Below are 117,777 nucleotides of genomic sequence, written 5' to 3'. Positions count from 1 at the left end.
CTTTATTTATTCACGAGTTTTCTTCTTTTTTTATATATCTAAGAAGGATTGTAATTTTGCGATAAAAAAAATTATAAATATTAATATTTGAATATTACATATTGGATGTCATATTTTAAATTTAAAAGTATGAGCCAATTAAATTAAATGTTGCATTCATTTATGAGTTTTTGTCATCCATTTAAATGTGCTATGTATAGATAGAGAGAAGTGATTAATAAATCAAACATTAGCTCACCATTTGAAATTTAATTTTCTTTGAATGAAAATGAAATGAACAAACATGACAAAATTACCACCATAGATTTTTAATGGTTTTTTTTTTTTTTAAGAGTAAAGACTTTTAAATATGATATTGAAATTAAAAAGATCAAAATTAATAGCAATAATAATTTTAGTGGTTAAAATTAATATTTTGTTATTTCCACTGTAAATTGCATCTTGAATCTAACACCAAATCTTGTTAATTTTAACCTATTTTTGTTATAAAACAAAAAGCTTGTATTTCCTTCTTTCCTATTCTCTCCTTCCCAAGTTTTAATAAAGAGAGGTGAGAGAAGTATTAATATACCAATTTAGCGACAAATATTTTATTAAAATTTTAAAACTATCAGAATAAAAAATTTTTTAAAAATGTTTAATTTACGAATTCTTAAATTTTGAAAAAAAAAAGATTTTTACTCGATTCATTTTATTTATCAGATCTCAAATAAAGTTAATTTATATGTTTGTTTCAAGGTAAATTGATTAAAGAATGTAAAAGTATCTATTGATATCTTGTACAATAATTCTCTTAATTATTAATTAGTGTCATATCACAAACAATTATAGTTAAATTATTTATTTAACATATTAAATATTTATTTATTTTTGTAATAAAAAATTTATTTATTTATTTAACATGTAAAAATAACTTTATTTTGTTATATAACTTTTTTTTTGTAAAATTAATAAATAACAAAAATAACATTTCCTTTATAATTTTAAAAGATTAAAAAATATAATATAGTCTGAAAATTGCAATATAAACAATAAAAATTTTGACTTTTCAATTTAGAAGTCTGGTTTTTCAATCCAAACTAAAATGTTATTCGATAAGTGCTTTTTAGGGTGAAAAAGTACATTTGGGATAAAAAATTATTTTATTATCCCTATATTTATAATATTTTATCGTGTCATACATATATTTTTAAATATTTCAATTACAACACTTTTTCACAATAATACCCAACACTTAAAATTTTTAATTACGCTTTTCTTATTATACTTTTTAAACACATGTTTTTTAACTCAAACTTTTTTCAATCACAACAGTAATATTAAACTAACCCTTACACTATGTTTGGACAAATATTAGTAAAAAAATAAAATAAAAAATAAAATAAAAATTTTTGAAGGAAAAATAATAATACATATACCTCTTATTTGAATAGCTAAAATTAATAAAGATTGTAAAAGAATAAATCCTAACAACTATTATTTGATTAAAGAGTGACAATAAAATTATTCTTTATAAAATTTTCTAATTTTACCTTGAATTGTTCTGTTTACTATGTGAATAATTTAGAAATTTTTTGTTTCAAGTAAAAAAATTCAATAAAAGATATTAATTTTATTAATCTATAAAATAATATAGGTTTAAAATTATTTTTATATAATTAATTATAAACGTATAGTAATAATTTTTTATAAATTTAATAAGCTCCATTAATATAAATATAATTTTTTTAATTGTCCGTATTTTTTTCACGTACATATTTCTTTTCTTTTTATTTTTTCTCAAATATATAAAATAATAATAAAATATAAAAATTTTATAAGACCCAACATTAAATAAAAATAATTGATATGATAAATTATTTTTTATGAATAATGGCAAGTTACCTAAACCAATAATAACTTAAAAATTTATTTTCATATAAAATTAAGAAAATATGCCAAAAAGGAATAAAAGTATAAAAATATACATACAAAAATCTATAAAAAGAAAATTGAAGACAATAATATAAGAAATTAAAGAAAATAAGAAAGCGAAATAAATAAGGATAAGGGTTTGAGTTTAATAAAAATAAATAAATATTACTACTTGTTAAGCTTGCAATGTATTTTTGAAAATAACAAAATAGAGTGTAAATATTATTTTATATTTAAAAAATTTAGTCCTTTTTTTGTTTGGCTTTTCCTGTTTGTTTTTATTAAAAAAAAAAATATTAACATATCTTATCAAACTTGCAATATATTTTTAAAAATTAAAAAATAATAAAAGGTATAATATTATTTTATATTTAAAAATTTGTACTTTTTTCTTTTCTTTAATTATTTTTTGGGATAATTAAAAAATAAAGCTTTTAAAGGGAAAGTAAGCTATGCTCAACCTATTTCCTTTTTTTATTTTTCTTTATTTTAATTTTAAAAAACTATTTTTTTGCCCTTTAGTTTCCTTTCTTTTCCTTCGCCTCTCCTTAATTTAGAGATAATCCAATTAGGGTTGGCTTACATGGAAATGGCGAAAAACAAGTGAGGGTACCAAGACACGGAAGAAGGCTGCGCCAAGAGAAAAAGAGCGAAGAAAAATGGAGAATCAGAAGCAAAATAGAGCCGAAGCTCCTGTGAAAGTGTCAACTCTCAATTGTATCGATCTCTCTAATCCTGATATTCACCAATCCGTCTCTTTACTCAAGCAGGTTTTTGTTCCCTTTTTTTTTTTTTTTGGTTCTTTTGTCCTTCTATGTTTTCGTTGTAAGTGTCATATGAATTTACTGTCTTTTTATTCTTTTGATGTTTTGAAGTTGATATTTTGATGTCTTATTGATTATCAGACAACCCCAGAATTAAGATTGGATTTTTTGTGGGTTTAGGCTTGTTTGGATTGTGGGTTTTTCTATGTGGTCAACCATGGAATAAGCCAGGAATTGATGGATGAAGTATTTGCCCAAAGCAAGAACTTTTTTCATTTGCCATTAAATGAGAAAATGAAAGTTTTGAGGAATGAAAAACATAGAGGCTATACTCCCGTGCATGATGAGCTTCTTGACCCTGATAATCAAGTGCATGGTCAGCAACTCTTTCCTTTTAGTGGTTTTATCTTTTTGGACTGCATTATCTCCTTTACTTTCATATTGATCATTGGTGAAAGAGTTTACGTGGAACTGAAGTAGGAATCTTTATTTTTCTGGTGGGGTTGTAGGAGACTACAAAGAAGGGTATTACATAGGTGTGGAAGTACCTGAAGATGATCCTGAAGCTGAGAAGCCGTTTTGCGGGCCAAATGTTTGGCCCGCAGATGGTAAAATATATTGGATTTCATTGATTGGTTATATTGCAAGACCCGTTTGAAAGGATATTTCAACATTTTTTTTTTTTAAACTTATGGCTCTGCTTAGGTGTTTTGCCTGGATGGAGGCAGACTATGGAGAAATTCCATCATGAGGCATTGTAAGTTATAAGCTAGTATATGATAATTTATCTATGCGTGTTTTATGATAATGTGTGCACAGAAAATATACTGATAATATTTTATTTTTCTTCTTCATTAGAGAGGTGGGAAAAGTAGTTGCAAGGGTCATAGCGCTTGCACTTGACCTAGAGGTTGATTTCTTTGATAAGGCTGAGATTCTTGGGAAGCCTCTTGCCATCCTGCGCTTACTATACTATGGAGGTGGATGATCATGGAATGCCATTATCTAATCTTGGTGTCAATTCACAGTTTATATAAGTCATTTTATGAATTTCCTTCAGGTCAAATTTCTGATCCCTCAAAAGGAATATATGGGGCTGGAGCACATTCTGACTTTGGATTTATTACACTCTTGGCAACAGATGATGTTATGGGTCTGCAAGTATGAACATTGCTGCATCATGTAATTATATTACCATTATTCTGCACATTAGACTTGTTAACCAATGTTTATATGATTTTTTGCAGATATGCAAGGATAAAGATGCAAAACCTCAGATATGGGAGTATGTGGCACCAATAAAAGGGTAAGTCACTGATGGCTAGCTGAGGTTCGAGCTTTTAGGTTACATTTTAGACATGCTCGCACATAGTAAATAAGCAGTTTACTGCCTTGGTACTGGAGGCTGCTTTTGGACCCAATATCAGCTTTTAATTGATTGATTTCCAGTTATTTGCTGCACCTAGGTTGCTATCATCATATTTTTTTTTTTTCTTCTTAAATTTCTATTGTTGCATTGTTCTGTTCATCATTTACTTTGTTCTTGCTTTCCATGTACTAGGTTTAATCTAATCACTAATAATTGTAGCACATGACATGCTTAAAATGTGGTTTATCTTCTTACAGAGCTTTTATAGTCAATCTTGGGGATATGCTGGAGCGCTGGAGCAACTGTATATTCAAGTAATGTGCAATTTTCTTTGGTATCTATGGTCCAAACTGCATTTTATTCAGATGATAGTCAAAGATAAATGTTGGATTTTAAGGGGCTCCCAATATTGTTGTCATTTACTGAAGACCTTTCGACTAATTCTGATTCTACATTTTGCCTTTTACTTTAAAGTTTAGCTGATTTATTATGTTGATAAATTTAAAAGAAAGAACTGTTCTCTAAGGCTGTCATCTCCGTTACTCTAGTGCAAATATAACTCCACTATTTCTCGGTTCTTTTGTATTGTTATATGTACACAAGGTCACTGGTTTTATTGTTTTGCAACATTCTTAAACTTATTCATCCTTTTTTTCAAAAAAAAAAAAAGATTACACTTTGAAATGAGACTGCTATATATCTGTTCATTAGTTTGTAATGCTATGACTTTCTTTCTTCTTTATGTAACCAAATATTTGCTTTTTGTTTGTACTCAGGTCCACTTTACACAGAGTTTTAGGGAATGGTCAAGAGAGATATTCTGTAAGGCCCCTTACCTTTTTAAACTGGTCTTTGTCCTCCAGGCTTTAAGGCCTTTCACACCCTTTTAGATGATTCATGATTGAGCAGATGTTCTACGATGTCTTCATGTTATGATATCGGATTGCTCCAATATATTCATCCGGAAATTCTCTTTTTAACGTGTCATGCCTGACTTTAATGCTGGTTATATAGTTATTTCTTGATGTACTTGTTCTTTTTGTCCATGAGGGCAACCGTCTTTGGTAAATAGTTGCAAACAGGGTAAATTGGGCCTTCTAGAAGTTTGAAATAAACTATTTCTACCAACTCTTGTTACTTTATTGAGTTAACTCCATCTGATCTTTTCAGACCCTACTAAAATGGACTTAACAATTCTGTGATTGATGTATGTCATCAACATGGCTAAAATTCTTGGGAAACTTTGTGGATCCGAGCCATAATTTGATGGATGGAAGGATGCATTAGTTCTTCAAAAATTTAAAAAGCACTTTGGTTGACATGAAAAAAAGGGTTTTAACTGACATCTTCATCTTGGTATTTCTTATTGTTTGCCTTTATGGTTGAAATTTTTGGCTTAGTTCCTTTACTTTTTCATCAATATTGGATTTTCTTAGCAGATGTTGTGTTACTAACTTTTATCATAATCTTTTGAAGAAAATTAAGGTTTATGTCCCTGGTTTCTGATGGCAGATTGCATACTTTGTGGAACCTAGTCATGATTGTCTTGTCGAATGCCTGCCGACTTGCAAATCAGAAAAAAATCCTCCCAAGTATGTCTTAGTATCACATTGTTTTAATTACAGATAAAAAGGACCGAATTCCATTGCGAAACGCTTGCCTTTTGAGACCCTAGTTGCAATGGCATCCATGAGGATTACCTTTAAATTATCAAATTTGTGTATCTGTTTTATCTGACATAATAACTCTAATTGAGCTGCTGCATGTATTGTGCTCTAACCAGGTTTCCTCCTATCGGATTCCGGACATACCTGAAGCAACGTTACGAGGACACTCATGCTAAGTTGAGTGTACACAATAAACATCTAACTTGAAGTCCTTACAGAATATTTGTGTAGGAAAGGTTGAGCTTGTAATTTTCATAAGACACTGACATATCAATTTGAATGTGCCATATATCCAACATTAGAAAGTCCATTTTACTATCATGTATGTGTATTGCAATAATAGTGTTATCGTTCGTTCCTAATAAAGTTATTGCATGTTCCAAGATTCAACTGGAGCCTATTTTGCAATTTTCTCTTCAGTTGGGTTTTCATGTCAATAGGTATGGGACGTATTGTATTCTTTATTTATTTTTGAATTTTTATATTATATCTATATTTATATTTTAACAGGTATTTTAAATTTATTTCATTCTTGTGAGTATTTAACAATACAAGTAATTTTGTATCGATAGCTTTTTTTTAAAATAAAAATAAAAATAAAAATATATTATTTAATATTTTTATTTTTATCTTACATATTTATGTAATTTTTATAAATATATTAATATATACTTTTAAAATAAATATATATTAATTCTAATTAATCAAAATAATAATTTATATTATTTAATAAAAATTTTATTTATTAAATATATATGTAAGATACAAATATAAGATAAGTATTAAATTACCTATTTTCATTGTCATACCTGATAAATTTATAATTATATCGACTTTTACTCTTATAATATAATACTTATTTTTATTCTTTTTCGAATGAAAAATCAAAACTTTTACGTAAGATGCGTAAGAATGAGATCCTATTTTCATGACATGAAAAGATTATAATCATTAATCACAAAACAAAATTTCCTGTCAGTTGTCCCTAAATCCTCACAGCTTTTTGCAACCTTTATAGGATTTTTTTTTTCATTTTTAATAATATTATAAACAAAAAGAAATGGAATACTATTAAAAATAAGTTTATATTTATTATTATAAATATGTACATAAATAATATATAATAGAAAGATAAAATCTATTGAAATATTCTTATATGAAATAAAAATCACTTTATTAATATTCATACAAGCAATTTTTTTACTACACTTCCATTTCTACTTTTTACCTTTAAAGATCAATAAAAAAGTAGTTGCTAACAACCACTTAGAGGAATCGAAATTCACTTTGCGATAACTTTCCAAAGATATTTTTTAAAAATAGATTTCAATTTTTTTTTCTTTTCTTTTTTTTCTTTTAATTGTGAATAACTTTTTCTTTCTACCCACTAGTACATTATTTAAAAACCTATGACCAGCCACATACTTAAAAAGAGATTGTTTGATGTACAAATAAGATAATAATTAACGACATTAATATTACTTAGTTTTACATACATGTTTCTTTTCAAGAACATTCATTTTTATGATGTCGAGAACAAGTCAGAAGTACCAGTTCGAAAGTTTCCAACCACCTGTATAGAAAAGAATATTTTCATCCACATGAGAATGACTTTGGATCCATGACTTGGTGCTTCTCATTCCCCGTTTCAAAAATGAATTTTGAATTCATGTCAAAATGGTATATCGAGACTCCACAGTTAGCAGCCGCTTGATGCATCCGAAATTTCATAACTGCATCGAAATCTAGTTTTGCTAGTCGTTCCAATCGCAGATTAACATTTTCCTAGAATATTTGTATATCCTGAATGGCAATGACTGGTTTCCTTTGTACGCATCTTCTACAGTTTCATAAGTTTCGGTGTGTTCTTCGATCATTCCATTTATACCTGCAGAAGAAAACTGAATATACAACCTTGCAGATATTAAATCACACATTTGGAATATTCTCTGTCGCAGCTAGCTTCTGACCTTGGGCATTTTGCCCAATTATGGTAAGTTAGGGTTGGCAAGACCCATAGATTGTGCAAGTTCCCTAGCAGCTAAATTGTCCGCTTGTTCCTACACACCACATTTAACACAATGATTAGTGATGTATGATACGGCATCCTTGGTCTAAAGATGAATATCAACAAATAGTAATTTTTCTCATTTTGTTGGTGGATCCCTACAATCAACCATTCATACCTGAAGGCGATGCAACAAGTACATCAAGAAGAAATGTACAAACACCTGCATATTTTTTCCACACGGTTATCATAGAATGTAATCCTTCTATAACACATTCCCACAAAGACAAGATCAAACTGTTCTTACAAGATAGCATAGCAAGATTATTCGAGCTGTTGGATATCGCCAAAGAAATCTTGTGGCCCTGACAGCCCCTGAATCCAGTAATTTTGCGGCCTTCTGTAACTGCATGAGGCAGTTTATGCATGAGGGAGGTTGAAACACAAGTCAGAATAAACAAATGGGATGGTAAGTTGGCTTTGGGATATAAGAGTGGGAATACTTGTATGCTTGCGGCAGCCATGTGACGTTGATGCAAGGGAAGAGGCCTGCAATTATTAACTTGATAAGGAAATTTTGAAAATATCAAAACTAACCACATAGTAAATTAAGAGGAAGCGAAATATTCATGCAAGAGAGCCAATGAGAATATAGGTTGGACAGGTTGTAACATCTCTTTCCATTGTTGTTTCACGTTAATTTATTTACTTCTAGGGAGAAAGGATAGGTTGAGGGAAAGCCAAAAAGAATAACTCAATCACAAGAGTCAAAGCCTGAGTACTGCATCAAGAGTGTTATTCTGATTTAATGGCATTACAACCCAAGAAGCAATGCAAGAACAATGGCACAGGTATCAACAAAAAATGAGCCCATAGAGTTAATAAATGGATGATTCAGCCCCACAAACTACAGACTCACAAAGAATTTTACATTTTTTTTCCTTTTCTTTTCTCTTTTACTTTTTCTACCTTAATACAAAAGAATAAGAATTTAGATGTTCTAACCGATACAACAGCTACATAATTGCACTTTTCTCTCATTGTGTTAAAGGTTGCACCCATGATGCTTTCCTTACAAGAAATGTTAGATGCTACAGGAATGTAAATGTTTCAGGCTACAAACACAGTGCTTCATTCCAAACATGCTGCTGACATCTGCTAAAGTATTTCGTTCTTTTATCCGAAGGAGAGATGTATGTAAATAATTGTACCAGCAAATCTAATTAAGCCACAACAACTTAACACTCGCAACGGTAGATGGTTCTGCAGAACATATAAGTTATGATAGATCCAAATTCAATCAAATACAACCAAATTTCACAAATCACATATTTCCTAAAAGGAAAATCAGAACTTAAAGAGAAGGTAATATATATTCTTACAAGCTAATAAAGGCCACATATCTCAATATTCTCAATAAGATGGTAAAACTTGCAGAGAAAGGATGTGAGGACTCCAATTTAATAAAATGAAAAAGCTTAACGTACTCTAGTGCTTTGATTTCAGTGTCTTCCTCCCAGGAAGATGATGCCCGTTGAGGAACTCTACTTCTTTCTGCTTCAACCTGTTGATTATAATAGTACATCACAGGCAAAACAAGGATATTGAATACCATTAGTTATAACCAAAAATAGATAATCAGCCTTGCAGCATAGAAATCAATAAACCTGTGCTTCTCGAAGACGCTTTATTTCCTTCTCCAACTGAAACTCAGCTGCAGCTTTTTCACTAGCCACAGTTTCTAACTGTGTTTGCTTGTAGTACTGCATAATGTTGTAGGAACAAGAAGTCAGCAATAATATATGTTACAAGAACAAGTGAAAAGCAAATCCCAGTTTGTATTACCAATAGGTCAGTTAGTTCACGGTAGCGTTTCTCTAGCTCCATGTGCTCCTAATAGAAGGCATCAACATCAATGAGGCAATGCTTGGTTGGATCCATAACATAGAACTAAATTTACCATGAAGAAGTATATTTTATAAATTTGCATACAGAAAACAACTGAACTGAATTCCATTATATTTTCAGACTAGAAAGAAAATTTAAGAAATGAGATATCAACAACAGTAACTCAGTGCCACAGATTAGTTCAGGAATTTTCTCCTTGTCTGCATATTTTGATAGAGAACATATATACAACTTCAGCCTAGCATACAGATAAAATTTTCGGGAAACTAGGCCACGAGGACTCAAGTACATTTCACGTGCACGAGTACATGACAACTTTAAGGGAAGAGCAAACAAATTCAAGTTATGAATACAGAAACGAAAGATTGTTCTGTAATGATTTGGCACACACAATAAGATCTGACAACTTTGAGGTGGTTGAACCCAAACATACAAGAGAACAAGGCCTGTAAATTGACAGCTGATATGCAGCTAGATAAAAAAGACAGGCAATAAAAGTTAAGGCTCTACTAAGTTCAACAGTCACTTTAATGAACACTTGCAGTTTATACAGCAGCAATACTATTGATAAATCTATACTTCCTTCTAATTAATACATATTGATCAAGGTGTATGTATGTATGTGTTTGATTAAAGAATAAAAAAAGGATGAATAAATTGAACAGTTACCTGGCGTGAATAATGCTCAGCATCCCTTTTCATGGCAGCCATCTCAACCCTCATTTTCTGCACCTCAGCCTGCAGCCAGACAAATTGGTCACAGAAAACAAATCCATAAATCAGCCAGCAAAAGAAATCAGAATAATCTTACTATAATTGTACAATGATAACCGTATTATGAAAGAAAAAACATTTGATACTTGCCTCCAATGAAGAGAGCTTGCTCTCAGCATCTCTTTGACCTTGGCGTGCACGCTCCACTTCCTCCTGCCATGCCTGCATCTAATATCACCATCTTTAAGTCATGCCTTTCACAATTATAATAGTTGGTGCAACAGCTAAAGGCCACAGATTATGCCCGTAACTAGATATTAAAAGTATTTTGAACTGTTGAACTTCAAATATCTTAATGACATCCCACATCCAATTAGATTAAATGATGCATTGAGATCAAATAAGTAGGATGCTTTTTATTGCTAGACTCTGGCTGCATGTAAATGGTCCAAAATGCCATTTGCAAGATAAAATTCAGGCAGTTACATCCTCATCATATTTACCTGAACCATTTGATTGGCTTCTTCTGGGGACTTCTTTTGTCCACGACGAGCACGAGCTTCCATATCTTGCAATTCTTGATTTAGAGATGCACATTCAACCTGATATCATATCAGGTTAATTTCATGAGGCGTTTCACTTCATATTTAGCTCAGTCAGAAAGACAAACTTTCATACAAAAGCATTGTTATAAGTTTGTTTATATACCTCAAGAAGTGCCACCTTCTGCTCAAGCTCTGCAACTTTTGTTGTCCTCTCATCTGCAAGCCTCTGGACAAAGAAACAAGTTGCAATTTACAATGCTTGTTGAAATATACAGAGGCCAAATGATCAATGTACAACTTACTGCTGAACAACGAAGAGGCGCTAGCTTTGCCAAAAAAAAAAAAAAGTGATATTTTGAAATCCAAACTATATATGACATACTAACAGCAGGAGAGACTGTTGATTTTTTAATTTAAAAGAAAAATTGATGGAAATTAAATTAAAATAAGATATGGCACCATAATGGTGAAACTAATGGCAGTAGACTCATAAATAGGGCAATTCTAAACAAGTTTAGCAACTATGAAGGATATCAAATAAGTTTTTATAGCTTTAAGACAACAGTTTGCATAAAACTACTAGATTAGTAAATATGAAATTGAATATAAGAAGTCAAAGTTCCTTTGAGATTACTGTATCCTGATTCTAAGATTCATATGGAATACTTTTTTTGCCACTTCAGCATTTGACACTGATGCAGATCCATTAAATGTTGATTTATGTGTTTCCTCGGAGAAAGAGTCATGGCAAATAAGATTGCGTGGGTATACCAGGTTACGCATCATAATGAAACCAGAATCCCCAGAATTCAGAATACAAATATCCAATAAACCATTGCAATCACATATTTATCTTAGTGACCTTGCTTTGCCAACAAAGAAGTGCCAAACAAAAAACGTTTATTAATAAAAACGTGAGTATGTTTGGAAATGATGTTTTCCAGGATAAACATATTTTTGAAATTCAAAATGTTGAAATAACTTCACCAAACATATGTTAATGCAAAATTTCCACCACATCAAAGCATTAACCTGAACCAACTGATATCAACTTTCAAAAGAATGAGGTAAGGCTAAATTTAAAAGGCTAATATTACATTTAACTTAAATATTAATAGAATATGCAATACTAAGTTACTCAAGTATCAAGCAAAACAAGAATATTATGCATGCAAATTAGATGCTGGTTTTGCCATGGAATCAGAAGTAAAAGAATCGTTACATTACCTGGATCCTAGCAAGAGCTGTGGATGCCTCAACAGATCGATGTTCCAATTCCACTTCCCTTTCCATAGCAGCCTGTTCCAAACAATAGAGATTATTAGAGTACAAGATAACAACAAAAATTAAATATATCAATGTTCCAAAGATGGACCATTTTGGTAGCATTATGTGCTGCACGTTCTTCTTCTGCTCTCCTTTCTGCAGAAGCCAGCTCCTCACGTAGGGCCTACAAAAGAAGCATGCTGATATATTAAAAAGCTCATAATGAAACAATAGTGTATGTGTGTGTGTGTGTGTGTGTGTGAATACACTAAGTGTACAAGCAAGAAAGAACCAATTAGTTTACCTGCATCATCCTTGTCTCTGTCAATTCCCTGTTTCTCATAATAGACTCCATGTTTGCCTGATGGTGAGCAATCAAAAGTATTAAAAAACCTCAGATGATCAAAAGACACAAGCAAGGAGCACATATTGATTGCCAATAGAAGAGATAGAAAAATGTCTAAATGTAGAGGCAAAATAAAGGAACAAATATTAAGTAGGATAAGGATACAAAAGCAGACATGCATATTACAATTTGCTTAGCAGGTTAACAGGAAATCATTAATGGGCTGATTTTTTGTTATAAGGGACATGAAATAAGCTCTTTAAGTTTCTCCATCATGACAAAAGCATGACTAACAGAAGTAAGAGGCAAGATCTACACTTTTTTATTTAGCTTATAAAGCTATTAATAGTGAGCTATACAGAATCGGTGGCGACAGGATCTACTGCTTTTAAGATAAACCACATGAAACCACCCACTAAATCAAATAATTGAAAGCCGCTATGTATATTGCATGCAACCCTGACAATTGCTGCTTTGATTATTTCAGTAAGTAATAAGATCTTCTAGAACATAAATTTCGAATTAGAAAGTAAGTTTATTAATTTAGATGAGGAACTAAGTAGAGACCACATTTTATAAAAATATCGCTTGGAAAACAGGGGGTTTTATAACCAACAATAACTGAATATAGTTTAGAGTCAAACCTGAAGTGATGCCAGATTTCCTTCCGATAAAGCAGTTTGTTTCTTAAGTGCATCCATAGAATTGACAAGTGCCTCAATCTCAGAGTTTTTTGCTGCCAAGGCCTCAACCATATTTGACTCTATCCTTGTTACTTCACTCTTAGATACAGATAAATCTTGCTGTAGTTGTATTACACGAGCCTCGTAAGATTTACTCAGCTCTCTCTGTCAAGGGAGCAATTCAGTATTAAAATAGTACTCCTTAAACAGCATCCATAAAAAGCATGACTATAACTTGAGAATATATCCAAAAGGAGAAAAAGGATAGAATGACTTACCTCAGCAATTAGAAGCTCCTCAAGCTGTGCATTCTCAGATTTGTATTCTTGAAGACGGGACGAAAGTCCAGCACAAACCTGGGAATCAGTGTAGAACAATTTGTTATAAATGCGAAATTACAAAATTAGAAAACAAAAAGAAAGAGAAGGCAAAAAAAAGTACAAGCAGCAAAATGTCTAATCTTTGAGCAATTACTTAAAAAGAGGCACAAAAACACTCCCACTTATTTTCAAGTTTGGCTGATTCAATTTAAAGCTTACTCTTTTCATGAGAATAATTTTTTTTAAACAAGATTATCCTTCCAAGCATTTAACAGAACAATTCTCAAGTTTCTGCCTAATTGCTGGATGGACACAAATATGATTCAGATCAAGTCATATTAGTGCACTAAATGAAAAAGGAAATAATAGCAATAACAAATTAGATGCCTACATAACCCATTAACAGATTTCAAGAAAAGAAACAGGTATGATGGTTTCATCCCAAGGATGTAGCTTATTCCGATTCATAACAAAATTATATCGTGTACACTTCATCATTTACCATCCCACTCACGTATCCCTTATGATCAGATCCTGAACTCTTCTTTTCTAAAAGTAGTACATAAGAACGATGCTCACTTCTTTGTATACAACTTAGTCTCAACACTCGTCTGAAAAAGGAAAACAAATAAATTCAGAGAGCTTACCCGAGCTAGTCTTGCTTCTTTTGATTGACCAGTGGAATTGGTGGTTTTAAGCAGTCCTTGAGCCTGGACAAAAACTAAAGGACTAGTGAATAATGCTTTTAAAGGTAAGGCACATGAGAACATCAACTACAATTTCAACTTGAGTGTATCTGTCACCTCATCAAGCTGGTCCTGGACTATTGTTGAAGGAGCATTTTGCTCTTGTGGCTTCTTTTGATTCACAGGAGTTTCAACTTTAACATCATCTTCTTTTAATTGAGTGTCAGTGTTAACAGGAGAATCAGCAACAACAGGTTGTGACCCCTCTTGGTCGGTCTTTGAAGGGACATCTGCACTTTGGGATTCAATATTTTGGTCACCATCAGGTAAATGATCTTCACTAACAACCTCAAGACCTTTGGCAGCTAATAGTGAAGGAGGGTGCTCCACATGAACATCAAAAGCATTCTCATTGAGAAGCTTGCCATTTGAAGTTGACAATGAAGCTTCCCCATTGCTAACAATTGCAGAGACTTCTTCCTGATCAGCATCATGTTTCACCACATCAGTATCCAATGGCTCAGATGAAGGAATTCCAGGGTTATCTTGCTCACTGTTGCTATACAGCTCACTACTTGTCTGCACCATAGACTTAGCACTAGAGTTTCCCTCATTGTCAGAAGAAAAAGTACCCTTATCTTTGGCAGGTGTTACTTCTGATTGTAATACTTCTGAACTTGTTTGTTTGTGTAAAGTATCAGTAAGTTCAGGAGATCTAGTTGTAGAAAGTCTTTTTTGAGCCTGCAAACAAGAAAAATCATCCAATTAAATTTGTCTTTATGAACATATTTACTTGAAATGAATACAGTTAAAGCTAATTGGAGGTTGTATGTTTGTAATACCTTTGTCCTTGACTTTGTCTTTTTTGCTGAAGAACCTTGCACATTAGAAGCTTTACAATTAAAAGGAGGGGAGATATTCATGTGTGTGTGTGTGTGTGTGTGTGTGTGATTCTATCAGAGAGAGAGAGAGAGAGAGAGAGCAGATATTGTAATTCAGATACAATAGACCTCTAAAACAAGAATATTATATCAAATTAGGATTTTATTTTTCACCTCAAAATTCAAGCTGATATTATAGTTTTTGGGCTTTTAACATTTCTATTCAACAAAATTATCAGAATGCAATTACCATGAAGCTTGATATATCTAACTTTCCTGTCAGGAAAGAAACTTCAAGTTTGATTTCGCATACATCAAGTTTCCAAAGACAAAAAGTTTCACTCTAATTTCCAGAAAAAAATGGAAAAAGTAAGCATTTAAGATCCTGGATATTATTATTAAGAACAGACAAACTGTAATAATCACGACAATTGTTATAATGGTGCAAATGTCGATATTAATGGCAAGTAAAGATTGCTAAACTGAGGTTCATGTCGGGATGATATTAAAAGGAATATCTATCTATTGATTTTATCTGACTTAGCAAATAATCCCCATATGAGATGGCCATTCAAGGCATAATCTCATAATAGACAGACTTTTATAACTTTAGTATCTGTATTGGACTAACACTTAGTAGATAATAACCATGAATAGGAAATTGCAAGTACAAAAGACATGGACCACATTTTTCACATTGATTTATGCAAGCAAATAACCCCTAGATTTTGAAATCCTTACCTTGTGACTGAGAATCAGATTGCTCCTCTGACAGTTCACTAACAACCAGCTTTGCTCTTCGATCTACAACTTCAAATAAATCTGGTCCAAAATAATAATTTACCTTCAATTATTATCAAAGAATTAAAAAGGAAATGTGAATGCTATTTTCACTGATGGATGGTTGGCATTTCTTAGAGCAACAATTAAGATAATGAACAATTAGGTGCAAAATCAAGTGATAAGTCTTTAGAGACTTTCCAAAAGTGCTAGAGGTTCAGACCATGTCAATGTCAGCCCTTGCATACTTTTATATAGACTGCTTACGCAGAATGTTTAAATAAAAGAAAGGGACAAAAACATTATAGCAATTTATGAAACATCAGCAGGCAGCGGACAAAATAGATGAAGAAGATTTATGAACCCACTGCCAATCAACAAATGCAGGGACTTTCTCATACCTACTCTCAAGAGGAGGCCTCAAGATTCAAACAAACCAATAGTTTTAGTTTGAAACTTTTATTTTTCTATGGAAAGAAGAATATTGAGACTTCCAAGTAACAATGAAATTCTTTAACATGGATGGAAAATAACTTCCCCTACATCAATTCTAAAAACTATACCAAGAGCATCAAACCTACCCTTTGTATAGAGTCCTAACATTCACAATATTGAAAGCTATCTATTTGATACAGCTCTACTTAATACTAGACAACTGATCGAATTTTCTTATCTAATTCTCTCGACTCTATGTAATGGCCATAATAAGATGGCAAACCACATATGTTTTGGACTCAGAAATTCATAACAAGTAACAACCAAAAAAGAACCGATAACAATTTCAATACTCATATCACAATGTCAATTTCATTAAGCAATCCTTTTGTCAACAAATGTTTGTTTATACCAACCAACTAACATCAAATAAACTCCTGCTTACTGTAAATAGATTCCCGGCATTGGCATTGCCGAGAATAGGGAATAATTAAGCAAAACTAGGATCCAAATTGCACACTCCAAAATCTAACAAAAGCAAGTTCCATTCCAGATAGGCAACTCGTTATTCTAAATTTCCTCGAATGAATAAACATGCCATAGTCCCTCGTGACGTTTATAGAATAAGCTTAACTGCGGTTCACCATTTACTTCAAACTGTATCAATTGCCAAATACAAAATGGATTTCATAATTTTAGGGGGAAAAAACAAAATCTCCTTGCTCTTTAGTTTATACTCAGATAAGAACCAGCAAATTACAAGTAATTTAAAACTTAAACATAAAAAAATCAAACTAAGCGACCTAACCCATTCAAAGCTCACGTTTAATCCTACTCCATTATGATCTAATGATTCAAAGCTTTAGATCAGACCTTCAAATTTCAAATTAAAAAATTTTAAAGTTTAAAGAAAATGTAGGTTGAAATAAATTGAAAGAGAAGAGCCACACCTTCGGCGGCTTTGAGCCACGAAGCCATTAGTTATGGATCTGTAAGAAAATCGTGCCCTAGAGGATCCACGGAGCTTCCATGCAGGGGCGAGCGATATTATCAGACGGCGTCGGTGAAATTCAGCGTAGAGATAATGAAATTGTGACAAGCTAGATCTCTATTCTCTGCTAAGATCAAAAATGAAAATATTATTAGAAATTTTGGAATAGCGTTTGAGCTTTTTTTTTTTTCCTAATAACCTTCTTTCTTTCTTTGTTATTTTAATTTTCAGAAGTCCTTAAGACAACGTTTCTGCAGTTATTTTGTTACAGGAATTTTATTTTTATTCCAAAATAAAATAAAAATGTCCTTGAAGGGACTGTGGTTGGTTAAGGCGTACATTGCAAGTAAAATTGATTAATCAATAATCCCATTTTGCATTTATTAGTATAAATTTTAAAAGAAAAATAATTAATAAAAGATGGTAACGATTTTCTAAATCATATTAACGTGAAATTAATAATTCGTATATTTATATTATATAAAATATTAATAATTTATATATTTATATTATATTTTATATAAAAATTATATGTCATAATTTATATTAATATAAAAATATAAAATATAATTTTTAAATATTTTAAATTTATTTATAATTTTTATTAAAATTTTAAATTATATTATTTTTATATTTTTTTATTTATATTATTTGACTATACCATATTTAAAATTATCAATTTCTACCTTTATACTTTGTTTTATTAATTTATGTTTGAATTTTTATTTTTATATTTATCTATATCGTACATAAGTTTTTCGAATTCATATTCTTCAAACTTCAATTCCAATATCATGTAATTGATCTTCATTCCCCTTTCTATAGATTTGGGCAACCGTTTTAAAAATGAAGGCAACAGCCCATCTAAAAAAAATGAAAGGCTACAGCCCATAGTTTTGTCTTCTCATGCTTGTAAACAGTGCCGCACTGACAAAGCAAGCATTCAATATGAATATTGGACCTCCGGTCTTGTGCCTGTTGGGTTCTAGCTTTAGACATTGCCCAATCCACTATTATTGGCTGTTGCAAAGAGTCCCAATTAACATTAATTCTGATTTTAATCCTTCTTTTTCTTCTGAATTATTTTGATATATATTTTTTCAATTTGTAATATTGAAGATGGAGGTGGAGTATTAATTAAATAATATTTTCGTAATAATCTAAGCCATAATAAATCATTATATATAGTAAAAAAACTTAGCTTGATGAACATTCGATAAAAGGACTTATAAAACAAAGACGATCGAAGGTGCCGAAGTTGGTGTTCCAGCGCACACTCTTGCAACTCTTATCTTTGTATACAAAACATATAAACTAGATTTATTACTAAAATATCGAAAGCATTAACAAGTCTCCTGTTTTCATAGGGTGAACTCCAAAGGGTATACAGCTCAGCTTTTGCATTGGCTCCACTCCCCAACAGCTTTTAAGAAAAAAGAGAAGCCATCTCAGTCCATGCTCCAATACGGCAAAAACAATCAAGAAAACACAGCCCCACTTCCAGACCCCATCCTGGCTCCTAATCTTTTCCTTTTTCTAAGTTCTTATCTGTTTGTGCTAACCTCCGCGCTGAAAGTGGAAATCTTGATATCCCGTCAGAGAACGAAAGTGATTAAAAGTAAAGATAAGAAGTAATTTTTATATTTGTACTCTTATACTCAAATTAAAAGTCAGAACAAAAAAAATCAAAAGAAAAATAAAAAATAAAAAATACAAGGAAAATTATATATATAAATAGTATTTAAATAATTCTTATTTATAGATGAAAGATAAAAAATTCATTAAGTAAAATAGTGATTGAGCTGACATGTTATTATACATCTCAAGTTAATCTGATACATTAAGTCAATTAAAAAATAAAAAATATTATTAATTATCTGTTAACAATCTTTAATAAAAAAAATCGATTTACCTTTTAAATTCAAAATAACCCTCAACATTTTTCAAGTATACTTTCTTTAAAAAGTCCGCTGATCAGTTTCTCATGGGGGACAATACGAGATTGGTGCTAAAGCAAAAGGGCTTGATTTTAGTTAAAGGCTTCCCAATTAAAAAAAGATTATCGAGTTAATTAAATCGTGATTATCTGAATATGAATAGGTTTCCATCATGCATCAACAAAAACCCTAATAATGAATTTATCTAACTTTTCTACGCTGCTCCAACCAAATTTGAATGATTTCGAGGTGAAAGTGACATGAGTCAAAATCAAACAACGGGTTAGGGGGACACGTGTTTGCAATTTAGAAGTGATCTATTTCCAACTTGGAAACGGAGAAAAAGAAAAGTGACGACCACGAAAACAACAGTGGCGGCACGGTTACATACTTACATTCAAAATAATAAACATGAGCATCATAAATCGTGGTTTATTGCTTTCAGAAGGAGAAAATGAAACCCTCTTAAATTAACTGCTGGAGAGAGACTCAACTACATATGTCTTTGTATTTATCTCAAATGTAACTTTTGGACCGTTAGTAATTTCTTGTATTAATTTTCAAACCCACCGCCACCTGAAAAATGAAATTAATTATTGATGTTTTAATCAAAAAATGTTTCAGGGTAACTTTTTTTTTTTTTTGGTTTCTTAATGTGACTGTTAAGTAACTTGAATTCAAGCTTGTGTTAGTCAAGTAAAGCCGAAAAATGTCAATAGGTATTGTCAATTTATTAAAATAAATTTTTGATTATTTTAAAATCTTATTAATAAATTAAGGTTTGGAAAAGTATAATAAAAAATCGCATTGGTTTATTAAATAAAATTTATTAGTTGAAACACCCGTACGTAAATTAGGAAAATTTGATGCAAACTTAGGCAAGAGAAGGGTATTTATTAATTAATACAATAATTTCAGGGAAGTTAAAATATTTTATTATGAAACGTTCTTAAAGAATAAGTCTATACTCTTACTTGAATTAATAAATATTTAATTTGATGTATTACAATCACCTTATTGTTGTAATCGAGTCAATTTATTGTTAGGTTTAAATTTGATTTGACTCAGAAATTTAGATTCAAAATTCAACTAAAATTTGACTAAATTTAATGTTTTATATTTGAATTCAACTTGTAATTTATTCAAGAAATAGACTCAAAAAATATATATAAATATATAAAAAAATATAACTTTTTATTATTTATTTAGATAAAGTCAAATATATTTAAAAAATACAAATCCAATTAGATCACAAACCTCTGAAATCAAATATTAACATATTCAAATCTAACTTAATTTATTATTTGTATAACTCAATTAAAAATTTAAATGAATAATTTATTTAATTAACTTAACTCATTAATATCCTACTCTAACGTCCTATGTAAATTAATCACAACCACAAATATCACAGTCAAAATTAAAACAGCAACACAACAGATAAAAAAAAGCTTTTAATAAAAAGCCCTAAGAGCTAATAAATCCAAAGCTCTCCAACTCCTCAACCCTCAAAAGTAATTCATTAAAATTCTCTACTTACATGAATGCTCCAACATATTTATATTATGTCTGCTTTACTTTTATTATACCTTGTAACTTACTACAGTTGGAATATTGAATTTTTAATGGAACAGAAACTACAATTACATATACATACATAAATATAATTTTTTTTCTTCTTTTATTTCTGTATGATAAAGATTATTGACATTGGTAAATGAAAAAGAAAAAGATAAACACTAAAACCCAGAAAAACTTACGAATATTAATATCTAAAAATATTTCTTAGTCATCAACTTACAAAAAGTAAATTATGCTGCAAAACCCAAGTAACCAAACTTTGTCAGAATCTCAGATAAAAAAAATTCTCACACGAAATGAAAATTGAAATTTTATGGTTATAATATTGCAAATAATGTGACTTGGTTTCGCTTGGTTTTTCCTGTGAAGTTGTGATAATCTTCCAAGAGATAGCATGGAAATTGTACAAACAAGAGTTGTCGAAAACGAAGTCATGATCTACGCCATGTGTTACGCGCAGGAGACTCAAAGGCAGACACTCTTTTCTGTAACTTAAGGTCCTTGTAAAACTTATCTATGAACTCCTCAGCCGCTTTATCGACCTGGCTATCTCCCTCGTCCTTCAACGGGAAAGGCGAGTCCGTCACTCTCAGTTGCCTCACCATAGGACTCTTTCCAAACCCTGGCAAAACCATGGGAGACGCCTCCACCGCCGCCTCATTGTTCAACATCTCCAGAACCTTTTGCAGCGCCGCGACCGTCGTCACATCATCATACCGACAATTAGATGACTTGCTAAAATGGTGGCGGCTGTTGTAGAAATGGTGATTATGGTGCTTACGCTTGTGAGCAGCGTAAAAGGGGTAGAAAGCTGGGCTGTTGCTGCAGCTAAACTCGTACTCTCTTGGGGAAATGAAGGAGAGATGAGCATCGTTGGATCGGCAACTCAAGGAAGACAAATGGTCATGGATTTTGTGGTTGAAAACAAGGTTGTTTATTGCTTTGCCTGCATTATATTTACCCTTCTTGATCATAAAATGGAGATCAACCATTATTTTGCTCTTCGATATCCCTGTTTTTAACATGAAGAAAACTATCCGTACAATGTTCCATAACTTTTTTGCTACAACTGATGGGCTTGCCTCCATTTCCATTTTTTGTACTTTCTTGGGTGAGAGTGAGATCTTTCTGTTCTTCTTTTTTTTTTTTAATTTCTTAATATTTTTGGGTAATTTTTGAGAGAATAGGGAGAGAAAGAGAGGGTGAGAGAGAAAGAATTAAAAACAGAGGAAGGGATCTTTGGTTTGGACGCAATGGGGGAAGAGATGCATCGAGCTATATAAAGGGCTGGAAAATAATTATTTATTAATCAAGATTAATAGTATAAACAAGCAAACAGTCCCCACTCTACATTATCGCGCGTTTATATAAACCAGAAAAAAGCTTTGAAAATTGCTCAATTGCAAAGCTCTTACGCGCTTCAAGAGAGAAGGATTATGATTTCCATGCAAGAGAAATAGAGGTCGAAAATTTTCATTTATTTTTTTATAGTTAGGGTTTTTGTCGCACTTGAAATTACTAGAAGAACCCTAGGATGGAACCAAATTACTTAAGTATAACCTTGGGTTCAATGATTAAAGGTATTTAAGTGTGTTCAAGACGTCGAAAAAGGGCATTGCCGTGGACACTAAGGTGATCGTTTAATTTCATGTTGTCTAGATCACAGCTCAAATGGGTTAAATCCTCACCGTCTATGGTTGTATCTTTGACCGTCAATTTTGCATATTAAAAGAACATATTAAATAGCACCTGGACCCCAATGTGTGACAGCATTGACAATTTACAGCTAGCCAAACTTAATTTGCTGTGAAAATTCAAAGTCTAGCGGCTACGCTTATAATCATAGTGTATGGTTAAGGGTTCAGCCATGGATCGGCAATGGCTTTTTTTTTTTTTTTTTGTCTATATTAATGTTGGTGTCAAACTCAATTTAAAAAAACAAAAGATAAAGACTTGAAATCACAAGAGATTGGAGATTAGTTTAAAATAAAAATTAAATATATTTTTTATTTGTATATTTTGATACTCAAATTAATAATAAAAAATTTTAAAATGTGCTAAGAATGAGTCCTTTTATCTTAAATAAAAGGGGTATTTATATATGAAAAGGGAAGTGATTCAAACTCTGAAAAATAAAATTAGGATCAATGGGATCTGTTTTACCTAACATAGCAGGAGAAGAACCAACCAAAAAAATACTAAGTCAACGTATTCACATATCACCCAATGATTTGTAGAGTTATCGTAGATTTGGAGAACTCATTCAACCTGCCACAGTAGCCCAAACCCAATTATTAAAATGAGTCGAGTTTGATAATAAATTATTTTTTATTAAAAAATATTATTTTATTTTTTTAATCATAAAATGCCTTTACACCTAATTAAATGGAAAATTAAATTTTCTCATTAGTGTTGATTTAGACTACTATCTCACAAAATGGTGGAATCTATTCTCATCACGTCATAGTTGCGTTTTATATTCATCATGGCACAGTGAGAATGACTGTTATCACGTGCCAAAGGCACTCTTAAGAATAAGACAATGATGTATTTTTTGTGGTCACTTTATTCTTGGTTACAGAGTTAACTACTCTATTTTTTAACGCAGCTAGTATTTATTTTGGACATTTAATTATGATGAATTAAATATGTGGAAGTGAATAGTGAAGTGATCAATATCGTATTTGAAAGTAACTCTTGATAATTTATTGCTCGGACAAATTGTGTAGCAAGTAAATATGAAGGTGCTTTTGAGTGAATTGAGCTAACAATTAACAAGGGTTTTCTAAACCAGTACTTTAAATATTAAATAATTAATTTTTTTAATGCTTTAAAATTTCTTAGCATTAACTTTCAACTATGAAATTTATTAAACAAACATATATTATTGTAAATAATATTAATTTTTAATCAACTTTTAAAAAATTCTTAAGATATTTGTTAGCAAAATCGAATCCTAAATATTAAATTATATATGATGAGTGAATAGAAATCGGGGAGGAATCGAACCAGCCGGCTGGCTAGCCCGCGTTCGTTCTAATCGGTCTCTCTCCATTTTCTTTTCCCTAGCAGTGAAGCTCTCTTTTATTCTGGTTGAAAGCGAAGGTGGAAAGTAAAATGAATCGGTCCGTATCTTGTAATATAGTTTATGACTTTAAGCAAATTAATGAAGTTGTTGTGCAAGAAACAAAAGTTGAAAAGATTATGACTGGAATCGTGTCCGAAGTTTGGCTCGATTGAGATTGTATTATACCAAGGTTATTTGGTTGTTTCTTGCCAGCTTTTTTCATGACGATGGAGTCGCAAGCGGACAGAAATGACTACCAGCAACTATTGGGACACGTGGCAGACTAGTTGAGGTCCTGATGAATCTATGGCCGTACGTACCAATATCAACCTTCGAATACCATCATCTGGGCCATTCAATTTGGTAGGAACAGGGAAGGGGCCGAGTGGGATCCCTCTTTGCGTTTGTCAACAACGGCCGGCGGCCAGGAAAAGAAAGCTTGGAGATACGGCTAGGACAATAATTGTGCGAAAAATATATAAAAGCTTACATATAAAAAATCCTAATTCAACCAAAAACTTGAGATAATCAAAATGATATTTTTTAGACAATAAAAATGATCCTTTTTAATTTCTTTAATCTCTTTTCTTTTTTTAGATTGAATTATTTTTTTATAATGTATTCTCTTAAATTTTGTTTAGTACGTTTTTTCAAACTGATTTATTATTATTTTTTATCATGCTTTGATTCATGAAAAGAAATGCGCTTGCCATTTTTTTTTTTTTTAATGATGCAATTTTTAGAGTTCATTATTATTTTTTTTTCAGATTGAATCCATTATATCATTATGTACATGTGGGTGGCAGGACTGAAAAACACAAAGTGGGGCAAACATTGCCTCTCTTTCAGCAATAATGGCGAAAATGACCAACCTGTACGTGCCAACTGATTGATTTTGATTTAAAAAAAAAACTGAAAAATTTTTAACAAACAAAAAGGAATTGTTTGAGCATTTCAAAGTATTTGTTTTTTTTTTAGTCGGATTGGATTTCAATTGGATTTGTATTTAATTTTAATAATTTATATATTTATTTAAATTTAATTTGATTTAATATTTTAAGTTTCAATTTTTTTTCAAGTTTAATTTTAATTTAAAAACACTCAAACTTATTTATTAAACTTAATTTTTATAATAAAAAATTTAAAAATAAAATATTAAAATAAAAATTTACATATATATATTTATTTATATAATTATATATATTTTATTAGAGTCGAGTTGGATTATGCTTAGATTTTAATTATTTATTTAAAATTCGATCCAAAATTTAAATAAATTTAAATTTTATATCTAAACTCAATTAACAATTTTAATTTTTATCTAAATACTCTCAAAATTTAGACGAACCTTTAAAGTTGAGCTGATAACCATTGATCAGATCTATTCTAAAGTGGCTAGTATTTAAAATATTTTACTTTTTCTTTTTGGTAAGTAAAATATTTTACTTTGTTCTTAGCTTCTTGGCTTGTTTAATTTGCACTTTTCTTCTACATATGCTCTTTGAACAATGAAAGCAGCTTTCAAGCTGGGTCCTAAGACATTAGAAAACTTGCACATGACAAAGAGGAATCCAAAGCTGAGGAGATCCCTAAGATGCCAATATTAGTCAAATTGAGAATTGGAGGTTAACTATAACAAATAACATTTTTAATTTGAATTGCCATTTAAAATGATAATTTTTTTTTCTGAAAATTCTTTTTCGATGCATGCATGAACTTCACGTTCTTGACAATTTCTCATATCCCTCTTTTTCATTATTAATAAAAAATACATAATTTGAACTTCACATATTCTTTTTTATTTATTTATTTAAAGATATATGAAGGCGGCACATTACGTTTTTTTGGAACATGTGATTACTTCGAACTTGTCATATACCGTACTCTGATTTAAGATTCAATAGAAGCAGAATTTTAATAATTAATTTAGATTGCTCATTAATAATTAATAATCCTTTTTTTTTTGTCTAATAAAAGTTTTCGTCAGAAAGAAAAAAAAAAAAAAAAACAAATCCATCAGCATCCACAGAGAGCACTTAGATGTTTACTTCTTTTAATAAATCACGAAAAGAGGGCTCAGTTGGATTTGCTTTAGAAAAAAAAAGTTTATGTTTTGTTCAAAATAATGCCCTTTATGCTGAAACCGACAGAAATTGCTTTTGCCGGTCCTTATTTGTCGATGACTTTTTTATATTAAATATATAGTACATTCAAGATTAATGTTAATTAGAAAACATTCATAAAACTCTACAATAAAGCCATTTATCTCAAGACGAACTAGTTTATCGTAAATGAAAATCATCAGATAAAGATAAAAAAAAAAAGTCAACAATCTTGAGTTTAATTGATAAAATATTAAAATTTTTACTTGAATAATGAAAATTTCATCATTAATTATCTTAAATATAAAAAATAAAAAAATATAATCAAGATTTTTAGAAGCAAATGACATAATAATTAAAGTTATATTTAATATATAAGATGATAATCATTTTATATCATATTTGATTTGTATCTAAACAAAGATATTAGATTATAAAAAGAATTAATAATTTTTTTAGTATAAAATAATTCAATTCTCTCCGATTGAAAAAAATTATTTTTAATTCATGAGATTAAACTTATATAATTATATCTTTAAAAAATATATATTAATAATTTAAATTATATAAATTTGAAATAAGAATAATAATTTTGATAAATAAATAAATTATATAAATTATCGTAATCTTATATATCAAATATGTCTTAAAAAACTTATAATTAATTAGTATTTTCATTTGTGAAAATAGAGATAAAGGCATGCAAAACTTGGAAAAATGTTATAAATACAAAGCAGTAAACTCGGCACGAACTCGTCGACCATTTCCGGAGGAATTAAAAAGGACAAAAAGGCGTATTGTAGCGTTGGAATTAATTAAAATGAGAGCAAAAGCGTGTCAAACCGATGAGCCCTACAAGGATAACCACTAATCTCAAATCTCTGTCCTCCAATCAAACATTGTTTGATTTTTCATATCGAACACCATTGAAAGCTGTTTACATATAATTCACATTAATTTCAAGATATTTGATGTCCTAAATTATTGGTGGTCCGACCCATTTTTAAAGCTATATTTTTCATTGTCATTTTCTTCGTTATTGATTTCGAAGTTGTTTTCTTAGTAAACTTCAACAAGTCCATGAGCTTCTTATGACCATAATTAAACACCCTTCCCTTCCCCAAGGGAGCTTTCTTTTCTCTTTTTTTCATCCCAATCCTCAAAGTTATAGCTAAAGCTTAATGATATCCAATTTTATGGTGGATTTGTCACTTTATTAGCTTTTATTAAGTGCCATGTGGAAGAAGCACCAAGCATGAGAGGTTGTTCGATTGCTGGATCTATTTATTATGTGCTTATGGGACCCCAACTCTCTTCATTCTTATCTCTAGCAATAGCTGCATGATTAAAGACTTATAATTCAGATTCTATCTAGATTCCAAAAGTAACACTAAACTGATTTTTAGTGGTTCGCTTTGAATTAGGAAAGAAATTTTGTATTGTGGATTACTTTATTGGTGGATTTGGATCCCCTTTTATACTGCCAATCAGCTAGTATTTCCTTTTCCAATATCATATTATATATCCATTCTAAATTTGAGTTAAAGAAAGGAAATATACGTTTCTGTGTCTTTTTATTATAGCTTTTAGGAAACAAGTTTCGTGTATAAATGATCAAACATTTGCTTGATTGAAGAAAAAGAAGCCCTAACAAAGGAGGTTATTGTTATCCAGAACATAATCTAGAATCCTCGACCTGGAATGGTGGTTATCTAGAACATATTGCAGATATTGTAACTCATGAAATGTCATCTTTAAATTAATGATATTTTTTTTTCTTTCAAAAAAAAAAAAAGATTATTGTCTAAAAATAAAAAAATGATACAAGCATTAAAATTTGAATTTCAAATTTATTAACTATTATTTTTTAAAAATTATTACCTGAATTAACCAAATTGAAACTCGAGTTTATGATTTAAAAGCAGCCATATGTGCCCTGTTCTATAATTATTTTTTACCTCTAAAGTTTAAAGAATTAATTTGTACGGGGTTTAAATTAAAATCTAATTAGTGACATATAACTACATGGCTTAGTCTAACAAAATAAAAGAAAAGGGTCTTTGGAAAAGCGTGTTATGGAGTTTGGTAACTTTATATTATGATCTTTTGACTCATAAATCTTTATATCATGGTTTTTCTAGATGTAATTTTGAATAGCTTATCCAAAAGTCTTCTTAGGTATTGTCAAGGTTCCATTTGTAAAGCGAAGCAAATCAGCTTTCTATCCGAATCTATAGCAAAAATGTTACCATTTCATCTTTACTTTTCTTTTTTTTTTCCCTTCAATTTCTCAAATTCATGAGTTTATAAATCAGATCTCAAAACATTTCAATTCTTGGTGATTTCCCTTTTCAAAGTTAAATTAGCTAGATCCTCGCTCGAGATATTGAAGCAAATGGAATGCATATATACAAAAAAAAAAAAAAGTATTTGCATAATTCTCTTATCATTATTGTTAAATTGGTTAACCAGTTGCCCCATAAGTTTAAATTAATCGAGGGTTGGAAAAAATGGTAAGGGGTGAATACACTCAAGTTCGAATCTTTCCGATAAATGATTTGATAAGTTTGAAAAATTCCTAAGTAAAAGTTCAATAAATTCGTAAATCTTAATTAGATTGATAATTTATTTTAATCTTAAAAATTGAGTAACTTCTCTTACTTTTAAATTTTTATAGTATAAAATAAATTTTAATAAAAAAATACTCAATTATTATTTTAAATTTTAATTAAGACGCCTCTATGTGCACCAATCAGATAAATGGTGATCCAAATGTAGGAAAAAAAAAACAATATTAGGAAAACATTACACAATCTTAATGGACAGCTAAACATTAAGTGAAGAATTATCATGGGAAAAGCATTTTTTAGGATTTGAATTAGAGAGTTTGGATATCCATGTTAAGTTAGGTGATAGATTGTTTTAAAAACTTAAATCCAACTATTACATATATTCAAATATTAATAATTTCAATGTGGTTTTAAAGTTTCCTTAAGTAATTATAGTTCTTCTTCTATTTTCTTTCGCTGTTTCGTATGCCTATATAAAAAGCAACGCTTTCTGGGCCAAGCAGAGGGAGTTGCCATCTACATCACGTAAACATTAATTTCACAACGAAAAAGTGATGGAGACTTGCCAAAATCGATCCAACAAATCATTAACAACTTGCAGCATAAATGAAAAATGGGGTTGGAAAGTGCAAGCTTTTTCATTCAGCTATGTTTGGTTACTTTCATCTTCGGCAGCTATTTATTTAGAATAACTATGTTGAATATATAATAATAATAATAATAATAATAATAATAATAATAATAATAATAATAATATCGATGCAGGGTAAACATGGCTTTCAATTTTTTAAAATGAAAATTTTTGGTGTTTTTAGTTCAAACATGTGGCGGTTTGAATCTTAATCTTAATTGCACTAACTATGCATAAATTTATTTTTTTTTCATATTGCTGGAAACCAAATTTTTTTTAGCAGAAAAAATATGTATTTATCATTGAGTCAAGTAATCAAGCACGCTGATATTGTATGAATTGTGGTGTTAAAATTTGAAGAGAAAATAGAATAAAAAATATTTAAGATTTCACTTACCTCCAGAATAAAATTAACACAAATTATATTCAATAATTAATGGAATATTTACATATTACTTTGTGAAATTATTCTGAGAAATTCAAGAGCTTAGTTCATCAATATTAATAAGAAAGGTAATTCATTTCTTTTCTTTTTTTTTTTTTTTTACAAAAATTAGTTATTTAGTTTTTTGAGTGTATTTGTGATTATCTTGAATGCGTAGTTTGTTTATTCTTATAATTGAAGTAAATTGTAGTCTACGAAAATAGGAATTCTTTGCCTTGTTTGCCTGCTGAGAAAATGTTGAACGTTGACCTTTCATTCGTTCCGACATCAGTATAAATGGGACTTACAAAGCCAATACCCCTCCCCCCCCCCCCCCTTCTTTATTGAATCATTGATTTGATTCAGCTTTTTTTTTAGTTGAGTTTAATTTCCTTGAATTTTAAATGAACAATCCATAAAATTAGTGGCAATGCTCCTTTATATTATTGTATGGATTAACAATGCTTCCTTTGTATTTACTCTTCTTTTTTTTTTTTTAATTTCAGATCATGATTTTTTCTATTAATTTTATGCAAATTCTTTTGTTTGTGTCATGCTACATGAGGTTGCAGTCGGATATCATTTAGTTCGAATAACTTTTAAGTTTTCAACAAAATTCAACTAATTTATTTTATTTAATTATGTTCAAATGATCAATATTTCAAGTGATACTTATATCATATGAGGTGACTCCCAAAGTACATATTGTTGCAATTAGAAGATCGAATCCTCCTTTTAGCAACTAGGAGATTAAATTCAGCATTTAGCCTTAGCAGTTTTTCCAGTATGTGAATCACCCAGAAAACTGAGGTCACTTTCACAAGATCTGCCTATCAGGTCTTGACTGCAGAAATAAAATGGCTTTGAAGATTGTTACCATTTTATTCAGCACCAATGGAAAGCACAAGCAGGGCCGATCATTCTGGACACACATGTTGTAAGCCAGAAATTTTACAGGAGATTCTCTTCCTCGTTGCTTCTTGAAACTCAGTGGATTTTTACAGGTTATCTTCTAATTCGTCCGGTACATGCAACTTCTCAATGGCAGCCTGTTTAAAAATTCAAAAGAGCAATAACAAAAATCACATTTCTATGTACAAAGTCATGCTTGATAGAGAGAAAACAAGCCAGGTAGTACCGAAAAAAATTTGACAAATACACAGGTCAATACCTTAATTATAGCAACATCGGTTGCAGATGGTTTTAAATCCAAAGCAATACCAAAATGAAGCATGGCCTTTTCATGCATGTTTTGCCGCTTATAGATTTTACCCATCAAAGCATACACACTGCTTTCACGAGGGGCATGCTCTTTAAGTTCCTCTAGAACTTCTAGCGCATCATCAAACTTCTCCAAGCTCATGAGTATATTAGCCTTTTGATACATGGGAAGAGGGTTTTTTCTGTCTGCCAAAATTGCCCTGTTCATTATCTTGATAGCATCCTCACTTTTCTGTAACATGATCGCGACAAATGTTCAAAGAACTCCCCAAGTGGATATTGTTCAAATCAAGGTATAATAAACAGTACAGAAGTAGCCGGACCTTTAAGGCATGAAGTGCAGTTCCAAGGTAAGACATTATAACAGAAGAGCGAGGATTTATTTGGAAAGCCATTCCAAAATGATGCTCAGAAAACTCAAACTTCTCTTGACGAAGAAAGATCATTCCTATACCATACCAGGCATTATAATGCCTTGAATCAATTCTAAGTGCATTCTGGTAGCTCTTGATTCCATTCTCAAAATCCGCTAAAGAGACATACCTGCAGATGAAAATGTAATGGCAGAACTTTAATAAACAATTGAAGTTTATAAAGAATGAAGTTGTTATTAACATGTTCAACAATGGAGCAAAATGGTCAATGGAAACATACTCATGACCACAAAGAGTATGGGCATATGCAAATCTTGAATTCAGTTGCACAGCTCGTTTGAAAATTTTCAGAGCGGTTTCATGGTCTTTCTGCAAGCTGTAACAGTTTCCCACAGCACACCTGCAAGTTAATTCAAATATAAAACAATAGAACAAGGACAATAATGATTATAACTTATAAGAACTCTCAAAATGGCTGCCCTCTAAACCTCAACATTGCTAAAAGCAGACAACTAGCTGCTATTAAACAAGGCAGGCATGTAGAAATTAATCTCAGGGGAATAACAGTTTTGAGAAACTTAGGATACAGAAATTGGTAAGATTCATAAATTATTCAAGAAAGAAAAGGAGGTTGCCATTGCTCTACTTAACAAAAAGTTTGATAAATCTACCATGATTGAGGAGCTAAGCGGTCAGTTGATGTCAATTCCTGGGCTAAGTAACTCAATTTCATGTCTTCCTTTAAATGCTGCAAGAAAATAAGGACAACTTTCAGCAAAGAAATTTACCATAAAATTAGAGGTGAAATCAATACAAGTTTGAATGAGACAACTTCACTTGCTCTAAAACTTTCACAAGTAAAAACGAGATAGAGGTCATCCTGATTACTATAGATTAGTAAAGCAACAATATTTCAAGCAAAGTAAAAATTACATTTTAAGGATCAAGGGAACTCACATATAGAACATTAGAGTAAATATCCATTCCTTCTAAACTGTAAGGAGTCACCCGACGGGCAAGACTAAATGCCCTATCAGCTTCTAAGTAATCTACCAATTCAAAATGTGCTTTACCAACCTGCATTAGAAATTTTAAAAAAGTACTTTATAGTCCATGGAATGAATTAGTATTAATTCTCTCTCACACACAAATGCATGCGACTTGCAAGCAGACCCAAGTCCTTCAGTTAATCAACCAAATTTAGTAAAAAATATTTAGATCAACCTACATAAAATGTGCAAAACTATAACTATAACTGCTAAAATATGTAATGCGTGCCTCTTTCTATGACGTATCATTAAAAAAATTATTTAAAATTACAAGTCAAGACTACTTGATCAACCTGGTATGAGACAATCTGACATCAAGAGAGGGAGAAAACAGAGAATGTAACATCAGAAGCATTACCTGGGACAGCACCCAGCTTGTATTGTAATGCCTATGTGGCAGTCTCAGATAGGTATCTAATGCATCCTGTTGACAGAAGAATTATCAAGAGCATTGAACATTGCACCCAGAGATGTGAAGTCAATATCTGTTTCTTTCAAGATAACCAAATAATTACCTGACACCTGTACAGGCAAGAAAGTCTGTAGCCTTCCCCAAGGGATCTTAAAAGGCCTAATACTTCTGAAGCACCACTTATGACTTTTGAGCCGCTAAAAAAAATTCCACCAACTGGAACAGTTGCGCCGTCTTGGTCAAGGGATCTAACATCACCAGAAGGAAATGAACTAGAAGTCATTGATGCCATATTTGCACGAGAATCATCAAATGCCTCATTCCTTATCCCTAAATAATATCAAAATTCAAAGTTTCTAAGCATCAGATTAATAGTCATCGTGCAGTTACAAGCAGGTAGAAACAAGTAGTTAATTGGAAGAAGGAGTTGTGTTTCCATTCATCAGAAGAAAAATTAGCATTTCAACTTAGTTCAATCAAATGACTGTCACAATTAGTTTCCCAAAATGAACTCATAAAAACAAACCAACTCTATTACCATCGTGCCCATCAATCATAAATCAACAAATAACAAATTCAAACAGATTTGTAACCTTCTTCAATATTTTCGTTCACCCAAGATAGTCCCTTACGAACTGTCACAGTACGAAGAGCCACAGAACTTAACTTAGAACTTCCAAGGTATTTAGAAGAGCCATTAGTCCCATTTCCAGCTACTGTCGAGATATTTGCGTTTATATTGGCCCCAGCATCTCTACCGAGTCTTGTACTTCGTCGGGGACCAGAATCAGAGAATAGCCTCCCAGAAATCTGACCAAGAAGGATCAACAAACTACTTCAGGTGGGTGAAAAGGAAGCTTCATACCATACATCACGCAGCACAAGGATGATATTAAAGTACTGGTTCCACTAACTGGACATTGATGTATCAAACAATCACAAGTAATTGAAGAGAACAACTGGCACCTGTTTGAATAATTCCATGTATCAATTTAACAAAAAAATAATGCCATCCTACTCAAAAACTTCTCTGAAGAGAACCATGTTACACAGCCAACTAGCATGATACTGTTAATTTAAATAAACAACTGGCTACATGTGTAGTGAATGTGCTTTATGACAGAAAACTAAATGGTTACTATTTCTGGTTAAAAACATTTAAAGCAGGTAGATCTATATGATTTTCTTTTTTTTTTGGTGATCAAGAACTACAAAAGCAATGGCATACAAAATTACGATTTCATCAAAGCTCTAAACTCTAAGAAGGCATTAATAAGAAAAAGAAATATTGAATTTAAAACCACTTTTACCTTTCGAAATTTTCCTTCATCAACAAACTTTCTTCGCGGTGCTTGAATGGTAGAGTTCACAACTGACCTTGGAGAACCATCAGTATTAACTGTGTTGAGGTTGGAACCATTTGGCTGCATATTTCTACACAAAGGTGGCGGAGCCACTCCTGACAACTACAAGATACAGAGGAATTCAGGCTGTTTCCCATATTCAGACAGGAAAAAATGAAACAAACTAAATAACCTAAATGCATCCACCCTAAATTAAGTAAAATCAAAACATAGAACTCTACATACAAATGTGATTCAGTGTTTTCCATTTCACGTCATCTTACCTGCAAAGCCATTGGGGAAGGAGTATTATAAAATGACATATTTGGAACAACACCATTTTGGGGCTGTGAAGCAGCTCCACTCACCACAGCTGCTCCACGATAACTACCAGGGATATCTCTAAGGTTATTGCCTTGTGTGTGTTTCAATTGCCTTGGACTGACTTCTTCTGAACCAAAGTTCTGGGAAGAAACTAAATTATAATCCTCATTGGACGTATGCACGTTTGGGGATGCTATCCCATGATGTAAGTACTGCTTTTGAATGCAAAGAGCAGCTGCTTCACCAAAAACTACAGCTGCATCTTCAGCAGCACCTAATATAATCAGACACAAAAGAGCATAACTTAAATATGAATGAAATGTAGGAGAACAAGCACTATATGATACTAAGAACAGAATCACATGAACAGATAAGAGAAAATACTGAGTGAACACAAGTAAGATCAAGCCAACCAAAAACAATTTGCTGAGCCATCTAAGTGATATACTATTTATAAGTCCAATTGCAGTAGCAGACAAAAATTAAACTAAACCTATGAAGTATATCAGTTCACCCATATTAACTCAAAAATTAGTGAGATCAAGGATCTGATCAACCTAGCATCATAACATAGCACTAGAAAGAATATAGAACCATGAGAGTATTCTTTAGACAGACCTAATACACACAACTCCTCATAAGCAGCCCAAAGTAAAGGATCTATAGACAAAGCCAGCCTAAAATGATGAATGGCGTTTTTTGTTCTATCTGTGTACCTGTAAAAGAGATGATACACAATCAAGAAACTTGAAGATCAAAACTGTTTGAAAATTGAAAAATAGTTCCAGCATCCCAGATTCCCAGTGGCTAAACAAGGAAAAGTCAAAGCATAGAGGATTAGGTTCCTTCATTACAGAGGATCCCATTAAGATTGTCTATCTCTATCCAGGCAGTAATCAGATTAAACAGCATTACATAAAAGCAAAAACGAAAGAATATCATCCAATACAATACCACAAGCATCCCTTGCATTTTATCAAGCCATCTTAGGAGAAAATTTCGGAAAACAATTGTAAGTTGTTTCTCCTTAAATTATGTATTATCTAACAGAGTTAAAGATGAAATATCTCACACCAACCTGTAAATAAGGCCAAGAAGATAATGACCAGCTGCACCATTTGGAATCTGCACAAAATAAAAAGGCATTAGCAAGATATTTCCAACATGAGAATTGTGTGAAAGCCACAAAAAACTAATATGTCCTAGAAAATATCATTCAATACCTCTCCGCCAGGCTCATGTGCAGGACATAAAGCTGTTTCAGCCTCGTTAAGTAGATCCATCTGAAAGCATGATATTGCAAACAAGTAGCGGGATTGAGCCGTTTGTTTTCCTTCATATAAAGAAAGGACTTTATGGATGAGCAACAAGATAACAATTAGTCATAATAATGGGGAAAAAGAGAAAAATAAAGCTATGATTAAATATAACAAAACAACTTCAAACACTAAAAACAAGGGGATACCCTTCAGAATACAATATGCGGAGTAAGCTTGATTGTTCTGCAAGTAGCAAGCAGCTAACAACTGCAAATTCACCTACATTTAAGACAAAAGGTTATATTTTAGTTCACTATATGCAGTAAAAGAACCCCACTTGTAAATTACAAGAAATTTATTGAATTTAGAGCCTTAATGTTATTAGTTTATCAAGCTCCACTTCCAAGATCTATGTTCTCTACAAAAACTAAAGACATTGAAGCCCAATTTAGAAGTAAAGCATTTTTTTAATGGCTTCCAGATTCACATTGAAATTTGAAAAAAAAAAAAACAACCAAATCAGAAATTAAAAGCTAATGTTGTAATCTAAACACTAAAACCAATAAAATTCTGGGATAAAGAAGGAAAATTTAAAAACCAATTAATCGCTAACGAGTGAATGAAGCAACGCGCACAGTCGATCTTGAAAATACAAATAACAGTTCTTCCTTTTTGTAAACGAATTTTATAAACCCGGAAGAGTTAAAAATCTTCTAAGAGACTAGAAAGGTTAACATTTTCTTCTTCTTTCCTTTTTTCACCAACCCTAAAAAGTTTTTGAATAATAAAGTTCAAAAAAAAGTTTCCTTTTTTTGGGCAAGTGAGTTAGTGAGTGAGTTACCTCGGTAGGGGACTCAGCGCAGAGGCGTTCGCAAAGGAAAATGGCGTTCCCGAACATGAAATGGCGAAGACTGTTTTGAACACAGTCTGTGAGTATCGCTTCCATGGCGTTCCTATTTTGGTTAGATTCAGAGAACAAAAATAGAAACAAAAGGAAATAGAAATAGAAATAGAAATAGAAAGAGGAAGTTTTCTTTCTGGTTGCTACGGTGGTTTCTTTAGGTTTCAAAAAGAGGGCAGCACGTGTTCTTCTCTTTCAAATTCAGCTCTCACGTGACATTATTTGGGGTAATTATCAGCTGCTACACACACCAATTTATTCTAGTGGAAACCGGGGCCCTGTTTTGTTTTAAATCAAATCGAATGCATTTTTGTTAGTAATAATTTATTCTTCGAACTCAAAGTTTCCACTAGGTTTACTGTAATTTAGTTTTATCAAGCAAAATTGAATAGTTGACATGATAAATAATATATGTATGTGTATTTATTATATAAAATATAAAATTATCATGTTAATTTCTTGTTAAAATGATATTTTTTTATTTTTATCACATTTATATATAATTTTTATTAAAATTTTAAATTATTTTATTTTTATTTTTTTATATCATTTTCGTATTATATTTAAACTTATCAGATCTAAATAAAATAATTATAAATTTAAATTATACTTAAGCTAAAATTTAATTTAAAAAGTTCATCTAAGATTCACGATAATGTAATTGGAAATTTTGTAAGCAATTTAAAGAATTCATGGTTGACATGATTAGTGCACTCCAACCAACCAAACTCAATCTGAACTTGTTGCCAAGCTATAACCAGGAGTCTTGGCAAGTTTCCTTTGCTTCATGATCCCTCTAACCCTCTCGACCTCTTGCCACAAACCATTGGAAGCGTAAATATTAGACAATACGACATAAACCCCATCATTCCAAGGCTCCAACTCTTGCAAATGCTTAGCCACCCACTCCCCCATCTCCACATTCCCAAATTTCTCACAGGCACCCATCAAACAACCCCAGATAACCACATTTGCCTTCATAGGCATCTCCTCCACCATCTTCCTTGCCTCCTCAAGCAACCCGGCTCGACCAAGCAAATCTGCCATGCACCCATAGTGCTGCAAAGTTGGCCTTATCCCATAACCATTCTTCGTCATATCAAAGTAAAATTTGCCTTCCTCCACTTTCCCACCATGTACACAAGCACTCAACACCCCAACAAATGTAACATTGTTAGGTCTCACCCCAACCTCTCTCATACAATGGAAACTATCAAGAGCTTTCTCAACATGACCATGCATTGCATAGCCAACAATCATGGACGTCCAAGAAGAAACATTCTTTTCCTCCATCCTGGAAAAAACCAAATACGCTAAATCCATCCGACCGCACTTCCCATACATATCAACAACCGAATTCAACATCAAAATGTTGGATTTTTCCAAACTTTTGGCTTGAAATACACACTTATGTAGCTGAAGAGCCAACTCCAGATCTCCTAAACTACCACAAGACGATGTCACACTAACCATAGTCACATCATCAGGCAAAAACCCACATTTTTTTAGCTCCAAAAACATATTTATCGCTTCTTTAGCACGCCCACTTTGAGAAAGCCCTCCTATGATGGCATTCCAAGAACCCAATTTTCTCTCCGGGTTTTCATCAAAAACTTTCCTCGCATTTTCAAACTCCCCTGCTTTTGCATAAAGGTTGATAAAACCGCTCTCGCAAAACTGATGTAACTCAAGGCCGATCTTTATAGCCATGGAGTGAAGCTGACGGCCAAAGTTAATAGCGAAACATTGACACGTGGCCTTTAAGATAATGGGAAGAGTGTAACAATCGGGGAAGAGTCCAGCTCTTGACATGGCAACGTAGATGTAAAGTGATTTAATGGGAGCATTGAATCTGGTGTAGGATCGGATAATGTTGTTCCAGTGAAACGGCGCCGTGTAAACTGCGAGAACGCGCGTTCGGACGATGTGGGCATAAACTTGATCCAGGCGGAGAATGTTGGTGCAGTTTGATAATAGATTGGGCAAGTTTTTGGCTGGGTCTTCTGCATTACGATATGGAAATGATGGGTTCGTTTCAGAAACGGAAGATACGGTAGTTGAGGCGAGATTGCGATTGAGACAGGAAAGAGTGGTTTGGTGTTTGGGATTTGTCGTTCTAGGAACCAGAAGGTGGAAGCGTCTTGAGTTCATACTTGGGAAAGGAGATTTTGATTCAGTTCCAGTTGCACCTTTGGCAGGACACATGGGAGAACAAATTTGTTTCAAGTTTTTCTGTTCTCTGAAAACGGGGGCTTCCAGTGTCAATGGCATCATTGGACACAGAGAAATGAGAATGCTATTTATGCCAAAAAAAAAAAAATAGAAATGATAATGCTGCTCTTGGAGTCTGAAAAATATGCTAAACGACACCGTTTAAAGCAAACAGAAACTGTAAAAGGAGACAAACGAAACGACGTGTCGTTTCCCTTCCATAATATTCCATTGAAACCATCAGCAGGTGGAGGATACAAAAACCAGAACCAAATATTTCGCTGCTTGACAGAAGCTCCTCGAATTTCCAGCCGCTCAAAAGAAAATGCAAAGCCAAACCGAACCGCAACCAGGAATCAACCCCGACCAAGATGATCAAACAGTGGAGATTGATTTATCATCCACCAGCACTCTCGATCTCACCAGCTTCCAGCTCCACGATCTCGACTTGGTGGAATTGCCGCTAAACCTTACCGAGTTGGACCTTACTGCGAACCGCTTATCGACATTGGACCCTCGGATTGCGAATCTCATTAACCTCAAAAAGCTCTCTTTTCGACAGAACCTCATTGACGACGCTGCTATCGAGCCGATCTCTAGCTGGGGCTCGTTAACTGCTCTTGAGGTAATCCTATCTTTTCCTTGACGCACTCGAAGCTTCGTTTTTTTTTATTATCTCACTCCTTTATCTGATGTTAAGAATTGCTAGAGCAACAAAGGAAGCTAGGGGTTATGTATTTGTTTGTTTTTGTGTAGGAATTGGTACTTAGGGATAATAAACTGATGAAAATACCAGATGTCAGCATATTCAAGAAGGTCTTGGTTTTTGATGTTTCTTTCAATGAAATCACTTCATTGCACGGAATGTCCAAGGCCTCCAGCACAATCAAGGAACTCTATGTCTCCAAAAATGAAGTTACTAAGATGGAGGAGATTGACCACTTGCATGAGTTGCAAATTCTTGAACTTGGTTCCAACAGATTAAGGGTTAGTTCTTAAATTGCTTGAATAATCTTTTTTTTTTATATAAGTACTTTAACAAGCATCTATATTATGTAACAGGAAGATGAAAATTTTCTGTTTTCTGGCATAAGCTTTTTTTTTTTAATTATTGTTTCAATATTGGAGTCCAGTGAAGTACAAGATTGGTGAGTTGTCTTATTAGTAATTTTTTTAGCATGATCTAAGTTTTGAAGTGCTTTCTTGGATCTTGGTCTCCCAGGCAATGGAAAATTTGCAAAATTTCTCAAATTTAGAAGAGCTGTGGTTGGGAAGGAACCGAATCAGAGTGATAAATCTTTGTGGGCTCAGATGCATCAAGAAAATTAGTTTGCAAAGTAATCGTTTAACTTCTATGATAGGATTGGAGGTATGGCTCTTTCAAAAAATGCTGTTCTCACAAATTTTTTATTTCCATAACATTTCGATGAGGTTTTTCCATGGAATTTTTGTTTTCAAGGAATGCGTTGCCCTGGAAGAACTATACTTGAGCCACAATGGTATAGGAAAAATGGAAGGTCTATCAACATTAGTCAACCTCCGAGTATTAGATGTTTCATCAAATAAGCTAACATCAGTAAATGACATTCAAAACTTGACAAGGTATTGTAATTTCCCCTTCCCCTCCCTAGGGATCTTGTCTTATCCTTAGTTGTTGACTAATTTTGCCTGCAGGTTGGAAGACTTATGGCTCAATGACAACCAAATAGAATCACTTGAAAACACAGCTGAGGCTGTTTCTGGTTCAAGAGAAAAGCTCACCACTATCTACCTTGAAAACAATCCATGTGTATGTTTTGCAATTTGAAGACCTGAAATGTCTAGAACTTTTGTTGTTTCCTTATGCATGCAGCATGCCTATGATCACAAATGCTTTGCTTTGGATAATTGGTTGAGTATCTTGATATTTTTGGTTCTCTATCAGATTCTAAGTCATAGTTGTTCCAGAATTCACTCTTAATCTTTATGCTATGGACCTCCATTCTTTTTGTCACCTTTTCCTGATTTATATATATGTTATCTTCTCTCAATTATTATCTTCCTAAATTAATATTATTTAATATTGATGCATGCTGTTTTATCACATCCATCTAAATTTCTCGTCTACCATCCCAGGCTGCATTCAATGAAGTATTTTTTCCATATCAGCCTACCCTAGGTGTATGGCATTCAATTTAGCCATAGTGTTATCTGTATTAAGCCTTTTACTTAATGGTTGACATTTCCAATCTTCTCTATTGGCTTAATATTCATTCTTCTCTCTTAACCTTTTTTATATATGATCAAGCTTATTGTTTTATTGCAGGCAAAGTCTCCAAACTACTCTAGTACCCTGAGACAAATTTTCCCCAATATCGAGCAAATCGATTCTCACGTATTTGCTTAGAAGATTTTATAGGTTCTTCTGTCTGGACTGTTGTAGTTGAAAGCTCAGAAATTGCAGTCATGTGAGTAATCTGTTAAATGTAAAGTCCCTTCAGTTTCTTGTTGGTTGGAACTTGCTGAGGCTACACATTTTGCTACATGGAAACAGGGTTCTGAAAGTGATCACTAATTCCTCAAGGGGTGTGGGGTGAGGCTTTCTAAATCAATGGGATGTTGATTAAAGTGTAGTGTCAATAATTGTTTGGGCATTTTTTATTTCTTGAATTGTAACCTCTTTCCAACTGTTTATGGTTTTGAAGTAATATTTCAAGCTCTATCTTGCAAACAAGAATTTATGACTTTATAGGTTGTTGGTCAGTCCTGAAATTCCCATAAGATGCATGATCACTTGAAGCATCTTCATCGGTTAAAGAAGAAATGCTTAACCCAAGTTTTATTTAGAAATGTTGTACAAGCATGTTCTACACGTCATATCAGCAATCTTTTCTACTTGGTGAAGGAATGAGAACAATGCATTATGAAATTAAAATATGTTAAGTAATAAGAACATGAAAAAAGAAGTCTGATCTCAGACGGTTTATGCTGGAATTTGGTAAGTTTAGAATTTAAATCACAGTATTTCAATTCCTTCCCCTTATCTTCACATTACAATTTCCATTATATATATATATATATATATATATATATATAGAGAGAGAGAGAGAGAGAGAGAGAGAGAGAGAGAGAGAGAGAGAGAGAGAGATTGTGGCTTCTTTATTAAAAAAAAAAAAAAAATCTGGTCTAACAAAATGATCCCGACTTTTGGAGCTAGCCATGCTTTAAGCATACAGGATGGATGTATGACTCCTAAGCCGTCTTAACAACAAAACACTCCCAGGAAGAGCATCTCTAATCTTAATTTTACCTCAATTAAGAGAATGTGCGCTACAAATGAAGATCTCTCAGCAAAGAGTTCACCCAGGTTGTGACTCCAACGGTCTTGAGCTTGCAATTTCAAGCCATTGCAAAACAAACCTATCCGAGCAGTCACATGGTAATACGTTAATAAAGCTTTATACTAGCTTATTGAGAGCTACTGCAGCACAATAAAAATCAATCTTGGTGGTTCATGGCTATCTTAAATCTTAAAAATTACTTACCCAAACATTGCCCGCAGAACTAGGAAATATATTCAGTATCACACACTGCCCTTAGCAGTAGAAAGAAGATGCAGCGTGGGTTCTTTCCACCCAAAAATTTTACAGAAGGCCCTCAGAAATTCGTAAACACCTCAATGAATCCCAGCAACTTAATGTAATTTAGAAAATACAGATGCAACTTGTTTTAACCATAACTGAAATGAGAAGCAATATACCCCGTAGTCACCAAGTATATTATTTCATGAAATGCAAACAGAAAATCAAGGGAGGAAAAATTGACCACAAACAGCTGAGGTATAAATCAAGCTCGGAGTCCATGCACATCACCACATACATGCCCTATTTACCAACAAAAAAACACTAACTCCAACTCAAATCAGCACTCGACAAGTAGTGATAGATAACAAGTTCTTTAATATAGCATGGCAGAAGAGAAATATGGTTATTTAAAGTCTTCACAAGGTAAAATAAGCAACATTCCACATACTGAAGAGAAAAAGAAAAATCTCATCCCGAAAGCTACTTCAGGGATTAAGATTCACTCGGCATCAAAGATGAACAAAATTAAGAGCTACAGAGACATATATCACTATTCAAAAAATACATGGGATATTTAGTGTCCTCTTGTGAAACCAATGCGAGATCTATTAGAACCTCCTTCATAGCCATCTCGCATGGAAGAGCCTGCACTTGCCTTCATTGTCCCTCCAGTACCCACTTTTTCCATGGCTTTCTTACCCTTCTTGACCTCTGTCAAGAACTGATCAAGACCAAATGGATCAGCTTCTTCAGCTTCCTTTTCAAACTCAACTGGCCTATCCCTTGGACCACTCTTCTCAGAAGTACCAGCAAATCCTTTGTCAGGTTTAAACCTCTCAGTTTTCATTATTTTCTCTAACTGCTCGTCTGCACCACCATACATGTCAGAGTCCATGTCTTTCTTGGGCCTATAGAGTGTGGAGAGAGTAGGCTGTGCTGTGAATAGACCCTTGTCATAAATGTTGTATTGATCATCGGTTGCAAATCCAGAATCCATTCCCTTCTCCTGGTTAAATAACCTTTGATCATACATTACTTCCCCACCTCTTCCAGCACCAGTAGAAGCCATTCCAAGAGCTACTTTTTCACTAATGTCTCTATCCCTATCTCTTGTAATCTTACTCTTCTTACCCATGGCAGCATCTTTGGCCTCCAACCTTCTCTCTCTCTCCCTTTCTTTACGACGCTCTTCACGTATTTTCTCCCTCTGCAACCGGTCCTCCCTTTCTTCCTTCGATTCCTTTGGCATATCCCTTTCTCTTTCCCTCACTGGGTCATAATCCACTCTCATATCAGCATCTGTCGCATTTCTGTCAGATGAAATTGGAACAGCAGCTGAAGGTGCCACTGTCCCAGTTCTCTCAGAGCGAGCTTTAGCCGCTAAAGCTCGCAACTCCTGCTCTTTCCTTTCCTTCTCCTTCATCATCATCTCTTTCTGTACCTTTGATCTCATAGCCACAGCTTCTCTAGCCTTCTGCTCTGCGACATACAAAGCCTCAGACAACTTAGCAAAGTTATCATTGATCTGAACCTCCTGTAAACCTCTTCCATCAGCAGCAAGACGCTTGTCCAGTGGGATCGTATACCCTTTCGGATTCTTCCAGTTCGAAATACAAGGTGGAATTTTCCAATCCTGCTGATCCTTCACAGTCACTGGCCGTGGAGGGGAATGCATCACTGGCACCGGTGGAGACCCTGAAGCCTTAGGAACCCTTTTATGCTTAAACTTGGGAGGCTCTAGAGGATCAACAGGCATCTCCACCATTCTAATTATCCTCTCTTTAGCACCCGAATTAAACGCTGCAGATTGCTGTGAAGGCTTATACTTAATATACTTTGAATCCGAAGACTGTTTAGGAACATTCTTCGGCTGTGCAGCACTCAATCTCACATTCACAATCTTCTCTAAAGCCATCTTAGTTTCTTGCGTTGTTTCCTCAATCTCTTTTTCCATCTCTTCCTCCTCCTCATCACCACCCTCTTCCTCATTCCTCAAAATCTTAGGTATCAAATCCTTATGCTGCGAATAAACAATCTTCTTTGCATTCTCATTCTGCTTAACTATAGCATCGTAAGCCAAATTTCCATGAGCATCAACGGTCACCGGAAGAATTTTCGACCCAGGTTTCGCCCCTTTTACTCTTCCCATATCAAGAGGGTATTGAGCAATGTGTATTTCAGGAAAAGCGCCTCCATCTCCAAAGTCTTCAACTTTTCTAGGAACAAATCCGGCGCGCTTCATGTATGGCGGTACCGGTTTTGCCTTTATCGCCGTGGACTTCTCTTCCTCCGACGAACTAAACCGTTGTTTAAACCATGGGTCGTTTGCGTGGTCATAATACGTTGACGTTGAGTTTTTGGCAACTGGTAAAAGATCCTTCAAAGCCGCCATGGTGGATCCAAAGCTACAATATTTCTGCCTACCAAATATGCGAATTGAAATTCTAGATTTAGCTTTTCCTGAATAAAGATTTAGAGAGCGAAGAAAAAAACGTTTCGAACGCAAAACTTGGAAAACATAATTAAAAACAAGAAGAGGAGAAATACCTTGAAAAGCTCTTGGATCGATCAAGTTAACAGTTTTAAAGCAGAATCGAACTGCGCGGCTTCCGCTTTTGTAATCGCAATTTGGTATGTCGGCTGTTGAAAACGAATCCGGCGAGGATAAGGATTAAAGGGTAAGGAAGGGATAAAAAAATCACGGAAGGTTACAGCTGTGCGGCGCTGGGTTTTAGAGGCAGGCCGATATAGGACCAAGCCTGAAGCCTTTTTTAGGATGAGGAGATTGGGCTGCTTTGAGCGACCATTATTACCCATTGCCCAGTTGGAATTAAAAGGCTCTAAATTTTAAATGTATTTTCCTAATTTTTTATTTTATTCTAAAAGTAAAACAAAAATTGTTATCAAATGCATATTGTGATATATTCACAAACAATTATTTCTTAATAATTTAAATTTTTGAAAATAAGATTAGGACCCGAAATATGATAAGTTAAAAGTTGAAAAATAATTTTTGAAGGATATCTTATTAATAATTATCATTAACATTTAACAGCAATATATAATATCCAAAAGGTTGAAAAAGAAATGTACCAAAGAAAAAGACAAAAATGTAATTTTGTTTTTCCTCTGTTTAATAAAAGCTTAAAGATGGGCTATTTGCATTGATAGCAAGTCAAATAACGTTAAGCCACGTGGCAAACACGCAGCAATTAACCAATAGGAGGTCGTCCCAACGAACAAAAACCTCCAAGGTCAATATCGTCATTCTAGCCTCCAAAGGAAACCGATAACCGACATTTCACAAGGAGGGACTGTTCCGTAGTTCCCGCATGCTTTCTTTGCCTCTTATAAAGTCTCTACTTTCTTCATTCTTGTCAACAGTCAAAACACAACAAACCTACAACGGTACAACGGCAACGCCAAAGCCAAAATCCCCCTCCGCACTCTCTCCCTCTCTTCGCATCGGACCGTTGATTGGCGGTCAATGGCAGCCACAGAGACATCAACCGCCACCGTCCCAACGCTATATACCAACACCTTACGAAACGCTTTCGGCGGCGTTCTCTCTTTCTTCATCCTCCTTCTTATCGGAGTTCTCGCTTTCTCGATCCGTCTATTCTCGGTAAGGTCTTTCATTTTCCGTACTTCGAGAATATTCTAGATCCGTAAAATTCTTCTCAAAAATTCATTTTTCGCCTTTTTTTTTCCGGCTAAGTATAACAAAATGCATAAATTGAGCTGAAGATTGATTCGCATATTTGAATTTTTCTATTTTTCTATTTAATGATTGTCCAATTTGTATCTTCTTCCGTTTGGATGAGGATAAAGTTGGAGGAATGCGAACGAAAATTATTTTTGTTTCCAATTTTGCAAATGAGCTGCTTAATTATTTGAAATTCTTGTGCACTTTTACATTTTCAGGTGATAAAATACGAGAGTGTTATTCACGAGTTCGATCCTTACTTTAATTATAGAGTCACACAGGTCTGTTGACTCAGTCTTCCCTCTCATTTTCTCATTTACAATTTATTGCTATTTTTAGTTCCTTTATACTTGTTTCGTTAATTTTTGTCAATTTTTTTTTGTTTTTGGTATCTTACGCTACATACGAAGATGATATTGTTGTCTTGTTTGTTTCAGTTTCTAACAAAGAATGGAATATACGAATTTTGGAATTGGTTTGATGATCGAACTTGGTAATTGCTAATTGGTAGTTAATTTATGATGTTTATGGTTTTACCTATGTTATTACTTAAGATTTTTTAATAGAATGTTATTGTTTTTGGTGTATTCAAGGTACCCTCTTGGACGTGTGATTGGCGGAACTGTTTACCCCGGGTTGACTTTGACAGCTGGTACCATATGGTGGTATGTTTTCCGGAAAGTTAATAGGGGAAAAACTACTCCTATTTCTATGAAATTTTGCTAATTTCTTTTTTTTTTATAATAAATTTTCCATTACTTGCTTTTAACTTGTTTTCTTTCCTTGTTTGCTTCAGGCTTTTAAATTCTTTGAATATTCCACTGTCTGTGGAGACTGTTTGTGTTTTCACTGCACCCATATTCTCTGCCTTTGCTTCATGGGCAGCATACCTTTTGACTAAGGTCTGTATTCCGCCCTATATTTACATGTTTATTTAATTGTTATATGGTTGTTAATCTCAAGCTTATTGTTGATATTCTATTGCCTTTTTCATAGGAAGTTAAGGGTGCTGGTGCTGGACTGACAGCTGCTGCCCTTTTGGCCATGGTAAATCATGCAAGAGATATCTGTAGCATTATGAGATGTCATTCATTATAATTATTTTAAACTTCAAGTTTGAACTGCAGTGGTTGAACATAATTCACACTGCAGCTTTGATTCATAAAACTTACCATTGTTTTTACTAGTCTGTATATGTGTCTCTGTTGACAATATTTGGCAATGCCACTTATGGTGTTAATGTGTCTTAGGACTGGCATCCTTGTTTAATTCGATTATGTTCTTTGCAGGTTCCATCATATATCTCTCGTTCTGTGGCAGGTAGCTATGACAATGAAGCTGTGGCAATATTTGCTTTGATCTTCACTTTTTATCTTTATATAAAGGTTAGATTTTGATTGAAGTAAATTCATTTAATTTCTTCTCATTTTGAGTTCTAATGCGTGAGGTACAATCAGATCTAATTTACTGGTGAATAGTTTCTCATCTTTTATCGAGAACCTGCTATTTATTTTATGGAGTTTCCTTCCATTAGTTATTTAATGTCTGACTGTTCTCTTCGTTATTGGTTATTTGCAGACGCTAAATACTGGATCCCTGTTTTATGCCACCTTAAATTCAATTGCATACTTTTATATGGTAGGCTTCTTGTGCTAATTTTTTATCGATGTTCCTATTTTCACTCCTTTTTATGTTTCTCGGTTAACTATTTTGTGTTCTAGGTCTGCTCTTGGGGAGGGTACACGTTCATTATTAACCTAATTCCAATGCACGTGCTTCTATGCATTGTAACTGGTCGCTATTCTTCTCGATTGTACATTGCATATGCTCCTCTTGTAAGTTCCTGCATCTCTCAGGAAGCTTCAATACTAATCATCAAACAACAGGAATATGTTTGAGTGTGCTGCTGAAGAATCCATCTAACAGTTGTCAACGATGATTAGCATTTTGCATAAACCGATGTTATGTGAAAAACTGGAAGGCACAGGCTTTTGTTGAGGTTAAACAGACCAAGGAAAATTAAAAACATTTTCTAGGAGGGATTAGATTGATTGGAAATGTGCTTAAAATTGCAATATTTTCTCGAAGTCCTAAATTTGTGAACTTTTTTATCTATTATATAGATGCTCAAACTTGTTTGGGTATGCATTCTCGTGTTACATTTAATTTTGACCTTCAATTTGACTTTGATGATAGAAGCTCATTCTACTAATAAAAGTCTGTTATATTCTTCCCTCTTCACTTAATGATGGTGGCTTGTTTAAAGAATGTACCTTTTTTTCTTGAATAGAGGACACAAATCTTTTGGGGATTTGTACTTGGACTTTCTTGATTTCAGTTGAAATTGTTAGTGTTTGACTGCAGGTTGTTTTGGGAACGTTGCTAGCTGCTTTGGTGCCAGTAGTTGGGTTTAATGCTGTCATGACATCAGAACATTTTGCATCATTTTTGGTGGGCTTTTTTCCTTGAATTGTTGGCTGCCTTTTATATTCTCTTGTTTTTCTTGTTGCAATTCATTTGCATCATCAGTCTCAAGTAGTTATAACCTGCCTTTTTTAGGTAACTGTAAAAAAAAAAAACTGTCTCCTAGTTTGTTATTCTGTGCTAGCATTTCATGTTATAAACTGTTCCCCTTGAGTTGTAGTGGTATGACCAACTATTTTGTTTTAAATGCCCAATGACATTACTAGTGTGTTTTTTTAGTGTACAGAACAAGAGACAAATTAAAAAAGGGAAGTGTTTGAAATCTTGTTAGCATATAATAATAACTTCAAGATGTCCTCGAATCCTCACAGCATTATTGAGATTTCCAAAAAACTTCATCTTTTTCTTCCCCTTCTCTTCCAGTAATTCTTGGTTTATATGATGCTACTCCTTGTTCATTGACCTAATTTTGTTTTCACCATCTGCAGGTTTTCATTATCATCCACGTGGTGGCTCTTGTCTACTATATCAAGGGGATTCTTTCCCCCAAAATGTTTAAAGTTGCTGTGACACTTGTTGTATCTGCTGGCCTGTAAGCTTTCCTTCTGTTCTATTCCTGTAATATTTTCTGGGAAACATGAATTTGTGTACTAATGGTAACTAAGAACCAAAAATACTTAATAGATTTTGTGATTTAAAGTTTCTTATGAATCAATTCAGCATACATTGAATAATAAAGTATATTCCTTGTGTTCTTTCTCATTAAATTTACAGATAAGCATATGAACAAGATGGTGGATTGAATGACCTCTTATCATTTATATTCTCAGGGCAGTGTGTTTGGCTATGATAGCTGTTCTTATAGCATTAGTAGCTTCCAGTCCAACAAAGGGATGGAGTGGCCGAAGCTTAAGTCTGCTTGACCCGTAAGTACCTAACTCATTCCATTATCTTACCTGTGAATGTTCTGTGTGAAACTATGAATGAAGAGCAGTGGCTGGAATTGTAGTTAAGGATGTGCAGTCTGATGCACCTTGAAACTGAAATTATCCTGATATCTTGGTTTGGCATGGATCTATTTTTGAGGTGCTTTTTGTGCTGTGCAAATTCTTAAAACCTAGGACCTAAATGAAATGCCAGAAACTATTTGATCTGTTCAGCACTGAGTGAACGGCCCATGCAAACAGTATTTTCTGTTTTAATACCTTGTGTCATTTGTTCAGTATAGTTGTTCAGAATTAGCAGTGTGATTTCTTTTCCTTTTTTTACTGCATTTCGACAGAACTTATGCAAGCAAATATATTCCGATCATTGCTAGTGTTAGTGAACATCAACCACCTACTTGGCCATCTTACTTCATGGACATTAATGTCTTGGCATTCTTGGTTCCAGCTGGTATCATTGTAAGTCTCAAGCTTTTGGAACAATTTTAGCCTTTGCCTGTAACTTATATGTTTATGCGCTATAATCAATCATTTTCTTTCTATTGTTGGGAGGCATGCTTTTTGCCTTTATCAGATGCAAGCTCATTTGTGGTCCTCTATATTGCAACATCTGTTTATTTCTCTGGAGTAATGGTAAGAGGAATATGACGCAGTCAATTTCAAGTCATTACTCTCAATTCCTTTGTCTTAATAAAGTTGAACCTCTTGCGGTAATTATACAGGTACGCTTAATGCTTGTGCTTGCTCCAGCTGCATGCATCACATCTGGAATTGCTCTCTCCCAAGCTTTTGATGTTTTCACTAGATCAATCAAGTTTCAGCTACCCGGAGTATCAAGCAATGCTGAAGTTGACGTAAGCAGGCTGTATTTATCCATACTAGATGTTTATACTGTGCCAATCATTTGATGAGGTCCTTCAGCTACAGGACTAAAATTCTTTTCTGCTGCTTGTGATCATTAAGGCAGGGGAAACTAGTTCTGCTACTGCTGAAGCACAGAATAATGCAGTAAAGACAGAAAAAACTGAGACATCAAAGGACCGACCCTCAAGGAAGAGCAAGAAAAAGGAAAGGGAGCATGTGGAAAAACCTTCCACCAAAGCCAAAGCTGAGAAGAAGAGGCTTCTTGCTTTACCTTTGGAGGCATCTTTTATTTCTCTTCTCCTACTTGTCTTGCTGGGTGCCTTCTATGTGGTACTTTGATTTTCCCTTTTATATCCTCTAATTGCTTTTTTGCCTGTCTTTTCCCTATAGAAGTTAATATGTCACTTAGTAAACTGTCATGGCTATGGTATGATGTTGATCTGTAACTTCTGAGAGGTAAATGTTATCTTAAGGATTTATTTAGTTAGCTTTTATCTTACCTTCTAGATGGATACATGTTATCATAAACTGGTGTAGAACCTACACTAGGTATATAAGCTCAGCCTTGGAAGGATGGGGAAAAAAAGCAAGAGCAAAGGGATTACTAGGTGTGAAAATGCTAAATTGCAATTAATAGAACATACACTTTCTGCTTTTCAGTGATCTCTATATTCACTAAGTTTGGATTTAGCACTGGCATTAATAGGTTGCAAATGACTGTTGCAAGAGTCCTAAGAATGTGTGCTGATGGATAATATAAAAGGTATGAATTGTAAAACTTTTTGAAGACAACCTCCAATCCAGTTTTTGTTAACATTTGTAGAAATTGATGTTATATTTGTAAAGAGAAAGTTCAACTGGGATGCCTAGAAAGGAATGATGACTATATGCAAACAAAAAAAGATTGGATTTTTTGCACAATTGGAAATAAATCAGCATCATCTCTATAAGCTTTTAAGTTTAGAGTTGATATAAGAAAAATGTAAATCTATTTTGAATTCTTCTCATATTCTGCAATGCTGTGTTTCATTCGGAATAGTTTTTGCCCTATTCTAATATTTAGTATTTCCAGACGTGCCATATATATTATATAAGTTCATAAACGATATGTGGTCTTTTCTAGATGTGTCATATATAAGTTCTTATATGATAGATAGTGATGATTATGGCAATTAAGATCTGGTGGTCTCTCTTTTTTTTCAACAATGAATTTGGCTACCTTAATGTAGTCGTACCAAGAATGTAAATAACTAGAATGCAAAAATTAAATGTTGCTCTGTTTCAAATATATGAGTGGGAATTAAAACTGTTACTAGTTCTTTCTTTTTTTTTCAATGAAATATCCATTTATACCCATTTCTTGGTTGTTTCTTTCTTCCTGTTCTAATTTAAAAAGCCTCTTACCAGTGTTGCACTTATCTTGGCAGGTTCATTGTGTTTGGGCTGCAGCAGAAGCTTATTCAGCCCCCTCAATAGTTTTAACATCTCATTCACATGATGGTCTGCATGTTTTTGATGATTTTAGAGAGGCTTATGCATGGTTGCGCCATAACACTGATGTCGATGATAAAGTAAGTTTTCTATGTGGTATTTCCCCACCCTTAGCTTTTCTGGATTTCAAATATATTATATTCTCCAGCTTTGAATGTCATTTTAGGCAACAGTATGTTGGGCAGGAAGTTTTTCTTTGTCACAGGTCCACACTAACTTGTGAGATATTGTTCACTCTGATCCTTCTGACCTCACGGTTTTGTCCCACAAAATGCGTCTCACAAGTTGAAAGAGTGTGAACCCTTATATCCCAAGTTCAATTCTAGTACACAGCTGATGTGAGATTCATGGCTCCTCTCTAAGACCATTACATCCTCTCTCACTCCAACGGAGGCCCACCTTCCTCGGTGGCACATCGCTAGTACCTTTAGAGCCATTTCTAATACCAAACGTTAGCTCTAATTTGGCAGACTTGGACAACTAGCTCATTTTGAGTTTCTTCTATATTTTTCAATCGAGTGTTTGAATGCAGGCTGTTCATTTGAAGCAAAAGCATTTTTAAGGCTCCTTAAGTATCAAATGGTGGGGTAAAAGGTTCTCTTTGAGGTTCAGGAACATCTGAAGGTTCATGCTCTTCCCCATCTTTTTATGCAGCCCCAATCAGTCTTTTTAACTCTAATGCATTTTGAACATATCCCATATTGTGCAAAGTAGGAGCACCAAGAACACTAAATGGATCATTAAACATCATCACTTTATTTCCTCTAGTATTGACATCCAATTTTCTCAAGAGATTACTAATGTCAAACCCATATACCAAGGTGTAGTTCCTATTTTGTACTACCCTCATCATATCATTGAAAATGAAATGCACCAAATTGAGTTTTTGTTGATGCTTGATCTGATACATCCACCAATAATTTTGCTTCCTAATGGTGGAGTATTGAGTACCAAAATGTGCCAACACATGAGCGACAATAAGATGTAACCTATCATGCATTGACAATCTAGAAGCTTGGGTAGGAGCAGCTTGTAAATTGTTATTCCTAAAAATGTCTTGAGCAAGTTCTACTGTGTCACACCTAGTATTAGTTTCCCCCCTCATTTTCTAACATGAATGCTTCAACTAGCACTTGCTTGGTAACTATAATTTTTTTCCCATCACATATGTTCTAAATCTATTAAAGTAGTACCTATTTGATCCTTCCATTTGAATACTGTGGAAACTGAATGTATATTGAAAAACTGTTTCTTATGAATTATACAAGAATCTTAGGTTTATATACAACTAACTAGGGGTTAAACTAGGAAACTAAATCTTCCTTAATTCTAAGGATGCAAATACTTAATTCTAGAGATACAAATATAAATATACAGATTACAAGATTACAACCAGCTGTAAATAAGTGTTTTCTCACACTTTCCCTCAAGCTGGTGAATAGGTGTTTTCCATTCCCAGCTTGGAAATAATTCCTTGAAATGTTGCACTGTTGAGACCTTTAGTCAACACATCTGCAAGTTGACGCTTGGTTGATACATAAGGTGTACAAATCAACCCACTGTCTAGTTTCTCCTTTATGAAATGCCGGTCTACTTCAATGTGTTTTGTTCTGTCATGTTGTACAGGATTGTGTGCAATGCTTATTGCAGACTTGTTATCACAGTAGAGTCTCATTGGTCCATCCCACTTGATCTTCAAGTCTTCTAAGATAATCTTTAACAATAGTAGTTCGCAAATTCCTTGAGCCATTGCTCTGAACTCTGCTTCAGCACTTGATCTTGCCACCACATTCTGTTTTTTGCTCCTCCAAGTCACAAGATTACTACCTAAGAAAGTACAGTAGCCTGAGGTGGATCTTCTATCAGTTACTGAACCTGCATAATCAGCATCTGTATATGCTTCTAGAACTAACCCCGAATTTCTTTTGAATAAGATATCTCTCCCAGGATTGGCCTTCAAATAGTGCAATATACGGTAGACAGCTTGTAGGTGCACTTCTTTAGGACTATGCATAAATTGATTTACCACACTCACAGCATATGCTATATCAGGTCTAGTATGTGAGAGATAAATGAGTCTTTCAACTAATTTTTGGTACATCTCTCTATTTACAACAGCATCTTCATTAGCTTCTCCAATTTTATGATTAGGATCTATAGGGGTATTTGCAGGTTTACATGCAAGCTTCCCAGTTTCCTTTAGAAGATCCATCACATATTTTTGTTGTGAGATAAAAATACCATGCCGTGAGTGAGCTACTTCAATTCTTAGGAAGTACTTCAATCTCCCTAGCTCTTTTATCTCAAATTCTCTAGCCAAACACTGTTTTAGAGATTCTCTCTCTTTTTCATCATCTCCAGTTACAATTATATCAACATACACTAATAGAACTGTGACTCTCCCTGAATCAGAGTGCTTGATAAACAATGTGTGATCTCCTTGACTCTATTTATATCCCATTGCTAGCATCACTTTGGCAAATCTCCCGAACCAAGCTCTAGGAGACTGTTTAAGTCCATATAAAACCTTTTTTAGCCTGCATACTTTGTTTGCTTCTAGATGACCTCCAAATCCCGATGAAACCTTCATATATATTTCTTCTTCCAAATCACCATGTAGAAAAGCATTCTTTACATCAAATTGTTGAAGCTGCCAATTGTAATTTGCAGCCAATGATAACAAAATCCTAACTGTATTCATCTTGGCAACTGGAGCAAAGGTTTCTTGGTAATCCACTCCATAGGTTTGAGTGTAGCCTTTAGCCACTAACTTGGTTTTATACCTTTCAACAGTACCATCTGCCTTGTATTTTACAGTGAAAATCCATTTACACCCCACTGAATTTTTTTCTTTAGGCAATTCTACCAGTTTTCATGTTTGATTTTTCTCTAAGGCCTCTATTTTTATTTTCATGGCTTGCCTCCATTTCTCATTGGATAATGCCTCGGATAATGTAGTTGGAACAGAAATAGTGTTTAGGCTCACAAGAAAATTTTTGTGGGATGGTGAGAATTTTTCAAATGACACAAAATTAGATATTGGGTATAGTGGATGCTTGGTACATTCTCTGGTTCCTTTCCTAATGGCAATAGGCAAATCATAATCACTAGTTATAGTTTTAGGAGATTCATGCTCATTTTGAGAAACAAAGTCAAAAACTGTAGTTACCTCATTTTCAGAGTTAGGATCAGGTTCTTGGACTGGCACTGGTTCAGGATCTGGAACTTTCATCCTTGAGTACACCTGTAATTCCTTCATAGAATCAAGAACAATATTATTCTTTGTCACATCTTCCGTATTTGAAATGGGTTCAGATTCAAATTCAGTGTTGGACTTGGGCTCAGCAGAAACAGGTTTCGACTCAGAAGAATTAATGGGTGTAAATGTTGAAGAAGGGGGCAAATCAAGCAAAAAGAAGTCTTTATCCTTATCTTCCATGAATGAAGTCTCCCCCTGAAGATAAGGTTGAGTAAAAAATGGTTTATTTTCTTCAAAAGTGACATTTGCAGACACATAAAATTTTTTGGTAGAAGGATGATAGCACTTATATCCTTTTTGAGTTGAAGAATACCCCACAAAAATACACTTAATCGCTCTTGGATCCAACTTTCCCCTGTTATGACTATGAACATGAACAAATGATGTACAACCAAATATCCTAGGTGTGAGATTGTTTGTGGTATTGAGGTTGGGATAAAATTGTGAGAGTAGTTCCATAGGAGTTTTAAATCCCAAAACTCTTGAAGGTAACCTATTTATAATGTGTGTGGCAGTGAGAACAACTTCCCCCCAATAAGATTTAGGTACATTTGCTTGAAAAAGAAAGGCTCGGGTTGTGGCTAGTAAATGACTGTTTTTCCTCTCTGTCACTCCATTCTGCTGTGGAGTATTAACACAAGATGACTCATGGATAATCCCCTCTTTTTGGAAATAAGTGGATAGACTCTGATTGAAGTAGTACCTTGCATTATCAAACCTAAATCTCTTGATTCTCACTCCAAATTGATTTTGGATTATGTTTTGGAAGCTTAAAAACACACTATTCACATTTGATTTGGATTTAAGTAAAAAAACCCAAGAGACCTTAGTACAATCATCTATGAATGAAACAAACCATCTCATACCAGAAATATTAGGAATTGTAGAGGGACCCCAAATGTCACTATGAATCAAGTAAAAGGAAGTATAACTTCTTTTGTTACTGATTGAAAAAGACACACGTCTATGTTTTGCAAATTCACAAATATCACTATGAAAATCTTCAACATTTAATCCTTTGAATAAAGAAGGAAACATGTTTCTCAAGGTTCCAAAAGAAGGATGTCCAAGACGAAAATGATAAAGCCAAATTTTGTCTTTATTGGAAGATTTTTCAAAAAGAAATGACAAAGGTAAACTATTTTTGATACTACTTGTGTTATTTGATGTCTCAAGATAGTATAGTCCATCCTTCTCCTTAGCAAGTTCAATCATCTTTCCCGAACTCTGATCCTGAAATTCACAATAAAAGGGATAAAAAGTTACTTTGCAATTCATATCTCTGGTAAGTTTTTGTATAGATATCAGATTAACAGATAATCCAGGAATATGAAGAACATTTTTTAAAACAAACGAGGGATTAACTTGAACATCTCCTAATCCTGCCACTGTGGTAAGTGAACCATCAGCAACAACAATTTTCTTATTACTAGGACACAAGTTATATGTACTAAACTTTTGTGAGGAATGTGTCATGTGGTCTGTGGCTCCTGAGTCAATGACCCAAGAACTCGTAATAGGCTTAGCCGAGACATTTAATCCATGAGAATCGGAAGCTTTACCTGAACTAGAAACTTTACCCAAAGAACATACAATAGTAGGCTTTTCAAGGATTTTCAATAAGTTTTTCAGCTTTTCAATCTCTTCCCAGTTGAACTCTCCTTATTTCTGAGACATCTGTAGTACTTTAGTGATTTTTTCAGTTAACATTTTCTCAAATTGGGTGGTAGTGATATCTTTCTTTGAAAGGGTTCGGCAATGAAGGCCTAAACAGGATTTGGCAATGAAGGCCTAAAAAAGTCAGCAATGAAGGCTGAAAATTTTGCTTCCCAAGAAGAGCCTAAAGCTCTGATACCATGTGGAAACTGAATGTATATTGAAAAACTGCTTCTTATGAATTATATAAGAATCTTAGGTTTATATACAACTAACTAGAGGTTAAACTAGGAAACTAAATCTTCCTTAATTCTAGGGATACAAATACTTAATTCTAGAGATACAAATATAAATATACAAATTACAAGATTACAACCAGCTGTAAATAAGTGTTTTCCCACAAATACAACTAGCATTACTATAAAATACTTTCACTAAATTCTCAAATAAAAAATCATCCATGCATAAGTAATTTAGTCATCCAAATCTTTCAAAAGCATGTAAGGGAATTCTATAGATTGGAGGAATTTAAGTGAAATTACTTTTTCATACTTCACTTCTCTATGTGCAAAATGGGTCTCATATCTTTTCTTTGCATCTGGATTGGTAAAATTTTGATGGAAGGAAGGTCTCATTGATGAGCTAGAAGCCTCCTTTGGGGGATTCTTCCTTCTAGCACTTACTTTGGTCTTTGGAGCTATGAAAATGATGGGATAATGGGGATAGGTAGGTTAATGTAAATTTGATGAGAGAATTGATAATTGTAGGTGATAAGGAGTAAGATATGTGTGGTAGAGGCAAAAAGAATGAGCGAATTAATAAGTTTTAAGGAAGAATTTTGCAAGAAGCCAAATTGGAATAAAAGAATTTGAAAATCTTGGATTTAATGTGTTTTGTAGTGAAAATGGTATTAGCCACAATTTTTCTGCTTCTAGAACTCCTCAACAAAATAGAGTAGTAAAATTGAGAAATAGGACATTAGAAGAAATGGCTAGAACTATACTTTGTGAAAATAATTTACCTAGATATTTTTGGGCAGAAGCCATAAATACTTCTTATTATATTATAAATATAGTTATGATTAGGCTAATTTTGGAGAAAACTTCTTACGAACTTTTTAAAGGAAAAAGGCTTAACATAAGCTATTTTCATCGTTTTGGTTACAAATATTTTGTTTTGAACAATGGAAAAGATGATCTTGGAAATTTTGATGCAACAAGTGATGAAGGGATTTTCTTAGGATATTCTTTGAATTCAAAAGCCTATAGAGTCTTTAATAAAAGAACATTAGTTGTTGAAGAGTCTATACATGTTAGCTTTGATGAATCTAATCCACCTCCGAGAAATGTGCCTTTTGATGATGATGATGTAGGTATACTTCAAGAAAATGTCAATGATGCACCACTTGACATTGAGGAGAACAATCAAAAGAAAGATTATGAGTTTCTAGATGAGCCACAACATATAGAGAAACAACCAAATCACCATAGAAAAAGGAGGTATGTCAAAAATAGTGAAATTATTAGTGATCCAACTCAAGGGGTAAGAACTAGATCTTCTTATAATGTGTGTAATTATGTTGCTTTCCTACCTCATATTGAACCCAAGAATATAGATGAAGCCTTAGGAGATGATCGTTGGATATTTTCCATGCAAGAGGAATTGAACCAATTTGAAAGAAGTCAAGCATAATGGACACGTTGTGCACTGTTTTTGGCGTGATAAAATCGGGTCCCCTTCTCTTTTGACCGATCTTTTTAGCCTCTTTATATGTTCTTCTTCTTCCCCAAACTCATTCTCTTCAAACCCTAAGATCTTTCACTCATTTTTCACTCAAAATTGCTCATTCTCACCAAAATCTTTTGCAAATTCCTTCATTCCAACTTGGTTTCTTGCAAAATTCTTCCTTAAAACTCATCAATGCACTCATTCTTTTTGCCTCTCCCACACATATCGTACTCCTTATCACCTACAATTACCAATTATCTCATCAATTTCACATCAACCTATCTATTTTCATTATCTCACCATTTTCATGGCTCCAAAGACCAAAGTAAATGTTGGAAAGAGGAATCCTTCAAGGGAGGCTTCTAGCTCATAAATGAGGACTTCTTTCAATCAAAATTTTGCAATTTCACATCAACCTATCTATTTCTATTATCCCATCATTTTCATGGCTCTAAAGACCAAAGTAAGTGCTGGAAAGAGGAATCCTCCAAGGGAGGCTTTTAGCTCATCAATGAGACCTTCTTTCAATCAAAATTTTGTCAATACAGATGCAAAGGAAAGATATGAGACCCATTTTGCACATAGAGAAGTGAAGCATGGAAGGATAATTTCACTTGAATTATTTCAATCTATAGAATTCCCTTACTTACATGCTTTTGAGAGATTTGGATGGCTAAATTACTTGTGTATGGATGGCTTTTATTTGAGAATCTAGTAAAAGTATTTTATAGCAATGCTAGTTGTATTCAAGTGGAAGGATCAAATAGATACTATCTTGATAGATTTAGAATATATGTGCTGGGAAAAGAAATTATAGTTACCAAGCAAGTGCTAGCTGAAGCGTTCATGTTAGAAGATGAGAGGGAAACCAATACTCGGTGTGACATGGTGGCGCCTGCTCAAGACATTTTTAGGAATAACAATTTACAAGCTGCTCCTACTCAAGCTTTTAGATTGTCAATGAATGATAGGTTGCTACATCTTATTATCACTCATGTGTTGGCACCTTTTGGTACTCAATACTCCACCATTAGTAAGCAAGATTATTGGTGGATGTATAAGATCAAGCATCAATAAAAATCCAATTTGGTGCATTTTCTTTTCAATGATATGATGAGAGTAGTACAAAATTGGGACTATACCTTGGTATATGGGTTTGATATTAGTAATCTCTTGAGAAAATTGGATGTCAATACTAGAGGAGATAAGGAGATGATGTTTAATTATCCATTTAGTATTCTTGGTGCTCCTACTTTTCACAGTATGGTATATGTTCAAAATGCATCAGGCTTATGTCTTAAAAAGACTGATATTGGGGCTGCACAAGAAGAGAAGAAGAGCAACCTTCAGATATTATTGAACCTCAAGGAGAACCTTCTACCCCATCATTTGATACTCAATGAGACTTAGAAATGCTTTTGCTTCAAATGAACAGCCTGCATTCAGTGGTTGGGAGCATGAACACTCGATTGAAAAATATGAAAGAAACTCAAAATGAGCTAGTTGTTCAAGTCCGCCAAATTAGAGCTAACATTCTTAATACCTATATTTTTATAGAATAAATAATGGAAAAAAGAATATTTCAAGTTGTCTGGTCAATGTTGATCTTTTGAGCGTAAAAATGGCTCGGTTTGATTCCTTATTGGTGATATTTTTGCTCATTCATTGTTTCCTCTTGTTTCTCAGGATGGACTTATTTTGCACATAGCAGCTTAGTGTTTTGTTGAATATAATATATTCTAACCTATTAAGTGGGCAAAAAAAAGTTTAGCTTGACAGTGCTAGGTGAAACTCCTGGCAGGTTGCATCATGGTGGGACTATGGTTACCAAACCACTGCTATGGCTAACCGCACGGTCATCGTTGACAATAATACCTGGAACAATACTCATATTGCAACTGTTGGTACTGCAATGTCTTCTCCTGAAAAGGCAGCTTGGGAAATTTTCCACTCTTTGGATGTAAAATATGTTCTCGTCGTCTTTGGAGGTTTGATTTCTTTTTTCTTCTCTTGAAGTGTACTGTCCTAATATATTATTTTTCTGACGATTTACGTCACCCGTTAGGTCTCGTTGGCTACCCCAGTGATGATATTAATAAATTCCTTTGGATGGTTAGAATTGGAGGTGGTGTGTTTCCTCATATCAAGGAACCTGATTATCTGGTAAGTTATCTGCACTGGCACTGCTTAAATAATGCACACTCATTCCATCGTTCTGGTCTTTCTTCCATTTTTGAAGTCTCAATCACGCTTATCTATTTTTGAAAGTTGAGCAATAAAGATCCTAATTTTTCGAGAAAAATACCCTTAACCTCTCAAGTATTATGAAGTTGGTGCTAGTGAAACAATAAGGGCAAAGGTAGAACAAATTTAAAATTGTGGATGAAAGATAATTGCATATTTAATATTATTATATTGAAGTTTGTGTGCATGTTAAAAGGAAACTATTAAGGAGGAAGTAAGAATTAATGAATGATATTTTTTTTGGGTTTCTCGGTGATAGAAGGTATTGCGTTGAGTTATGACTGGATATTCTATTTTGACTAAGAAATTAAATGATATTTAATTTTCCTTCCTGACAAAAAATTTCACTTGTTATAATTATTGACTCTTCTCTTTCTTGCCTTCTGTCTACAGAGAGATGGTCAGTATCGGATTGATTCCCAGGCCACTCCAACCATGCTAAACTGTCTAATGTATAAACTCTCGTATTACAGGTCTGTTTTTACTGTTAAATTTGAGTTTATATATGGTTTTGGTCAGTTTTGTTCTTGCACAATTTCTTCATCCCGTAAATACATTATCTACAGGTTTGTGGAAACTGATGGGAAGGGCTTTGATAGAGTTAGGAGGACAGAAATTGGAAAGAAATATTTTAAACTCAGCCATTTTGAGGAGGTTAGATGATCCTAAATTTTCATTTTATTCAAATAGCACACGCAGATTATGAAATTTGCCAATAATATTTGTTCAAATAATTTCACCATGATGCATGTGATTTTTCTGCCTAAATTGACAAATAGCACTTGTGACATACTTTTGGAATGCGAGAAATTCTCATCTTTTGCTCTTCGCATTCTGATCAGAATTCTGCAATATTTATTTATTTATTTCAATTTAGGTATTCACAACTCATCATTGGATGGTTCGGATATATAAACTGAAGCCTCCAAAGAACAGGATTCGTGGAAAGACAAAGAAATCAAAATCGGTACACAATCATTAAATTATCTCAATCATCACATACACAAACACACAGTCTGACTAAGATTCTTTCATTGTTTTCTGGTTTTGTGTATCATAAGATCTAGTCTGATGTTAACCTATGCAACCGCTTTTAATTTTATGTTTTCGCAGAAAACTAGCTCAACAAGCAGTCCAAGAAAAAGTGGAACGAAAAAGAAGAATCCATGGCACTAAGAAACGCAATATATTTTATAACAATGGTGAAAATTTGGGAGCATTTTAGGTTGGGATTGATTATTCAGGGAATGGTAGGTGATTTTCCTTACAGAAATCAAAGTCAAAAAGATTTTACAGGCGTCGCTTCAACATTGTAATCTGTACTACATCATAAGTTTAGCACATCAGTTTTGACAAGATCCCTGAACACGGACACCTCTTTTGACACCTCCTTCAATTAAAAAAAAAAACAAACATTTGCTCCGACCCTAGCTATACTTATGAGTTTATCATTTTTTATTTACGTTGGCGTAAACCTAGTGATTTATGAATTTTGTTTCTCAAAAAATATTAATAATTTATATATTTATATCATATTTTATATAAAAATTATATATTATAATTTATATCAAATACAAAAATATATAATATATAATATTTTTTATTTTATTAAAATTTTAAATTATATTATCTATATTTTTATATATTATATTATTTTCGTGATATCATTATATTACGTTATAAATTATCATTGTCAAGTTTAAGTCACTTGGGTTCAACAACAATAAAACTCACTAACAAACCTACTATTTGCCAAATTGTTTAACTGTTAAAAAAGTTGGCTTCACTGAAATTTTGGGTGACAATGGCATAGCACCTTTTGAATAATGACTTTAGTTGCACATCAGATCTCTTTCACGGCTTGCGCTAGTTTAACCATTGATAACAGCATCTTGAACCGTCAGTATCTGGAAACAAGAGCTAGACGATCCAGATTTACTTTTTGAAACTGTTTTTGGAGGAAGTAAAAGTGTGATCTCTTTACTATTATCTCTTGGATTATAACTATAAGCAACCAAAATAGAGTTTCCTCACTTAACGAAGGGAAGATTCAATCTACACGGATAACAAATTGCCAAAAAAAAAAAAAGTGCTCTTAGAAAAAGAAGTTGGAGTCCTGCAAATTCAACAACCCTTAAAAAATAATATACAATAAATTAGAAATTTAAATTTTAATGGCTACACCTCTTTCACACTCAGATTGTGACTTTGTTTGCAAAAAAAATTCAAATAAAAAACAGTTCGTTAAACAAGCAACACAAATTTCCGTACACAGGCTGTTACAGAAAACGGCAACACAAATGCCAAATCATTGAAGCAAAACAAAAACCTATGAAATTTTCTCAATAAGTTATTAAACCTTTATACTTGTATCCTGCGATATTGGCCTTCACTTGTGGGAGAATATAATATTACGAATGGTCAGAAAATGAAAAATATATCAATATATTTATAAAAAGAATGGCCAAGAACCTCACACTGCTTTTTCATCAAATGCCTTCTCATGTTTCATCCCAACTCCACGTGAAGCAGATAGTGATGATGTCGAAAAACCAGCATCCTCATCCTTCCCAGAAGTCAGAATTATAATGCTTGGAAGTGCTTTAACAGTCGACCAAGGAGCATATCCATTTTTCTTATGAGGTTTCCCACTCCAGGTTAAGGTCTCAAACAAATAGAATCCAGCCAACAAAAATTACCATAACAGGAGCCATTTTTTCTTACGAGGTACAACTTCTCTAACAAACGCCTGCACTATAGATGCTTTACGGGTTTAATGCCTATGACTTTGACAAACGTGGGAAACTACATGAATCACCAGAAAATTTGTTAGAGTTTCTTTGGCAAGTTGTAAGTCTTCTTAAGGAACTTAGTAGCCATCTCGTCATTCCGATAACATAAGACTCGCAAGAGTGTGTTTGGTTCAGTAGGACTCCACTGACCAGAAGTTGGTGGCAATGGGAGCTTGGATTTTGCAGAAGAACCATAACTCTCTAGAGTCATATATTTGAATTGCTCAATCAGGCTGTCAGTATCAGTATGGAATAAGGGGAGGATGGCTTTAACCGTGGTTGAAAACTTTTCTATCAAGTCAGCTGGAAGTCCATCACCATTGGACCAAAATAAATCAGTCAAAAACTTAAAATCCTCTGCTATTGTTTCATAATCTTGCAGACCGAAAGTACGAGCAGGGCCTCCAGCAAGTAAAACCAGCATGAGACCATCAAAAGATGCTTTCATTACTTCAGTAATAACTCGTGTTCTGACTCTGTCGTGCACTGTTAATGAAATAACCTCCAAATAGTGCTCAAGTTCCTGAAGAAAAGGCTCAATCCTAGAGGATGAAACTTCCCCTACATACAAGCCATCCCAAAGGACATGACTTAGATCATGGAAAATAACCTTATATGCTGTTGCCTCACACAGTTGTTGAATCCCTTCCACACAAGCAGCAGCTGAAAGTTCAAATGCTTTCCCCATCCTGTTGGCAATATTGTCCGCATGAGTGGATTCAAAATTTTTGAGATGTCCGATCGCCCTTTTTGCCAAAGCTTCCAACTCCAATTGAATATGCTGCAGAGTATTAATACGACAGCACAGCTGGGGTATCCCAAAGGAGCCATTGCCAGTGGTAGTCTCAACCTGAGATTTCCTACTCAGTGCTATTTGAAACTTTTCTTTTTTCTTAAATACACCAGGAAATTTTGACCGAGTTGAACATCTAGTCAAAGCAGGCATGGAGGGAACAAAAGTACTTCGGGTCCCTGTAGATCAGAAGATAGTGAATTTTCCTTTTGGTTTAGCCAAAATTGATCACATCAAAAAGAAAAGGAAAAAAATTCATACATTGGTCTTCTCTAGGCAATGTAATACATACCACAGCCAGACTTTGCCTTTGATATATAATGTTGAAGACATCTGTCAATACCAGTGGTTAAATCAGGAAGCAACGCAGCATGCATAGATATCGGTAACAAAAAGAATGCTTCTAAAGCTTCATCTACAATTCGCAAAACTTCAACAGCAGAGGGAGCAAAGCGCTCTTTATTCACTCGTGGATCCCAAACCTACAAAGAGATGAGAAATAGACATGCATAGCAGTAAATGGTCTGTATTAGCAACCACAATGAGATTCAAGCCATGGCAGAAGAATATAAAGTGCTTGCATCTTCAGTTCTTCTAATTATGGAAATAGGAATAATATCCTGTTAGACTTGAAAGATGACAGAAGAATATTTCATCTTAACCACCAAACCACCATCAAGGTATTAAAGAAAAGGAACAAAAGCCATATACCTCTTGTTGCAGATTCCTGTCAACCCATTCCTTCAGTCTGTCTAATCTTGTCTTTATCCATGATTTAACCAGATTAGAAATTACAGATTCAGCCTCATAAGGAGGCATCTCCCTTATGATTGACTTTCCACCATCCTCACTGTCTACTGAATTTTCAACTGCAATTTGCACCAGATCTTTCTCCAATTTGTCGGCAGCTCTCAGCACTTGTAATACATCTGGTGTCAATTCACCAATGCCAGAAACAAATTGCTTCAACTCATTCCCATAGCAGGAATGAAGAGTGGCTACAGCTACACCAGCTGCAAGAGGATGCCACCTCTTTAATATTGGACTAAATATTGCCTTCTCACTAAAAGCCAGTGAACTGACATCATTTGCAAGGATGGAAAGGAAAGGAAGCTGATTTTGCTGGTTCTTAGCTGAACGCTTGCTAGACCTCACCTTCTCCATTATCTGTCTAAATACATATCAACAGGCAGAACCTTGAGTCATCTTTCAGACAGAAATTTAACAGACAAACTTTGTCTAAATACATATTTCAAAAGAGAAAAAGAGATTGGTCTAAATACATAACTTAAGAGCTAAGAAACGACCAAGACCATGGTTTAGCAGGAAGAAAAGCTACCATCAAGAAAAGATGACCCTTGGAAAAGACAACACAATAGGAAATTTTTCATATTTAAGATGCTTGCAAAAAGTTGCAAATACTAAAAACCTATCTATCATGCAGAAAATGTTAAAATTAATTTATCTAATGATATTAAACCATGGGAGCCTTCTTATCTTGCACTCCCCATTCATATGTAGGGAAATAATGTGAAATTATTGGAAACTTGCCTGACCAAAAGCAGTGCGCAATGATGATCTTGTGTACGTATCAACTCTCTCATGAGCCACATCATTTTCCTTTCGCTTCTTACGGTACTCATGTGAGATATCTTCTACCATTATCTTTGCTGATAGAACCCCAATAGAAACAACACATTCCATTGACTCAGTGTTATCACTATGAAAATAATTGTGGTAGGCCAAAAGCCTTTTCTCCGCCCAACCTAAAATTGCACCCAAAGTGGAGCTCAATATCTTGGAATAATCTGGATCTTTCATTTCCTTTGCATCCTTTTCAACTTCCATCAACAGATTATTGGCAGCAAACAACAGATCGCCTTCCATTTGACCAGTTGTCACGTAACGGTTAAACAATATCCACAAGAAACAAAGATTGTGCAGCATCTGGTTCATTCCAAGGACTACCCATGTCTTTTTTATGAGTTCTAGAACCTCATCAACCTCTTCAATAACAGATGTTTCATCATTAACATCAAAACAAGTTTCTAACAGCATTTGGTAAATTCTGAGATTCAAAGGGAATCCATCTGCCCAGTGGCTGGTCTCAGAAACAGAGCCATCAAAGTTTCTACAAGCAAGAGATAAAACAATGCTCCGAAGGGCTTGCATAGATTCATTGTTTTTTCCAGTCTCCAAGGGTTTCTCCAATGCCCCACGAATGATCTGCCTTAGTCGCTGTGGAGAATTATTGGTCTTATCTAGGGGCAACAGAGAATGCAAAAGGAGTCCAGCTTCAAGAAGCTTCAAATTTCTCCTCTGCCAAGCTTCATATTCTCCTTGATTTGGAAAATCGGAAGGCTTGAGTTGCTGCAACATCTCAAGTGGCAACACTATACACTCTATCCGTCTTCCAAGCTGATACAAATACAAAAACCAAATATCAAGTAACAACGAAACTCAAATTCCATTAACATTTCCAATAATCAACAACCGAAAATTCCATAAATTATCAATATGAAATAAAGGGTCATTTTTTTTAACCCAATTCTCATCTCCTTTTAACTATAAAAAAAAATAAAATACAAACAGAAATGCCAAAAAAAAAAAAAAAAACTTGCTTTTCTTAACGCACCTGAGAAGCAGCAACTCTCAAGAGAGCTCTTCTAACCCTGGAATCCGTTTGCTCCGAAACTCCCATCTGAACCCTCAACATCTCCCCAACGGTAACAGCCTTTTTGACTCGTTCAGAGTCCGACTCACCACTCGCTTTCCTACTCCGAGACGATTTCAATCCTAAAGCCTTCTTCACTTTACTCGCCGCCGTCGAGGTCAACGACCTCTGCAACGATGCCGTCGACGTCAACGTCGGCGTCGCCCCCCTCTCCGAGTTCCTCTCCGACTGCGATATGTAAGTCAATGGTTTCCCACCGGAACTCCGACAAGCTCCGACCAAAATCTCATAAGCCGTCTCTCGAAGCTCGGAATCTGATAAATTCGTCGCCAACTCCCCGAAAGGACACGTCAGCGTTTCAGTAAAGTACTTAGGCATCGTCGCCGCCGTCGTTGTGTCGTTTGACTTGGCTGGCTGGAAGTTCTGGCACTTAATCTATTCGACTGGTTAAAATTTTCTGGGTATAAAATAAATTAAAATAGAAAAAATAAAAAGAAATTAAACGGGTTTAAAGATGAAGGTTTAAAATTCTTGCTTGATTTTAAAGGAAACGAAAAGAGAGTTCTGGGAATGTCATCAAATATATAAAAAACAACAAAAAAAAAGCTAGAAATTAGAAAAAAAAATAAACAGAATTCTGCACAGTAAAAGTATTTGGTTTCCTATTCTATTCTCACAGAAGAAAGAAGAAAAAGGTGTACAAATTGGACGAGGAGAAAAAGAAAATGATTGTACTCTTTCTCTTGCCGCAGCCGAACCGAGTCAAGAGCGCGTGCGATCGACGGTTACAGTTTTGAATTTTTTTTAAGAAAATGGAGATAATTGCTGACTTTTTCTTTAGTATTTTACATTTCTTGAGTGATAATATTTTTTTTATTGAAATTTGAATGCTCTATATAATAAAAACATTTTCTTCAGTGTGAAAAGATTATAATAATTTTAATTTAGATTAAAATTTTGAATCAATTTGACATTTTATTTACAGTTCACATTATAAACAAAATTTTTTTAAATTCAAAATCAGAGAAAGAGAGATTTAAATTTTACTTTTTAAATTCTTTAAATGTATTGACTATTGAATCAAATATTTAGATGTATCAAATTTATTAGATTTGAATCAATCAAAGAAAATCATCTTTAAGTAGACAAAAACCTAGAAATTGAAATATAAAAGCTCCAAATTAGTGAAGTTAGCACTATTGATTTTCTTCTTTCTTTTTGATTTTTTTCCTGTTTGATGACAAAGTAATTAATGAGAGAGTCGAAAGTAGTAGGAGAACTAATTAGGTTTTAGTATTGACTCCAACACATCTAACCCAATGATTAGCTCAAAGTAAATATTAGCTCTTCCGTGACAAGTAATTTACCTATTTGTCGGTAAATTTAATAATTTAAGTATTTATATTTTATAAAATATTAAAATTTATATGTTTATTATTCAAAATTATATATCAAAATTTATGTCAACATAAAAATATAAATTTTTATTTATTAAATTTATATATAATTATTATTAAAATTTTAAATCGTATAATTTTTATATTTTTTATTATACTTATATTATATTATTATATCATATTTTAAATTATTAAATTTATCTATTAAAATATATTACATATAGAATAAAAAAAAGTTGCTATCAATTCTCATATGTTTTGTTTTAAGTACTGAATCACAATCCTAAATTGTATTCGTAATACATAAATTAAAAAATTAAAAAAATTATTGTAATATTTTTTAAATTTTTAAATAATTTTTTGTTAATAAATTTATAAATAATAAATAAATATCTTTAAAAAAACTTTAAATCCATTATTACTTGCATTAGAATTATAACAAATGAAAAAACCCAAAAAGATTCTAACAAATTAATTTCTTCAGTGGCTGGTGGTTTTTTCATGGAAATTGAAATCTAGGGACGAAAAAAAATAAATTTGATTAGGTTTAGGGTGGGTTCCACTCTCAAAGTGTTAATTATTAATATAAGAGTGAGTGCGTAAAGCGAATCTGTCAAAGCATCTCTGACTATAATGATAAGATCTATCCAACTAAACACTTTTTTACGTTTAAGGACGACATATATCCCTCCATTTCCGCCTCCCTAACCAACCTTTTATTCCCTTCCGTCTCACACCATTTCCTCCTTTTTTTTAAAAGCTTTAAAGTACAATTTAATTTATAAATTTATTATTGAAATATTACTTTTATTTTATTTTTAAATATTTTATGATATTTTCTTTTTTTGTCGGCTTCAATTTTTTTCTTATTTTCTACTCCTCTCCTATAGCTATTATTTTGTTTAATGTTTGTGGTTTTTGTGGTGAAATTGGCATGTTTATGCTCCAAATGGATGTTATTTATGCGCTTAATTATTATAAATCAGTTGATTTTTCGATTGGATTAGATCATTTTCATGCATTAAAACTTAAAATATTTTAAGCAATAACAATGATATAATTATGACATTTAATTAGAATTAAGAAAATATTCAAAATATACATAAATTAAAACTCATTTAAACGAAAATTTCAAATAAAAAAGTGTGCGGTGGGAATATTTAATTTTTTTATCGAACTGTTTCAATCATGAATCCCTCCCCCTGCCACAAATTTATTTAAAAAAAAAAAAGAATCATATCTTAAAATTAATATTCATTAAAGGGCCTAAATTATAACCTTCTTGTATGAACAACAAATGCTAATGCAGCTGGGAATTGGATTTTTGAAAGCCCATAATGTGGGAAAGACTTTGGAGGAAATATTTTAAAGTGAATTTCGTAAATTTTTTATTAAAAATAATTAAATTAAAATTGATAAATTAAAAAAATTTTATTATATAGCTCAAATGTATAAAATTAAAAAAAAATTTATATATTATTTTAGATTGTTATTTTTAATGAAATTTTTATCGTTAAATAAATATGATTAAATTTAAATTATAAATAATATTTTTAATAACATTTTTACATTAAAAAAAAAAGTCCTGATTTACCAAATTTTCTCTGCTTCTTAAATTTTCAACATCGAATGTTTTTATTGTGAACTTTGGGCTTCATATCTAAACTCAAGTGAAGTCCATAAATTCTCATTTACTGTTGTCACCAAATAAAGGTTACTTTTCAACCAATTACACAGTTTCCCGCCAACTTATTTAACCCTCGTAACCGAAAACTGTAAATAAAAAAATATATATATGGCAAAAGCTCGCCAGGCTATTGATTCACTGTACACCGGTGGCCAAGCAACCGCTGAAGAGTACACGCCGCTTGTGCTCGAATGCGTTCGAGCTAACGATATTGATCAAGCCAAGAGATTGCAATCTCACATGGATCTTCACTATTTTATACCCAATGACACGTTTCGACACAATCGTCTCCTTCACTTGTATGCAAAATTTGGGGAATTTTCAGATGCTCGAAATCTGTTTGATAAAATGCCTAAAAAAAGATATTATCTTCTAGAATAAAGGTATAATTGAGCATAATCAAGATGATACAGTAAAAAATTTGAGTTTGAACTCAACTCGCAATTCGATACTCAACTTGAATTTGATCGAGTTATTTTTTTTTTAATTTAAGTTCGATTCGTGATCGAAATCGAATTACTCAAATTTGTTCGAATAGATTTGTTTATCAATAAAAGGTAAGTTTGATTTCATACTTGATTTTAAACTCGATTATTTATACTCAAATTAAAGCTCAAATTAAGATTTTTCAATACAAATATTTTGTATCAATTAAATATGATATTTTTCAATACAAACATTTTGTATCAATTAAATCAAATAAATAATCCAATACAACAATCAATCCAACTTGAATATGCAAATGAAAAATAAAATGACAAAGTTTAAAGCAGCCAAAAACTAATAAAATTGGAAGTTCATAAATTTTTATTAGATAATTATTCAATGAGTTTTTGGATAAAACCATTTTCAATAATTAAAAAAAAAAATAATAGCATTATTGAAGGTATTTCTAATAAAAAATGCCTTCAATAATGCATTCATAAATTTTTATGAAGTTATTACTCAATGTATTTTTAATAAAAAATATTTTGAATAATCTCATTTATTTTTGTAGTAAGGAAGAAAATGCCTTGAATAATACCTTACAAAAATGAGAATGATATTATTTAAAACGTTTTTAGTTAAAAATACTTTTAATAATCTTCTAGTAAAAAAATTTAATGAGATTATTGAAGATATTTTTAATCAGAAACGCCTTAAATAATGTAATTCAAATTTTTAATGGAATATTCAAAGCGTTTTTGGCCAAAAACGCTTTAAATAATCTACTCATAAAAATTGATGTAGATTATTAAAGATATTTTTTACAAAAAAATATATTGAATAATCTTCTAATGAAAAAATTGAAGGAAATTATTAAAAGCGTTTTTTCTTTCAAAAAATTGGAGGAGAATGTTCAATGTGTTTTTTGTCAAAAATACCTTCAATAATTCTCTCATAAAAATTTTTTGTAATGATTATTCAAAACGTTTTTTAAGCTTAAAATGCTAGTAATAATCCTCTTCGATTAAAAATTGAATTATGTAAGTTTCTATCATATATATTAAGGAGATTATAGTAATTATTCAGGATTTAATATATATGAATTCCTCCCAACTAAACAAATAAATCTGAACATGGATGTTCTGAAAATGAAAAAAAATCCAAGGTATCGTATTTTTTCAGAGATCACACTTTTTCACAAAATCTACTATTTCGTAAACCAAACGCTCCCTTAAGGTTTTTAAGTATGTATATATATTTAAAGGTAAAAAAATAAATTAGTAATAAAATATTAAAAATAAAAAACTTTAAGTTTGTGAACTACTCGAATCAGATATTAAAATATTTTAATTCAGTTCGTTCAATAATTTGAGCTGCTCGAACTCGAGCTTGGCTCGACATCAATCAAATTGAATTTAAATTTTTTTCAAATCGAGTCTGAATAATTTATGAGTACATATGTCTCGTTTACAATTCTATTCTGGAACGTGATGCATTCTACAAATGCAAAATAGGGGTCTATTGAGAATTTGAGAGCACTGTTTGATCGAACGTCTTTTCGTGATTCTGTTTCTTATAATACTGTGATTGCAGGTTTGGGCGCAAGCGGCTTTTCTAATAAGGCGCTTGAGGTTTTTGTGAGGATGAATAGTGAGGGATTTGAGCCAACTGATTATACTCATGTGAGTGTGTTGAATGCATGTTCACGGTTGTTGAATTTGAGGAAAGGGAAACAGATTCACGGTAGAATTATTGTTGGTAGTTTGGGAAGGAATGTTTTTGTTTGGAATGTTTTTGACTGATGTGTATGCTAACGGTGGTGAGATTGATACAGCACGGTGGTTTTTTGATAGAATGAGTAATAAAAATGTAGTTTCATGGAATCCAATGATTTCTGGGTACTTGAAAAACGGGCAACCTGAGAAATGTAGTGATTTGTTTCAGGTGATGCAAGTAGGTGGTTTTAAAGCTGATGAGGTTACAGTCTCAAACGTTCTTGGTGCTTATATTCTGAGTGGATTGACAATGAAGCAAGTAAGGTTTTTAGCATGATTAAAAACAAGGATAAGGTTTGTTGGACAACAATGATTGTTGGTTATGCACAGAATGGAAAGGAAGAAGATGCTCTCAATTTGTTTAGCAAGATGTTATTAGAAGGTGTCAACCCTGACAATTTTACAATCTCTACTGTGGTTAGTTCCTGTGCAAAATTAGCCTCTTTGTTTCATGGTCAGGTTGTTCATAGGAAAGCCATTCTTTTGGGAGTTGATGATGATTTGCTTGTCTAGTGCCGTTGTTGATATGTATTGCAAGTGTGGAATCACTAAAGATGCCTGGGTTGTTTTCGATATGATGCGACCCAGGAATGTAGTTTCTTGGAATGCCATGATTGGGGGTTATGCAGAGAACGGGCAGGACTTAGAGATCCTGGCCCTTTATGAACAAATGCTGCAAGAAAAGTTCAAACCTGATAGTCTTACCTTTGTGGCTGTTCTATCTGCCTGTAACCATGCTGGTTTAATTGAAGAAGGACGCAGATACTTTTATTCTATCTGTAAACACCATGCATTAATACCCAATTTAGATCACTATGCATGCATGACCAATCTCCTTGGCCGCTCAGGTTGCATGAAAGAAGCAGTGGATCTAATTAAAAATATGCCCCATGAACCAAATTCCTTAATCTGGTCAATCCTTCTTTCTGTTTGCAATAAAGGGTGACATTGAACATGGAAGATGGCTTCTAAGTCTATTTGAATTGGACCCTTTTAATGCAGGACCTTACATCATGCTTTCTAACATGTATGCCACCTGTGGAACATGGCAAGATGTCGCATCTGTGAGATCTCTCATGAAAAGTAAGAATGTTAAGAAGTTTGCTGCTTATAGTTGGATTGAGATTGATAATGAAGTTCACAAGTTTGTAGCAGAAGATCAAGCTCATCCTAAAACAGAAATCATATATGCACTTAGCAGACTGATCAAGAAATTGCAGGAAGCTGGCTTTATGCCTGATATAAAGCTGGTTCTTCATGATGTGGCAGAGGAAGAAAAGTTTGTATTCATTTGTTACTTGCTCTCGCATTTGGATTGCTAAAAATGCCCCACGCAACAAAACCCATTAGGATTATGAAGAACATTCGTGTTTGTGGTGATTGCCATGTGTTCATGAAGTTTGTGTTTACAATTATTAGAAGGCCGATCATCTTGAGAGATTCGAACAGGTTCCATCATTTTATTGGCGGAAGTTGCTATTGCTGGTAAAGATCAGCAGAGGGAGATCAGAAAATCAGCTTGAGGTTTCCCAGAAAAATCTCAAAAGGAAACCTTCTGCAGCCCTGATGAAGACTACGTGGAAGGAAGAGTTCTGTACCTGATAGACTTTAACTAGTGGTAAGGGCAACCATCTAATTTTTGTGGGATTCTTGAGAAGAAGAATGATAAGTTCTAAGGACTGCTTTAATCAGACACTTATAGAATTTCTAATGATCAAGCTCCTCGTTAAGGGTGGTTAAGCATTATTTCTGGAAAATAGCAACAGCCAACATTGTGAGCTAGATCAAAAGTGGATGTGCTCATTACTCTCGATTACTCAATCTAGCCTTAATTGACGTTTGAATTTTCAGGCCACCTGGAGCCCTGGACCGGCATGGGTACGGTATAAAAGCTTCCGCCAGAAGAGAATTTAACAGATTCTGATGTGTCTTGAATGTTAAAAATTTTAGCCGTCGCCTGAGAGATTCGAACTCTCGCGGGGAAACCCCATGTACTTAGCAGGCACACGCCTTAACCACTCGGCCAAAGCGACTTTAGGAGGGATGGTATGTCTAACTGTTATTTATTCTTTTAATATAGTTTATCTTTGGGCCCTAAATATTTCGAACTTTTGTAATTTCTGATTTTATCTTACTCAACATATGATGGGCCTGTGTACAGGGCTCAAAACGAACGTGACCAAAATTTTGAAACCTTCCCCTAGCTTTTAGGACCATCAAAGCCTAAAAATGGAAACCATTCTTTCTCCATATTGCGTAGACTTCACTTGTGTGAGTTATGGCAAAAAGAAACAAAAAGTTAGTTGTGACTCCTACCATTTCTTCTTGCATTGGCATTTAAACCAAAAACTTTCGTTTCAAGGAACTCCAATTTCCAAGGTTGGGTAGAATTTGAACAATTATATTTACAAAAACTCCGCGTTCCTTGTAAATTTTTTTTTAGTACTTGATAGTACTCGAGACTATTATGATTTAAATTTTGATCATTTAAATTAAAATTTTAATACTTTATCAGTATATCATGCAACTATTAGGCGGAGTTCATTGTAGTTTCTTAACATATGCAAACATATATAAGAGCATTGCGACCCTTGTATGATATAAAAAATATATTAGGATGCTTTAGGCCCTCTCCATGTAAAAAAAGGGTTGGATTTGCCAATTTTGGTAGAGCAAGTGAGCCGACTGAAACTATAAAGCAATCATTATTTCGATTTAATTTGCTTGCATAGTGCTGTTCGTAATCAGAACTCTTCAGCACCTACCAATGAGTTGGTAACTTTAGGTACACATATTGAGTCTAGAAATATTTTCCCAGCCATCCTCAAGGCGTCTGACAAACCCACAATATTCCTAGGACAAGAAGAAAGAATTTCATACTGAGCACAGCTTTTGGATTGCTAAGTTCTCAGGTAGCTTTGGGCTTTTGGGTCACAACAAGAAGAAAATATTTCTTTAACCTGGTCGTTGGATTGTGACCCCAAAATTGCTTGGATTGCGTGAAGAATTCTTAAAAGATCTCGTGTCCGAAGACTTCTCAAAAGATCTCGTGTCCTTATCATCATCAACAGACTTCTTTTTTGTTTAATTCAAGCCTTCCAGGGAAGTAAAATTGTAGACAAAATCCGAAAATTCTGGAGCAAATTACTATCATCAGTCTGTTAACCCTTTCAAGGTTAGAAGACAAAAGATCCAAACAATTATCAGGTGAAAAATAACACAATGTAATAATTTCAGTTGTCCTTTGTATGCAGAAACAGAACTGATGTTTAATTATTGTTTTAACATAGAAAGAAACAAAAGTTTCATCTGCCATGGATGCAGTTTCTCTGAGCATGGGCGATGGTAAAGTTCACATGGGATATTGCCAGTTCCTGCGTCGGTGTCTCCTAACTCTTTCCTACTTGACCTGGAGTCGTAGACTAGCTTTCCTTACATTGCACATATCTATTCATTCATTCAAGGACACAATAAAAAACACGTTTTTTTAAAACAAAATAAAAAAAATTGTTTTCTGATAAGAAAAAAAATTATAAGGGATGCATATTAATTATAATTAATTAATTGTAATTTAAAATTAGTTGAAATTTTTTAAAATTTTATATAAAATTTATATTTACAAGTGATAGATTTTTAGATAATTTTTTATTATAATTAAATAAAAATTATAAAATTATAATAAAAAGAATTATGAGTTAAATGCACTTGGACAAAACGGATTTTTTTTTTTTTTTTAATGATAGGTAATTTAGACATTTAGAAAAGAACATATATTTGCTTTTTCTTTATTTCTAAACAACCAGACCGGCCCACCACGTTCATCTTTCCCATGACAATCATGATAATCTCTTGGACGCAAGACAAAAGGGGAGCTAATCAAGCAAAGCTCCAATAATACGCGCGGGCTTTACCAGATATCCTCGAGTGGTATGTGTGGTTGCTATTAAGAAACTGGGGTCGTCTTTTTGCAGCTTTCAAGCTTTTTCATTTAGCAAGAAGATTTTTTGTCCAAGAATTTGTCGGCCCCGTTCTTCTGTTCCTCGCCATTACACCAAGACACAACCTAGCCTTTCTCTCACTTCATCTCTCTAATGTCAAACTTTGACGAGAAACAATCATGTACAACCCCCAAGTCAAAACAAAGAAATAACTGGCGATTGTGATGTGACGACGAAAAATCTGACGGATTCAGGGCCACATTAAATTCATGATCAGATCAATGATAAGTGAAAAAAAAATTTTTTTTGAGTTATGGTCCTCTTAGGTCGGCAAAGTCTTGTCTTGTAAGTGGATTTTGGCGGGCCTACTGGCTAGGCTAGACTGCAGGAATGCGGAAGGGAGCCATGGAAGAGAAGTGGCAGTCCTTTTCGGAACTCAGATCTAAAGCTTTGTTGTACGGTTTATGTCAATTTTGTCAAATTTTTTTTAGGAAGAATTTGCCATGGTGATCCAGGGACCATCGGATGATTTTCTGATTCAAGTAAACTAGGCTGGCAATCCAAAAAATTTCAATCATAGGGTTTGAAATTTGATTTTATATTTTGGTAGCCTTAATCTTTATAATAAAGAGCATGCATTTTTTTTAATTATACTTTTTAGAAAAATTACAATATTATTTACTATTACATAAGGAATTATTAAATTATTTATTAATAAATTAAAATAAATTTAATAAAAGTTGAATCAAATTAATTTATAATGAAACTTTAATATAAAACCTTAAGATTTTACTTTCTAGACCAAAGTTTTATTGGCAAAAAAGCATGTATTATGTATTGCAAATTTGAAATATTTATATTACTTTTGTTTATTCAAAATTAATGATATTTATTTAATAAATTACACCATACTTATATAATTTTTATGTAATATTTTTTTATTTATAGTTTATAAAGTTTAATTTTTTTTAATATAAAACTTTTTAAAAATATTTTAAATTTATTTATTTAGTCAATCATTTACATCAATAGCATGTCGACATATATATATGGTTGCTCACATAAAAAAAAATTTATCATGTTTGATTTTCTAAATTGATATTCATGGTACAGTAATTTTGTATGGTATTGGTATTGTATATTTTGTCAAAAAATTAATAACACTAGGTGAATAGAACGAATGAATTGATTTGAAAGGCTTTTAAAAGTTTTATGGATTTAAAAAAATTATATGAAAATCAAGGATGATTGTTAAATTTTACTCTCTTTTTTTTCTATAGGAAAAAAAGTTGTAATACTTCAAACAGCTTGATTAATTAATTAATTCACTTGTGGTAAATTTTTTATGAAAAAAAATATTATTTTCATAGGAAATATATTATTTTATATAGGAAATATTTTCACTATGTTTTAAAAAAATAATACATTAATTATATATTTTTTAAATATCATTTTAATTGGTGTCTGATTTTTGTTATTGGTACATGATACTCATCATTGTCCAATTTAATTGAGGAAGACGATGTCTGGTTCAGCTATGATTATTTGTCCATTGTTGGATGTACCCTTAGGCCTTATCTACAAAAATATACTAAAAAATTAACAAGATGAGAAACATGTGAATAAACACGTATCCGTAGGAAGTTTCATTTTTCCCCGCCCCATAAAATAAACAAATAAAAGAAAAATAAAATGAAAGCAACTTGTACAAATTACGTTGATACGTATATATTACGACAATATTACTAATTTTTTTGAATTAAAACTTCCTAAATATGATTAATGAACAAACCCATTTTTCATTCCTATAATTATCATGCTTGGGTATATAAATATGGATTAAAAATGTATGCTTGTAAATATATAACAATGATTGATGATAAATATAAAATTTTCGGTTAGCAAAATCCGAAGTCCAAATTAGCATTTATAAATTTTTTTATATAAAGAGATTATAATTTGAGGATAAAAAAAATTATAATTATTAAAATTTAAATCTCATATTTATTGAATACAAATTTTTAAAACTGATTATATAAATTAATTAAATTAAAATATAAATATAACTAACAGTTTTTAATTTTACTAAACTAATTATTTAAATAAATCGACAGATGGGCTTTGATTATTGGATGCTTTAATCATAGATATCTACTAACTATTGCCATTCATAACGGGATTGATCAATTTCAAAGCAAATTGAATTCTTACTTACTCCGTAAAGAAACGTTTGTCCAATCTAATGATGCCTTTGTTGCCTTTGGCCTTTCTTTAAATGATACTTGGAGGTGTTGCTAAACGCTAATCTATTATTTGATTTAATTTTGGAAATTTATATTAGAATTAAATTGTTGCATCAGTACATTTTATTTTATTTTATCATAATTTTATAAATCAAATAAATCCTTTAATCTTTTTATTGCTATATCTATATATCTATATATATATATATATATATATCTTCTTAATTATTGACAAAAAAAAGAAAGGGTGGATGCCAATTTTAAGCAACGAACCAACTAAAACTCAATAAATTTATTTTACTCGAGTTTTATACATACATCATGAATCATCTTTGAAAACAATCAATTTTAGTCAAACTTATGGTTCTAACCTAAATTCCAAAGTTGACATGTTAATAATGACAACTAATCTGAAAAAGGACCCTGTAACCCCATCTGTTGTCTCTCCAAAATCCAAATTTTGATCTAAAAAGAGTTGAATGATTGAAGAAGAAATGTGATAGATCGGAAAAATTGGGCCATAAGTGTCATATCATCATAATATCTTCATAAAAGAGCCCACAATTTTGTTGACTTTTTTCTTTTAAGCCCAAATAAATAAAACCCAAAATCCTCCGGGTCCAAGTCACAACTGGTCAACAAATGTATCTGTTAAAGATAGCCGCAAATCTTGAAAAGAGCAAAGCCGAGAAAGCGGGACCATTTTGGAAAAACATTTCACCCTTTCCTTTGCCTAAAGGGGCCACCTGCGGCCCAGGCCAGGCCAGGACCAGCCAGCAGGCATGCAATGCAAGCAAGCGTGCAAGCAAGCAATTGCAAGTTGAACGGGTGAAGAAAAGAAAATAAAGGCTAGCTGATGATCGTGAGAGGGGGGGGGGGGGGTTTGTTTCAGTAGAATTGCACGTTCAGTGACCGAGGTGTGCCGACAGTCACTGTTCATTGGTCAGTTTCTTAATCCTTTCAACGCCTGCTCCGCCCTTCCACACTCTGGCTTTTGCTGGATATATATTTGGGTCATTTTGGACTGTGACAACTTATCTGTCACCACCCCAAAGAACGGTTCCGCGGCCTCTCCATGTTGCCGCTTCACCATGGAATTAAATCATGCTATTATTGGAATTAAAATTTTAATATTTTATTGATTTATTACATACCGTCGGCATAAATTTTACATTTCATTGTCAAGATTCAAGCACGTAAAAAATTATCTTTTTAAAACTTTTAATTTATTCGTAAGTTCTTTATTTTTAAATTTATTTAATTAAAAAACCTATTATATATAAAAATTCTTTTAAATTTATAATATTCAAGTGTTAATTTTAATATTATAACAATTGATCCGAAGATCAATCGATAAAAATAATAAATCTTAATTATTTGTATAAACTTAATTATTTTTATAAAAAAAAAAAATCCAAACCCCCACCTAAAGTACCAGGGAACTTGCTATTGACTTTAAAATTTTGGACCATGAAACTGATAAAGCTAAGTTGTTTGTTAAGCTAGGGTTTTCCGACCTTTTTCACTTGATTATAGCATCTGATTAATGGATTATTATATTGCTAATCGCAAACTACTAATCTTATTCAATGAAGGATGAACCGACGAAGCAAGTGCCACCGAATCCAATTGGTCAATAATCCTCGCCCAACCTTTTCGCATACCGCGTGAAGCGTGCCAAAAAAAAATTATAAGGGCAGGGTTCTACTCACACCTATGTACGATGATTAAGAATTAATTATTAAAAAAAAAGAATGATTAGCAAATTGATATTAAATCATGGAAAAAGGTCATTAACTTGTGACTAGGGTGGGCAAAATCACCCGAACCCGTCGGGTTTCGACCCGACCCGACCCCTTAGGGTCGGTTTTTTTTTTTTTAAAATCGGGTATCGGGTCGGGTAGGGTCGGGTAGAGTCAAAAAAATTTCGGGGTCGGGTCGGGGTCGGGTTTTAAGCAAACCCGACCCTACCCGACCCGATATATATAAAAAATTATTTTTTTAATTATTTTTTAAATTTTACATTTAATTATATATATTTTTATATATATTTAATTTTATATTTATATTTAAAATAATATTTTATTAATTTCGGGTCGGGTCGGGTCAGATTTGATTTTATACACTGTCGGGTCGGATCGGGTTCGGGTATTAAAAATGAAAAAAATTTGTCGGGTCGGGTTCGGGTACAGGTATTGTATATTTAAAATCGGGTCGGGTTCGGGGCGAGCAAAAACCCGCCCCGACCCGACCCGTTGCCATCCCTGCTTGTGACATTTTTTGCCAAAAACAATAATATTCAATTCGTGCCGCTTCAAAATTAGGGCTCGAGAACAAAGATTATTATAATAAAACACATGATTAGCGCCCGATTTATGACTTGTGATGTTGATCAATGGTACGATGTTAACGAACTATGAAAGAATTTAATTATATTTATAATTTTTTTAATTTATAAATTTAAAAATATTAATTGTAATAGTTTATTAAACTTAAATAATAAACAAATATAAGTGAATAAAGAAACAAAACCTACTAAAAAATTGTTCATTTACAATATTTTTGGTGTAAAAAATTGAATATAAATTTTTTTGTTATATTATAATATATTTGTTTAATTAATGAAATTTAATATATTATTCGTGATCATTATTAAATTTAATAAATAAATAAAAATCGGATGCATTTATGAATTATTCATGAAATGTTCTATTTATTTATATTTTACACCCCTAGTTCATGGTTAATTTGCTAGCTTAACACAACAAATAAGGAATAGCTGGCTAGTTCACATCTGAACAACATGCCTTGGAGTAACAAGTTTGACACTTTAAATTTAAGAAACCATACAGTACTATTCTTCAATTTAAATAAGAAACAAAAATTAAATGCTAGAACTTGTGATTCCCAAACAATTCCACTTAGAAACCAAAGGTCAACGATCTAATTAAAAGTGCACGCGTTACTGATTACGTGAAGAAATCACGAAACCAAATTTCTTTACCTCTATATATTAGTACAAATTAATCCACATTAATATTACGTATAAGTAATTTGCCTCATTCCCCCAGCTAGACTAATTATCGATAATCGATACATTAATTTGATTAGATCATTTTTTTTTTTTTATTTCTTCTGTGTCCAGCATTAAAATGACACTAGACTAATGTGATCTTATTGCTAGATTTAAGGTTTCCCAATTTCCAACTTCATAAAATATAGTATGACTTCAGATATATTCAGTATAAAAGGACATATATTTTATACAGTGAGAGGCAAAAATGGGGTACTATATCCTCAACTTCTTAACTTAGTGATAAGGAACTCTTAGAAGGACATAAAATTTTTTATTTCGAGCTAAGGCTTCCTTTCTTTATCCCATGAGTTATGTTCGTCTTATGTTAAAAAAAAAAATCTTATCATTTATATTATTGGCTTTGATCTTGCATCTTCCAGCCAAGGAATGGGTCATGGAGTTTTGACTTCTCTAATGTATATTTTTCACAAAAATAAGACAACTTCCATAGGTGGAGAAAGCCATGGTATCGTACTGCAAAGAAAATATTAGATGAGGAAATGAAAAGTGGGTTTGAGTTTTTTTTTTTTTGTCTGGTAATGAAAAAGTTTCTCTTTGTAATGGAGAAGTACTCCACCAAAGCATTGCTTTTTTTTTCACTGGAGAAGTCGCGGGCTCATTAGCAGACAGGAAATGACAAAGTTTAATGCAGATGCTGATTCTTGTGAGCTAGATATTGAACATGTAGGAAAAAATTAGAAAGGAAAATAAAAGACCAAAATTTTGTGGGTTTGCATTTGCCTGTTAAATTTATTCTTTTCTCCTTCACCCCACACCCAAAGTTGTTGCAAAAAGGGTTGTTACGTATAATTTCAGATTGATTAATGTTTATCTCTTGAGCACCTCGAGCTTGAATTACAAAGCATTGTCAAGACTGTAAATGAATTGAATATGAATAAATAAATATATGTATATGATTTGTTCATTTATTTTTTGATGTGTTAAGATTTGGTTCGTATTTAATAAAAAAAATTATTTTATTTTTTTTTTAGTTTAGTTTGTTTAAATGATAGGATGTTCATGTTTAGTTTGAATTAAGTTCGTGTTCAATTCAATTAAGTTAAATAAATTCGTTCGAAAATATTAAATGAACATATTAATGAACATATATAAATGAATATGTTTATTAATAATAAACAAATCATAATTAAATAAATTTAAATAAATAAATCTTAAATGAATATAAACAAATTTTAAAATAAGATTAAGTTAAAAAATTAAAATATAATTTTATTAATATTATTATAAACGAATAGTAAATAAATAATAAATAAATGAGTTTTAAAAAAAATTATTTATGAATATAAATGAATTAAATAAATTTTTATTCATGTTTGATTCTTTTAATAAATAAATATAAAAATAATATTTAACATAATTTATTAAGTTTAATAAACAAATAAAAATTAAATATATTTATAAATAATTTATCAAAATTTTGTTCATTTACACCTCTCTTTTTATTAATGCTGGTGAAATGATAGAAATAAGCAATCATTTTCAAACAACTGAGTTTTGCCAGAAAATTAGAGGAAAAGCTGTGGAACCGAGGTGAAGTTGAGGGTTTTTTTTTTTTTTTGGGTAGAAGTAGTATTTAATTCAAGTTCTTTGTTGTTTTGACTTTTCGTTTCTTAGTTAAGCTCAGCACCCTGTAATATATGTATTTGCCAAGGGCTATCTGAAAATTATTGGTCAAACTTTTCCAGCCGTGAACTACACGGGACTTTACTGTTTCTTTGGCACTGCACATGATCATATGCAAGATGTAAAAATACTGTGTTCCCATTTTTATTCGGTTCCTGATTTTTTGTTCATTACTAGTTACATATATATATATTATAGTATAAACTATAGTGATTATGAGCCTAATGAAATATATTATTTTTGGTTAAAAAAATCACAATTTAAAGATAAAAAAATTATAAATATTAAAATTTAAATTAAAAATTTGTTGAATATATTTTCGTAAAAATAATTATATAAATTAATTAAATTAATTCAATTTTAACTTAATGATCGATATTAACAATAAAGAGAGAAGAATCAGAGTGATATGTTCATAAATACAATTTGTAAGGACCTGAGAGAAGTATACGACCATGGTCGTTGAAATGCAGCCGTCGAAGATGTAAGCCTCTCTAACAGACAATTTATTATACTATTTTCCTTTTTTTAATTTTAATTTTTACCATAATCAAGAAGAATCATCAATTTCCCATTTCACTGATCCATAGACTATGGTTTATACTTTTAAAAAGAGAATGTATTTTCTACTTGTTGGGGGCTGAGGGGAAAGGCCAGAAATTTCATCAACCTTTCAAATTGTACATCACAATTGTCTTTCAACATTACATTTTGCGTTTCTCAATACACAAAACAAACACTTCAATTTAATGGCAGATGGGAATTATTTGACAGGACCACACTTTAGTCCAAAATAGAAGTCATAAAAATTAAAGATTTGTTTCCAGAAATCAGGGTGTGTAAATCTTATTAAACAGTAAATATTTAAACACATCATGTGCATAACACCATGTGAAATTTTTTTATTAATAATTAATTCAATGGTTTTATCAAAAACTCATTGAAATGAAAGGGTACTTGAAAATTGAAAGACTCCAAGTAGAAACATATGACTTTTAATGACTCCAAAGCACTCTTTTCACTCTCAAAATCATTACAAAAACTACCTCAAACAAACACTAAAAGAAGAAGAAGAAACCATTGTTAAAGCTCAAAATCTCTGATAAAATTCACATTAACCCCATGGACCACTGCTGAAAAAAAAAAAAAGACACACCAAAAACTCTAGTATAACCGAGTACAAACATCTTGATGACAAAGCAATGTATTTTTCGCCCTTTCATATAGAAAAAATTTGCAAAAGGGCAATTTGGTAAAAAAAAAATTCGAGAGTTCTTTTTTTTTTTTTTCATTTTTTTTTTGTTATGCGTTAATGATCCCATAGTGAAGGGCCAAACCCAGTCGTAATCACACTTTCTTGCATTTGAATTGAAATTTCCTCCTCAAAATGCCCGTAATTTTCTTCGTGATACCAGGGCATGCCAATGGGATTACATAGCCACCCGTCAATCGGGTCCAAGTACACGAACTCGCTCCCTGACTCGGCAAATTCGTAACTCGTCCCTAGGCTCGGCAGCTCCACTATCTCGCTCAGCTCCTCCGGTGTTGACACGTCATCCACATTTGATGATGATGACGTGGAACCTGATGAAGATGATGATGACGTGGCAATGATGTTGTTACGATTATTACTCAAGAACTCCATGGAGGCAGCTTTAGTAGCGGCAGCTTGGACGTCACGTGGCGAGTTGGAAGCTGGTCTGGGCAACGATCCGGCGAGTTCAGGGAAGTTGAGAATCGCCGAGTTGCCTTTGATGCATAAGGCCGCAACATCATGCGCACGTGCCGCCATTTCGGGAGTCGAGAAAGTGCCTAACCAGATCCGGTTCTTCTTCCGGGGCTCTCGGATTTCGGATACCCATTTGCCCCACGTCCGCATTCGCACCCCTCGGTAAACCGGTTGCTTGCTACTATACCTCGGACGCTTTTGCCTCTTCAAGTCGGGTGTCGGGTCAGTACCCGGTTTCCTTTTACCGTCGCAGGAGGATGGGGAAGGTGGAGACAAAGTAGAAGAGTTGTTGCTAACAGTGCTTGACTCGGTCTCCGAGTTTGGTGACTTACCCATTGCCTCTTTCTGATTCAGTGTTTTGCTTAACACACTTAAAAACTGAAAAAAAAAGAAACCAAAATAATGCGAACTCCTAACCCAGTGAACTGTCAAACTATGTAAAGCAAGCAACTTTACAGAAGCTTATGAACAAAGAATGCAGAAGGTTAAGTTTTTTGCTTGGTGGGCTTTCTTATTTTCGCTGTTTGAGTAGAAGGAAGAGAGAGGAAATGAGAGTGAAAGTAACAGAGAAAAGAGTGAGAGTTTCGATTTGAGGACAGAAAGGGAGAGATAAGTAGGGAAAGGAAAGAGGGTGAGCCGGAGAGGAAGCAAAAATTGAAGGAAAACGTGGTGTTTTTTAAGTGATCCCCAGTCCCCACACTCGTATAAGACACGAACACCACCGACCTGGCCTTTTTATTTTTTAACCTCATCATTATCACCTATTAATGACGAAGCTCTCACATTTACCCATATATTAATACATTACTAAATTATTATTATTTTATAGAGAGAGAAGAGAGAACACTCTTAAAGTTTAGGGGTGCAAGGAGTTTCGGAGGGTTGTTTTAGTGTAAAAGAAAAAGTATAAATAATATATTAGTATTAGTAAATTATTTAAATTTAAATTTAATTAAATTTATTAAATTTTAAATATTTTTATATTTGATTTAAAAAATTCATGAATTTAATTAAAATTTTATATTTTAATATATTTTAATTAATAAAATATTTTAAATTTAAATTCAAATAATTAAATTTTTATTAAATATAAAAATTAAGTTTAATTAAATAAATTCAAAAAATTTAATTTTTATTTAAAATTGAGCTTAAATTAAAAACATAAAATTTAATTATATTTAAATCAAATTTTTAATATTAAATTTAAATTCAAACTCAAATTTAAATTTACTGTTATTCAATTTAAATTCGATCAATTATATTATAAGGTGCAGGGGTGTACGGTGGATTTGGGTTTACGAATTAAGAACTGCTGGCAGAGCCGCCTGAGGAAGCTGCGAGGAGGTTGCTAGTTACCATATACTATAATGGGGCATTTAGCATTACTTATTTAGTCTAGTTTAGCCAGCCAGAACTTTGCTTTTCTTTTTATACAATGTACAACTCCGTTAAAGATGGAAAACCCTCAAAACAAAAACTCGTGTTTGTTTTATTTTATTATTTTAATTTCACCTAATATTTCCTGTCCAATGTGTACGGTGACAATAATAAAACTATTCTTGTTCCTCATCAACCCTAAACTAATTGACTTATTTACCCCGCACCTAGCTTTTGGGTTTTCTTTTGCCATTTATGTTTCATAGTTTTGGTTTTTAATTTTTATATTGTTGGTTGCTAATGTATTCTAGATTTTTTAACTTTGACAAGTTTTATTTATATGTTAATTCATTGAGGGGAAAGAAAATGGTGTTGCACGAAATTCCTTTGAGCTTTGCTTGTGCTCTTTCCTTATGGTGTAAGGTGTTTATTTATTTACTACTACCTTTTGTTTTCATGAAATTTTAACTAAAGATAATTTTTTGAACATGTGGTGAAAGAGATTTTAATTTAATTATGTGTCGTTTTATTAATTAAATTTTTTAAAATATATTTCTTCTATTTCATTTTTTCATTCATTTTTTTGGGATATCCTAAAATTATATCCTTTTTTAATATATAAAATTCTTACTTTTTTATATTTTAAAATTAATTTTTATGATTTTGTTTACTTTTTAGTATTAAAAATTATAAAACTTTAATTTTATAAAAATTCTTTTTTAATTTTAATATTAAATACGTTAAAATCAAATTTTTTTTAAACTTCATAAAAATTAATATAAAACAAACAAATTAAAACGAAAGAAATAATAGTTTTTACACTCACAACATGATAAAAATTCCTCCCTCCGCATTGGAGGGACCTAGCAAACAACTAAAATTGAAGTTCATCAAATATTCCAACATAAGATATTATATATATATATTTATATATATATATATTGCCAAAACAATATATTATAATTTAATAGTAACACAAATACAAGGACCTGAAGTTTTTCTAGAAAACGAATATTTTATTCGGATATTTTAAATTGCCTTTTTCTTTCATCTCTTTGAAAAGATTAAATAAAAGAATAATTTTGATACCCAAAGTGAGAAAATCTATGAAACTGTTTTAATTGGAAACAAATATTAAGCAATTTTAGAACAAAATTTGCCATTACTCCATTTGGATTGGGGTCCCATCTAAATGAGATTCTTCACCAGTAATAGTCCCAGTAGTTCAGATCATGGGGCTTCGCTTAGTGTTTAAAGATGTCTTGGCTATCTTAACCCTTGGATGAGATGAGACAGTGAATTATAAATTTTTTGATATTGCAATTGTGATTAAAATCACGATCCAAAAAATTTAAAGAAGTTTTGAACCGAAATTTAAATTTTAAATTTGTTAAATATTATTTTTAATGATAATTATATAAATTAATTGAATTAAATTATTGATTCAAACATTTAGTTTGTAATTGATTAGCCAAGCTTATATATTTTGCATAATTAATGCTAAACTTTTTATTACAATATTATTGTTTTTGAGCATGATGGTGAGCTCAGGCTTTGTTATATGTGACTTGATAACAATTGATAATCTCATTATTGTGGACCTAACATTTTTGCAAATAATGGTTTACTATGAGAAAAAACAAGTGTTTTGAATAATTTCTTTTCTAGTTTACTTCTTCCATTTTTTGGAAAGGAACCAAAGTTTTGAGTAAGCTGCCCCACCATAAACCCATTTCTTTTTTTTTTTTTTTTGAACTTAATAAATTACAACTAGGAATCCTTTAAATGATAATAGGTTTTGTGAGGTTTGTAATCATAGATAATAGCATTTTAAGAAATTACTTCATATTGGTATTTTGATAATTATATTTAATCCTCTGTATGTATATATGTTCATCATCAAATTAAACAAATGAGATTTAAAAGAATTTTTTTCAACATCATTTAATAATGAAATGAACTACCATAAATTCAATTTGTTTCATTCTTTATTTAATTTACTATCATAATTATTTCTTTATTATCTTCATTTGTCTTAATTGGACATTTTGAGTTATTCCAATGTGATAATGGCATGATTGGTAGAGGTTAATTCAGAATGTTAGTTTTTGTACTTTCTATTTATTTTTTTCTCTTTTATTTCACACTCACTCATATTCTTCATTCTTTACTTGTCTTTATACTATAAACTAAGTAAAAACATGATAATTTAAAAGTTTACATGCAAATTATGATGGCTTTCTTTTAATAAAAAACGTTAGTTTAAAAATAGGAAAAAGATTTTAATTACTCATTAGACAAAAAAAAAACCCCAAAATCCTTTTTTATTTTTATAGTGAATGATGTTAAAGCCTATGGAAAACCCCAATATTTTAGTCTTTGACTTTAACAATAAAAACAATGGCCCAAATTATCTTATCTAAAGTCATGTTTTTCCACAAAACAAAATTATCTCGAAACCGTATGATGTTGGTGAGCTGTCAAAAACAAGATCTAAATCGATGAATTAAATTTGTTTCAAGGCACTTTATTATTTTTAGGTAAAACTTTGAGCACTTGGTTTCCACACATTTCCAACACGTTTTTGGTCGACAAAATGGCTGGCTAACTTGATCAAACACTTTGGCCTGTTGGGTCCTTTTTTATTTGATGCAAAAATAAAAACAATATACATTTTTTTTGAGTGAATACATTGGGGTAGAAATGAATGTGAAGTTGTGGAAGCTTGAGACCCCCCAGTAGGTTTGTTCGTAGCATTTATTGAAGGGCTAAAATATTGCTTCATTTTACTTTTAAGGGATTTTTTTTTTCTTTTGTTTTGCCCTATGATTCAGCTTTACAGTTAAATCTCTCTCCATATTTTTTTTATATTTGAGATAGAGTAAGGATGTAATTGAATAAAATTGAATCGATAAAGATTTATGTTTGAATTTGATTTGAAATTTATTATATGAAATTTGATTGGAACTTAATTAAGTTTTAATTTTTAAGTTTAAACTTGAATTGAGATAAAAATTGAATTATTTGAATTCATTTGATTATGTTTGTTTATCGACTACAAAAAATTTAATTTTCGTATTCGATTTTAAATTTAATTATTTGTATTTGAATTTAAATAAAAAATTAAATTGATATATATATAAAAGTAAAATAATAATTTTTAATTAAAATAATAAAAACATATTAAAATATAAAAACTTGATTATGTTAGTAAGTTATTTGAACAGAATATTAGAATACTTGAATTTGATTTATTTAATAAGCTAGGTTACTTGAGTTAAGCTCAATAATAACCTAATTGAATTTGAATTTTATTTGAATCGAACTCAAATAATTTATAAATATTGATGTATCATTTACGTATTTAAAATTGATAGAATTTAAAATTTGATTTTCAATCATTAAAATTAAAATTTTAACACTCTATCAATAAATCAAAGAACCAGCAATCTCTCCTCATAATTTCTCGTTTTTCATAAATAAAAAAAATAAAATCATTGTTTCTAGTTTTATTAAAATTAATACTTAATCATTCTATAATAGGCTAAAAAAATAAAATCCCATTTATCATCTACTCATACAAACCATAAATCTAGGGTAAAAAAACTATAGCTAACTTTAATTTGCCTTCCAATTTTGATTCTGTGAGAGGATGAATGCACAACTAAAACCCTTTTTTCCAATTTTCTCATTTACCCTTCTAAAAAATATTTGAATTTGTAATAATTAATTATTTTTGTAAAGGACCATCGTCAATTGGATATTTGTATGCACCAACAGCAGCATCAGGCTTTATTGGGGAAGTTTTATTTTCTTGCTATGTTTATGCATCAGCAGCACCATCTCCATGATGGAAACATCATGAATACTTATATCCATCCAGTACTTTTTCCTTTATGGTAATTTGTACCCCCTTTTGTTTGATGTTTGGCATCAGAAACAATTCGATTCTGTTTTGTTTGCCTGGTAGCGCATTTACTTAAGCCCATTATTGCAATCATAACCAGTCCATCAGGGCCCATGATCCCACTCTATGAGCTTCAGGACAGGAGGCAGTACTAATACTCGATGAATGATGGACACTTACCTACTGGTTTTTACTTAATAAAAATTATTTTTTCACTTAAGGTTTGAATCTTCTCTCTCCAATTTGTACATTGTGTGTACCAAAGGAAAAAATAGTAGTACTTTGTGAATTGGAAGAGCGCAGATGGGCAATGACAAAGGTTAAAAAGGCTTTTGCTGCTGATTCAGTAACCACATAATTGTAGTAGGAAGTGGGACAGGTAGCTTTGCTGGAAATGGTGGATGAGATATATGCAGGTTTTCATCGAATTGGTAGTCCAGATATGTGAATGCCGTGGATTCTTCAAGTAAAATTGTTTTTAACTGCTGTCATTTATGTTGAGAGTAGTTCTGATACGTTATTATAACTTCTGTGTGAAGAAATTTATGGGGTAAAAAGTAAGAAATTAATCGACCCTCCTACCTACAACTTTATTCCACCTCTAAAGTAGTAAAATTATTGGCCAAGATACCAACATTAGTGATAGGCATCAACACAAGTTATGTGCTTCAAATGAAAAATATGCAAGAATTGCAACTGTGAAACTTATGTTTCTGCCATTATAGAAGTTGACCAAGAGCAAAGAGGAAAACTTAGACTTGTCGTGTGTAATGGAGTATTTACCAGTTTCTCTTACTTGGTAGTTAATACTAGCAGAGTAGCATTTTAATTACAGTAGTCAGGAACATGAAGACTAAACCGTTAGCTGGCATGCATGGTGAAGGACTCAAGATTCCTATGGTCTGACTGCAACTGAACCTGGAATCATCAGCACCACGTACGGCCATAACCTATATGGAATTAGTAGAAGTGCCAGCTGCCAGGCGTCTGGCTTTACCAACATTAATCTTCAGATTCCTTAAGGAGGCCAAAGGCCAAAGGCAAAAAACAAAGAAAGGACTAGATAGTAATCTAGGATAATTAACAGCTAGCATATCAGCAATGCTAGCATATTACTCAAACTTGAGATCTCTACCATGGAGGCAAGCTATGGACACTACATCCTATTGGGTCGGCCATATTATAGAACAGGACTAGGGCATGTTGAACTGGGATGGAATTTATGAGGCTTATGCTCCTGCAAATGGTTGTAATAAAAGCAGACAGGTAGAATTGGTAGATATGGTGGATGAGCTACTGCATGGTTTTTTATCATATTGTTACTTTGGAAATGTGAGGACTCAGCTGTGCATTCTAGTAATTTTGATCTCATCCAATATCATTCTACACCAAAGTAAATTTGTTACCGTAAATTCTTTTGCGCAGAAATATATATGCAGTAAAAGATGATAAAGTAATCCTTCCCACATACAATTTTTCCCACTTATGAGGAAACTCATTGAAAAAATACCATTAATATATACTTGAGCTCTTAAAATAAATGAAGCTTGGTTTCAGCCATTGGAATTGCCTCTGTCGTTCCCATAACATTTGGAAGTGCTGAGCAAAAGAATTAGTAAAGTTCAGTAAAAGGAAAAACTTTGTTATATATTATGGACTACTTTCAAACTTCTCGGTATCTTCTTGCTTCCTCTTTCCCAGCTCTACCAGTAGAGTCAAAAGAGCCTCACACATTTCACAAGCTTCAGGCTGATTAGGATTCTACTTCCATGAAGAGTAAACCATCCAAGCATGGTCAAGCTTCTGGTCTGGTCTGACCATAATGGAACCTGGAACTTCAGTATCACAGCATGTCACTAATGCATCACTCTTCTCCCCATATCTGAGCAGCAGGTGAAGTGCACATACAGCCATGGCAGCAGAAATTGGAATTACTATGGGTACTTGGTGTCCAAGTCTGCCAACATTGTCAAACTCCTCACATCAAAACTTAGGAAGGGGAAGCCGAGGAAGCTCTGCATGAGCTATGTGTGTCATTGTAGCAAGCACACCAGGAGCCACCCTTGCTTCCGAGTGGAAAGAGATAACAGGGAGGCCCTCAGGTAGCTTATGCTTCATGATGAATTCTTTTCTCTTTTCGTATGTGAGATCTTCCATTGCGCATATATCACCCTGCAAGATATATATTTGAATATGTCCACACCGACATTTGCTGTGCACTTTGAAAGAATATCAACCTTGAGATCAGATGAAAATCTCTACATCTGATTAACATTTATAAAAATGACAAATAGATTTGGACGTGAATAAATGCATACACATAAGCCTTTTAGTAAATAAAATAATAGCATGGTACAAAACATGATACCAAAACCTCAGATAAACTTGACTATGAAGTTTGAATTTCATTCTATCAATTTTAAAATGGATGCCTTTAGGAATCGATGCATTTGTTTCTAGAATCATATAAGACCATGCGTATCTTTCTTTAATAACTCTTCATATCTATTTAGTAAGGACTACCTTGGCGATTTATTTGTTGGCAGAGGGAAGTACAAAGTACCTTAATCATCTTGCATATCAAAAGCTCCATGATCCTTCGAGTTTCTTTGTCAGCTATCCAACCTTCATGAAGAATATCAGAAGCTGTGGGGGTGCCACCATATGGGCACTGGACTAGTGCCAGTCCTGCAACTTTATCTTCTAGTTCAGACCAATAAATGAATAATGATGCAGCAGAATCAACTCCACCTTTGCTGTGCCCAAGCAGTATTACACGTTTGCCAAATCCCCAGTACAGCTCCTCAATGTATTGCTTCAGCTTCCATGCATTGAGCTCCACTGATGCCTTTGTTTAATAAGTAATAAAAGCTTGAGTAAAAACATGATATTTGAAGGTGGAGGAGAATGTGAAGAAATACAATATGAACTGAAAAGAAAAAAGAAAATGGCATGCCAAACTTCTTAACCATACAATAACAGGAGAATCAGAGTTTCTTATGCCCCAGTAGATCTGTAAGGTCTTAGATAATTTACTAAGCAACTCTTAATTACCTCGCTGTGGATTTTTGCTATATGGCATGCTAAACCCATTTTTGAAAAGAATCTCTTAGTGGCCACAAAATATGAAGGACCATGATTGCTAAAAAGGCCTGACAAAAAATTAGAAATCTACATTATAAGGGAAAGCTATAGTGAATGCCAATTGATGAATGAGGAACAAAACTAGATAGCCATGATAATCTCATACCTGGAACTAATAGATATACAAATGAATTGGGCAAAATGTGTTCTCCATTCCTGAATGTGAAAATTCCAAATCAACCAGCACCAAATAACCTCTGATTAATTAGAAAGAGCAAAACAAAATTAAATTAATTTGGCACCTTATGGCTTCAAGCAATTCCAAGAATCTTGCTGTACCATTCTCTACAGGAGCCATTCCAGGAGTGTGTTGCAACCATCCAACATCATCAGATGAACCACGCAACGTTTTCTGTATCTGGGTTTTAATTCTGAAGATCACAAATTGGCTACTCATGTTATGAAGAAGCAAGCCTAGCAATTTGGGAGAATAAGAGCTTCAAAATACAAAGGCAAGACAGTTTCTGGCAAATTAAAGTTCCAAAACATTGCAGCTGGAGTTGGAAGAAGATTCTATTCTATAGCTAAGTGATATAGCTAAAGTCTGATGACTTTTACTGCCAGTGGTTTTACAGGAAGAGTAGTTTGGACCATTCCAAAATATGGAAAGGTTTCTACTGCTGACACCTGGCATTGGTTAAGGAGAGTCCAAACCAAAATTCCTTGGCATAAATTAGAGTGGTATTAACTTTATGTACCTAAGGTATCTATTATTGCTTGATTGGCAATCTTAGACAAATTAAGTACTCTCCCTCGGATTTAGTCCTGGTGCCATACATTCCACAATGTGTTTCCCGTGCAACGAAGAAGAGGAGTACAGGGACCACTAGGTTTTTTCTTGTAGCTACTCTAAACAAGTTTGGCAGTTGGTTCTTCAAACTTTTGCCATTTAAAGTGTAACTATTAGCTGGTCTGATGTTTTGAATTGGGCTGTCTCTACTTTGAGAGTTAATTCATTCCCAACTCGCCCAGTCTGGTTCAGTTTATTGTATCTAGAGGGAGAGAAACTCGATGTAACATTCCAGCAAGATGAAGTCTCCTGAAGCTATATTCCAACAAGTTGTCTCTGATGTTAGAGCTAGAATTTGTTTCCTCACAAAAGTTACCAATAAGCCCATAAATAGAGTATTGAGTAGGAATTGAGATATAAGCCAAAACAATTTCTAATTTATTTGGAAGTTTTCTTCTCTTGTATCATTAAGCTTGTTTGTGGATATTGGAATAAAAATTCAATTAATACTAAAAAAGAACATTGATAACCCTTGAAAAAGAAATTGACAGGCAACACCCATCGACTCTATTTTAGGAACATGATCCACCATTTTACTAAGTTAAAAAACCAACTTATTTTACCCATAGACGTGCTTGAGTGTATCTCAGATAGTAGAAAGCACATCTCCATGTGGCCAGTGACCAAGCAAGCTGCAAACCAAATAATGGGAACAACAACCTACAAGCAGTAGAAGCAACTGCAAGTAGGGTAGACGAATAAATAAAAATCCAATACAAATTCATAACTATAAACAGTATCATTGCAGCTATGTTAGCAGACCCTGCAGCATACATTCAGGGTAACTTGGTGTGCATCAAAAAACAACATTACTACAGCATATCTAAACTGCCATTGAAGTAATGGGAATTAGCATACTCAAACAAAAAGTGTGAAGGGATTGTGGAAGAATCAATCATGGTATTCAAATATTCATTCAGCACAATAGTACCCTCCTGTGTATCTTCAAGTTTGGTCCCATATCTCATACTATCATTCAGGTTAGACTTACGCATCAAAGAAATCCTATTTAAGAATTACATAATCAGAAAGTAGAATGGATGAACATAACTTTATTTTACACAAATTGGTGAATTTTATAGGTCGGTGTCATGAATAAGCTAAAGGAAAGAAAATTAATACCCTTGAAAGATGAAAGGGACTCCTAGCTTCCTGTGATTGATTTTTAGAATTCCAGAGTCTGTATTTGCAAGACATTCTTCCCTCAGTTCTGATGATCTTCTTCCACAGATTCCAGAGTTTGAATTTTCTGTGCAAGATGTAGGAGATGATGAAAATCCTTCCTGAAAAGATTTATAAAGGATCTGGCTCAAAGATCTTTGATTCTGTCCAGAAGTAATGGCGACTGAATCATCTGATAATCTGTAGACCTCTTGGAGAACAAGATTCTCTGCAGAAACATCTTAACGTCTAAATATATCTGTTATGTTGTGAAAATGCAGGTAACAATGGAACTTCTCTGAGCCACAAAAGCTGGCTCTACATACTGTCCACAGGAGCACATGTGCTTGCAACTGAAAATGAAGAACTCACCTATAAAATTGATGAATCTGCAACTTATATAAGCGGTCCAAGTTGAAAAACTGGTGAAAATGTCATCCATTGATAACGGAAACACAAGAAAGTCCGGAGGATGACATATATTACTCACAACACCTTGATGGACCTGATAAATGGAATTACATTAGACCAAAAAAACTGAAGCTTCTAATCAAATTAATGGTTAAATATGTAATGGAAGAAAACATAATGATGTACCTAAAGCCATAATTCAGTCAGAATGTTTTCTCTTTGAGGAAACGGTCAAAAATGTTCTTAATCAGTACTTACAGATAAGGGGGTTTCAGTAAATCCTCCATCGATATGTAAATCTCCCATTAGATCTTCCAGCTCTGAAATAGCTTAAACTCCCAATCAACCTTATCCATCGAATAAAATGGACCTCATATAAGAACACAAGAAGGATCTTTTAGGAAACTATTAAAACATTGAAAACAGACTTACTCTAGCATCCAAGAAAAAATATTAAAATTAAGGAAAGAATGGCATTATACTAATGAGTAATGACATCCATCTGGTTGCCCTCCAAGAGATTAGCATTCATGTTTTCTCCTCAATTCTGACAGAAACCAATGCTCAATACGTTTGCACGAGGAACTAGACAGTTTCCTTTTGGGGTCAGTAATGAGGACGAGAACTGATGAAATAGACTATAAAACTGAATTAGGATCCTTGTCTGAGTTGAGGTAACTTTAATGTCGAATGCTTCCAAGATTAGTCAGAGATTTATTGGAAATTTAAGACAAATGAATGCCACATTTAGCTACAAGCACTCATATTTTCTTAGTTACCATCAAAAGGGACAGGAAAAAGAACATTAAACAGATAAACAACTTCAAAATCTGTACACAGCAAACCGACTAGATTGATTCAAAGTTTCAAACACAGAAATAACTCACAAAATTGATGTCCAATATTGAAGAAGAGTGGCTCAGTACTGCAAAAACCGAAGCCCAGAAACAGAAAACTTGTTTAAGAATGAAATCAAAGTCCAAATTTAGAAAGGACCAAAAGAAAGAAAACAAGATAAAAATATTCAAGCGAAGAGCACTGCAAAAGTTAGTGTAAGAATTTCTTTTCTGTTTTTTTTTCTTTTTTTTTAAAGAAACAAAGTGTATGACTTTATATATATTGGGAATATTAACAACCGAATGATGAAAGTCATGGGATTGATTTGAATGGAGCAGTAGACGGTAAAGTTATCTGGTTGGTTTTTCCACCATATTTTGCTCTGCTCCACGTCATAAATATCCAAATTGCCCATCACATTCCCAATTTCCGAGCCACCGTTACCAAAACCAAATCCTTATCCTAACCCGAACAAACCCGCCCATCGTCCTCCCACGGAGATCCGATTCTGCAGCTGGAACACCGCCGACGCGCCCAACAAGAAATCGAAGACGACATTCGACTCTACAGCCACTTCGATTCCGCCACTAAAATTGCCACCACCATTGAACCCTCCTCCGCCATACCACCAACGCAACTAGAAACCTACAAATCCTTTGGCTCCCTTTCCTCTACATCCAGACGTTCAATTCTAGGCAAGAAATCCAAGTACTCCAAAACCCCAAACCACCCAGCGTTTCTCAAAGTATCCAAAACTGCAAACTGTCCGCCAACCACTCCACTCGATAAGAAACCCGGGAATGTCGCCACTGGCGAAGACGGCATCTCCTTCGTCATCGACGGTGCGCCATTGGAGTTCAAGTACAGTTGCACGGAGACGCCAAAAGTGAAACCGATGAAGCTAAGGGAACCGCCGTACTCGCCGTTTGGGCCAACGACCATGCCTAGGCCAGAGACGGGCCGGGCTCCGTTGCAGCCCAGTTAGAAAAAGATGAAGGAGTTCGATTTTATCGTATTGCCTCCACCTAATAAGAAAGTTGTCAAACCCATACAGAAGACCGGCCCATATTAGCCTGGACAGGCCCAAGGTATGTCCAGTCCAGGGAGGAGATTTTGGGAGAGCCGTTGAATGCAGAGGAGGCTAAGGAGTTAGTTAAGGTTCGTTGAAGTCACAGCGACAGTTGAATATGGGTAATAATCTGATTATTTACTTTTTATTTGATTTCCTTTTTTTCATTTATTAATTTTCATGAACGAATTTATATGTACTTACCATGTTTATATTTAAGTAAATTATGTTTCAGGGATGACAATTCTTGTATTCATGTTTCATATCAAACACGACTTAAAACACGAAAATTGTCCCATTATCATAATTTATGTTAACACATCAAACAAAAAATATATATATTTTTATTTTTGCAAAACCCATATTCATTTATCTTTAATATATATTTTCATATGGTATTATCAGGTTATATCTAAATTTTTCAGGTCTAATGACAAGCATATAAACTTAATTATGAAGTTTGTATCGTCACCTTATAGGATAGTAATTTATTCTGTAGAATAATAGAGTAATTGGTTGTGCAATTTAATCTGAATTATTCTTCATTGCCTTTTTTTTTTTTTTTTAATTTTTGCTTTTATGTTTAGGTAGGGATGGTTTGACACACAACGTGTTAGATAATATACATGCTTATTGGAAAAGGCGAAGAGTTTCTAAGACAAAATGAAAGGGAGTTCGTACGGTTGATATGGACAATGTGTGAGGTTTGTATTTCTGTTTTTGCATGTTTAAACATTGGTTTATATAAAAGTCGTGTTATTGTTTGATTTATGAGAGGATATTGAAATCATGGTCCATAGAATTGTTTGATTTGCGCATTGTTTTTCAATCTATGTATGATTTGGCAGGAAAGAATAGGAGGGAAGGTTATTTTTAGAAGAGGAAGGGTGCTATTCCTTTTCAGAGCTAGAAATTATAATTATAAAACTCGTCCTCGCTTCCCTCTTATGCTGTGGAAACCTGTTACCCCTGTGCATCAACGGTTGATTCAGCATGTTCCTGAGGATCTAACGATAGAAGAGGCGACTGAGATGAGAAAGGAGGGAAGGAAATTAATGCCAATATGCAAACTTCGTAAGCTGCGGGTGACAGTGGAAAGGGAAATTATAGAAGGAATGCTTCAATTTTGCCCATTCTGGAAATCTAATATTAATGTTTTGGATATTTTGGAGCAAAGAGTGGCGTGTATGCTGACCTTGTAAAAAATGTGAACTTGTTCGGATTAATTGTCAAGGAATTAAGGGAAGTGACTATTGGAGAATTGGTGCCAAACTTAAGTTTCAGTATATTTATATAATTTGTATCTTTTATTGTAACTCTTCCACATATAATTGATAACTTTTTATATTTAGAGCACATTAAGTTCAATTTCTTGATAGCAAAAAAAAAAAAAAGGGAACTTCAATTTCCTTAATTCTTCATTTGCAGGAGTTGGTCCCATTCGTGCTAATCTCATTTGAAGATGAACACATACTAATGTGGAGAGGACAAAATTGAGAGTCGTCCTTCCTAAAACCAGCATTTAACTCAGGCATAGAGAAAAGTAATGCAGTCAGTGCAACTACCACCACTGGACAGTTGGAAGGCCAAGAAGTATCACCATCATGTGTTCAGGCAGCTTGCACAGAACCACCACTCATAAGTTCTCATGATATCAGCATTTAGCAAAGGGAGTCATCTGCTGAAAATGACAGGAAAAATACAGCTCTTGATGCAAAGTCAGCTACAATGTAGGCCAATAAAACAACATTAGATAGGATGGATTATGCCATTGATGAGTCAGAAAGCAAAGGGAATGCCTCTGGAAGTGCCAGAGCCAGTAGCTATGCAATATGTATGTAGTACCTATGGTCTTGAGCCAATATTGAATATTTCTGGCATGGCAAATGAACAGCCAGTAGCTATGCCATTGGAAAATGTTGTCATGCCAAGAAGCCCTGAGAGTAGTGTAAATCATCCAGAGTCTTCTGTTATGGATTCGCTGAAGCATGACAAGCTGGAATATGTTGCTGAAGCTTCTCAAGATATTCATGGGCCAACAAGAGTGAGTGCACCTTGCACTAAGAGGGTTTTGCTTCTCATGAAGCAAGCCGTTGAGAGTAGGAGTGCAGTTGTATTAGATGATGCTACTTTGGATGCTGACAGAATATATGAAAGGGCTGCTGGCTTTGCACAGTCTGTCCCGCCTGGTCCAATTAGGCGTCAGCCGCGTAAGGTGCAATCCAAAAGATTGAAAAGAAAGAACCTGGGGATTTGGAAGTGAAAGAAGTCACAGCAGTTCCCTATAAGAGAGGAAATGAGAAGCAAGCTTCTAAAACTCAAACAATCAAAGATATAGATGAACATCATCTGGATGTAGTACCACAAGGAAGCCTGAGAGTTGATGAACTTGCTAAGCTGTTAGCTTAATCTATATTGGCACTTTCAAAGATGTACTTCGCATATTCTATAGCATGAGATCTTCCCCTGCTTACATACCACCCAATTTTGTTCAAAGCATTGGGTTCATCTTTCTCCAGGATTTTGCCGCACCCTTCGCAGGGGCCAACAGATGCGTTTTTGTGAAATTGTCATACGATGATCTCCCTTTATGTTATGAATTAACTCCTTAATAGCACATACGGAGAGGCTGTAAATCTCATACAAAGTTACTTTTAAAAAAAAAATTTTTTTTTTTACAATAGAGCTCGCTAGGAACTAGCCAGCCAACCCAGAGGACCCTAAGACCTTCCATAAGCTAAGACGAATATAAAGATGACAGTCACATGGAGCCAACCAACGCCTTTAGAGAGCACTTCTTCTCCAAAGGCAGAAAAAAAAAATTAATTGTAATGTGATGGTTTTTTTTTTTTTTTTTTGTGCCAAATATGATGGTAAACGGGGAACAATACCCCTGGAACTTCTATATATAAATAAAACTAACTATTTTAATTTGATGATTGTTAGTTGTTTGTTTATGATAAATTTCCCTCACTGGCCGACCCTTTTGTTCTATCAATCTGCAGCAACAACATTAATAACTAATAAGATAGGCTCAACTCTCATATCTTATTCCGTCAAGAATCCAAAATTTTAACCAGATCATAATTCATAAGCACATTTAAAGCAGCTGTAACTCTTATGGTTAACATACAATCATTCGTGACACACGATTATCTCTTGGTTAGTGCAAATCTGAAAAACATGTTGCTCATATGTTCTGTTTCCTGCATCCAGATAAGAATTAGGCATCTCCGTCACAAGAATCTCTGATTCTGATCTAGTTACTAAATCAGATTTTGCATGCTTCTTTCTTTATAATCAATACTCAGCTTAGTAGTTTTACTCCCTTTTAGAAGTCAAAAGAAGAAGAAGGCAGTTGTCAATCTCTGCTTGGTTGCTGAGAACCAAGGCTTTGATTTTGGCACTCAATTCAATGCTGTTTGGAGTTATTAACTCATAAATTCTGTATAAATCTTTGTCAAGACACGTCAGAACCAATGGACATAGGTTAAATCTCCACCTTTCCTCGTATATTGCTTCATTTGCATTAAAAAAAATGCATGGACTGAAACTATCCGGCAAAAGATGACAAAAAATGAGAGCAAGTCCTTATTCACATCTAGCATTTGTATATAATTTAGTTATAATAACAACTAATATTATTTAGATAATCTAAGATTTGGATTTAATTAGTTAAACAATCAACAATGCTCCAGTCAGTCCAGTGCGTCTTACCAACAATAAAGTAAATCAAACATTTCTAGACATGAATAGGCGGACAAAAGTAAAAACAAAATAAAGATGGGTCAAAATTGAAAATTATTAAAGATTTTGGACATGGGCTGGTAATAAAATAAAAGAAAAAAATATGTATGTTGTGATTGCGGCAAACCAATACATATATATATATATATATATATATATATATATAATCACATGGTATAAAAAAAATTTAAAAGAAAATGAAATACTAGTAGGCAGTAGGTAATTTATAACCTTTCCTCCCATATTTCAGTTTCTCTTTACCTGTGCATGTGATGTGCAAAGACAACCTTGGCTTTGGTTCTTTTGATCTTCTCTGTCTTTATTCAGGTAACTCTCTCTTTCTCTCTCTGTGCTTACTGTTTTTTCATGTAGTTCTAAACTTTTGTGCTTTCTGCAGTTTTTTTTTTCCAAGTTTCTGTTTTTTAATTGAATCTCTTGGGGGGTGGGGTGTTGATGAAGTTTGTTGATTTTTGAATATGGGTTTCTGGTTTTGTTTGGATCTAATTATGAATTTTTGTTCAAACTGTTTCTGGGTTTGATTTTCTGGGATATTGATTTTGCTAATGAATGGATCTGATGAACTTTTTTTGCTGATACATGAATATAGAAAATTAATAAATACAGATTCTAGGTTCCATGCTCTTCTGAAAAAATGAAAAAGAGAAGGAAAAAAATGAAACCTTTTTGCGTAGTTAAGTTTTGCGCCTGCTTCAGACTATTATCATAGAGAATTTTATTTTTGGGTTTGTGGATAATTTGATTTTTTGAAATTTATTTATTTTTTTAGCTTTACTTTGTGAATAAGAGTAGCCTTGGCGTTGCTCTTGGATCATATGGATGTTTTTGGAGTAATAGTTCCATGAGTTGTTTTATGTAGTTACCTATTTTAATTTCTGAGTATTACTCTTTTTTATGGCTTTCTTCAAGTGTTTTCCTAGTGTAGAGTAGTTAGAATTTTGTAAATTTATGCCATGATTTTATTAGTTGATCACAGGTTCCATTTGGTAGGCATTGGCTTCCATAATGTTCTTTTTTTTTTTTTTTTGTATTTCTCAATCGATTTCCTTTAACCATTTTTTTCTAACATGGTAGATCGAATCAGATTGAGCCTAAAGTTCCTCTTTTTTGAGGCCATCACCAAGAGTAATAATTCTTGTTTCATTTTAAATATTTTTATATGGTAATATTGTTTGGAACTAAGTTTTTTCCCTCTTGTATTTCCCCTGACAAATCAGACTTTTGTGCAGGCATGTAACTTTAAGATGGTTATACTATGTGTTGAGGCTGTATTACGTATTTTATGATGGATGGTCCGTAGAGAGGATTAGTAGAGGTTATACTTGAACCACAGTAATATACTGTGATTCTATAAAATGGAGGATGACAATGGGCTTGAGCTTAGCTTGGGGCTATCTTGTGGTACATCATCTGCCACATCCAAAAGCAAAATTGGTAGTTCTTCAGATAATAGGACAGAAGAAGGCAATAGAGGCATCAAAATAGGGGATGACTTTAAAAACTTTCTTCAAGCTGGAACCCAGAAACAGGACCCCAATGTGGGTTCTCAGAGAATTGATCCAGTGAAACCTTCAGAAAACTTCTTTACCGATCTTTCCAAGGCTGCTGGTGATGCAGAAGCTTCTGTGAACTTGAATGGCAGAGGTTTCTTGGGTACAAAAAATAACAGGTCTGCTGAAATAGATGAAGAGAAGTGGTCTGAAGCAGTTAGTAAACGTAAGATGTTGTTTGATGAGATAAACAATCCAAAGAAGCTTGAAAGAGAAGCTCATTATACTGATTTACATGAAAATTCCAAAACATCACATATCTCCCCAACAACGGAAGATGGCTCCACTGCAGAGAATGAGGACGTGGCAGAGTCTGAAGTTGAGGGCTCAACCTTGAGGATGGTTTCACACCATGATGATGGGTCCAAGAGATTTATTGGAGTTAGTGGTTCTTCTGAGGTGCCTAAGGAGGTTAAGCTTGGAATTTTGAATTATGGCAACCCATTCCCGGTTCAATCAGCTAATGCCATGAATGTACCTTTCTTATTACCCATGAAGGATTCTAACTCTGTTGGAACCCCCAGTTCATCAGGTCATACACTACCTGGCATGATAAAGGTTATGCCTACTGGAAATAATGAGCAGTCTGGGACTCAGACTGCGAATCCTGGAAACTTGCCTTTTATGTTTGGTTACTCACCTGTCCAACTTCCTCTGTTGGATAAGGATAATTCCTGGGGGATGGTCTCTCACCCTCCACAGTTCCACCCTTCCTATGCTAGCAGAGCTCCACCTAATCCAGATAAGCACAGTGATGGATTGAAAATATCACAAGGTATCTCTTTCTCCCTTTGCATGAAGAAAGGAAAAGGAAGGCAGCAATGTAATGGGTTTAATGGATGTATATGATTTGTAAAATTTGCCTAGTGATCTGTTTCTTCACATTTCACAGAGAGCTCTGAGCTATCCTGATGTTGACATATGATATATTAAAAGAATGATATATACTTTGTGCATTCTGGAACTCTCTTGCCCAGGCAAGAAAGCAAGACTAATAAGTGTAATTGACTATTCTTGAAGTGAAATGAAATTGAGCTATTGTCAGTCTGTTTTGGTATAACCTAGTACATAGAACTATGTAGGAATTTTATATGATACTTATTCAGCATTGGATTCTAGTATTTAACTTTTTAGATTTGTGCTGCCAGTGGTTTTCAGATTCTAAAAGTATGATATTTTTTTCTAATATTAATAATCAGTTGATCGCTTGTTAATTTGGAATACTCTTTTACCTCCATGTGTTATCGTCAAGGCTAATAATTGTGAATGAATTTTCCCTTTACTGAATGTAGCTTCCATGCATACAATTGTGTGCAATTCCTCTGAGGCTGCACAATATGAAGGCAGGACATTCGAACGAGTCAAAGGCGAGGGTAAACAGCATGCTACAGAGGAAGGCTCCTCTACTCAGTCAGAGGAAGATGTAAAAGGAAGCAGCATGAATCTCAGAGCAAATGCTGCATCTGATCAACCAACAGAAGGCTTATCTCTTGATATTTCAGCCATAAAGCCTGGTATTGCTGCAGACCTGAAATTTGGGGGATCTGGTTCTTATCCAAATTTACCATGGGTTTCAACCACAGGTACTGACCCACAGGGTAGAACAATTTCTGGTGTTACTTACAGATTCAGTGCAAATCAGATCAAGATTGTTTGTGCTTGTCATGGTACCCATATGTCCCCTGAAGAGTTTGTTAGGCATGCCAGTGAAGAGTGCGCTAATCCAGAGAATAACAATGGTTTGTCAACATTTCCAAGTACCAATCCTGCTGCCTCTGCACAGAGCTGAAGCTTAAAATTGTTCTTCCGTGCCATGAAATACATTGACATGCAATCAAGTATGACTGCTATGGCCTTGAATACACTAGTGAGAGTCCTTGCTTTTCTCACTGAGTTTAGTTATTTGTTTCCTTGCCGGTTGTATTAGCTGCAGTAGTTAAATAGTGCAATTGTATGTAATAATTTCTAGCACCATTTCTTTGTCAAATAGTTATGTGAAGCATTTTACTTTTGTAGTAGCAGTTCTTCGAGAAAATCATTTTCTTTTTTGTTGTAGTTATTTGTCAGCAGTGTAAGCTTCAGATTCTGACATGCTCTTATAGCAGATAAGGAGATTTCTCACCCACTTTAGTATATATGAATGTTTTACGTTTTTATGATAATTCGATTGCAATGCACGTAAGCTGTCGGGGATTATTTCAAATTAATTTACTAAGTTAAACTATCTGGTATGTCGTAGTAGCTAATGTTAATGTTGGCAGGATGAGTAGATCATGGTTTTAATTTTGGAAAGGTTATTGAAAGGGTTTGGTAGGGCTATAATCTGCTTAGATTCATCATCGATCAACTGCATCTTATCCTTTCAGACTTGATCAATCTGCTTGTAGTGAACAGGCAGTTATGGAAATTTAATGCATTAGAATGTTTTCACATTGAGCCAAGTTTATAGTACGGTCTGTTTATGACAGTTCAATGGCATACAACCGGAAGGTTGAAGGTGGATCTGATAATTTTAAAAACATAATAATAGAGGATATAATAATAATATAATTTAAAATTTTAATAAAAATTATTTATGAATTTTAAAAAAATATGTTTTGTATTTGATGTATCCACATGAATTATAATAATTTTTATATTTTACATATATTAAATATAAAATAAACAAATATTAATATATAAATTGTCAGATGTAACGAGTCTACTACCTACATTGCTTACAATGAGACAAGATTTATAAAACTGTTACTTTTACCTTCTCAGTGAAGCAGGATTTTATGACTGTTACTTTACCTTAGCATGACAGCATATACTGTTTCATAGAACTCTATTTTTTCAGATTGACAGACGTTGTCTGATTCTTCAAAGCTAAATGGTTGTGATATACCCATCATCACTCGGTGCTTTTAAGCAAAAAGAGAATCAGAAAGTTAGGGAATTGGAGAAGTGAATGGAATTCTTGAAGTTTCCTTTTCTTATATCATGACTCCGGTAAACATCACAGCCTCATTAACAATAACCCTATATTTTATTACCTGTAATGCTTGTGTATAGTATGAGTTAACTCTGGGTTTCCCCCATTGAATTTTGTCTCCATATGCTTTCTCAGAAAGGACTGCCGGGTTTCTTGTGTCTCTGTTTATTCCCCACAGCTTGCTTTCCCAATTGAGTTGGAATAATAATCATTTGCTTCCTTCAAATTTTGCATTGGATACCAAGCCTTTTATCTGATGAAAATTTTAGAAGATCAAAAAACGAACAGGAATTTAACACAAATGGCCGGCCTTAATCTCATCCTGAATGGGATATATCTCTCCAATTGGAAAGCTTGTTACTGAAAATGTCTATTTCAAGTTTCACATGGATTTTTTTAATTGATAATTTGATAGGTGGCATCAGAATGTACAAAAAAACTTGTTAAATATCTTGTCATGGATGATATCAGTTGTTTTCTTGCAAGGTTTTTGCCATCCAATAAAACAACCCCAGCAGGTCAAATGCCAAATTTTGTATTCAATCAAAGGCCTCTCCACCATGATATCACTTCTGAATTTTCACATTTAAAAACCTGCATTGAAATATAAAAATATGCTGCAAACCACAGCCTAAACAGAAAGTAAGGAAACCGACAAACTGAAAGGATTCCTTTTTAAGGGGAGTAACATGGTTGTCAGGACCATGCATAACAAACCCACATCAAACTACCCCCACATGGACTATTAAGAGTTCTGTTCGGAAAAAAATACCATTTTCCAGCTGAAATAAAAGCAGGAAAGCAATAAAATTCCGATGATTCGATTAAGGGTGATTAGTTTAGTTCTTCTATTCCTGCTTTTCCATATCGATGCACAGTCCCCCTCTAGCGTGAATAATCCAGCTACAGGAGATGCTGTCTCAAATTTCCGACCGAGTCTTGTGGTTGTCATAGGTATTCTCTGTGTCATGTTTACCTTAACATTTTTCCTGCTTGTCTATGCCAAATGCTGTCACAGGGGAGCAACCGTTCATGGTAATCATCCTCCTAGAATACTCCATCGGACGAGGTCTCAGCTGTCCGGGATTGACAAGAAAGTTATAGAATCGCTTCCTTTCTTTAAATTCTCTTCCCTTAAAGGATCAAAACAAGGGCTTGAATGTGCGGTTTGCCTATCAAAATTTGAAGATATTGAAATTCTAAGGTTGCTGCCTAACTGCAAACATGCCTTTCACATTAATTGTATTGATCAGTGGCTAGAAAAGCATTCCAGCTGCCCTCTTTGCAGGCAGAAGGTCAACGCTAAGGACCAAACAATCTTTACATACTCAAATAGTATGCGGTTCTTACTGAATCAATCTGAGCTAAGAGAGGACTCTGACATAGAGCTGTATGTCCAGAGAGAGCAAGGGAATGGTTCATCAAGATTCAGCATTGGAAGCAGTTTCAGGAAAACTGAAAAGGGCGATATCGAAAATGAAGTTCTAATTCAAGAAGAAGATTGTGACAAGGATGGTGATGGGAGGGCCTTCCATAAGTTTAATCACAAGATCATTGTATCTGATGTAGTTTTGAAAAACCGATGGAGCAGTGTGAGTTCTTCAGACCTGATGTTCTTGAACTCCGAGATGCTTAATGATATCTCGAGCAACAGATTTTCTTCCCTGGAAACGGATGATGTGCGGTTTACAAAAACTAGACCAATTGAAAACGAGCAAATTATGAAGATCAAGGAGGAGATGGAGATAAAGAGATTGTTTGAGAGAAAAGTTAGTTCAATCAACAAAGACAACCCAGTTTCAGCTCCTGGTCTTCCTTCAACATCAAATTCTGCAGCCACTTCGAGTCATACATCAAGGGTTGTTAATCAAGCTGAGAAAAGATCAATGTCAGAGATCACTGCTGTATCGAGGTTTCGAGATGTGAGTACAAGAAACAGAATGAGTGAGTCTTCATTGTCTGAAACTTACACAAAGGAGGAAAGAATAAGGCGGCTTTGGTTGCCAATTGCTAGAAGAACCGTCCAATGGTTTGCAAATAGAGAAAGAAGGTCTCAACAATCTCAGAATACAACACAGCATTTAGATGTTTGAACCTGTTGATCGATGGAGAAAATTTAATTTAGGTAGCTGCATTTCGTGCATAATTTCAATAGCCAAAGCTACACAATTCCTTTGATTATTTTCCCTGATTTTACATCAATCTCATTCTTTTTTTCTTTTTTTTCCTTAAGGATTATGTTTCTGTAATGGACAAATGTCCAAAAAACACAGAAAGTGACAGGTATCTTTATCCACTCCATTTATTGTGTTTTGTTACATAAGCAACAGCGACCAAAAAGCCACCTTCTTAATTCATCTTCTACGTAAGCAAAAGGAGCCTGCTTGCCGACCTGGTTTTCCGAATTAAGCATGTTAATTTTTTTTAAAAAATTTCCTTAGTGCCAGACCCAAGGAATCTGGTTTTGAGAATCAAATCTGCCAATGATACCATCTCATTTGTTCAAGTAATATCCAAAAAATTAATGGAATTTCAAAAGCTTATAAGTTACCTGAAATGCAGTAAATTTTATGGCCTTACCATATCAAACAAGGGAAACAAAATCATTTTGTAATATGAAATCTTAACTGTAGTGATTCCTAGTAATTTGGGGATAGACCGAACAAAATAATTCAATTCCTGAACTAAAACATAACCCCCTAATTTAAAAAGAAACAAAAATAAAAATTTAGATTTAATTTAGTTAATTTATACAATCATTATTAAGAGATAATATCTAATATGGAATCGAGTATTAGTCATTGAATTATCGTCTATTGTACTGCATTTTTATTTAAAAAAAGAAAAACAATAGAATAAGTAACCAAAGTTTAATCTAAATTTAAAGCACTATATTTAAGCTTCCATATTGTCAACTTGCAATATAATGGCAGCATATTTATTCTTTTTATATAACAATAAAATTTCAATTGTTATAAGTTAAATCAGAAGTTACACACCAACTAATTTCACTACCCATATCTTGTCATTTTCCTTTTGGGTCAATTGCATAAACCGATCAAAGAAAAAATCTAAATAGAATAAGGTTCAGCCCCATGGCGATTTCTCAAATTCAGCCATTTTAATATTGTTTGCCTGTCTAAATCGCTGGCGTAAGAGCTGGAATTACTTAATCTGCTGTCGTATTAATGTAAGAGCTGATTCCCTCTCTTGTCCTGCCTAGCCAAATCTATGAAATCATCCTTGAAGAACCCATGTTATTTATTACAGTAATACATTTTTCTCTGCCGATTAATAATATAATGAAATCCTTGGTCACATTTAGTACCTGGAAAATAAAGAAAACGAGATGCTTCTGCTTCTCTTATAAAAAATCGCAGCAGTAGCCTTGACCCAAAAACTTTGTTAAGTAAAATTCGAGTTATAACTCAATTAAATTATATGATCAACTTTTAAAATGTGATGTTTATTAAATTAGAATCAAATCTCATGCAATCCTTACTCTATTCTAAGGCCACAACCTCCTTTGTATTAAACAAAAAAAATTGTTCAAGCAGGTTAAATCACATGTCGTTGTTCCTGTCCAAATCATTTACATAAGATTAAGCAAGTTATGTTGGTTATGGTTTGATTATCTAATTTATGGAGTAAGAATTGGTAAAACTGTTTCCATTTTATAATAGCAGCAGTTGATGTGATTAGAAAATACAATAAACGTTCAAGTTCCTTTGCAAATGTCTGAAGATTTGTAATTCATTCTTTTTATTTAATCAAATATCAGCTATCTCACCTCTTTTTCTTTGTCCATAACTCCTTAACCAGATCGCCCAACTCAGTTACTGAATACCATCCTGAACGCATGGCTAATAAACCAACAACTCCGTAGAAAAACACGAATGGGGCTATCACTGCTCGTTTGAAAATGTTGGAGGCAGTGGTCATTTGAACACCGTAGAGGAAGACCATGTGAACGGAAGCAATCACCACCCACATCATTAAACGAATGTACTCCCAGCTAACCGAATTCCAATTGAGCTTTGAGGGGCATGTCAACACTAATATGATGCTCATGGATGCCAAAAATCCAATGGAGTCCCACACCAAAAACCAAGTTAGGCTGTTGGGTGAGATTTCTCCTGCAACTGATTTTCCTGGTCTGTGAGTGTCATTAGAAACAGAAGCACCCCAATCCTGCCAAAGTCCTCCAGGAGGATTTAATGCTACTTCGAAAGTCACAGTAGCTATTAGCACTGCCATTACCATGATTCCTCTTCTCATTTCGACGAGCCCCTTAAAAGAATTTTTGGTATCCCTTTTAGAGGTCAAGTCATTCGTCTTTGTGTCTACATCTATCACGGCGTCATTAGCTTGAGATAGTTCTGTTAATGCTTGACTATCAGGTTTTGGCATGCTTGCCAGATGGAGCATCTGTACAACTTCTTGATCATTTGATTGATTTGGACCTTCCCCCAGAATATCCAAGGCCTTCAGCTTATTGGAATTCACTGCGTTCACATCAAGTTCAGGTTGCTCCAGCAAGAATTTCAATACCTGAATAAAGCAAATTGAACATAACTTCATATCCATTAAAAACTGTAATCTAGCTACTTAATTACTGCAGACTGTAAGGATATGGATATACTAATTGTGAGAATTAATCTCATGCGGATTCAATGATCTTACCTCATGCTGTTTCCTCGCAGCAGCCAAGTGCAAAACAGTGTTGCCTTCATCATCTTTCCAATTAAGCATCTCCTTATCCTCGAACCCCTCAAGTAAACCCCTAAGCCTTTTACATCCATTTTCACTCTTCACAGTTAGATGCAGAATCGTCTCCCCTCTATCAGTGACCTCTCTTACGGAATCTGGACAAGCTAAGATCAGTGCAGCAACAACTCTGTCTCTCCCTTTAATCACTGCCAAATGTATAGGAGTTCTCCCCTTCTTGTCCTTCCGTCTGCAAAGCTCATGGTCAGTCTCTCCATCAATTTTCAGTAACTCTTTTACTATATCCACATGCCCATTTGCACAAGCCAAGTGAAGGGGACTATAGCCTTTGCTGTTTAAAACTTTAGCAAATCCAGGCTTCTGGCTGAGAATATACCTTACAAAATCGGTATGCCCATGCAAGGATGCTATATGCAAAGGAGTCTCAACTGAGGTATGTGTGCTGTTATCTTCAAGAATAAGTGGATCTTCCTCAATAAGTTTGAGTAAAGTATCTGTGTTACCCTTACGAGAAGCCTCAAATAGCCTCTCGTCCATCTGGGGAACTAGAAAACTTAAGTGTTAAGAGTACAAGAGCTTGACAAAACTCACATAAAAAGCCTCTATAAATCCCTGTCTCACAGATTTAGGGTGACAAATCTCAGCAAATTGATGCTCCCAATCAATACAGAAGATAAATTCAACTGCAAAACTAATAGATGACAATATATATCCCATGCCGATGCCGAAGACCATTTTTCATTACATCAACGGAGCATGTTAAGTAGAGTTGATGATAAAAGTATTGTTTGCCTCCTTGCTACAAAACGCTGCTTAATTTTCTTGAAGAAGTTTCATTACCACGCCAGTGAGTCAATCAATTTGTCGTCAATGCCCCATGTTCCTATCTTTTGTTTGAAAGTTTATGCGGTGCGCCATAAGCACGTTGTCAACGTCAATTGGTCAACATGATTAGGCAAAAAGCCTTCAATCAATCAAGTCGAAAAAAAAAAAAAAATCAATCAATCACATAAGAGATAATAATTTAATATGATTTGATCAAATCGACTTATATCTACGGATGAAAACAAGATTCACTAGTTGTAAAAAATTACAAATATACAAATCATATTAATCTTACTCAACAATTAATACCCATAGACTATCTTAATCTCCTCCAGTCTTATAAAGTATTTTTAACTCAAACAAATACATATTCATATGCATCATTTCAACACAAATAAACACATACCTATATGCACTCATGCATCATACATATGTAGATCATCTTAGTCTTTTTTAATTCACTCACAAACATTCATATCTATACGCATCCATAAGTTATAAATCTCCAGTAGTCTTATGGAGTGTCTATCCTATAAAATCCTATAAATTTTTTACATCTTTTTCTCTTACTTAACCCTATAGAGACTCTATCTATTTATAAGCATACAAACTTATCTATTAAGAATCTCTTTCATCTTAAAAGTCTTCTTGTCCATCAAGCAATATCTAATCAATTCTAAATAAATCTGTTTTGAGATTTAAGTCACTATTCTCAATAAACATTATTGACAATAAGCACCATAATTTGAAGGTGATACAGTTCCTCTAGAACCTGTTCAGCTGTCTTGGTCCTCCTTCCTCGTTGAACAATGCATGGTACGCTTTAACTCCATAAATTCAACATAGATATATGTTTGCTGTTATCTTTAAGAATAAATGGATTTTCCTCAAAAAGTTTGAATAAAATAGCTACCCTTGCGAGAAGCCACAAATAACCTCTTGTCCATGTGAGAAATTGAAAAACTAAAGAGAATTAGAGTGGTTAAGAGTAAAGGTAAAGAGTATAACTTACATATGCACTTGGACACTCAAATAAGATATTGGAATAAAAAAGGTCGAAAAAAGAGAAAAATAAAAAGAAAAAGAAAAAATAAGATAGATAAATAGTATTTGGATAATTCTATTTATAGGTGGAAAGTGAGAGGTCCATGGGATAGAATAGTGACGTAGCTGAGTTGACATAGCATTGTATAAATAAGGTCGGCCTGACATATCGGATCGATTAAAAAATAAAAAACATCTCTAACTGTTTGTTGATAGTCTCTAATGAGAACGAACTAATATACTTGCCATAATGTGTATAGTCGTCGAACTAACCCATTAAACACAAAACATGGAGTCTTCACTAATTTTTTTTTAGCTAGGTGTAACTGACCACTTAAGTGAATTTATCATTTTTAAGGTTATCCCAAGCTTACTAAGGGTACTTAAAAGAATAGATTCTAGTCTTCTAAACAGAACTGAGTTTGAGAGTGCGGTTATATGTAGGAAAGGTTATAACACGCCTATAATACTTATCCTAAAATGGTACCAATTAATCTCATATTATTTTTTTAGCCTTTATTAAAATGGTCTTTGATTCCTAATTATTTAATTTATTTGTTAATTTTAGTATTTAAATATTGGACATATTTTTAAGTTTTTTTCAATGCTTTGGTCGATCCCCTACAAATATTTCTTACTTTAAGAGTATTCAAGTAACACAACTATTTCCTTGAAGAGGCATAATCGTTGAATTTATTAAGTATTTTATGAAAAAAATACAAAGTAAAATTTACAATTTAATACAATTCAATAAAATACAATAATGAAATACACAAATCAATACAATAAAATACAATAATCATAATTACAATCTAATCAATCATAAAATCATCATAATTCATTTCCAATTTTAATTTTTTCAAATTAAAAATAAATAAAATTTTTTATATTGAGATCAATTTTTAAATCTTTCAACGCTTTGATCGAATTTAGAAAAAATCCACTAACTTAGAAATTTTTAAGAAAATTACATGCTGGTAACTTTTTTAAAGTTTCATCATTGGATAAAGTTTTATCATTGGATGAAATTTTATTTACGCTTCATTTATTTTATTCTATAGATTAAAATCTTATAAATAGTAAATAATTTAATCAACATAAATTAATCAAAATATAAATAAAAGAAAAAAATTAAATACAATAAAACTAAATAAAATAAAATCAAAACAAAAAATCAAAGAAAAATAAAAAAGGAAAATCATGTGAATGGGTCGAATCTAACATGGGTAAGCGCATGAATCACAGTCGAATTAGGCGTAGATGGTGAGATGTTTTGAAAGATTAAAATGATGTCATTTAGGAAAGGTATAAAAGGCTAAAATCTTTCTTTTCATCACTTTTCCTCTTTAGTTTTCTCTCTTTTCAACCAAAATTCTCTGACTTTTCTTTAAAAAGTATGAAAGTCGATCGGAATATTCAACCCCAACTCAGATCACGACGACTATTTCCAAAAAATAGTGACAAAAACTTCAAGCTTGCTGGGAACTTCAGCTAATAAATTCAACCCTACAGAAAAATTGATTAGAAACTTCAAAGTTCATCGAAAAATTAATTGAAAAATTCAACCAACCCAAAAAAATCCTAGATTCTAAAAAAAAAAACTAAAAAAAAAAAAAAAAACCAAAATTGAACCTTTTATTTTTCTTCCTGAAATCTAAACTCTCTTAATTCCTAATTAACCTATAGTCTAAACAACAACTTTTCCCACCATCCTCAATAATACTTTCTTTTTTTTTTTTTATGATTTTCTGACTTTCCTACTAACTTTCCTAATGACCCTTTTTTTTTTGCTTTTTTTTTTATTATTTCAGCCTATTGCTTAATTGTGTCTTATTGATCTTAATAAGGTTTTTTTATAGGCTTGTAATCCCAATTACAATAGGAAAACGGTTTTTTTCTTGGTTTGAATCTCTTAATCAAATTCATCTTTAGATTTTTAATCCAAATCCTCCTCTCAAACCAATTCCCTTTTTTCAATTAAAACACTAGACTTTAAAATGAATCAAACTTTTTTTTTTTTTTGGAGCTTAACAAAAATCAAGCCAAATCTTATAAAATTAACCTTAGACAAGATTGGGTATCTATAATTGCCTATATTTGAGCATTTTCTGTGAAACAAGAACTGTGCAAAAGTGTAGACAGCCCACATATCCGATAATCAACTCGATTGGTTTTAAAAGACTCTTTTAAATGGAAACTCAGACTCTTTGAACAATATAAAAAGCTTCTCTAAACTGAGGCTAAATAACTTTTGAAAATATAAAAGGTTTCTTTTAATAGAGACTCAACAACTTTTGAAAAATATAAAAGGCTCTTTTAAATAGAGGTCAGCAACTTTGAAAAATATTAAAAGCGCCTCTAAACAAAGGCTCAACAACTTTTGAAAATATAAAGGGCTAATCTTAACAGGGCCTCAACAACTTTTGAAGAATATAAAAGACTTCTCTAAACAGAGGTTTAATAACTTTTGAAAAATATAAAAGGCTTATCTCAATAGAGGCTCAACAACTTTTAAAAATATAAAAGGTTTCTCTTAATAGAGATTCAACAATTTTTGAAAATATAAAAGGTTCTTCTCAATAGAGGCTCAGTAACTTTTGAAAAATATAAAAGGTTAACAAAAGCTTAATAACTTTTGAAAATGTAAACATTCTGCCCAGAAGACTTAAAGACTATTCCGGGAAATCTTACAAATCTTAACACTTAAATACTCCTCTAAACAGAGGCTCCACAACTTTGAAAATATAAAACAGATTTTTATATGAAGGAGATCAAGGGTTTATTCAAATATTCAAATAAAAAATTTGAAATTCTCACCAAAAAGTTCTCGAAATTTACATAAATCTTGAAGATTTGCATCAAGGATTCAAAGGTTTATATTTGAAAATCTTAGAGATTCACATCGAAGATTCAAAGATTCTCATCTTATGACAAAAAACCTCCTTTAAGCAAAGGCTAAGAAACTTTAAAAATGAAAGAGCTCTTTAACCAAGGCTTATCAACTATTCTTAAAATCATTTTCTCCATCCAAAGGATTCAAACTTTATCTTCACAAAGTTATCCTCAAATGAGAATCAAAATTTTATCAACATGTCTTATTTTTGTAAAATATTGCCTCAAGCTAGGATTATTACCTCACTTGTTTTTCAAAAATTTTTCATTAGGAATCAAAATCTTATTTTTGAAAATTATCCTTCATCGAGGATTAAAATCTCATCTTTGGAAAAACTTATCATCAAGTAAAAATATTTCACATTTTCACCATTTCAAGATCTAAGATCATAACTTCTTACCAAACAAATTACATGAATGTAATGTTTATGAATACAATGCATGAAAGCAATATTTATGAATGCAACGTATGAAAGCAATGTTTATGAATGTAACTCTAATTGTGGTAAAAAAAGTTCTCAAGATAAATACAATACCTTCATTCTTCAAGTTCACCAAATTTTTTTTTATCTCTTTTGCAATCATAATTGCCCATGATCTCTAATTGATCTGATAATCCATTCTTATTATTCATAATCTCCTTTTTTAAAAGGCTAAAAATCTTAAGTTCCAATATCTCAATAGGCTTTTTATTTTCATTCCATTTTTTCTCTTTGCCTTCATCTTTATCATCATTTCAAAGTAATGTAGAGATCCTTTAAGTTATCATTTATTTATTCATCATCATTTTACAATTATCCATTTCTTTTGATCAATAAAGGATAAACAAGGAAAGGCATAGAAATAGAACAGAAATACTTTTTATTGAAAAAAAGATAAGAAAATAAAGGAATGGAAATGGAATAAAGAAAGAAAATTAGTTCTTATTGAAAGAAAAAGCAAAAGATTTGGTAATGGATAAAAAAAGTGATCAAGTTACAAAGGTAAATGTTTGAAAATGGACATAGCTTTCCAATAAATCAATAATGATGACAAATAAATCTAGGAATTTCTCTTACAAGTCTATCCAACTGATGTTCTTAATCCTTCAGAGCCCATTAAACTATCCTTACCCTGTATTTTGAGATTCTAAACTAATGCTACACGTTTGCCCATATCTATGCCGCTTTTTCAGGTTTTCAACTTAGACATCCTTCATTTGACTCAAACTACCTTTTCGAGTTTTTACCTTGAGTCTTCAGTTTTTCTTTTTTTTTTTCATGTAAAATACTTTTTCATAGTATCGAAATTTATTGGGTTAGGCAAATCATTACCATCCATTTCTGCTAAGATCAATGTCCGTTCCAAAAATGCTTTTTTTTCATTACATTTGAACCTTCTCAATTCGATATGCATTTACTTTTATTATCATGCTAACTTGGAAGAATTCTCTTTAAAATTAATTCACTTTTTCAAAAAAGACGAGTACGAACCTTTTTATAATAAACTTTTATCATTCTTTTCAATATAATTGACCATGGTAAACTATCGTAAACTTTTTCTTCTTAATAAGATTTAGCTGTTTATAGTATTCTCAGACTCATTTTGTTTTTTTTTTTTTTAATTCAACTTCTCTAAGGATAAAAGAAGGAATCTTAACTTTAACAAACAATATTGCTTCCATCTCATATACCAATGAGAACTGGGTGACTTTAATAGAATTATGAAACTGAGGTTTTGTAAGAGTGCAAGGCAAATGTAACTTTTTATGGCAATCTTTATAAGTATCAGTAATTTTTTCTAAAATCCTCTTTATATTTTTATTTGCAGCATCTACTGCCTTATTTATCCTTGGGTGATATGATGTCGAATTGTGATACTTAAGTTTGAACTGAGCATAAACCTTTTACATTATCTTACTATTTAGATTCTTAGCATTATAAAAAATAATCCTTTCTAAGACTCCATATCTATAAATAATTTTTTTCTTTGTAAACTTACAGACTATTGCTCTTGTTACATTAGCATATGAAGCAGCCTTTACCCACTTTGTGAAATAATCAATCATCACAAAAATGAACCTATGCTTATTTGAAACTTTTAGAGTAATAGGCCCAATAACATCAATGCCGTACATAGAGAATGGCCATGGAGGAGCTAAAATATGAAAAACATTTGGGGGTGCATCAATCTCGTCAGCATAGATTTGGCATTTATGACATTTTCACGCATAATCAATGCAATTATTTTCCATGGTTAACTAATAATAACATGCCCTCATAATCTGTCTAGCCATCATGTGACCATTAACGTGTGCCCTGTAAACTTTATTATGGACCTTTTTAAGGATTTTTCTAGCTTCAACGGTATTCACACATTTTAAAAGCACTTGATCTCGGCTTCTTTGGTAAATAATTTCTCCATCAAGAAAGAATCCCATCATCATTTTTTTAATAATCCTTTTATCATTCTTAGTTGCAGGCTCAAGGTAACTTCGATTCTTAATATATTGTAAGATATCATGATATTATAGTTTTTCATCAACCTCTTATTCAAGACTAGAACAATGTGCTAATGAATCTTTCACA

At 33.0% G+C, this 117,777-nt stretch overlaps 12 protein-coding genes, 1 long non-coding RNA gene, 1 other non-coding gene and 4 pseudogenes across 35 annotated transcripts; 8 read left to right on the top strand and 10 right to left on the bottom strand.

Moving 5' to 3' along the window:
• Window positions 1-2,454: 2,454 nt before the first annotated feature.
• LOC111299127 (kihadalactone A synthase LFS-like) lies at window positions 2,455-6,104 on the top strand. Its single transcript, XM_022894126.2, has 11 exons — window positions 2,455-2,684; window positions 2,859-3,054; window positions 3,188-3,286; window positions 3,384-3,435; window positions 3,537-3,658; window positions 3,739-3,839; window positions 3,926-3,984; window positions 4,305-4,361; window positions 4,824-4,869; window positions 5,560-5,639; window positions 5,831-6,104. The coding sequence occupies exons 1-11, from the start codon at window positions 2,574-2,576 to the stop codon at window positions 5,919-5,921; spliced, it is 1,014 nt and encodes a 337-aa protein (XP_022749861.2). The 5' UTR covers window positions 2,455-2,573; the 3' UTR covers window positions 5,922-6,104.
• Window positions 6,105-7,142: 1,038 nt separating this feature from the next.
• On the bottom strand, window positions 7,143-17,491 carry LOC111299126 (golgin candidate 1-like). Of its 14 annotated transcripts, none has more exons than XM_022894121.2 (22): window positions 17,237-17,491; window positions 15,813-15,893; window positions 15,033-15,067; window positions 14,308-14,931; window positions 14,152-14,214; window positions 13,463-13,540; window positions 13,146-13,349; window positions 12,460-12,516; window positions 12,265-12,339; window positions 12,117-12,188; window positions 11,053-11,115; window positions 10,848-10,946; window positions 10,495-10,572; window positions 10,300-10,368; window positions 9,568-9,615; window positions 9,390-9,485; window positions 9,210-9,286; window positions 8,226-8,271; window positions 8,030-8,128; window positions 7,901-7,945; window positions 7,685-7,774; window positions 7,143-7,602 (listed from the first exon to the last, which is right to left on the bottom strand). In XM_022894121.2, exons 1-21 carry the CDS (start codon window positions 17,262-17,264, stop codon window positions 7,703-7,705), a joined length of 2,109 nt encoding a protein of 702 aa, XP_022749856.2. In that variant the 5' UTR covers window positions 17,265-17,491; the 3' UTR covers window positions 7,143-7,602; window positions 7,685-7,702. The 14 variants fall into 14 exon arrangements, with proteins under 14 accessions (XP_022749856.2, XP_089603292.1, XP_089603293.1 ...); XM_089747166.1 differs by having other exon boundaries at window positions 10,495-10,566; XM_089747167.1 differs by having other exon boundaries at window positions 15,033-15,058.
• A 3,381-nt stretch (window positions 17,492-20,872) lies between these two features.
• Window positions 20,873-22,070, bottom strand: LOC111300348 (uncharacterized). Its single transcript, XM_022895984.2, has one exon. The coding sequence runs from the start codon at window positions 21,887-21,889 to the stop codon at window positions 21,227-21,229; it is 663 nt and encodes a 220-aa protein (XP_022751719.1). The 5' UTR covers window positions 21,890-22,070; the 3' UTR covers window positions 20,873-21,226.
• Window positions 22,071-30,205: 8,135 nt separating this feature from the next.
• LOC111299124 (cell division cycle protein 27 homolog B-like) lies at window positions 30,206-36,633 on the bottom strand. Of its 2 annotated transcripts, XM_022894117.2 has the most exons (16): window positions 36,413-36,633; window positions 35,778-35,850; window positions 35,536-35,645; window positions 35,391-35,437; window positions 34,931-35,028; window positions 34,273-34,586; window positions 33,956-34,111; window positions 33,239-33,455; window positions 32,749-32,975; window positions 32,592-32,657; window positions 32,142-32,261; window positions 31,856-31,932; window positions 31,465-31,584; window positions 31,134-31,353; window positions 30,761-31,042; window positions 30,206-30,638 (listed from the first exon to the last, which is right to left on the bottom strand). In XM_022894117.2, the coding sequence occupies exons 1-16, from the start codon at window positions 36,515-36,517 to the stop codon at window positions 30,588-30,590; spliced, it is 2,283 nt and encodes a 760-aa protein (XP_022749852.2). In that variant the 5' UTR covers window positions 36,518-36,633; the 3' UTR covers window positions 30,206-30,587. The 2 variants fall into 2 exon arrangements, with proteins under 2 accessions (XP_022749852.2, XP_089603291.1); XM_089747165.1 differs by lacking the exon at window positions 34,931-35,028 and having other exon boundaries at window positions 36,413-36,610.
• Window positions 36,634-37,051: 418 nt separating this feature from the next.
• On the bottom strand, window positions 37,052-38,746 carry LOC111299122 (pentatricopeptide repeat-containing protein At1g77170, mitochondrial-like). The gene has a single exon (XM_022894115.2). It carries the CDS (start codon window positions 38,744-38,746, stop codon window positions 37,202-37,204), a length of 1,545 nt encoding a protein of 514 aa, XP_022749850.2. The 3' UTR covers window positions 37,052-37,201.
• Window positions 38,747-38,867: 121 nt separating this feature from the next.
• On the top strand, window positions 38,868-41,399 carry LOC111299123 (protein phosphatase 1 regulatory inhibitor subunit PPP1R7 homolog). The gene is made up of 6 exons (XM_022894116.2): window positions 38,868-39,308; window positions 39,440-39,670; window positions 39,906-40,052; window positions 40,143-40,285; window positions 40,358-40,472; window positions 40,989-41,399. Exons 1-6 carry the CDS (start codon window positions 39,009-39,011, stop codon window positions 41,067-41,069), a joined length of 1,017 nt encoding a protein of 338 aa, XP_022749851.1. The 5' UTR covers window positions 38,868-39,008; the 3' UTR covers window positions 41,070-41,399.
• Window positions 41,400-42,604: 1,205 nt separating this feature from the next.
• On the bottom strand, window positions 42,605-44,912 carry LOC111299121 (SNW/SKI-interacting protein A-like). Of its 2 annotated transcripts, none has more exons than XM_022894113.2 (2): window positions 44,794-44,912; window positions 42,605-44,666 (listed from the first exon to the last, which is right to left on the bottom strand). In XM_022894113.2, exon 2 carries the CDS (start codon window positions 44,636-44,638, stop codon window positions 42,821-42,823), a length of 1,818 nt encoding a protein of 605 aa, XP_022749848.1. In that variant the 5' UTR covers window positions 44,639-44,666; window positions 44,794-44,912; the 3' UTR covers window positions 42,605-42,820. The 2 variants fall into 2 exon arrangements, with proteins under 2 accessions (XP_022749848.1, XP_022749849.1); XM_022894114.2 differs by having other exon boundaries at window positions 42,605-44,662.
• A 713-nt stretch (window positions 44,913-45,625) lies between these two features.
• Window positions 45,626-61,987, top strand: LOC111299120 (dolichyl-diphosphooligosaccharide--protein glycosyltransferase subunit STT3A). 3 transcript variants are annotated; one of them, XM_022894111.2, is made up of 23 exons: window positions 45,626-45,871; window positions 46,171-46,233; window positions 46,390-46,445; window positions 46,546-46,617; window positions 46,749-46,854; window positions 46,949-46,999; window positions 47,242-47,337; window positions 47,531-47,590; window positions 47,674-47,787; window positions 48,317-48,403; window positions 48,865-48,968; window positions 49,207-49,302; window positions 49,659-49,779; window positions 49,873-49,953; window positions 50,043-50,174; window positions 50,284-50,514; window positions 51,612-51,755; window positions 60,120-60,306; window positions 60,384-60,481; window positions 60,956-61,035; window positions 61,129-61,216; window positions 61,440-61,529; window positions 61,676-61,987. In XM_022894111.2, exons 1-23 carry the CDS (start codon window positions 45,734-45,736, stop codon window positions 61,736-61,738), a joined length of 2,358 nt encoding a protein of 785 aa, XP_022749846.2. In that variant the 5' UTR covers window positions 45,626-45,733; the 3' UTR covers window positions 61,739-61,987. The 3 variants fall into 3 exon arrangements, with proteins under 3 accessions (XP_022749846.2, XP_022749847.2, XP_089603290.1); XM_022894112.2 differs by lacking the exon at window positions 48,317-48,403; XM_089747164.1 differs by lacking the exons at window positions 60,120-60,306; window positions 60,384-60,481.
• Window positions 61,988-62,685: 698 nt separating this feature from the next.
• LOC111299119 (protein unc-13 homolog) lies at window positions 62,686-67,496 on the bottom strand. Its single transcript, XM_022894110.2, has 5 exons — window positions 66,783-67,496; window positions 65,699-66,565; window positions 64,859-65,314; window positions 64,440-64,629; window positions 62,686-64,326 (listed from the first exon to the last, which is right to left on the bottom strand). Exons 1-5 carry the CDS (start codon window positions 67,197-67,199, stop codon window positions 63,392-63,394), a joined length of 2,865 nt encoding a protein of 954 aa, XP_022749845.2. The 5' UTR covers window positions 67,200-67,496; the 3' UTR covers window positions 62,686-63,391.
• A 2,517-nt stretch (window positions 67,497-70,013) lies between these two features.
• On the top strand, window positions 70,014-74,290 carry LOC111300856 (pentatricopeptide repeat-containing protein At2g22070-like; annotated as a pseudogene).
• TRNAS-GCU (transfer RNA serine (anticodon GCU)) lies at window positions 74,058-74,139 on the bottom strand. The gene has a single exon. It is a non-coding gene; the product is annotated as a tRNA-Ser (tRNA).
• Window positions 74,291-74,293: 3 nt separating the features above from the next.
• On the top strand, window positions 74,294-76,692 carry LOC149513653 (uncharacterized). Its single transcript, XR_016329694.1, has 2 exons — window positions 74,294-75,313; window positions 75,397-76,692. It is a non-coding gene; the product is annotated as an uncharacterized LOC149513653 (long non-coding RNA).
• A 7,193-nt stretch (window positions 76,693-83,885) lies between these two features.
• LOC111300347 (dehydration-responsive element-binding protein 3 pseudogene) lies at window positions 83,886-85,393 on the bottom strand (annotated as a pseudogene). The gene has a single exon (XR_016329693.1). The product of XR_016329693.1 is annotated as a dehydration-responsive element-binding protein 3 pseudogene (transcript).
• A 6,110-nt stretch (window positions 85,394-91,503) lies between these two features.
• Window positions 91,504-96,783, bottom strand: LOC111299118 (uncharacterized; annotated as a pseudogene). The gene is made up of 10 exons (XR_016329692.1): window positions 96,414-96,783; window positions 96,009-96,164; window positions 95,785-95,896; window positions 95,488-95,620; window positions 95,077-95,344; window positions 93,407-93,535; window positions 93,271-93,320; window positions 93,075-93,172; window positions 92,584-92,868; window positions 91,504-92,192 (listed from the first exon to the last, which is right to left on the bottom strand). The product of XR_016329692.1 is annotated as an uncharacterized LOC111299118 (transcript).
• Window positions 96,421-100,108, top strand: LOC111300854 (CRS2-associated factor 1, chloroplastic-like; annotated as a pseudogene). The gene is made up of 6 exons (XR_016330128.1): window positions 96,421-96,572; window positions 96,761-97,554; window positions 98,020-98,130; window positions 98,264-98,506; window positions 98,605-98,708; window positions 98,859-100,108. The product of XR_016330128.1 is annotated as a CRS2-associated factor 1, chloroplastic-like (transcript).
• Window positions 100,109-101,386: 1,278 nt separating this feature from the next.
• Window positions 101,387-104,909, top strand: LOC111299117 (ninja-family protein mc410-like). 2 transcript variants are annotated; one of them, XM_022894106.2, is made up of 4 exons: window positions 101,387-101,506; window positions 102,272-102,322; window positions 102,427-103,522; window positions 104,040-104,909. In XM_022894106.2, the coding sequence occupies exons 3-4, from the start codon at window positions 102,553-102,555 to the stop codon at window positions 104,534-104,536; spliced, it is 1,467 nt and encodes a 488-aa protein (XP_022749841.1). In that variant the 5' UTR covers window positions 101,387-101,506; window positions 102,272-102,322; window positions 102,427-102,552; the 3' UTR covers window positions 104,537-104,909. The 2 variants fall into 2 exon arrangements, with proteins under 2 accessions (XP_022749841.1, XP_022749842.1); XM_022894107.2 differs by lacking the exon at window positions 102,272-102,322.
• A 124-nt stretch (window positions 104,910-105,033) lies between these two features.
• On the top strand, window positions 105,034-109,223 carry LOC111300346 (E3 ubiquitin-protein ligase ATL42-like). Its single transcript, XM_089747163.1, has one exon. It carries the CDS (start codon window positions 106,537-106,539, stop codon window positions 107,812-107,814), a length of 1,278 nt encoding a protein of 425 aa, XP_089603289.1. The 5' UTR covers window positions 105,034-106,536; the 3' UTR covers window positions 107,815-109,223.
• Window positions 109,224-109,375: 152 nt separating this feature from the next.
• On the bottom strand, window positions 109,376-111,306 carry LOC111300345 (ankyrin repeat-containing protein BDA1-like). Its single transcript, XM_022895980.2, has 2 exons — window positions 110,405-111,306; window positions 109,376-110,272 (listed from the first exon to the last, which is right to left on the bottom strand). Exons 1-2 carry the CDS (start codon window positions 110,984-110,986, stop codon window positions 109,508-109,510), a joined length of 1,347 nt encoding a protein of 448 aa, XP_022751715.1. The 5' UTR covers window positions 110,987-111,306; the 3' UTR covers window positions 109,376-109,507.
• Between the last annotated feature and the right edge of the window lie 6,471 nt (window positions 111,307-117,777).

This window comes from Durio zibethinus, chromosome 18, assembly GCF_047325235.1.
Source record: "Durio zibethinus cultivar Kanyao isolate XHJ-2024 chromosome 18, ASM4732523v1, whole genome shotgun sequence".
Classification (NCBI taxonomy): Eukaryota; Viridiplantae; Streptophyta; class Magnoliopsida; order Malvales; family Malvaceae; genus Durio; species Durio zibethinus.
Note: the sequence above shows the minus strand (reverse complement) of the source record. Positions and strands in the feature narration are given on the sequence as shown.

Excerpts from the sequence above, each read along its gene's own strand:
- LOC111300348 (XM_022895984.2), bottom strand. The coding sequence starts at position 21,889 with ATGGAAATGGAGGCAAGCCCATCAGTTGTAGCAAAAAAGTTATGGAAC.
- LOC111299124 (XM_022894117.2), bottom strand. The coding sequence starts at position 36,517 with ATGGAAGCGATACTCACAGACTGTGTTCAAAACAGTCTTCGCCATTTC. Across the intron at positions 35,438-35,535 it reads CACATGAGCCTGGCGGAGAG|ATTCCAAATGGTGCAGCTGG; the intron begins GTATTGAATGAT and ends TATTTTGTGCAG. Across the intron at positions 31,043-31,133 it reads CTGCACTTCATGCCTTAAAG|AAAAGTGAGGATGCTATCAA; the intron begins GTCCGGCTACTT and ends ATCATGTTACAG.
- LOC111299119 (XM_022894110.2), bottom strand. The coding sequence starts at position 67,199 with ATGCCTAAGTACTTTACTGAAACGCTGACGTGTCCTTTCGGGGAGTTG. Across the intron at positions 65,315-65,698 it reads TGCGCACTGCTTTTGGTCAG|ATAATGGAGAAGGTGAGGTC; the intron begins GCAAGTTTCCAA and ends GTATTTAGACAG. Across the intron at positions 64,630-64,858 it reads ACAGGAATCTGCAACAAGAG|GTTTGGGATCCACGAGTGAA; the intron begins GTATATGGCTTT and ends ATCTCTTTGTAG.
- LOC111300346 (XM_089747163.1), top strand. The coding sequence starts at position 106,537 with ATGATTCGATTAAGGGTGATTAGTTTAGTTCTTCTATTCCTGCTTTTC.
- LOC111299126 (XM_022894120.2), bottom strand. The coding sequence starts at position 17,264 with ATGGCTTCGTGGCTCAAAGCCGCCGAAG. Across the intron at positions 12,189-12,264 it reads CACATAATGCTACCAAAATG|GCTGCTATGGAAAGGGAAGT; the intron begins GTCCATCTTTGG and ends TGTTTGGAACAG. Across the intron at positions 7,775-7,900 it reads ACTTGTTGCATCGCCTTCAG|GAACAAGCGGACAATTTAGC; the intron begins GTATGAATGGTT and ends TGTGGTGTGTAG.
- LOC111299117 (XM_022894107.2), top strand. The coding sequence starts at position 102,553 with ATGGAGGATGACAATGGGCTTGAGCTTAGCTTGGGGCTATCTTGTGGT. Across the intron at positions 103,523-104,039 it reads TGGATTGAAAATATCACAAG|CTTCCATGCATACAATTGTG; the intron begins GTATCTCTTTCT and ends TACTGAATGTAG.
- LOC111299127 (XM_022894126.2), top strand. The coding sequence starts at position 2,574 with ATGGAGAATCAGAAGCAAAATAGAGCCGAAGCTCCTGTGAAAGTGTCA. Across the intron at positions 3,659-3,738 it reads GCGCTTACTATACTATGGAG|GTCAAATTTCTGATCCCTCA; the intron begins GTGGATGATCAT and ends AATTTCCTTCAG. Across the intron at positions 3,985-4,304 it reads TATGTGGCACCAATAAAAGG|AGCTTTTATAGTCAATCTTG; the intron begins GTAAGTCACTGA and ends ATCTTCTTACAG.
- LOC111299121 (XM_022894113.2), bottom strand. The coding sequence starts at position 44,638 with ATGGCGGCTTTGAAGGATCTTTTACCAGTTGCCAAAAACTCAACGTCA.
- LOC111299122 (XM_022894115.2), bottom strand. The coding sequence starts at position 38,746 with ATGATGCCATTGACACTGGAAGCCCCCGTTTTCAGAGAACAGAAAAAC.
- LOC111299123 (XM_022894116.2), top strand. The coding sequence starts at position 39,009 with ATGCAAAGCCAAACCGAACCGCAACCAGGAATCAACCCCGACCAAGAT. Across the intron at positions 39,309-39,439 it reads GCTCGTTAACTGCTCTTGAG|GAATTGGTACTTAGGGATAA; the intron begins GTAATCCTATCT and ends GTTTTTGTGTAG. Across the intron at positions 40,286-40,357 it reads GACATTCAAAACTTGACAAG|GTTGGAAGACTTATGGCTCA; the intron begins GTATTGTAATTT and ends TTTTGCCTGCAG.
- LOC111299120 (XM_022894111.2), top strand. The coding sequence starts at position 45,734 with ATGGCAGCCACAGAGACATCAACCGCCACCGTCCCAACGCTATATACC. Across the intron at positions 47,788-48,316 it reads ACATTGCATATGCTCCTCTT|GTTGTTTTGGGAACGTTGCT; the intron begins GTAAGTTCCTGC and ends GTTTGACTGCAG. Across the intron at positions 48,969-49,206 it reads CTTGTTGTATCTGCTGGCCT|GGCAGTGTGTTTGGCTATGA; the intron begins GTAAGCTTTCCT and ends TTATATTCTCAG.
- LOC111300345 (XM_022895980.2), bottom strand. The coding sequence starts at position 110,986 with ATGGACGAGAGGCTATTTGAGGCTTCTCGTAAGGGTAACACAGATACT. Across the intron at positions 110,273-110,404 it reads CTGCGAGGAAACAGCATGAG|GTATTGAAATTCTTGCTGGA; the intron begins GTAAGATCATTG and ends TGCTTTATTCAG.